The following is a 104,079-nucleotide window of genomic DNA, read 5'->3' on the forward strand; positions in this document are numbered from 1 at the left end:
AAGCAGTAGCTCTTCAGAATGGCGATTATCGCAAGGAGAGCAAGTTGTAGAGACTTCCGTAGTTACTGCTACTATTGAGCTACATGCGGCATCACCAAACAGAGCGATTTTCATACCGCGAGGAAGGACAACCGGCGTGGCGGAACAGTTCAGCGCCCACAATGTGGCGACTCCTTTCGTCATGCACACGACAGAGCAGGGCACAGGTACATCTTTTTTAGCACAGTTTATGCGAACAGGCCCCAAGGTCAACACAATCAGCGTCAACAGTAGTTGCAGAAACACGAACTGGCGTCAGGCACCCCGATGCTGCAATCACTTCACCAAGAACACTGAGTGTGTCTATGTCCCCGTCTTCACCACGCGAGCTTTGTTCGGAATGTGCTGATATAAATAACTTGTTCAATGATATTCCGCCACAACCACAGTGCATGGAAGCACCGCACTGTTCAAGAAAATCGATACCAAAAATAACATCGCGCAAACGACGAGAAAGAACAAGGAATTCCGACACAAACACTTTATGAGCCAACAAAACACTCACAACGCAAACACCAAGGGGACTGAGCCACTCGCCGCGTACTCTACGAAAGGTAATACCGTCGTTCCAAGAAAACATAACTTTGTGGCTTAAACGGTTTTTGAAAGCGAGGCTCCTCACAGATACAGTCGCCCCAGTATCAACTAAGGGCATGGTCGGTATTCCGTCAATCGAGACATTCATTTTTGGCAGCATAACAGGCAGAGGTGTTTCTTGCAAAGACCGTCCGGCGACCTCACCTCCATTGGCAGCGTATGCTAGTTTTCCGGCGGTGGTGAGGAAGAACGGCGCCGAGGGGACGGTTATTTGGTGGCGGGAACCTCCGCTCAGATGCTGGCGAATCGCTTCGTCTGATCTCGTGTGAGAAGTGGTCCATTGGGAGCAAATCGGTCGTCCGCAAGCCATATGAAGTACTGGTTCTGGCTGGCGAGAACATCGGTGGCGTCCTTCGTGATTGACGGCCTTGGCGACAATACCGAGCTATATGGCCTGTGGAACCGCAGTTGTAGCGCACGGGTGGGTCGCGGATCACAGCATCTGTATCGTGACGATGAACGGCGCGAACTCAGGAAACAATGAAAGCACGTTTATTGCGGTCCATACATTTATAGGGCTGTGGGGAGAGAAGGCAGGAGCTAACAGGGGAGAGGGTAAGGGAGCAAGTTGCACTGAACCGGCTGCTGATAGCAGGCAAGTATTGATATGATACATCCCCCCCCCCTTTTAATGTTCTTCATTGGCCATCGGAAATTTGTTGAAAGTCCATGTTGTGGCTAACCGCATGGGTGGCCTTGTGGGTCGCGTGGACCGCCTTGGCAGTGGACGCAGCGTCGGCAGTGGAGGTTGTGCCATCGCACCCGTGACTGCAGGGTCCTGTGGCGATGATGGGGCATGCTGGCTTTCAGTTGGTTAGTTCTCAGGTGGTTGGTTCTCAGCGGAGTTGCTGTCATCCGATGAGCATGAAGCTAATCGCTCCCTGGTCACGAGCAAGTGCTGTCGGTTGCGCCGCAGAACGCTGTCATCGGCTTGAACTAGGTAGGACCGCAGACCGGCCGGTGCGATCACCTGACCTTTTCGTGCCCATGAGGACCCTCTTATGCGCACGACATCACCTTCTTCAAGGGGTGGAAGTTCCGGCAGTAGTGTCGTGACCACTTGTGCTTGCTGACCTGGGTGATCGGCTGCGGGCGGAAGTCCGGCAAGGGGGTGCGAAGGCTCCTTCGTTGATGCAGCTCTCCAGGCGACCGGCCGTCTTCCAAAGGACTTGTTCTGTAATTTAATACGCCAAGCCAAAAATCCTAATTTCCTTCGCTTGTCTTTTTAGGAATCCTTTTGTCCGCTTGTATGCCCTTTTCCGCAAGGCCATTGGAGCGCGGAAATTGTGGGCTAGATGTCACGTGCTTAAAGTCATACAGTTTTGAAAAGCGTGCAAACTTGCGGGAAGAAAATTGCGGTCCGTTTTCGGTGCAAACTTCTGATGGTATGCCATATCTTGAAAACATTGCGCTAAGTCTTTCGATGACAGTACACGCACTGAGATCGGGCAACTTCGTGACGTCTGGAAAGTTTGACATCGCGTCATAAGCGCACAAATAATACTTTCCTCCGTATTGAAATATATCGACACCAAGTCGCTGCCAGGCTTGGGTCAGTGTTGAACGGAGCATTAATGATTTTGCGGGCTGACTGTAAGCGTACTTTCTGCAGATTTCACATTTCTGGTTCCATGCTTCTATGCCAGAATTTATCCCGGGCCAGTAAACGAGTTGTCTAGCTCTTGCTTTTCTCTTAGCGATACCAAGATGTCCTGCATGAATCCGCTTTAATTTTTCAGCACGCATGCTCGTGGGAGTTATCACTTTAGTGCCTTTCATGACTATGCCGTTTACCAATGACAGCTCCGATGCAACAGACTTTAGGCAACCTTCTATGGGCTTGCCTGTCGAAATGCGTTCTACAACAACCTGTAGATAAGGATCCGCCAAAGTCTCGCGCATAAGGTGCGTCATTGTTCTTTCACTTACGGTTGTCGACAGAATCTTGATGGCGTGCACTTCAACGTCATCCGTGTCCACCTTGACGTCACTCTCAGGGATCGATGACCTTGACAGCATATCGGCGAGGTCCATCTGTTTGCCTGGAACGTATGATAGTGTGTAGTTGTATTTTAGTAGTCGCAAAAAGAAACGCTGAACTCTGGGCGGCATGTCCGCGATTGCTTTTTTCGCGATATCCATTAGCGGCCGGTAGTCACTTCCCAAGAGAACCGGACGGCCATACACAAAGTGATGAAATTTCTCGCATCCATACACAAGAGAAAGTGCTTCTTTCTCGATTTGCGAATATCGCTGTTCGGTTTCCGTCAAGACTCGTGACGCATATGCCACCGGCCTGAAGGCGGCACCCTCACGCTGCAGCAGGGCTGAGCCTACGCCAGCTTGTGAGGCGTCTGATGTGACTTTTGTATCTTTGGTTGGATCAAATATTGCCAGGAACGGTGCTTCGTTCAATGCTTTACAAATTTCCTGCCAGTCCCTCTCGTGATTAGGTGTCCACTCAAAGAGCACGTCCTGCTTGATAAGGGACGGCAACGCAGTTGTTCGCTGAGCTAGCGCTGGCAGGTATTTGCTGAAGTAGTTCATAACGCCAATCATTCTTTGCACTGGCTGTTTATCTTTCGGTTTTGGCATTTCAACAAGGCTCTTCACTAGAGCGGGGTTTGGTCTTATACCTCTGCTGCTAATAATGTCGCCCAAGAATGCGATTTCTCCAACGCCGAACTGGCATTTTGCCGTGTTTTCCCATACGCTGGGCAATGACGTGGGGCGTGTATTCAGCCGCAGCGAGTACATCTGTTGTCCAGTTGAGGATGCTTCGGTACTTTCGGCGTTTGCCTGCCCGAACTAATCGCATCCACTGCAGTCTCGTCCTTTCGCGTGTTCCAAACTTCGCTCTCACGGGCTGCAGTCTCTGCCGTCTTGCATATCGTGACAGCTTTTTCCAGCGTCAGCTTTTTGTCCCTTAGCATCTTCTCCCGAAGCTTGGGGGAGTTCGTGCCAAAAACGATTTGGTCACGCACCATGTCGTCGACCATGTTGCCGAAGTTGCAGTACCTGGCTTGTTTCTTCAGGTCCCGCAGAAACTGCTCGAAGGATTCCCCTTCAGCTTGAAGGTGCGTGCGAGAGATGTATCTATCATGCACGTCGTTTTGCTGGTCGACGCAGTATGACTCAAACTTGGCGACCACCATGTCATAGTCCTCTTTGCTTTCTCCCACGGAAAAAGTAAAATTATTGAAGACTTCCAAAGCGTCTTCACCCGCCAAGCAGAGAAACTGTGCTGTTTTCACTGCGCTGGATCTTGGCTTTTCGGTGCACGACGTTGCTTGCCAAAAAATTTCAAATTTTTGTTTGAAGATGCTCCAGCTCTTACCGCCGTCTCCGTTGATGCGCAGTCGCTCTGGTGGTCTGATGATGTCCATTCTTGCGTTGTAGTTGCGATCGCCCTGCTGCTCACGGACGAGGGTGCCTATCCGAGTTCTGACACCGTGTATCGTGGCGATGAACGGCGCGAACTCAGGAAACAATGAAAGCACGTTTATTGCGGTTCATACATTTATAGGGCCGTTGGGAGAGAAGGTAGGAGTTAACAGGGGAGAGGGTAAGGGAGCACGTTGCACTGAACCGGCTGCTGATAGCAGGCAAGTATTGATACCCGATATGATACAGCATCTTCCTCGAAACGAATACTAGGCTGCTGCGGGCGGCGAGAAAGCTCGTTGTCATGTGGATAACGTGCCTCTGCTGCTCGCTGAAATCCGTTGTATTGTTCATAAGTCACGTCGTGGCAGTAGGGTCGGTGCTGTTCTTGTCGCGGCCTGACATAAGTCACAGGGCCTCGGGGGTAAAACGCAGCTGCTCTCGTTGTGACCGAACGTCATAAGAAGGGCCTCTATCGCAGAGACATGGCAGCTGTCTGTGCGCGAGTCCATTATTTTCAGTGTCCCTCGCCGCAGGATACGGGGAGAAGGATGCCATGCTTGGCTCGAAATCTGGTGATAGGCGGAAGGTATAAGTGCCAGGATGTGTCACTTGCGCGTGCAGGCTGAGCTCTTCCCGAACTATTTGTCGCATGGTTCATGCAAGATCTAGGGGCTGCTTGCTGTCCACGCTTGCAACTGTCGTCACATAGGCTAGCCTGCCAAACTTCGGCGTGATGTGCCTCGTCTTCATTTGCTCGAGCGTGCGACAGTGCCGAATAGTGTGAGCGACGGAAGCCAGGTTGTCTTTTGCGACGAGGAAACTGTAAACATCTTCGGCAATTCCTCTTAGGATGTGCCCGACTTTGTCTTCCTCAGACATTCCAGAGTCGACAATCCAACACAGTTTTATTACAGCCTGAGTGTAGGTGGTGCAGGTTTCGCCTGGCACTTGCGCACGTTGCAGTAGTGTCTGTTCTGCCCTTTTCTTTTTGGTCGCGGAATCGCCGAATCGTTCTTCGATTTCCGAAATAAATATTCGCCATGTTGTGAACATTTCCTCGTGATTGTCGAACGACAACAACGCAGTATTCGTTAGAAAGAACACGACGTTCTAAAGCTGAGAAGCGCTGTTCCACTTGTTGGGGGCACTCACCCGGTGATAATGGGTGAGCCATTCCTCGACGTCTTCGTCCGATCTTCCGGCGAAGGGACGCGCAACTCTCACTTGTGTCAATACTTTCAACGAATACTTTTGTCAATACTTTCAACACGCAGTGAATAGTATTGGAAGAACTATTCAAGCTATTAAACTGGCAAGGTTTAGGTAAGGATTGATGGCGAACACCTCAGTAACCTTCGGTTTGCGAATGACATTGTTCTATTCAGCAACACTGCGGACGAGTTACAAGAAATGATTGAGGACCTTAACAGGGAGAGTGTAAGAGTGGGGCTGAAGATTAATATGCAGAAGACAAAGATAATTATAAATAACCTGTCAAGGGGACAAGAGTTCAAGATCGCTAGTCAGCCTCTAGAGTCTGTGGAAGAGTACGTTCACCTCGGTCAACAAATCACTGGGAACCCTGACCATGAGAAGGAAATTCACAGAAGACTAAAAATAGGTTGGATCGCATACGGGAGTCATCGTGAGCTTCTGACTATGAACTTACCGTTATCATTTAAAAGGAAAGTATACAATCAGTGCATTTTACCGGTGCTGACATAAAGCACAGACACTTTGAGACTGACAAAGAAGTTTGAGAACAATTAAAGAACCACACAGAGAGTGATGGAACGAAGAATGCTAGGCATAACGTTCAAGAGACAGAAAGCGAGCGGTTTGAATGAGAGAGGAGACGGGTGTAGACGATATTCTAATAGACATTAGGAGAAATAATGGCGCTGGGCAGGTCATGTAATGCGCAGATTAGATAACCGTTGGACCATTAGGGGGCAGAATAGGTACCAAGAGAAAAGGAAGTGCAGTAGAAGACGGCAGAAGACTAGATGGTGCGACTAAATTAGAAAATTTGCGGGTGCTAGTTGAAATCAGTTGGCGCAGGTCAGGGGTAATTGTAGATCGCATGGAGAGGCCTTCGTCCTGCAGTGCACATAAATAGGCAGTTGATGATGATGATACGTAATTTAGTGCAAAAGCCGTAAATATTCGGCCTCTTTTAACTTTCCCTACATGTCTCCTATACACGTAACATAAACGTGATGCCTCGTTTGGCTCAAAAAGACGATGGAAGAAACTCGAACATATGTCGCCTTGAAAAAAAGATCTAGTTGTATAATAATTTATAACGGTCCTAATTAACCGAACCGGGGGAACATATTGCAACACACTCACTATTGCCCTCTTATGTACTAAATAAAACATTTGTGTAACGCTGATTTCAGCCGGGACATTGAGAAACGTACCTGATAAAGGCCGTGTGGCATTATCTAGCATTTAATGAACTTTCCACACGAACTCTATTTGATCTACAGGCATTAAAATTCGGACTCAAATATACCGCATTGGATAGCCCGACTTTACTGAGCTTCACCTTGGTGCAGGGGCGTAGCCAGGGAGGCGGGGCCTTTTGGGCTTCAGCCCGACTCGGAAGTTGTGCATGGATTCAATTTCGAAACATTATGGGTGTGCACTCACCGTAAAATTCTGATGCGAAAAATTAATTGCCATTTCGAAAGTCGTGCTTTACATTTCGAATTCCCCAATTTGATTGCTTTAATGTTCTTATAAACATATGACTCCAAAGGTTCCTTAACTTTTCTAATGTCGCAAATTGGGCCATACCACGAGACAAGCCAAGTCAACATACTACCAGACAACTTGACAAAGCAAGCAGCGAGGTCCGTTGAGACGAAGCGCTGTGGTGGTACATTTGTGCCGTCGTGTCACAGAAAAGAATATGAACTTTTTTTTCACCTGCGCCAAAACATCCATGCGAAGACACTAAAGCCAGCAAAGGTAACTACGTTCCTATTTATTTTTCTACTTATTTATTATATATTATTATTTATTATTATTTATTCATTATTTATTATTATTTCTTATTTATTTTTCTATTCGCGAGTATGCATCGAGCCTCCTCGATTCTGTAGTTCTCGCTACCCGCGGGCTGCCAGAGCCAGCCAGAGGGCATGCGTTTTTCTCCTGTTCGCCGGACAACCGCGCGGCGCCCTTCGATGCCCGTTCGTTTTAAACTGGCCGAGTGGATTTTCGCCTGCCAGAGTTTTGGTCGCTTCCTGGCTAGCGGACAAGTAAAAGAAGCAATGGTTGCACGCCACCATCATTGTGGGAACTCGACGGATTTCAACGCGTGTGCTTGAGCGCAACCCCTCTGGAAAGTCTTGTCTCACCGGTGTAGGATACCGAGCAGTATGCTTATGGTTCCTGTGTACCAAGCGTCTCACATTTTCTTTGATATTCTATCGCTAGGTGCCCAAAGTAGGCATTCGACATGGTCAGCATGTTTTCATTCACGTTTTTAGGTTTCGGTGCCACCGCCCAATAAAAGAAGTGAAGACATTGTAGCGGCTCAGCGAACTGTCGCATGGTGAAAGTCCGATTTTCTTACTGCTTCTTCTTTTGCGATACGTAATGGGCCACGCGATGCTTCTGTTTCCGGATACTCGTATTATACTGTTGTGATGATATTTATGGTGGGCACTTCAGGCGCATTCCTGCCGTCATCGTCTCCCTCATGTCCCCTATAAAGTCCAAGGGCAATAACATCTTGAACGCACGCGGCATGCTACATGTGCGGTTGAAAGCGTAGTGGGGGGGTGCGATTTGTGAGCCGACAATGGTGGCTCAGTCTCCTGTGCGCAAGAGAGAAAAGCGTGGAGGAAGCGCGCCGCCTTCCGTCGCGCCTGATTATAACGGGGAGTGGAAGGAGGCAGGGGGTCGGCCGTAGGATTCTGTGATTTGTGAATTAGCGATTTCGCAACATGTTTACTTGCCTTGTTTGACGCAGTATATTCAGTGACTTTTTCTGAGATACCTAACTCTGTCGGAGATTTATACGTATATTCAATTTTATTCTTGCAAGGTTTTGTGTATACGGGCAGTGAACTTTAGTTCCAGCGACACTTTTTTGCGCTTCATCAAGCTCAATCCTCGCATTCGTATTGTAACTTCGCATTTGTAATGCACGAAGTCGAGTCAAATGAAAGTGAGCCAACCCACCCCGCGCAATAATGGTTCCGTTGAGCATCTACGAGGCATGCGCATGGCACACAGGCATTCCTAACTTACAAAAGCGACACGCAGGTGTGAGGATAAATGTTCTGTAATGCTCTCATACACATTATGGGCGCTCAAAACGTTGAACGGAGGGATGTCGTGAGATTTTCGACAGCTGAAAGTGTTTCCTAAAAATAAATTAGTAGCCATATGACTGCTTTTTAAGTTAAACATTGCAATTATTTGGTCACTGGGAAGCCTTGCATCAAACGACTCAAAAAAGGATGCGAAAGTTGCAACGACGAACCAAGGCCGGGCCAAAGTGACCATGCAATCACCCCCAACACGATTGCAAAGCGTGGTGAGCTGATTAGACAAGAACGGAAGATAAGCATCGAAAAACTGGCAGAGCGTGTGAACATCAGTAATCGTTCGGTTCACACCTTCATTCATCAACATCTCGGTTATCGGCTCTTCTGTGCGCAATGAATGCCCAATGTTTTCAGCCACCACCAGAAGACGGAGAAGTTCGGCGCTGCCTTGACTCATCTCATCCGGTATCACAATGAGGGTGACGACTTGTTGTGTGCAATTTTTAGCGGGGATGAATAATGCTGCCACTACTACGAGCCTGAAACAGCTTACAGTGGAAACGTTTCAACTCACCACCCCCAAAGAAAGCGAAGGCTGTCATTTCCGCCGGAAAGGTGTTTTTGAATTCTTTTTCGATCGTCAGGGGCGGTTACAGATCGAATTTGCTAAACCTTGACCGACTATCAATCATTTCCTGTATTTTGTAACGCCGGATCGGCTGCGTGACACAATCAAGAACAAACGACATGAAAAATTGACGAATGGGTTCATCTTGCTCCACGACAATGCCCGTCCCCACCTCGGTTATATGGTTCACACAATACTGGCAAAGTTCAAGTGCGAAACGTTGCAACATCCACTGTACAGCCGAGACTTGTCGCCTTGGGACTTTTACATTTTGCAGCAATTGAATAAACAGCTCAAGGGAACGTGAATTCGTGTCGGAAGATGACGTGAAAGGGTCAGTTACAGTGTTTTTAAGCAGCCACCGAAGGAGTTTTATAAGACGGGAATCACGCGTCTCGTTAGTCAGTGGGACAAATGTCTAAATGCTCACGGAGGCTACCTTTAAATACAGTACCCCGCTAGTCGTATATACGCATTGGCTCACTTTCAATTGCCTCGCCCTCGTACACGTTGCAGAACTTCTGCTTTTTTATATATTCTCTCTGTTGAGACTCACTTTGGTGCAATTACTCACAATACGCAACCGGTGACAGCTTTGCCTTCGCGATACACTGGAACAATGGAAAGCGTTATTGAGTGTTTTCCCTGGCCATATTGTCACGTAGTAGTGGTGGTGAAGAAGACAGCTAAACTGGGATTAACTAAGCTAGCGTTGTATTGGGCAAGCTTGTGCCCTCAAAAGCAGGCTACACTCAAAGAACAACCGTAGAGAAAGGGATAGAACAAGAGCTGACACTCGGCGAAAATTGGAAACAGGAAACACGTCACGCTATAGTATTAACACCGACGAATTGGGGACGCGAGCATCGAAAAAAAGAAGAATGTGAAGTGAGATAAACAGAAATTGTTTTTTTCTTATTCTTTCCCCGAAAAATTAAAAATATCTGCGTATAAATTAAATTAAGCTTTGCGGCTCACTTCCGTTGCCTAGCGACAGGCGAACCGGCGAATGACGAGCCAGATCTTTGCGTCATTCGTCAGACAAACCGCCGAAGCGAGCGAGACCGTCCGCGCATCTGAGCGTTGGACTGTTCGAGCACCCGTCTGCCTGTTTTCCTATTTTGGGATTTAGCCCGGTTTGGTGACCTCCCGGCGAATTATTGCGTTCTTTCGGAACTTCGACATGGCAGCACTGCACTATTGGACTACGGCAAGGTGAGAAACTTTGTTCGACAGTCTGCGACGCACTTCAAGTAATTAGGCTTACTGCCCGGCACCTAGGCTAGACTTGTGATGCAGTTAACGAAAAACAGCGTGGCCGTCGTGGAGCAGTTAATTTGAAATAATGAATCGTACTGGAAGATGTTTGCGACGCTTCCTATAAGCCCCAATATTATTTTAACTAATTTCGGTAGTTTTAGGGCACGCTAGTCGCACAGGGTGCTGTGACGCAGTTTCGCGTGTACTGAATTTTACTGCGACAAGTTTTGGCGCTTTCTCTGACTGCCAACATTATTGAAACTAATTTCATTACTTTTTGGGCTACCTTTCGAGCGCAGTTGGCGCGCCTGGCGCTGTGACCCGGTTAGCGAAAATCAGCTCAGCCGTGGTGCGCGGTTTCGCGCTTTAATGCACTGACAAGGTCATGGCGCTTTTCTTTCTCTGACGCCCAACATTGTTGAAAATTATTTTCGGTACTTTTATGTTATGAGGCCCGCTCGCCGCGCTTGTTGTGACGCAGCGAAAAGCAGCTCGGCCGGGGTGACAAAGTTAGTTTGGCGCGTACTGAATCTTATTGCGACAAGTTTGTGGCAATTTTTATGTCCCCGCGACAATTTCTTTTCTTTCGGTACCCACGCTTTTCGAAAACGCGGCGAGCAATAGTAAAGAGTGATAACACGGAAGTGCGTTGCTTGCGCCTGCAGAACGCACAAGAGATAAGCCAAGGAGCTCAAACGCCAGGAGCTAGTAACTCGAAAATTCTGTCTTCTCAACGGCACCCGCGCATTTTGTCTTGAGTGCGAGTAGAAGGAATTCTGCGAGCGTCCAGCATGCTCTGGTTGAGAGCCTGTTTTGTAACCACCACTGTGTATTCGTAGGGTACTATCGCGTCGGTTGTAGCCAAGTTCGCGAAACGCGACGTTGCCCGCGCATTCGCGCTATTAAAGTGCAGGAAATAAGTATTGGGAAGAGGGGAATGATTGGAATGTGTTTGTGGTATGTAAGGTATTGCTTGGGATGAGTCGGGTATTTTCTACGCCGTGTGTGCAAATACAAACTTCTTTTGTTTGCAATGCCGCCCGCTCACCATTTTCGCACATTTCGCCTCTACAGTCATTATTCTTGCATGTTAATACCAAAATAACGCTTGTAATTTTTTTCAGCTCACATCGTCTGGTGGAGCTTCCTGCGGAAACTACTGCTGCTTACCTGGTGCCACAACGTTGGATGAATGCACAAAAAGCCCGCGATGAGCATTCATAAAGAACAAAATTAACATTAATTTTTCCTCATTTCACAAGGTGTCTTGCGACATTATGAAATTGCACGTGGCACATATTCAATGGAGGCTTGTGAAGATCGTTCGCAATCAATATTACTTAACAAAATGATTTGCAAATAAATATTTCATAAAGAAAAAAATATATTGTTGCGGGAAGAAAGCAGGCCCACGAGTGTAAAATAACTTATATTTACAAATGATGGATATGGCGTTCAGGCAACCGCCAGACTTCGTCTTTCTCTAGTCCAACTCAACGTCTTCCTTCACTTCACCGTAACATCACCCTCCCGGTGGGGGAGCTCCGTCCCGGTGCAAGTTAAACAGCCTCACTTATTGGGGGGACATAGGGCTTGAGCCTGGTGACGTGAACAACATCACTGGTTAAGTTGGGAGGCAAGGAAGGCTGACCGAGTGGGGCGATCTCGTAGGTCACGTCGGACAGTTGGCGTAAGATCTGGTACGGACCAGAAAAACGGGACAGTAATTTTTCCGACAAGCCGACACGACGTGAAGGCGTCCAGAGAAGGACAAGGGAACCAGGTGAAAAATGGTGGTCTCGGTGCCGAAGGTCGTAGCGTCGCTTTTGAGAAGCTTGCGAGACTGTGAGGCGATGACGGGCGACATCTCGGGCCTGGGCGGCTAAGTCAATAGCCTCGCGAGCGTAAGCAGTGCTGGGTGACTGTACTGCGGAAGGTAGCAACGTGTCAAAAGGCAAGGTGGGGTCGCGGCCGTACAAAAGGAAAAATGGTGAAAATCCGGCAGTGTCGTGACGGGACGAGTTGTATGCGAAAGTGACGTATGGTAAAGCGACGTCCCAGTCGCGGTGATCGTTGGAGACGTACATGGCGAGCATTTCAGTGAGTGTGCGGTTGAGTCGCTCGGTGAGGCCGTTGGTTTGAGGGTGGTACGCGGTAGCAATCCGATGTTCTGTAGAACAGGAGCGGAGCAGATCATCAACGACCTTCGATAGAAAGTAGCGGCCGCGATCCGTCAGCAACTGGCGAGGGGCGCCGTGGTGCAGGATGACGTCTTTTAGTAAGAAGTCGGCGACATCTGTAGCGCAGCTGGTTGGCAGGGCTCGTGCGATGGCATATCCAGTGGCATAATCGGTTGCTACAGCAATCCATTTGTTTCCTTTGATGGAAATTGGAAACGGACCAAGGAGGTCGAGGCCCACACGGAAGAAGGGCTCTGTAGGTATATCAATGGGTTGAAGCAAACCAGCGGGAGGCATAGCAGGCGTCTTCCGGCGCTGACACAGGTCGCAAGAAGCGACATAACGGCGCACAGAGCGATAAATGCCAGGCCAGAAGAAGCGGCGCCGCAGGTGGTCGTAAGTACGAGTGACGCCCAGATGTCCAGCAGTAGGAGCGTCATGAAGTTGCTGGAGCACGGTGAGTCGAAGGTGCTTGGGGACGACTAGGAGGAGCTCCGGGCCGTCAGGACGAACGCTACGACGGTATAAAGTTCCATCGCGCAAGGTGAACATCCGAAGGGACGGGTCATTGGGCGAGAAGCTTAGGCGGTCCATAAGTGTTCGAAGAACAGGATCCTTGCGCTGCTCGTCGCCAATGTGGAGGAAGCCGGAGAGGGACAGAATACTGATGTCCGAGTCGGCATCGGTATCGTCCGGTGGATCCACGGGATTGCGGGACAGGCAGTCAGCGTCTTTATGCAGGCGTCCTGACTTATATATAATAGAAAATGTATATTCTTGTAGGCGCAATGCCCAACGTGCAAGTCGTCCAGTTGGGTCCTTCAAAGAGGAGAGCCAGCAGAGGGCGTGATGGTCGGTGACAACGCAGAAGCTCCGACCGAAAAGGTACGGGCGAAATTTCGCGACCGCCCATACGAGCGCGAGACATTCTCTCTCAGTAATGGAGTAATTTCGCTCGGGCGTGGAAAGGCGGCGGCTAGCGTAAGCGATGACACGGTCTTGGCCCTGTTGACGCTGAGCGAGGACAGCGCCGATGCCATGACCACTCGCGTCAGTTCGTACTTCAGTGGGTGCAGAAGGGTCAAAGTGGGAGAGAATCGGGGAAGTGGTAAGCCGCTCAATCAGGGTAGAGAAGGCTTTCTCCTGTAGCGGTCCCCAAGAGAAAGAGGCGTCTTTCTTAAGAAGGTCAGTGAGAGGGTGAGCGATGTCCGCAAAATTTTTCACAAATCGCCGAAAATAAGAGCATAAGCCCAGAAAACTACGGACATCGTTCGTTGAACAAGGTACAGGAAAATTTCGCACGGCGTGAACTTTCTGTGGATCAGGTTGGATTCCGGCGGCGTTGACGAGATGACCAAGCATGTTAATTTCACGGCGACCGAAATGGCACTTGGAGGAGTTTAGCTGAAGGCCAGCCCTGCGAAACACGGAGAGTATGGTAGTGAGGCGCCGCAGGTGGCTCTCAAAGTTCGGCGAAAACACAATCACATCGTCGAGGTAACACAGGCATGTAGACCACTTCAAGCCGCGCAAGAGAGAGTCCATCATGCGCTCGAATGTAGCTGGCGCATTGCATAATCCAAAGGGCATGACTTTAAATTGGTACAGACCGTCCGGTGTGACAAAGGCGGTTTTCTCGCGGTCCATCTCATCGACGCTAATCTGCCAATAGCCGGAGCGGAGGTCAATTGATGAAAAGTATTGGGATCCGTGAAGGCAGTCAAGAGCGTCATCAATGCGAGGCAAGGGATAAACATCCTTCTTTGTTATCCGGTTGAGGTGACGGTAGTCAACGCAGAAGCGCCACGAGTTATCTTTTTTCTTTACTAAGACAACCGGTGATGCCCACGGGCTACTGGAGGGTTCAATGATGTCCTTGTCCATCATCCTGTCTACTTCTTTCTGTATGATGGCCCTTTCTGTTGCCGAGACACGATATGGCCGCCTATGAATGGGGCTGGCGTCACCGGTGTTGATGCGATGCGTGACAACAGATGTCTGGCCAAGTGGACGGTCGTCCAAATCAAAGATGTCCCGATAAGATGACAGGAGATGACGAAGAGCTGTCGTTTGCTCGGAAGGAAGGTCGGGGGCGATCATCTTAGAAACATCGTCCGCAGGCGTCGAGTACGAAGGAGTGGATGACAAAGGTCCGTGCGTACTGAGGAAGGATTCAGAGGTCAAAAAAGAAATCTGAAATTCTTCCAAAGGAGTGATATGCGCTATGGCGATACCGTGTGGCAAAACATGTGACGAGAACCCAAAATTGAGGATGGGCACGCGAGCGCAGTTTTCGCGGATCCGAATTAAGGTGCTCGGTAGGGCAATATTACGCGACAAAACCACGTCAGTAAGCGGCGACAGGACGTACTCGCCATCAGGTACGGGAGGACAGGGCGTCAGCAGGACATTTGTAGCAGCCTGTGGAGACAGCCTTGCAAATTCAGCAGCACATAAGCGGTGTGGAGCACAAGTGGTTGCGTCGGCAGGAAGCGGCAGGTCCAACTGTACAACACCTGCGGAGCAGTCAATTTGGGCAGAGTGTTTCGAAAGGAAGTCGAGGCCGAGAATTAGGTCGTGTGGGCAGTGTTCAAGGACGATAAATAGAACAACGGTATAATGGCCCCCAATGGTCACACGTGCTGTGCACATTCCAAGGACAGGTGACGTACTCCCATCGGCGACTCGCACGGTGCACGGTACGGCGGGGGTCAGAACCTTTTTGAGCCGGCGGCGGAGAGCAGCGCTCATAACTGAAAGCTGCGCTCCTGTATCAACGAGAGATCTAACAGGAACGCCATCGACTTCAATGTCCAGCAAGTTTCCACATGTAGGCAGGGTCAATAGAGGATTTGTGGGCCGGGTCGGAGTTGCAGCTTCACCTCCGGGAGCTGCACCGCCTAGTTTCCCGAAGCGAAGCGACCGGTTGCAGAAGGGGACGAAGAGCGGTGAACGAGAGGCGAACGGGACCTGCGACCTTGCGGAGACGGGGATCGGCTGGATCTTGGTGGAGCACTGTCGGCGTTGATGTTCCTAGTCGGCGTATAGGGCGAGAAAGTGCGATTGTCGGGTACTTGGCTGTAGTGACTCGGAGACGACCACCGAGGAGGCGACGACCAGTGGTTGCGGCAATGACGGGCGATGTGTCCAATACCGGAACAATTAAAACAGATGGGTTTATCATCCGCTGTGCGCCATTCAGCTGGGTTGCGACGGAGTGGTGGAAAGCTTTGCGTCCGGGAGCGAGCGGTCGGAGAAATTTGGTAGGGGTTGGTATGGCGGACTGAGCAGAGAGATGGAATGCCCAAACTTGCTATTTCCTCCCGAACGACCGCTTGTATAAGGGAGATAGCGGGTACGCTTTCCCGACAGTCTGAACGAACGGGAGCCGGGGCCATGGCCTCAAGCTCACGGCGAACGATGCGCGTTATTTCTTCCGGTCCTGCGGGCTGAACGAACCGCGGCGGGTCTTCGCAAGAAGATGTCGCGGCGGTATTGGGCAACCGGTCGAAAGTTTGAGTGACGCGGCGGCCCTTCGCTTGTTCGAAGCGCCGGCACTCCTTAATAATTGCATCCACAGTGGCACAATCCTTACACATCAAGAGATTGAAGGCATCGTCTGCAATACCTTTCAATATATGGCCAACCTTGTCTGCCTCGGTCATGTTGTCATCAGCCTTGCGACAGAGGGCCAGCACATCCTGTATGTACACGACATAGGATTCTGTGGACGTCTGAGCGCGGCACGCAAGTTCTTTTTTAGCTGCCAGCTGACGACCGACAGGTCTGCCGAACAGGTCTCGCATTTTTTCTTTGCAAACATCCCAGCTCGTTAGGTCAGCTTCATGTGTGTCATACCATTGCTTCGCAGTTCCCTTCAGATAAAATATGACGTTTGCAAGCATCATTGTAGGATCCCACCTGTTGTTGTCGCACACTCGCTCGTACATCGTAAGCCAGTCCTCGACGTCGACGTTGTCCGTGCCACAAAATGGTCCCGGGTCCCGTGGGTGAGTGAGGATGACCGTGGGCACGGGCTGCCGAGGCATTGTCGCTTGTGTCGGTTGATTTGCCATTGTGGCAGCAGGTAGATGACGTCCGCTGCGAAGTTCCGTGGTGGTACCCCGCACCTTCCACCAAAATGTTGCGGGAAGAAAGCAGGCCCACGAGTGTAAAATAACTTATATTTACAAATGATGGATATGGCGTTCAGGCAACCGCCAGACTTCGTCTTTCTCTAGTCCAACTCAACGTCTTCCTTCACTTCACCGTAACAATATATAAATATTTGCTGCAAATGCAAAAAAAAGGAGCCGGCGTGACGCGCACCAGCTAGTATTCAAAACGCGCGCGCACAAAACCGAAACCGGAAGTGTGCTTCAGGTTTTGACACCCACGGCTTGGTGCGCTGCAGTCAATTCGGCTGCTGGGCTCTATGGGAGTGTCTGCTCTTGTTGTATTCCTTTCTCTATGGAACAACGATAGCGGCGTACACACTCGGCGATCGGCGAAAATTTGATCAGCGGGTCAAGCGCGTCGACTTTTATAAATCAGCCACCAGAGGTTCCAGAGTAATCGCTGGGACCCGCGTGTCTTTCAGAAGGTTCTACATCATTCGCGTCGCGCGATGAAATCAGATTGCACAAGGTTCAGTGACAACAGACAGCGGATAGGACCATCGATAACTTTCGAGAAACTTCCTATACATGCAAGCGCGTCCTGCGCTGAGCGATAACATTTGTTAGGCGGTGAAACACGGTCACTCGATAAAGATAAGGAAGTGCACGTGTCAACACCCCCCTCTTAAAAAAAGCCGTCCCGATGCTACAATTATCAGAGAGCGAAACACAAAAGGACACTTATTAAAAGCAACAAAACGAAGAGAAATGAAGCCCAAAGCAAAACCGTCCCAAAAGAAAGGAAAGTCCAAAGCTCAGCTACGCAAAGTCTCAAAGTTCATTAGCGTTGGTAAAACGGCTTAAGTCGCACAACGTGGATTATTTCAGGTTGTGAGCGGCGCCGCTGTGATAGCCAAATGCCATCTGGTACGACCTCATAGGCTAGTGCGCCAATGCGTCGGATCATCGTGTAGGGCCGAAATAGCGGCGTAAAAGCTTCTCACTAAGTCCTCATCAGCGTATCGGGGTCCAAACCCAAGCGCCGTCGCCTGGTATGCACTTCACGTAGGGTCATGGAAGGTTAAAGTGCCGGCTGTCGGTCCTCTGCTATTTCTTGATCAGCAGGCAGGCGAGCTGTCAGGCGTCTTCGGCGTGCTGGAGACAGGTGGTGACTTCAAGATTCTGTTCATCGGTGACGTGTGGAGGTATGGCGTCGAGAGTCGTCGTCGGGTTCCTCGTCGGGTTCAAATTAGCTTGAACAGCGTGATCTGTGTTGTTTCTTGCACCGTCGTGTTGTAAGCAAAGGTTACGTACGGCAGGACGGCATGCCAGCTCTTGTGTTCGACATCGACGTACACTGGTAGCATGTCGGCGAGGGTCTTATTCAGGCGAGGTCGCGGGATCGAATCCCGGCCATGGCGCCGCATATCGATGGGGGAAAAATGCGCAAACACCCGTGTACTTAGATTTGGGTGCACGTTAAAGAACCCCGGGTGGTCGAAATTTCCGGAGTCTTCCACTACGGCGTGCCTCATAATCAGAAAGTGGTTTTGGCGCGTAAAATCCCATAATTTAATTTTTTTTATTCAGGTGCTCCGTAAGACCGTTCGTCTGCGGGTGGTAGGCAGTTGTCCTCCTGTGGCTTGTGTGGCTGTATTGCAGAATCGCTTGGGTGAGCTCCGCCTTAAAGGCCGCTGCTCTGTCAGTGATAAGAACTTCAGGAGCGCCATATCGCAGGATGATGTTCTCGGCAAAGAATTTTGCCACTTCGGCTGCGCTGCCTTTTGGCAAAGCTTTCGTTTCAGCGTAGCGAGTGAGGTAGTTCGTCGCCACGACGATCCACTTATTTCCGGTTGTTGACGTCGGAAAGGGCCCCCAACAAGTTCATCCCGATCTGTTGAGATAGTCGGCAAGGGGGCTCGATCGGCTGTAGTAATCCCGGTGGCCTTGTCGGTGGTGTCTTACGTCGCTGACAGTCTCGGCATGTCTTGACGTAACGGGCGACGTCGGCGGTCAGGTGCGGCCAATGATACTTTTCCTGTATCCTCGATAGCGTCCGGGAGAATGCAAGGTACCCAGTGGTCGGATCGTCATGTAGTGCGTGCAGTATTTTTGGACGCAGCGCTGAGGGAACCACAAGAAGGTAGTTGGCGCGGAATGTTGAGACGTTCTTGACGAGTAGGTTGTTTTCAAGCGCGAACGAAGACAATCCTCGCGTAAATGCCCTAGGACAACGTCGGTGTGCCCTTACAAATACTCGACGAGGCTTTTTAAATCCGGGTCTACTCGTTGCTGTTCAGCAATGTTTTCCGCGTTTATTGTTCCAAGGAAGGCGTCGTCATCCTCGTCATCTCGCGATGGCGGGTCAATGGGAGGCGCGTGATAGGCAATCGGCATCTGAGTGTTTTCGTCCGAACTTGTAGGGCACAGGGATGTCCTATTCTGTGAATCTGAGGCTCCACCGCGCCAGCCATCCCGAAGGGTCTTTTAAGTTCGCAAGTCAACACAACCCGTGATGGTCGCTGAGGACATTGAATGACCTGCGGTATAGGTAAGGGCAGAATTTTCCTGTAGCCCAAATGATGGCGAGGCATTCTTTTTCGTTTGTGGATTGATTGCCTTTCGCTTTTGACGGTGACCGGCTAGGGTAAGCTATCCCCCGTTCAAGTCCGTCTTTCCTCTGAACTAGGACAGCACCGAGGCCTAGGCTACTGGCGTCAGTGTGGATTTCCGTATCGGCGTCCTCATCGAAGTGCGCAAGTACAGGCGGCGACTGCATGCATCGTTTCATTTCTTGAAATGCGTCGCTCTTGGGTGTTTCCCCACTTGAACTTGACATCAGATTTAGTTAGATGTGTCAGCTGCTCAGCGATGCGTGAAAAGTCCTTGACAAAGCGCCTGTAGTAGGCATAGAACGACAGAAAGCTGAGCTAGTTGGTAAGGATTCATTATGCAAACTAGAAGTGAGGCGTGCAGACAGGACACAAGAGTAGAGAAGTGGACAACACGAACGCCGACTATCAACTGAAGGGAGCACTGAGGCGAAAAATGAAAGAAGACACAAAACTCATCTGCGCATGCTCAGGAATGGTAACACCACGTGTCAATCGGGTACACGCGCTGGTCTACGTGAGAGATAACTGTTAAGGCACTTAATCACTTCCTTATGTAAAGTAATCGAAGGCTGACTCACGCACGCACTTCCACCATTATAGATATGCCATGCCTCTACCATAAGACGCGTATCTTCATTCTTATGCCTGTACAGTATCGCGCATTCATCCAACTTTGGCTTGCAGTTACAATCTCGGCAATGTAGCGAAAGATTAGAAGGCGATCCACCGGTTAACGACCTTTTATGCTCCATTAGCCTCTGATTGATACACCGTCCCGTTTGCCCTACGTAGAACTGGCCACAGCTAAGGGGAATTTGATATACCACACCCATACGGCATTCTGTAAAACTGTTGTTCTTATTGTGCTTCACTGGACAAATATCTGTTCGTTTTTTTGCCTTTAACCCGCTCCTTTTTATTCTGTACGGCAGCGCATATCTTACCTAGCTTATTGGGAGCAGTGAAAGCAACATTAACATCATATCTACTAGCAACTTTTTTAAGCCTGTGCGACACTGAATGAATATACGGAATAGCCACTACTCTTTTTTTGCGATTGCTTCTTTCTGTGATTACGTCCGTCCCCCTGGAAACCGACTTCTTTAGGCGCTCAGCTACAGTGGCCACCGCTACATTAGGATCACCTGCCTCTAATAGGCGCCGGACCTGCGCATTAAAACTGGCGCTCATTTTGTGCATGCAGGATCTTGTGAGGGAAGACTTAAGGCACGACATGGCGATTCCGTTTTTTACTAATTTAGAATGCTTGGATTGAAAGTTTAGCAACGGCTTCGAAGATCTTGGGGAGTACTGCCAACAAACATGATTTTGTTCGAAGATCAAGGAAATGTCAAGAAACTGAATTACGCGTCGCTGAGGTAATTCCTTGGTAAACTTTAATCCTCCCCCATAAAGTTTAAATTTCTCACTTACTGAGGTAGCAGCCGAGTCTAATTCTTCCCTATTGCAGAAAATCAGGTAATCATCAACGTAACGAAATATCTTGATAACGCTATCACCTAAGGCTTTCTCTAAGCAGTTGTCAACCTTACTCAGGTAAATGTTGCTAAGAATAGGGGCAACCTTTGAGCCAATGCAAATGCCTGATTTCTGCAGAAAAACGCTATCTCTCCACCCAATCAGCGTCGACTTCAAGTACATTGAAAGAATTTCTAGAAAAGCTCCCGTGGAACCACCGCATCTGTCAATAAAAGCCGACTCTTGCACTTGTTCTTTAATGCACTCATTTAAGGAATTTAGCAACCCGTCATGCGGCAAGGAATAATACAGGTCTTCGATATCCATACTAAAAGCAGTACAATCACCCGGATTCTCCTCTCTTAAATAGTGAACTAGCGCCTGAGAATTACGTAGGCAAAAGGGATCTGAAAAAATTAGTGAAGCTAGGCAGTTCTGTAGGTAACTAGCGACACAGACCTGCCACGTCTCTTTCTCTGACACTATAGCACGAAAAGGAATTTCTTGTTTATGGGTCTTGGCCGAGAAAAACAGTTCTAATGTGAGGGACTTAGCGTTCTTGACATTACAAACAAGCCTATCAAGATTATGTCTTGACAAGAGGTCAACCGCACGTTGCTTGCAACCAGTCAAACTCAAGCCTTCGGTAGTTAAGCAACGTGCGGTTGACCTCTTGTCAAGACATAATGTTGATAGGGTTGTTTGTAATGTCAAGAAAGCTAAATCCCTCACATTAGAACTGTTTTTCTGCTCTAAGAGCTTACCGAGACAAGTGAGGGAAACAGGCTGGAGATTTTGGATGTCTATTGGTTTGCCAGGTTTGGGGATGAAAGTTACCTTAGCGTGGGTCCACTCGGAAGGCAGAGTGCTTTCATGCCAATGTTTGTTAAAGAGGTCAGTGATGATCTCGAGGGTTGGGGTGTCCAGATTACGGAGGGCCTTGTTAGAGATTTGGTCGGCCCCCGGTGTGGAGGTGGTGCGGAGCTTATGCAGCGTGGCACGAACCTCGTCCAGGGTGATATCTGCGTCAAGCGCAGAATTAGGGTTGCCGGTGTATGAAGGGAGAGAGGAAGGGGGGTTGGTGTAGAGTTAGTGATCACGGAGCAAGAAGAAAGTCGGAATCAGAGAGTGGAGATGAGTGAAGGAGGCGCGTGACGTACCTGCGGTGCATGGCCTTGGAATGCGACGGGTCAAGGAGGACACGTAGGAGAACCCACGTATCCCTCAGCCCGAGGTTACCGGCCATGCGCTCGCAGGCCTAGCCCCACTGCTGTCTGGTGAGAGGGGAGCAGTGCTCCTCCATGTCAATGGCCAGGCGAGCAAGGCGGAGGCGCAGTGAGCGGTTGTGTTTCTGGGAAAGCCACCGGTGGTGCAGGGAATGATACGCCTCCCAGACGTGCAGGAGGCGACTATCAGCTGTGTAGGAGTGAGGAGGGGTGGGGGCGGTGGCGGTGGCAGAGGAAACATCCTGAAGCAAGTTAGTGGTGAACTGAAAAAGGTCTGAGATGGAGGTGGAGGCTTGTTGCCGCGACTGGCGTAAGCGATCCCAGTCCACCACCAGCACCAGACGCTTGCGGGAAGAAGATAGGGTGGGAAAGCAGAAAGAGACGGACAGGATATAGTGGTAGCTACCGAGAGAGACCCAGGTGTTCGTCCACACCGCGTCCGGGATATTTTTGCAGATGGATGGGTCCGGATTAATGTTCCATTGTACGCTGGAGCCAATGCAGGTGGGTTCCGAGAAATCGTTAAGGACGGTCAACTGTTCGTTCTGCAAGAAGGTCCATATTGCCAGGCCCTTCCTGCAGTTCTTGGGGTAGCCCCAACTTACGTAATGAGCGTTGAAATCCCCACGAATTAGGAGCGCGTTCCGGCTCGCGCGCGATATGGCCTTGCGGAGAAGGAGGAGGAGGGGAGCTGCGCATGTACGGGCGGGGGGGGGGGTGCTGTATGCATTAAGGACAAAGAGGCTGGCATCTTGCCGCCGCCGGGGAAGGAATTCCAAGAAGAGGTGAGTGCACTCCGGAACGTCGAGCGGATGTTCGATTGCCATGTAGGCACGATGAACTAGCGTGACAACGTTCGGAGGTGAAGGGGAAGCAGGGTAGAAAGCTGTGTATTCACGTAGTTTCACTGGGGGAAAGGTTTCTTGAAGGGCGATGATAGCGGGGACGTCGGAAGGAGGGTTGTTCTGGAGGTGGAGCTGCAGCATGTTCCGCTTTGCGCGGAAGCCGCGGCAGTTCCACTGCCAGAAATTAAGGTGCGGGGGGTGTCTGGCCATCTTGAGGCCGAGGTGCCCCTGATGGTGCAGGGTGCTTGGGAGATGAGGATGAGGGGACGAGGGGTGGGACATTAATCGTCACCTGGGCAAGATCAGCCTCGAGGGAACTCTGGCGGGCCTCAATTTCGGCCATGCGGTTGTTAATTTTAGCCATCCAGCTCTGCGTGTCCGTACGCAGAGCTGTAATGGCGGCCATGATGCGTCGTTCATGTGCCTCGAGGAACGAGGCCATGTGGAGGATGACAGCCTCCATCTTCGTAGTGGGGGCAGGTTCGGTAGAAGAGCGCTTCTTATGTGGAGGGCTGCGGGAGGGGGAGACGGCACGAGAAGAGGCGGCCGAAGAGGAGACGGACATAGGGGCAGGGGGTGGTGGCAGTGGGGTCTGGAGAGCGATGGGTTGTGAGGTTTGGTGAGGGGCAGAGGTGGGGAGATGTGGGCGCGCGAGCAGCGCCTGCAGCTGTTTATTTTAGTAGGACAATCTCGTTGCTCTGGGCTGCGATTTGAGCTTTGAGATTTTCTTTCTCGGGGTCGGGTGTTTGAGGCTGCGATCGCCAGCTCACCTGGGAAGCAGTTGATGGGGTGTCTTGCCGCGGTAGCGGTGGAAATGAGACGGAGCGGCGGCGTGGACTGCGGTCCCGGCTTGATCAGGATCTGGTTCGTTGACGGAGGTGCGATGCGCGGGTGTCCTTGGCGGATGGTGTTGACTGCGCTGAGTCGGATGGCGTTGACTTGGGACTGGATGCGAGTGGGGAGAGACCCCCCCGTTCGATGCGGAGCTTACACGGGCGGGACCCCATGACATGTGTGCCGCTGCACAAGATGCATTTAGGAGTGCAGTCAGGGGGGTCTCGAGCCGCGTGCACAGCTCTGCAACGTGGGCAGCGTCCGGACCTGGGCTTGGTACATACGTCGGAGCGGTGACCATGGCTCCAACAATTGAAACAAGCATCAGCCTTGGGGCGGAAGGGGTGACAGATGAACAGGCCGCAGTTGAACACCACGGTGCGAGGGAGATCTTTCGTGAGCACGAAGGTGATCAGCATGGACCGGGTGCGACCCATCTGCCTTGCGTCGGCAATGGCGTCAGTGCTGCTGGGATTCATAGCCTGCAGGTCCTCGATTATCTCCTCTTGCTTTTGATTGTCCACGGCCTTGTAGATTATGCTGCGGAGGGCATTATCGGGTGCAGCCACATAAGCGCGCAGTGGGTACAGCTGGGTGGCGAGACGCGACTCAGAGGTTCACACGTACTGCCGGGTGCGTTGCTCCGAGGGCGTACTGAAGGTGAAAGAGTTGTTGTATGGGTTTATGCGTAAGCGGTCCTCGGCATGGGCGGCAGCGTAGTCGACGCTGGCACTAGAACAGAGTGAGGCAAGGAGGGCCCCATTGGTGGTTGTGCGGAGGTAGAGGCCACCTCCAGAGCGGAAGAGGGTCTTGTAGTCTTCCGCTGGGAATCGAGGCAGCGGGACGTGACGGCGTAGGCGGTGAGTTTTCAACGATGGCGGGGGTGCCATGGCGGACTTGAGGTGGGCGTTCGTGGCTGAAACGGCTTCCTTTGGATGCGCCGCACGCTGGGCTTGGGTAATTCGGGACCAGCGAGGGTCGTCATCAAATACTTGTTGGGAGATGAGTGTACCGTCGACTATACTTTTAATATCGGCGGCTTCGAGACAACGGGAGCGAGTGCCGGCGCAGCGGACGCCGGTGCGACGCTAGGTGCAGCTGCGCGCTGCGGCCGAGGTGGCGTTTCGCCGAGCGTTGGGCTTAGCTCGGTGGCCACGTGGCTGGGCAAAGATGAGGCCCTGGTGAAACGTTGGTCGGCAGGTCCTGGCAAATGAGGTGTCAGGAAGGTCCTTACACCTGCGGGAGCTCCGTAGCAGAAACTGGAGGATGTCCCGGGCGAGATGCCAAAACCAGGAGAAGAAATCGCGGAGCGCATGCGAGGCACGTCCGAAGAACGCCAGGCGTCTTGGCATATGAGGCATGAGCGGACATACCGGCGAACGAAACGGTACATAACGCGCCAGTAGTACCAAAGCTGGAGGCGAGAGTATGTTTTTAATACACCGGCGTGGCAGCATTGTGGATCGTCGTGGAACGTGGCGCAGATGTCGGAGCGGAGGTGTCGGGGTATAACAAGCAACCACTTGCGCGCGCTCGAATTGTAGTTTCGGCGGTACAGCAAGTTATCCCGAGTGATGAAGTGCGCAGCATGCCGACGGAGCACCCACGAGATCGGCGCAGGCGACTGGCTAGACAGCAAGTCAATAAGCGAAGAGATCCATATGTCTCTGCGCTGCTCTGACGGCATGTCGGAAATATTGAGGGCGAAGGCTCCGTAGGTGGAAATAGACGAGTGGACTGGACCAGAGGGCAGGGGTGACCAGAATAGAGCGTCTGCGTCTAAATGCTTTCGGCCTCACCGATAAATAACGCGGATGTCGTACTCTTGCAGGTGCAATGCCCAACGGGCGAGCCGATCAGTTCGATCTTTTAGTGAAGATGACCAGCATAGGACATGATGGTCGGTCACGATGTCAAATGGACGCCCGTACACATGAGGATGACATTTTCCGATAGCCCAAATGATGGCCAGACATTCCTTCTCAGCAACCGAGGATATCGCCTCAGCTTTCGTAAGGGTGCGGCTGGCATACACAACGACGTACTCTTCGAAGCCATCCTTGCGTTGTGCGAGAAGAGCGCCGAGCCCGACACCGCTAGCGTCCGTATGGATCTCAGTTGGAGCAGAGAGATCTAAGTGTCGCAGTACTGGAGGAGATGTGAGAGCGCGTCACAGTTCTCGGAATGCGTCATGGCACGCCGGGGTCCAGGCTGAGAGGTCAGAACTTCCGGCGAGAAGCTGCGTCAAGGGGGCGATGATAGAGGCGAAGTTACGGACGAAGCGTTGGAAATATGAGCAAAGGCCGATGAAGCTGCGAAGCTCATTCATGATGGTTGGTTTAGGAAACTTGGATACGGCGGTAAGTTTTGTGGGGTCCGGGAGAATACCGTCTTTTGAAACTACATGGCCAAGAATAGTAAGCGTGCGAGCGCCGAAGTGGCATTTCTTCAGATGTAGTTGCATGCCTGCAGTGGAGAGGCACGCAAGAACTTGCTCAAGGCGGCTGACGTGCGACGCAAAGTCGGTGGAAAAAACTACAATGTTATCTAAATAACAGAGGCACGTTTTCCACTTCAGCCCTCGAAGAACGGTGTCCATCATTCGCTCGAAAGTAGCAGGTGCGTTGCAGAGGCCGAACGGCATGACGGCAAATTCATATAGCCCATCAGGTGTTGTAAAGGCTGTCTTTTGGCGATTGGCCTCTGCCATCGGCACTTGCCAGTACCCGTAGCGAAGATCCAGCGAGGAAAAGAATTCCGCTCCCTCCTCACTGTCCAAGGCATCGTCGATGCGCGGCAGAGGATAGACATCTTTCCGCGTTATTCTGTTAAGCCGGCGATAGTCGACGCAGAACCGAATGGACCCATCTTTTTTTGAACGAGGACAACCGGAGACGCCCAGGGACTGTTAGAGGGCTGGGTGATGCCACGCTCCAGCATGTCGTCAACAAGCTCGTCGATGATACGGTGTTCAGCAGCCGACACACGATACGGACGCTGGCGCAATGGTGTTTGTTGACCGGTGTCGATACAGTGAACGACTGCGGACGCTCGCTCCAAGGATGGTTGGTCAATGTCAAATGAGGCACGAAAACGTTGGTGGACTTTGATGATTTCTGTGTGCTGCGAAGGTTTGAGTTCTGCGTCGACGGCACGAGTGAAGACGTCTACAGGGGCATCGGTCGCGGCGGGAGGAGTGACGGCATAAATCGGAAGTGATGCCGTATCACCAAACATGGTGGCTGGGAGAACGCAATCGAAAGGTTCAGAGTTACCCAGGCACTCGCCACGGAGTAGGGATGATGGGCGGGCGGACGGATTGCAGACGTAAAGGGCAGCAGAGTCTTCGCAAAAAGCGACGACAGCAAACGGAAGCAGAAAGTTCCGGCGGCGCGCACAAGTGGCCGACGGCGGCCACTTGTGCGCGTGGCGTAGTTCGCAGTAGAGTTACATGACACAGGAACCAGAGTGGCGGAGAAGGTGCGATATCGATGTCAGAGGCGGCAACAACTTTAGGTGAATAATGGCCGTCAGGGTCAAAGCACGGTACGGATAACGTACGTTCGGCACGAGCGCAGTCGATAAGAGCTTGATTGACAGATAGGAAATCCCATCCAAGGATGACGTCGTGCGAGGAACGAGATAGGACAACTAATTCGATAACATACATAGCGCTTTGAATGATGACCTGGGCTGTGCACGATGCTGAAGGCTGAATGCGATGCGAAGTTGCCGTACGCAGAGAAAGAGAGGTAAGGGGAATGGTCACTTTGCTCAAATTGTGGCAAAGCTTCTTACTAATAATAGCAACGGCGGCTCCGGTATCGATAAGTGCGTGTACGGTGACGCCGTCTACGGACAGTTCAATTTCGTACGCCGTGGCAGAATGAGGCCTTGAAATAATCGACGTGAACGCAGTTTTTGCCACGGGAACTGCGACTGTTAGTTTTCCTCTCGGGCTGGGCTGGGTCCGCGAACCATCGGGGAAATGGATCGGCGACGTGGGGAAGGCGACCGGCGTGAATTGAAGGGGGGGCGACTGTAGGACGAGTCCATACCAAGCCGTTGCATACGGCTTAGTATGGCTTTTGCCACAGCCCTGCCTTCCTTTAGGATCACGGGAGGTGCGAGGGCAGAGCCGCGCCAGCTTAAAAGGGGCTGACAAGACAAGGGGTACTCCAAACCTGCTTGCCAACTTCCATAGGTTGTGGGTGACCCTGCTAATACACGGTACCACTTCAGGTCTTACGGCCATAGTAGTCATTCTCGCCCTTGCTTTGCGCTTAGAACTTTTTACTTTTGCAGGACGGTTCTCACTACTAGCGTCACCGGACGGTAGGGTTCCCAGACTCGATGTAACGCTGGACAATGTGAAACGTTATTAGATAAATTATTTACGCGGAAGTTATAGAAGACAGGGCACTCACTGTACAGAACATTTGTTAATTTCCCGTTTCTTGTTAACCCGTGGGCATTCGGTTCCATCCACTTATGTGCAGGAGGCCGTTTCAGAAGAAAAACATTTCATAGGAGATAGAAGCAACAGGGGCCCTATAACATAAAACTATTCCAAAATGTTTTATTCCAATATCCTGACGTCACATTTGCGTAACCGCCAAGGCAGGCATCTGGCAGTCACACGCAGGGTTGTCTGAATAGACTAATCAAACGCTTTACACGTTCAGAAGAGGTCGTTTTTGTTTGCATGAAAAACGAATAACATTGCATACACTGAGCGACTTGCCTTATCTAATTGGCTGAGAAGAGTCGAGAAGCACACTCAAATGGAGAGGGATTTGAAGGGGCCGAGCCACTGCACTGAAAATCGATAACCTGATGAAGAGGGCGGTGCCGCCGTCTGCGATTGGTCCACTTTGGCTAAGTAAGCTGACGGTGGATGGTCGTAAATCGCGGCGGCATGCAACGGAAGCGCAAGAACGACGCTAAAAAGTATCCTCAGCAAAGAAGAGTCGGCAGAACGATGTCTTAAGCGTGCCTAAAATGCTCTAAACGTTACACGGGAACGCAAAAATATTATAATACGCAAATAAACCCATGTTTTACGGCAAGTGCGAGTAGCCAGGGCCTGAGAAGTTGGCGGCAGTCATCTTTCTTTCCTTTTGGAATGGGGCAGCCTGCGTCTATTCAGAAAAAAATTCACCTTTGTTCGGCATATTAATGCATCTTTAACGCTTACAAGTCAATTTGACGCGGTGTGTTTTTGCCGTTTTGTGACGTCGCGTGCCAGGCGGATGAAGTGGGTGCAGCCCGAAAACTTTTCGCCAATAGCCGACGGTTGATGGTGCAAAGCAACGAATGAGAAATAGCTGTATTTCTTTTGTTCGGTCAAATCATGCATGATGAGTTAATACGCGTAATATCAGATGGGGAGCTATCGCGGTTTTCTTGATGCCGCGTGACAGTAAGGTGAAGTGGGGGTGGTCCAAAAAGTTTTTGATCAATCGCGGAAAACTTATTTCAGAATTGGAATAGAAACGTTTGAAATAGCCTTACGTTATAGGGGCGCCCCAGGATCATAAACCGCGCTTTCTGGCACAGGATGCAAGAAGTGATTCCAACCGCATTTTTTAAGTGACTCGACAAACATCCGCTTGTCCGTGAACTCAACGTGCATTATGAATAATTTAAGGTTCAATGCCAGTAATAAAAAAAGACAGCTCCAAAAAATGCTCAGGCAAATGTCCGATGACGAAGGGAAGTACATGAATTGGCTCCCTGTGCACATTGACATTACCTGGGCACGATGATATATAGTAGCACAGAAAAGTTCCACACGTGTAGGAGAGCATACAGGTGCGAATATTCTCACATCCACAAGAACGTTCATGTAGGCTACAACATTAGTATTCTGTTTTTTCAAAAGTATATGTTCGTATCAACAGTATTGCAAGCAGCTTTTGAAAAAAATGAAGTATGATTAAGTTGATCAATAAACTCGGATGCGCTCTGATTTAAAGGTATGGGGAGAAAAATCAGAGCAACAGCAAAAGAAGAACCCGATATATATAAAGACAGCGATTAAGCACAGAAATATTGGACGGTAATAAGTTTACTAGCCCAAACATATTCAACTAATGTAGCAATACCACCACCCCGGCAGTTACGCAGAGAGAAAAGGTGTTTTGCATAGCCCCCATGTAAAACTGGATGCATTAGCTCTTTGGATAATATATATATTTCAGTGAGCTCGAGAGAGTGACGTTTTCCACGCTTATTCAGCTAAGTAAAAAACAATCCAATACTTGCGTATTCTTGTATTTTGACATGAATGAAATGAAAAATTGTAATTTTTCAGGACGAGACACTACTATGGAGTTGAGCGAAGTTGAATAATTGATACACATGTAATTGAAATATTCAATATGTAGAACCACAAGTACCCAATCAATCGTAAACAAATCACTTAGATGTGCAATGCGAATAGCTGGGTAAACCATTTCCTTGCAAAAAAATTGGAGGACGCTTAAGCTTCGCCTTCAAGAGTGGAACGCGACAGCGTTCCCATCGACCCGCCAAGGGGTGTAAGACAATGCGCTACGGCGCAGGGATCACTTACGAGGCGCCCCGCATCGGACTTTGCGCCCACCTATCACACGGAGAGCGTCGAGCAACGCAGCGTTCGGCGCGGCAACGAAACGTGCGCCTGAGCAAACGGAACGAACCGAAGAACTCGGTGTCTCGGAGGGGGAAACGATCTACGCCAGCCAAACGTCGCGATCGGCACGGGCAGAGAGATAGATAGATAGTAATCTAAAGAAAGGAACGGCGCTTGATTCTGCAACCCGCGTGGGACACGGCGAAGCGTCGTCAGGGGAGAGAAAGTCGGGGCCGCGCACAGCCCCAATGCGCGCATGGCGCGCCACCTGGCGGGGCAATGCCGTACATTGAGAGGAGGGGGTCTTCTGTGTTTGCCACAAGATGGCTCTGCGTGTGCGGTAAGCGCAGAACAAATGTAGCGGAAGCGTACTTCGCTACTCGTGTAAATGCGACTTCTGTAAGTTACATGCTCATAATTACCGATATACACCGCAGTATAACTTTCTACGGCTCGTTTTTAAGGGAACACCGCGTTCACTAGAAGCGCGTTTGTACCGCTTTCAAGCATCGAACTCGTGGCTGAGTGGTAGCGTCTCCGTCTCACACTCCGGAGACCCTGGTTCGATTCCCACCCAGCCCATCTTAGAGGTTGCTTTTTATTTACGAAGTGCCTGCCGTGATTTATCGCTCATGGCCAACGCCGCGGACGCCGACGCCGACGACACCGGCCTTTCTGCGACACAAGCTCCTTAACGCTATCGCGTTAATAACCATATGACCGCGTCCAACCCACAAGAACTGAAGAGGAAGCTTTAGCTCGAGTGCTCCTATCTAAATACATGTAAAAGGAGAATTCGTTTTTTTGGGCAGCCACTGCACCAAATTTGACAAAGTTTGTTGCATTTAAAAAAGAAACTTAAAATCTAGTGACTGTTGGTTTCGAATTTTTGAGTTAGGTCGTCAATTTTTTATAAAAAATTGGCAAAAATCACAAATTTTCAAAAAAACGAAACTATCAAGTTTACAACTTCGTAACTCAACCACTAAAAATGATAATAGGATTCTGTGAATTGCATCTAATAGTACATCTAAAGCGGACAAAATTGATATGTTACACATGAATATAAAAAAATGTTATCATAGGGAAATACAACTTTTGCAAAACCGCTGTAACCAACGTAACGAATTCACGTAAGATGTAAAATGACATTTTTAATTTGTCCGCTTTGAATGATCTAATGGATGCCGTTTACAGAACCGCGATATCAGTTCTTGATGCAGAGCTATGACTTTGTAAACTTCGTGCTTCTATTTTTTTCAAACGGTCAAATATTTGAAAATCGTTTTAAGAAAATTCAAGCCCTAAATCGAAATTCCGCTTCCAACAGTCACTAGAATTTAACTTTCTCTTTCAAATGCAATAAATTTCATCAAAATCGGTCGAGGAGTTATCTCATAAAAACGTTTTTGCGTTTTACATGTACTGGAAGAGGCCGTGTCGGAGTTGGGCCCGAGCTAAAGCTTCCTCTGAAGGCTTTTTTTTTCTTCTTGGGCAATGATCGCACGGCTGGCCACAGTTCCTTGTTGTGTTGACTGATATTCCCAGCGAACATAGCAGAAACCCCACCATTTTGAATCAGAACTCAGTGCCTACCTCTATCGGGCAGCCAGGAATCGCGACTGGAAGACGAGACAAATTTGAAGAATTGTGGATGATTTCCCTCCGCGTACAGGCGAACGGTGCACTGCCAAGACCTGAATGTGCTCATGGGAAGTAATTTCATATTTGCTGGCCAAATAATACTTAACAGCGACAAGGTTTTCATCGGGATTTGTAGGTAAGCCGCACGTCTTTGTGATCGGCTGTACTGTTTAGTTACGTTTAAATAGCATGGCAGCCGTACATGGCAGAGGCTTGAGACGACACCTATTTCTCAAGGGACACAACGCTGGAAGACAACGCTGCAGCAGAAGATTGATGTGTCACCGAATTGGCCATTAGGAAGTCATACTTTTTGGGAAACGAAAAACTCAGCCGTGAACCGGTGCTCCTCAACCTTGGCGTTCATCGGTTCTATTTCATTCTAGAAGCAAGGACCTCTGCACCCGTAGCATCGACGGGAGAAATATGTTCCACTCGCTCCTTGATGGATTCCAGCATCGCCAACCTTTCAGCGATTGCAGCAAAATGTAGAAAAGGTCTGCTTTGGTTTGCTTCAGAAGCAGGAGATGAGCGGCAATGTGAACTATGCCTATTCTCGCGCTTAGCAGAACCAATGGAAGCAAACGTGGTTTCTTCTGCACCAGATCAGTCTTAGCAGTCTGGCCCCAAGCGATCAGATCCTCCGTTACGGTTGCACTAGCGCAATTTTTCATCATGGGCAACGTTTTCGGATCACAACTACAATTTTGCAAACATCTCTTAGTAAAATACAGCAGTAGCAGTGGGTGACATGCTGCCAAAACAAGGGTACGTATTGACGGATGTTTGGAAGCGCAAACACACTCAACGAAAAAGATCTTTCATTAAATCGACTGTTACATGTCCAGCGAAGGCCCTTCTAACTTCAGCGCTAGTTATAGCGGGAACCTCTGTACCCTGTTCATCACTACTCCCAGTCATAGTTGCGTGGCTGCGCTAAACACTGTACAGGTGAGTAAAGAATTTTGCTGCTGCTTTTACCATACCATTGAAATTGCTGGTTACACTATCGTACTTGTATCTCACTGCGTACACACAAGTCTATCTCTCTCTATCTTATCAATCTCATCAAATCTATCTTATCTCTCACTGCGTAACAAAAATGCATAGAAGAGGGAAAGAGAAGACGCGCCATTAACTACAAACGCGAGTCGCTCCATTTAAGCACACGTACGTACAAAGAAAAAAAAAAACAATTGTTTCACTGAAACGAAATCTGTTCCGCTGCGTTGCCAGCCATAGGAACACGACGGCTACTACATTGCGACAAGCGCTGTGGTATACGCGAAATTTTAATATTTATTTACGGCACTTATAATCGCACCGCCTGTGTTGTATGAATTTCAGGAGTCTGTACTGAATATTGCGTTCGATTTCCGCAAGTTTTCGAGTTCATACGTCGATCAATGCGCCGTTCACCTCTCACAACACACTACACGCGAACACCATGAAGAAACGTGCCGCACAGCTGTCCTCTTAGAAATGGAACTTTCGAAGCAGCATGCGCACGTGGAGCCGAAATTGTCGCATGCATACATTGCCCTCAGTCGCCGCACCGGGGAAAAGGGTAGGGGAGGAGCAGGATGCTCTATATGAGAGGGACTCCTCGCAAACGCAGGAGTCGACGTTGCGAGGTCCAGTCGTACGCGTCGCTTCGTCCGCGCATCTAGCGCCACTCCAAGAGCTGACGTGCACTTGAGCACACAATGCCGGACCTAAAAGGAAAAGTGGCCATCGTAACTGGTAGGTTTTGATGACTTTTACCAAACGTGTATTTGATTACCATAACCGCAGTAGCATGCAACGTAAGTTTTCGAAAAAAGTCATATGACAGCACATATACGTGGCACCACGACGCATGCCTCATAACTTTTCAATCAGTAGTCAGTTGCATAATTATTTATGCGCGTGTGATAATTTCTACCCCATCGAGGTTACATTGAGCGGGGCATGTAAAAGAGGTTTAACGTGACGGATAATCGTAATAACATAAATTCACCACGAACATGTATTCAACTGTGGCATGCTGGTAGTTAACTTTTTAAGGTAATTTCAAGTAAGCAGTTACATCATTTAGCAGCCACGTTTAACAAGTATAGAAAGCAGAACCTGGTCTCGGTGGAAAAAGTGGATCTATTGAAATAGTTTTATTGTAGCGGCAAAACAAGCCTGAGTGGGCAATATATACCTGCTGGTAGAGTGAAGCCGCATGCTTGAACATTGCGAGATGTAGCTGTTCCAGCCCATAATATTTCGCAATCTTAGCTAAAGGTTTATAATGCTGAATAATGACGTCGACAACCTCGCATCTGGAAACAATACCAGCAGCAACAACAACAGGAAGCACATAAACTTATGGAAATCCAACACCCATACTATAATTTTTCTAAGGGGAAGCCTCCGTGAAAGGGTTAATTAAATATTTTCGGGCGATTCACCTACTGCACCCCGATTTGCAGCATAGGAATTACGCGCAGTCCACGGCAACACCTCTAGACCACGCGAGCCACATGACCCACACGGCCACGGATTAAGGTGTGTCAGGGAAAGGCAATTTCTCACAACACTTTCTGAGGATTCGGTCCAGTTTGCGATTAAACTGTCTCCATCAGTGGCCAATTTTACTGGACGAGAACTTGACCAAGCAAGTGCACCAGTCCTCCGGGGAGTAAGGAATGGAAAGTTTCACTTTATTAATATTATTACGCAATTTAAAGGATGCATTTGTTGCAGCGAGGATATTCAGGTACCACTTCTGGTTCCGTTGCGTTATTTAGTAAACATAGCCCATCACTGGCGCATCTATGCGGGTAGCGCCCACGGCTACATGTTGAAAGCAATTCTTTGCATGAGTGATGTCCTGTGCGTGAGTTATGTACCAAGACACCAGCAACACCCAGCGCGTACCCTTCCCAAAATGTTATCAAAGGCAGCTTCGCTTTAACACGAACATTTTCACCGTAGCAGAGTGACGAACTGTCAAGAAAAAGAGCACAGTGCATGTGATAGCTTAGCTTGAAATTTTTTGCTGCAATAAGCAAAATATGCTTTCTTGGTATTGTGTTCCGCTGGATGTACCGAGCTCTTGAAATCAGGTAACTGCTGAATAATTGTTCCGTAGTGTTGGTCGTGCATTGGAGGCACCGTCTATCGCTTTACCGCGCCCATCCAGCTTCGATAGACAGCTGTTGAATGGCGACACGGCCGAAGGGTTACCGTTGCATGCAGCACACATTACTTAGGCAATTTGAGCCACCTTAATTTCAGCTGAAAAATCAGTCTTGTTCTATGCAGGATTTCGCAGCAAACAGCAGCCAGAGTTTTAAAAGTATGCGGAAGCGCTCCAGGAGGAAGTGGTCAAGTGCCAGTTGCTAGTATTGTACGCTGCAAGACTCACGAATTCTTCCATTCTGGATAATGGCGCAAATCGTGAAATTTTTTTGGCAACATCTGAAGTAATACCGTTAGGGCATTATATATCTGTAATGGTAAAGCTATAGAGTGCTCTAAAAACATTAAGTTGAACAGCTTCTAACTTCCTAATTGTTACACACTCGCTTTATCGTACTGTTGAAGATAACGAGCGAAATATAAAGCAGCACAGACATACACCTACGCGCGACGCAACTGCAGTGCTCTCCAACGCGCCACATGTGAACCAACAGCAATATTATCTTGATCTCTATTTATCTTGTCTGCTTATCACTATAATGAACAACCGCGATGGAACGACATCGCTGGCGTTAATTGGGCAGCGAGTGTCGGCGCCGCTGCCCGGTGAATTCTGAAGCGGCCGCAGGCAAGGAGAAACGAACTGTTGGCTCATACAATATACGTTTTAGTGCATTGCAAAATGCAATCGCAGCAAGCACACGGGCACGTTACGTGTATTTTTAAAAATGTGTCGCAGTCTTTCTTTGTTACTCAAGAAAAAAAATGGTTGCATCGCAAGGGGTACGATAGAAACTCGTTCAAAACCGTGGAAATTGTGTGTGCTTGCGTGTATAAAGGCAGAGCAGCATTTGCTTTTCTTCCGCCACTGAAACACTAAAGAAATGCTCAGTAAGCTGACTTATGTCTGGCAACATGCAAGCTTAGACGTTGTCAGTATTGTATGCTAAGAGTTTCTTTTATTTATTTTTTGCTAATTAAAACAGCTGTAATTGCGTCTTGAGTGCGTTTTAGTTTTGAAATACAGACAGCTTTGCACAACATATTCAAATGTCGTGCGCTAGGCACACCGGTCGCTCCCCGCGGCTTTTCCGTGGCGTCATCTCAAAAACGACCACGGCTCCCGCTTTATTTTGCTATGCAGGCGATACACCGTCCCATCCGAGTCAGTCAGAATCATGCCTTAGGCCAAGTCACAATCGAGAAAAAGTTTCGGGTACTCAAACCTTGGCATTCCGAAGGCGTCACAATGCCCTTCGGGAAACCCGCATAGACGGTGGCACCTGATTTTAATCTAGCTTGTAGCGTAAGAAAATCGGTGTATTTGTTCACACTATACCTTTAGTGGTGAATATGCTGAAATGTAGTAAACATACAACATTTAGGCAACAACTATTGGGTCGCCAACGTTCAATTTCCACCTTTGTCTCAAAACGGGCCCTCCATGTGCGCTTTGTGAAAGTATCGAGAAAGCAATAACTTGAAGAAGGGTACGAAGCACATGAAGAGTAGTGATTATCCTAGGTGACATATTAATATGAACGCTTATAACTACAACAGATGGTTATTCATTCAGAAGAAACAAACAAGTTTCCAACACCCGTACTATTTACAATCAAAGATTGGCATAGGAAGTCTTTTGAATCGATGCCGGTATATTCCTCTCACAATGCTTTGCCCACAAAATGATTTAGAAGCACAATTACGCATTACTTCACAAGCATAATAAGGACATTCTCAGAGCAGTCCGTTCATTTACTACCATCATGAAGATAGCCTTTTGCAGGTTTGTGTAATTTGTTATGGAGTCGCTTTCGTCACAGTAATGCATGAACACTCGATATGTTTCGAATACTTAGGACGTCATTCAATATTAATCTTTAGTTACATGCATAGCGCCTACGTAATATTCATCATTTCCTGTATTCAGAAATGTTGTGGTTTGAGAGCTTTGTCAAATGTGAACAGGTAAGTTAGGCCCCGCCAGTGGCAAAGGCCTTTTATGTAGGTTCCCTATTCGAACGGAAAATAAATTTGGGATTTGAAATATCTGCAGAGGGAAAAATAATGACCCCGTAACGTGTCCTGTGGTAAAGCCGCCTTGACAAATTAACAGTTCTCATTCGCTGCGATCTCGAAGAAAACGGAGCTTTGGCAATGATCTTCAGGGTCCATCCAGCATTCAAGTTAAACATGTCCCGTCAAACAAGCTGATATGCCGAATGGACTGCTGGTGAAATTGCGTTACCCGATATTTGTTTACTTGATACCATGCTCAAGAAAGATAACGAGAAGCATATAGGGAAAGTCTGGGAGAGAGAAGCATTCATTTTGGCAGAGAAGCTGGGGATTTCGCCTTAAACAATGTTCTGACTCGCTACTCAGCATTGAGGAAATGGGACGGGAGTCAAAACGCAGGGATAGGGAGAGCGATGTTGAAGATGAGGGCGAATATGTTGGTGAGTCGACATGAGCAGCAAAGTCGCTTCGGGGCCTCAAATATCTAGAGCTTTAGTGCAGAAAATTTACTAGAGCTTTTACAACATCCCGCTGACAGACATTCGGTCAATCTTCCAATAGAACCTTTTCAGACAAAGCTTGATCGGTAAACTTGACCAAATGTTTTACCAGTGACTTTCTTTGTACAGAACGTCACGGACAAGCACACAAAACGTGTTCTGCTGTTTAGAGTACCTCCTAATGCTGGCAGCCGGACTGTCTGCATAGCCAACAAGGTGTAGGTGTGGCCGAGGGAACACCACACCCAGTCCCAACGTGCGAACAAAGCTTGCATACCTTCTTTGCAAACCATGTTGAAATATCCGCTTCACTATACCGCACTGGGAAGGGCAACAAGGCGAAGATAGACGATAACGCAAGAGAGCGCAAGTCTATAATGGCCAGCGCAACGCTAGCATATTTCAGAAATGCAGCAGACTTGTGACACTTTGCAGAAGTACAGCGCAATTTACAGCGCAGCTGAATCTTTGGAACAGATGGAAGAACTTCAGTTCACTGTAAATAAATCGCATCCGTTAAAGTGTTGCCGGTATATGACTGGTTCGTTTGAAACCTTGGGTGCTGTAAACGTAAAGCTATCGCAAGCAGCTTCTATTCATTTCTGCCATTAGACTTCCACAAGTGGCCAAACATTTCAGACAACGCCCACTTCGCCTGTTTGACACATGATGTCACTAAGGGCACTATAACGTAAAGCTATTCCAAGCTTTTCTATTCGAACTCAGCAATCAGCCATCCAAGATTGGTCAAAACTTTTTTGGACCCCCCCCCCCCCTTCGCCTGTCTGTCATGCGAGGTCGCGAAACCCGCGATAGCTCCCAATCTGACATGACGTCTACACACTGATTAAGGATGATTTTACCGGGGAAAGAAAAATAATCATTTTTGATTTGGCGCGTTTTCGCCATTAATCCTGTGCCATTGGTAAAAAAGTTTTAGACTGCACCCGCTTCACCTGCCTGTCACTCAGCGTCACAAAACCGCGAAAACTCATTGCGCCAAAGTGACGTGTACGGGTTACAGATGCATTAATGTGCCAAACAAAACTTAATTTCCTGCTGAATAGCCACAGGCTGACCCGATCCAAAGATATGGCTGCCGCCAATCGCTCAGGTACTGGCTACATCCACCTGCCGGAGAGCATGGGTTTATTTGCGTATAGCAAAACGTTTCGCGCGGCCGTATAACGTTATCGAGCCCTTTCCTCAAGTATACGACATCGCTCTGCCACCTCTTCTTTGCTGAGGATCTGTTTTAGCGCCATTGTTTGGCTTCCGTGGCATGCCGCCGTGATTTTCGACTAGCCACCGCAAGCTAAGTTAGAGAAAGTGGACCAATCGCAGACGCCGGCACTACCCTCTTGATTCCGTTATCAGTTTTCAAACCACTAGCTTGGCCCCATCGAATCATTCCCCACTTGAGCGTGCTCCCCGCCTATTGTCAGCCAATTATATAAGACAAGCCGCTGATTGTAGGCAATGTTATTCGTTTTTAACGAAAGAAAGGTGACCTCCTGTGAATGAGTAGAGCGTCTGATTGGGCTGTTGAGGCAACGCTGCGGGTCACGCCGGATGCTGGCGTCGGCGGTTACGCAAATTTGACATCAGAATATTGGAATAAAAACATATGGATATAGTTTTTTATAGGGCCCTAGTTTTCTAATTTGACGTGCACACACCGATTATGGAAGATCAGACGGAACAAAAGAACAAAGATATTAAGGATATTACACCTTTTTGAGCATAAGCGTAACGCCTTCTGTCAATTTCTTTTCGGGCTGCGCTCACTTAGCGTGTCAGTCACGTGACGTCAGAAAACCATAACAACTCACCACGTCAGACTGACGTACATGCCCTAAGCATGCATTAATATACCAAGCGATACTTCATTTTTTTAGGAATAGCCGAAGACAGCACCTTTACAAAGGGAATGTAAATACGGTTTCCGCCGATCACTCTTGCATTGGTTATTCGGAGTTTCCAGTGAGAACGCATATTTCTTTCGTATATCGGTAATTTTCTGTGCCAATATATAGTGTTCTAGGAAGAAAGCAGGCCCACGAGTGTAAAATAATGTATATTTACAACCGGTGTATATGGGGATGATGATGATGAAGCCTCAATCAATGGCACAAACCCACTGTGGGGGATAGGCCACGATTCGGGTGGTAATATGATCGAATAAATAAAGGAATTTTGTTAATAAATAACTAACACAAAAAAGTAAAATAAGTATATAATCCAAGATGAAAAATAAACTGTGAATACATGAGTAAAACTAGCGATCAGTACTATAGTAAACCTTGCGTTGATAGGAATACTGAAAAAGTAAGAGAATAATAAAAATAAAAAACATATACATGAACTTGAGTAAGCTAAATTTTTTATTAATAATACTAGAAGGATTTAAACTGTGCATTTGTGCTTTTACTTTTTGAATTTCCTAGACTGAAGTAGAAGTAAATCAATTGTGGAAACTAAGAGCTATTAACAAGGCATTCTTTTTGTACCACATAGAAAATTATAAATGGCTAGGCAAACGTTCCTGTGGCTGCATCCCAATAATGTTGCTCCAAGGGAGAGAATAGCAGTGCTGTTTAAAGGGAATCCAAAATTTTGAAGTGGGATTTCTAGACATAGTTTTCTATGAGCAGAAAATCACCGACAGGATAATAAAATATTATCTATAGGTCCCGGTTCATTGCAGAGGTAGCATAGAGGGGATACCGCCAGACCACACCTGTGCAAGTAAAATTAAGTGTTGGAATACGGCAACGCAGCTTGGTAAATGAAACTTCGAATTTCCGGTTAGGACACCATTTCCGGTTCCAAGAATAATTTAGGTGCAAAAAATCTGTACATTTTGCTAATGACAGGGCTTTTTTGTCTTCGCTCAAAGAAAATTGTCTATATCTGGCTGCAGCGACGTCCAAGGCATCGGGCCAAGCTCGGGCCAAGGCATCGGCTATTTCAATAATAAGAATGTCTTGGTGGGGTTCAGGCAACTGCCAGAGTTCGTCTTCCTCTAGTCCAATTCAACTTCTTCCTTCCCTTCACCGTAACAACACCCTCCTGGCGGAGTAGCTCCGTCCCGGTGCACGTTATAGAGCCTCACCTAATCGGGGGACATAGGGCTTGAGCCTGGCGACGTAAAAAGCATCGCTTGTGACGTTAGGAAGCACTGAAGACTGACCGACTGGGGCGATCTCGTATGTCACGTCGGACAGTAGGCGTAAGATTTGGTACGGACCATAATGACAGGAAAGTAGTTTTTTTGACAAACTGACGGGACGAGAAAGCGTCGACGGGGGTCGTCGCTTCCGTCGTGATTTCCGGCGACGGGGGCCGTCGCCGGAAATCATTCCGGATTTTCATTCCGGATTCCGGAAATCATTCCGCTCGAAAGGATATTTCAGCGCCATCATTGCGAACTCTGTCTATATTTCGTGGTAGCACCCACGCTTCGGGAGTCAAATAACGCAAGGAACCTCATTCAAGCAGAAAGTTTCAAGGCGTTTCGATGGCGAGTGGGCTCGTCGCGCCATCTCGCGGATACCGTGGAATCTGAGGAGCGAATTGATTTCAATTTCGAAACTTTAGGGGTACACACTTCCCACAGCCTTCTGACTCGAAAGGTGACTTGACATTTCGAAAGTCGTGCTTTACATTTTGAATTTGAATTACGGAACTTTGTGGCTTTATTGCTCTCTTAAACATATGATTCCAAATGTGCCTTAACTTTTCTAAAGTCGTACATTGGGCCATATAACGAGACAAGCCAACTCAACATACTATCAGAAAAGTTGACGAAGCACGCAGCGAGGTACGATGAGAGGAAGCGTTGTGGTGGTTCATTTGTGCTGTCATTTAAAAAAAAAGAATATCAACATTTCTTTTCACCTGCGCCAAAGCACACATGTGAGGAACCTAAAGCCAGCAAAGGTAACTACGGCCTTATTTATTTTTCTAATTTGACTTTTATTCGCGAGGACACATTGCGCCTCTTCGATTCTCTGGTTCTGGCTACCCGCGGGCTGCCAAAGCCAGCCAGAGGGCATGCGTTTTTCTGGTGTAGCCCGGGCCAACGCGCGGCGTACCTCGGTGCGCGTTAATTTTAATCTGGCCCAGTGGATTGTCGCCTGGCAGAGCTTTGGACGCTTTCTGGGTAGCAGTCGAGAAAAATAAACAATGGTCGCTCCCCGACATCACTCTGGGGACTCGACGGATCGCAACGCGTTCGCTTGAGCTCAACCTCTCTGGAAAGTCTTGTCTCGCCGGTGTAGGATACAGATCAGTATGCGTGTAGTTCTCTGTGGGCCAAGCGTCTCACGTTTTCTTTAATACTCCATCGCTAAGTGCCCAAAGTAGTCATTCGACTGTCGTCAACATGCTTTCCTTCACGTTGTTTTTTCATTCCGTTGCCACAAAAAACAAAAGTAAAGACATTGTTGCGGCGCAGAGAATTGTCGCAACGTGAAAGTTCGATTTTCTTACTTCTTCCTCTTTTGCGGTATGTAATGGGCCGTGCGACGCTTCAGTTGCTGGGTGCTCGTATTATATTATTGCGTTAGCAAATATGTGGACACTCATGGCGCATTCCTGGCGTCGTGGTGTCTCTCATGTTCCGAATAAAGTTTAAGGGCGACAACATCGTGAACGCATGCGGTACGCTACAAGTGCGAGTAAAAGTGTAGGGGAGGGGGCAGGTGACATGGGTGAGCCGACGTTGGTTGCTCAGTATTCTGTGCACAAGGGAGAAAACGGGGAGGAAGCGCGCCGCTTTCCCTTGCGTGCGATTATCAGGGGGATGGGAGGGAGGAAGGGGGGGGGGGGGCTTAGGATTCTGTGAGCTGTGAATCTGTGATTTGCCAACATGTTTACTTGCGCTGTGTGATGCAGTATATAGCGACTTTTAGATATCTTGGTCTATTGGAGATTTATACGTATATTCAATTTTCTTGTTGCGAGATTTTTTGTATACGTGCAGTGAACTTTGTTTCCAACGACACTCTTTTGCCCTTTATCAAGCTGTACCTTCGCATTTGTATATTCTGTTGTAACTTTGCATTTATAATGTAAGAAGGCAACTGCAATGAAAGTGAGCCAACCCTCCCTGCGCAATAATGGTTCAGTTGGTTATCTACGAGGCATGTCGTAGCACACAGGCATCTCTCACTTAGAAAAGTGACTCGCAGGTGTGAGGATAAGTGTTCTTTAATGCTCTCATAGTCTGGCTTGAACATGGTTACGTGACATAATGTAAGCTCGAGAAGTTGAACCGAGTGGTGTCGTGAGGTTTTTGACAGTTGGAGGTGTTTCCCGAAAAGAAATTAGTAGCCGTATGGCTACCTCTTACATTGAACATTGCATTTCATTGGCCACTGTGAAGCCTTGCATCAAACGGCTCGAAAACAGACGTGAAAGTTGCAAAGACGATCCAAGACCGGGCCAAGCCACCGTGCAATCACCCCCAACACAATTGCAAAAATTGAAGAGCTGATTAGACACGAACGGAGAAGAAGCATGGAAAAACTGGCAGAGGGTGTGAACATCAGTCATGGTTCGGTTAATACCGTAATTCATGAACATCTCGGTTATAGGTTCTTGTATGCGCAATTGATGCCCAACATTTTCAACCACTACCAGAAGACGGAGAGGTTCGGCGCTGCCTTGGCTGATCTCATCCGGTATAACAATGAGTGTGACGTCTTCTTCTCTGCAATTGTGACCAGGGACGAATCATGGTGCCACTACTACGAGCCTCAAACGGCTTACAGAGGAAACATTCGAATTCACCACCTGCAAATAAAGCAATGGCCGTCATTTCCGCCGGAGAACTGTTGTTGATTTTTTTTTTCGAACGTCAGGGGTCATTACTGATCGAATTTGCTAAACCTGGAGAGACTATGAATCGTTTCCGGTATTCTGAAGTGCCGGATCGGCTGCGTGTCACAATCAAGAACAAACGACATGGAAAATTGACGAATGGGGTCATGTTGCTCCAAGGCAATGGCCGTCTCTAGGTCGCTGATGTGGTTAAAACGAAGCTGGAAAAGTTCAAATGGTAAACGCTGCAACATCCGCCATACAGCCCGAACTTGTGGCCTTGGGACTTTTACATTTTGGGGCAATTGGAAAAACAGCTCAAGGTAACCTTAATTCGTGTCGGACGATGACGTGAAAGAGTGAGTTATAGATTTTTGAAGCAGCAACCCAAGGAATTTAATAAGACAGGAATCACGTGACGCGTTAGTCGGTGGGACAAATGCCTAAATGCTCATGGAGGCTAGATTTAAATAAGATATCCCGCTAGTCATATATTCGCATTGGCTCACTTTAATTTGCCTCGCCCTCGTATATGTTGCAGAACTTCTGCTTTTTATATATTCTCTCTGTCGAGATTAAAATTTTGGTGCAATTACTTACAATACACGACCAGTGGCATCTTCTCCTGCGATATACATTGGAACAAAGGAAAGCCTCATTGAGAGTTTTCCCTGGCCGTTTCACAAGTACAAAATGCACACAAGGATTTTGAATGACAAAGTTTCATCAAAATATTTGTCCTGAACGTGTTCATTTCATTGGCTTTACATTTTTTCATATCAGCAACATACACTGCTTTGCGGGTTTCGAACTGATATATTTCATAAATTTGTGTGATATTTACTTCACTTATTAAATAGCCAGAAAAGATGTAAGCATTAATATCAGTTACGTCGGGCGCAATTTTCGGGACATACAAGTATATTCCCTTATAAAAAAAAATACATATTTTCCTGGTCTTGAAAGTGCGTAGCGTTCAAGAATTCATTTTGCAGCATCTTTTGCAATTGCGATGCAGTTATTAATGTATTTCTTCCCTCGACAAATTCAATAAGGTGGAGGCCGAGCTTCAACGTGCCCCCCCCCCCCCCCCCCCCCGCCCCACCCGAAAGAAATTTTTGGTACCATGGTGGCTTTTGTAGTTATACTAGGACAGGGTGGTAAATATTGATCCTCTCACAAAACACACTCATAACACCACGGAACAGTTGCTTACGTCACTTATTGCAGAGGCTACCAATACCCACCCATTTCTACCTTTGCCTACACATTACTCATAGTGTGCCCTTTTTGTTCACCCAAAATAAACAAGGTGCCTTGTTCCGTCACACCGGGGAACTCAACTACGAGTTCCCTGTGACGAGTGAATATGTAAGAAAAATAAGGATAATTAATTATTTCCATCACTTCTAATTAGGCCAGGTACGTGAAAATTTGGCCACGCATTAAACTTAACGTGCCCCTTATTCTTGGGATATCAAAGATATAGACACTCCAACGCAATCTGCGCCGTCGTTTTCGTAGCCGTGGTGGTTTCTTATCAAGTTCAAGCGCGATACGATCGCAGCTGTGCACGGTATCGTGTGCGGACGGGGGAAACAAGAAAACAAACAAGGACGGTGGCTTGACGCAGCGGAGTCTTCTCGCGAGAGCGAGGGGTGGGCGGAGCGGAGAGACGTGTGCGCGCGAGGGGGAGATTGGGGAAGAAGGAAACTACGTTAGTGCGCATGTCCCCTTCTGCTGTGGCTGTGGCTGCACACGGCACGGCTGAGCGCGACCGCGTGTGCATTATCTTGGAGGTAACCAAGCTCGATGGCTGGGTGTCGCTTTGTGTACGCTGGCTTCTCGCGCGCCTAGTTTGCCTGTGTGCGCACGACACAGCGATAGGCATTGTTAATGTAGTCAGCAAGCCAATGTTCATACCAGGTTATAAAGCTTATAAAACTACTAACCTCGTTTCGTATAGCTATTAGCTTGCTATCGCAATCAATGCTCTGCCTTTCGAGCGAACTACGACTTCTGTTTTACCTCATCTGATGCCTGTGTGTTAGACACATTTTTTTAGGACTTTAGGCACCATTGCAGCAGGATGACACCTTGAAACACTTGAATTACAAGTTTTTTTTTTTTTTGAAAGGCACTACTGGATTCACAGCCACCGCAGCTTGTCTTAGAGGCGTTGATAGCGACAGCATCGATGTTTGCCAATTTCAGCTGCTTCATTGTTCCCAAAATCTATTATGACCGCTTTTACTGCAATCACGAGGCCCTCTTTAATTCGAGCGTGATTATTCGACAATCAGTTAGCGCTGCTCGAGCTGCACAGCAACTGTCTTCTCGGGTCAGTCCATATGACTGGACACGCACACCACTAATTGTCCAGAAGTACACACTAAGTACACCACTAACTACACAGAAGTGTCCAGTATTCAGGCACTGATTGCATTGAATTAGTTTTCGAATAAATCGGCCTGTTGCTTGTCGATTGTGGTCGAGGTCGATATGAGCGGGACTTGAGCCCCCTTAAATGTGATTTTCGCAACGCGCATGTTCCCGAGGTGGCAAGCGTCAATTATTACTCACGAGCGTATGGTGAACAGTCCCGCTCTTACAAACACCCACTGAAACAGCATCATAACGACCTGGCCAAGGTTGGCACAGCGCCACTTCGAGTGAGCGTTATACAAGTACAAATCACAGCATGGCCTGGAAATCTGCAACTATCTACGCAGAAGTAATATCACCATCAATGAGCTCTGTGCTCGAACCACTGCGCGTTCACACGAAAGCCCATACGTTGAACCGGATGCGCGGCGACATGGTAGAAGTACGTGGGTGAGCATCAATTGTGGACTTCATCGTTTTCACAATTGCATAATCATTATTGTACCATTCAATCTTCATCTTCTTCTTTGGTTGTTAACGCGTTTCGAAATAATGCGTTCGGTCGGCCTCAGGATTTCACGCACTACTCTTAGCACATTCTTTATCTAAGCACCAGCAATGAAAAGCCTGAAGGCTTGCCTTTCACCCGTTGTTTTTATTGGAAACAAGAAACAGATACAAATGCCAAAAGGTCAACTTCTTTCCTTTTTGAGAGCGGTTGTTGTTTGTGCTTTATGAAGGTTCACGGTGGTTTCAGACCACAGCCTTCCGCAGGTGCGATGACAAATACCAACCTTATTCATTTTATACACGCTTCATCGCGGTGAAACCGTGTTTGTCCTCAAGATTAGCTTCACTGCATCCGTCACGTATGCACGCACGCACAAAACATGGCAAGGGAGGAAAATGGGAGATTTCGAAATCAGTACAGGCTTTTAGGGCTTCTGTCGCAGCTCGCGCTCTTCAATATGTGCGCCTACTAATTTTGCCTAGGTACCGAAGTGATCAAACGTGCTCTAAAGGTTATCTATCTTCACGGTCATATAAGACAAGTTACGTTGCATAGTTTAAATAGCACAACCAGCTATGGAAGACGCTCATACACAAGATGTTGCGTATCATTTCGTTTCTGCTACAGCTTGCTTATGCACCCTTATTTTGTTGAACTTTTCTTGGAGTAACTTTCCTCGCATTATGCTCCTTCTTTGCGAGCGACAGGCGCCTCGGTGGGCATTGGCGAATGCACGGCGAAGCATTTCGCTTCGCTTGGCTGCTGGCTCTCCCTGACTGGACGGAACACCGCGAATCTGGAGAGAGTGGCCAAGGCTTGCTGCGCACTGGGGCTTCCTCGGGACAAGGCATGTGGCCGGTGGTGCCGTGCTGAACCTTTATTCACGCAGCTCGCGAAACCGGCACTGGAATAACTGTCCAGATCCCAGCCACATCAACCTCATTATTGGCTTGTTTTAACGGAATTGTGATTGTGGGCTTATGATCAACAAAACAGAACCTCTGTAAATTTAAAGAGTAACGATGAGGGTTTCTTGTTAAAACATATCAAAATTCTTCCGTCGATCCACTATACCTTCAAGAATGCTAAAACAAGGAAACGGAAGAAATACCAGTTAACAAAGACGTCAAGAAATTTCCTTCATTATCTTTTGCTTCGTGATTGAAAAGGATACTGAAGGTGCTAGTTTAGGAAAGATGAGGAGTAATATTTAGCCTGACGTCACAAAACATGCAGTTTGACGGTGATAGTGTTCTTTTGAGCAATACAGGATGTACCTTGCAAAATACGACTGAGGGCCTATAGCTGGCGAAATCAGTGCAAATTTAGTAATCGTCAAGAACCACGCAACCTCCAACCGCACAACAAAAATACATTTTTGTAATGAAAAGTTGATCTCTTGAAGAATCATAAGAGTATAATACTTATCCTAGACAAATCGCACCAATGGCATCGGAGCGGGAGAAAAAATGTCTCCGTGCGGCTAAATATAAGCGTTATCGTGAGCCAGGGAAATTTACAAGCATGGAATTCTGTAAGCATGGAATTTTGTTGGTTAACGCGAGACCGGGATATCTGTAGGTCGCTGGGCAAGACTGTCACTGTGCAATGTACAGTTGGCGTCCCTCTTCTGTATAGCACGGGAATGACGGCCGCCGGGCCGCTCCGCAGCCAGCCAGCGACGTCTAACGGTAGCTGCTGAGCTCGAGATAAGAAGTGTCTGGGCACGCGCCACCGACGCGTACTACCTTTAGGCACTACCTTTAGACGTCGCTGGCTGGCTGCGTCGAGATCCGGTGGCCGCCATTCCGGCGCTCTACACAAGGGTGACGCGCACTGTACATAGGATGGGCTGATGACAAAGTATCATAAAACTTACTTACGCGTTTTGTATTCATGAAAGTATAATCGCGTACTGTGAAGTCAGCCACCGTGCTCTCAAATCTTTGACTTGCGATTAGCTCTTCACACGGTCATTTTTTAAAAGTTTTGCTTGAAGGGAACCAAAGCTTAGGAAGTGTATCTTGCTTTTCGTCAGGATGACGAAACTGGGCATGAAGTAGCGCAATTTTATGGAGAACTATTTACTTATTCTTAGCAGTACATTCCGCAGAAACGAAAAAGAGTGTGAAAGGCAGTTTGAGAAATATGATGTTAGTATGACGAATAAGGTAATCATCTATTCATACCAAGAAGCGCACGACCTGCAGCTCTACTTGTGATCATGACTCGGCTTTCTGGCTGAATGGCCAGGGCTTCCTGCATGAGGTCGCAGGTTCTCTATCGGCCCACTGAACCACGTTTTGATGGGAGCAACTAAAGAACCCTTATGTGCTCGGCGTTAGATTCCCATTATTGAATCCCACTCGGTCAAAACTTGTTCGGCGCCCTTCTCCATGGTGTTTATCAAAGAGTTCCTTGTTTTCGGGGGTTTTTTTTAAGGAATTCGGCGAATGTTTTTCGGCGTTGATTATTTCGCTCAAGAATTAGGTGCTAATGTCCGTTTTTTTATTTATTTTATTTATTTATTTTTTTATTTTATTTCCAAGTAACCTAAATTGGGAGTTTAAATGTTTGTGTTTTGAATGGTCACACGTTATAAACAGATACACCAACCACAGGGAGACGTATCTAGAATGCCAGCAGTAACTTTAATCAGATGAAATATTTACAGTGATCGTAGATCAATACAAGTACGATAGTACCACGCGCATTACAACTTGTTGCACTATATGAAGGTACACTCAACAAGGTTAGTGTTAGTGATGGTAGCACGCTCTTTTCGAATAATAACTCTTAGCATAAATGTGCCTTCCACATTGGCGCTAGAAACTGATAAAGCGAGCAGTGTGAGTGCGCACCGGCAATTGATAGATTTAACAGTGTGCACCATGTAGATGTCATTGTTTATGAAATCATCCATGAGTTACAGCATCCTGTCCCTCAGAAGGCACCGGCCTTAACATGTACTCATGGTGCGCTAAGCAACTTGGCTGCTCAGTCCAAAGCATACGATTAATGTACGGAGTATGTAACCAGTATTTCTCAGAGTATCTGAACACTGAACCAAAGCAATTCGCTCGCACACATCGATCATTAGATCGACAAGATTGTTTTAACCGTCTGCGACTCTATTTAGTAATAGTGGCATAGTACGTGTGCTGGCATGCCACCGTCCCGGTGCAGTAATGATCGTCTGGCAAGTCTAGATGTCTCGAAACATCAGCAGTGAATCTCATCACTGACTGATCGTGCCACTGGCTGAGTAAAGCACAAAAAGAAACTCTTACTTGATACACCACTGTACTGAATTATTGAGAGCACAATAGGTCATTCGGTCCTAAAGGGTCTGAGCACTGTCTAGAATGTGTCATGACATGTTGGTAGAAAAGGAAAGACCAGATTTTATAATAATATGATTGAGCATGCAGTTCACGATTTAAGCATGAATTTTGATCGTATATGAGTGCAGAAAATGGCGAGAATTAGCGATGAAACCTTGGTTCTAGAGGTGTAGTATATGAGAATACTGCCCCTAAGTCAGCTGTTGTAGACTTGCGCGCACTGATTGTTAAACATCGTCGTCTTAATATCACATTTGCGTTTTCACTTTGTGCAAAGCGTGTCACGAAGTAAAAGAAGTTCACGCTATCGAGTGGCGTTGCCTCACGTGGCAATGACTGGTACGGCAGGGCTGTAATATTCCTCAATTCATGGCAGCGCATATGCGTGGTTTTGTACAAGCGCGAGTGTGCGAGTAAGTACCCCGAGGTCTGCACTCTCCAAGAAATGCCATAGATTAATTATGTCACAGAGGTGCAGCGCACGTTAAATAGGTGTGGAACGTGCAAAGTCATTTCCATGAATTGAACAGATCTTATTAATAACACTACTTGCCTGTCTTAGCCCTTATCATTACTTGGCTAAAATAAAGCCTTCAACTTTATATGAACACAGCCATTACATAAGAAGCTACAAAAACTCGCAGCTATTATTGTAGAAATCAATGAAGAATTCGGAAAAGATGCGGCGCTAGAACATTGCCTTGACAAGCGAAAAATTTGATAGAACCAATCACATGATAGCTGTCGATGTCTATGCGTTTCGCAATGAATCAATATATAGCCATGCGATGAATCGCCACCGTCTAAACAAGTTATGTATGATGCGTGTACTGCAGCAGCCTGTTTAGGAACCCCAGGTGCCATCCAGAGCTGCTGCCCCGCAGCCTTCACCTGGCGTCTGAAATGCACGGTGCGCCGATGCGCGCGTAGAGAAACGCGTCATGCGAAAAGCAGGCTCCTCTTTCATGCTTTTTTTCTGAACACTCTGCACCATCTAGTGCTTCTGTTGAGAAATACACGCTCAGCCCCCCATTCGAGAAAGGCTGCCCACGGGTGCCCGCAAAATGTTATAATTGTTCCCTCATTTGCTGCCCACCTTCTCATATGGGCTCAGTGACCCAAGTTAGCGAGAGGTTCATTGACCAGTGCCACATACGCAGTGCATTCGCGGATAAGCTCGATAAAGCGTTGTCGTGAAACACGGTCATTGAAACGCGACCCATACCCAGTGCGTTTGTGGCGCATCTTCCTAACGGATTGGGCTGTTGTCCTTGGGGAACTCTTGAGACGTGGGTTTGATTCCGTTCGGTATCGCAGAAATTTGAGGGATCTTTTTCGTTATTGCAGAGACGCACATTCCCCCTGGCACATACTTAGTTACCCAAGTTGACGTCATATACGTTCATTGAAGATGGGTACACGTCTACTGGCACATACCCAGTAACTGCCAGAAAATTACATCAAGGAGGTCATTGAAAACCAGGAGAAACTGACTTCCATATACCCAGTGCTTCGAGTCAGCGTCAAAGAGTTTCTGCCGACAGCGGGAGGAAGAACTGTAAGAGGGGTATGTCGAAGGCAGAATCGAAGCAGAGCACTGGTACATCGGCTAAAGCCTTTCCAATTTATTGTAGAGCTTCTCGTAGCAGCATGCCCATAGATACGACATTGTACAGATGAACTGCTTGCAATTCTATCATCATTGCCATTCAGCCTGCAAGATGATAGTCGTAGAACTCTGCCAGTTTTCCGACTGCCTGACCACCGCGGAGCTGAAACGTTTCACCAACATTGATGATGACTCTTTGATCTTCGACAACTGCTTTGATCGCGTCAATGCCCTTCTCGTAGATCTTGTGCAAGTATTTCTGGTACAGATGATCCCTGTTCGGCATTGTGCGTGCAGCCGGACAGTTGATTCGAAATAGACTACCAGTAGGTCCACCGGCTTGGTGCAGGTGATTGCCAACACGGCTGAGTGCACGGCAAAACTTGTGTAGCATATCCTCTGCTTCTTGTCCGAAGAGATCGTACGTGAAATGGACGCCAGACGTTGTTTCCAATTACCTCAAGAAATTTGCGTGAACCTTGCAAGGCCACAACCTAAAACCTTTGAATCGCATATATCGCTGCACTCATCCGCCAATAATAATTATATGAAGATTAAAATATCGCCAACCTGTATCCAGGTGAGGGTTTCTTCATTTTTACGTTCTATTGACATTGCATATGGACTTCCATTCGTATAACGCCTTTGCCATTCTAAATTCCAGAACACTCGACAAAACTTTCAAATGAGGATTCCAGCATTCGACGATTCCTAATGATCTGGAATCTTCTTGATGTAATCCTTAGGAAAGCTTCGTTTCCTTCCCATTTTTAAAGTTTTTTTTGGGGCTTGCGAATTTGTCCTACAAGTGCTGTAATTTTGCGTCCCATTGGTATAATATAAGGCTCCCTAAAAAACTTCGTATTTCAACTTTTTTTGGGCCGGCACTGCTTTCCATCCGATAAAGTGCAGTTGCATCTTCTTTCTTTTTTTTCCGTTGGTCGTGCTGGACAAACAGGTGTTTTTTTCAGATCAAACCCAATCATCGAAAAAAAATTACTTGCGCATGTTTTTCTGTTTTAGCTTCGCTTTCAAGAGAAAAATGCAACCCTAGTCATGATCCCTGTGTTCCATTAGAACGTGAAAACCCATAAATCAAAAAGAAAAAGCAGACTCTTTCCCTGTAATAAATTCAGCTGAAATTCTTTGTCATAAGTAATGTTATTATAGACATACCAGCTCGTCTGTCGCCAGTGCATGGAAAGTGTTCGTTTGGTGAAAAATAGGAAATGTTTTATTGACCAGATTACGTGCACACGTCTGTTGCCTATGGCAACAGACGTGTGCACGTAATCATACAGTGTTCTTCTCGTGGTAAAGTGTAAAACATACAGCGTTCTTCTCGTGGTACACTTGGCTATACCCGTTTTAAACCCTGCGCTAACATTTGTAAAAGTAGCTTTTCATGACAAATTTGCGACATCAGAACCCTTAGTTTACTTGAGTGACCTCTTCGTACTAACATTTCACTCTTCTAACATTTCGCACCAAATAAGAGACTACAACGTTAAAATTCTGCCATGGTGAAAGTTTATATAATTAATTGACTTCCGAAATTCACAGACAAAAGGATAAAAAGGTGGGCACCTTTTTAACCTTTTTAATTAACTGATATTTCCACGACAAGTCAGTTGGAGAAAAAGTCTTAGTCCTCTGAATTACCAACAGTGGTAGAACAAAGGCTGTCTCCAGAGCGAACGCTTCGACAAGGGAAATGCTTTCACGAGACCAACCACTGCTTTCCTTTTGACGGAAGTAATTTCAAATCAAGTAACTGTTGCCCACACAAAGACATGGTCTCTTGTCTAAATAAGAACTCTAGCTACACTCTTTGATCTACCGGGGCTGATCACTCCAAGTACTTTATCTTCCTGTGAGCCACTGTTTCGTTTGAACTTCTCCTGGTCATTAATATTGCATGGTCAAAAACGGCAGAATTGAACCGTGAAGAATATAAAAAATTCAGGCCATATTTCACGTTTGGCTCTAAGCACATCGCCACATGTCGACTAAAAATCGCCATGCTCTATAAAATTTCCTGGTGTTGCATCGTCAAAGGTCTCATTATTCTTAGCAAGCAACCTTGTGTAGGTCGGAGGAGGAGTTCCGTGAGTCACTCTAGAGAAATAAATGCGAAACCGCCTGGTTTTTTTTTCCTTTTTTTTGCAGTCTTACTAAAGCCTATATAACCATATTACACAGAAACTCACAGGAAAGATGGACAGGGTAGAAGCGATAAACAGTAGTTAGAAAATGCATGTCTAACGTCTCGAGGCAACGTTTTGACAGGGCGGGTTATGATACGGGTCGCCTCGCGAAAACGTTGGATCCAGTCTGAGACACGTCGCTGACATGTACATAGACATGCACATATTGGTAAACATTTTGTGTGTAAGTTTCCGGGATTGTTCTTTCTGTAATCGGCGTCGGCATTTATATTCTGGTATTTCTGGGAGTCACACTGCTATGCGAGCGCTCAGCTATTTAGCTCACTTCTTGTTACACCACATGTACTTCATTAGTTCATTGCTGTCTAATGCTTTCCAGGTTCTTGTTGTGCCTGGTGACGTAGCGGTGCAAAAGGATGTCGCAGATGTGGTGCAGAAGACGGCGAAGCACTTCGGGAAAATTGATATTCTCGTAAGTTCAAGGCTCCGTAAACGGCTCATAAAGGCTTTAACGCATGCTGTGTATAAGAAGCTGGCATCACCTCGGAAGAACAAGAAATACAAGAAAAAGGTTCAACAGCGGCGCTAAAGGCAAATTTTATTCTCGTTAAGGGTATTCGAATGAAGGATTGATAAACTTTGGGAACAGAAGCAAGAGCCTACGCGACATAATCTACTCCATCTGGCGTTAAAATACAGTGTTCAATTACGATTTGACAATAAGGCTGAATGGCAAATAGGGGACTGAAATGAATCACTCATCAATAATACTAAAAATCAACTGCCGCTATTTTATTTAGCTTTAGTGCGAATTGTCTCGCATAATGTCAACCGGGACCCCCTAGACAGCATTAAATATTGTTACGAGAGCGAAGTTGACAAATTATTCGTTACTACTACTGATTCCTTGATGATACGAATGTGCATATGTGATATAGAAGTTCATGCGTACGTCGCTGCATAATGTGACGCCTATCCTTTAACGGGCTATGCATATGTCAGTTCAGCCCTCGGCTATGCCTGCAACATCACTGAAAAAAAAATTAATGTGGCTTTATCAGGGATGTGTTCGCATTGTCTTACGTAAAGCGTCCTGTGCATACTGCAGAATGTGTAAGAGCCTACTAGAGCACAAAAACAACGTAAGCAAGTACGTAAAAATGTGCATTAATTCGCGCATTAGTAAAACGTGCATGACTAACTTATGTTACAGCTACTCAGTAGCGTTACGGTGCCATTTAGCAGCCGCGCTCGCTTCCCATTAGTAGTGAACCCGTTTCTTTTGCAGAGGGTGAATGACCTCTAGAGCAAATAAAGGACCTTCGTACTAGCGGTGCCCCTGACTACCCTGCGCCGTTGCAGCCCGCCGCAAGCGTAGATGGTTGGGGCTTCTGTGCTTCCCTGAATCTTGAGCGCTTGCGCATAAGCCTTAGGAAAAGACCCGCTCCACTGTAATTAAAGGGGTTGCGTATCCCTCTCTCTTGCTTCTGGGAGAGTACGGCTCCGCTTATATAAGCGATAATAGCGTGCTTTTCTTACAAGCGGTTGTAGCAAGCGACCCCTTCTTAGGGACTTGCAATACATTTCACGACAAGAAGTAATTACGTTCGTTAACTATATCCATTGTAACACGAAACCCCACAGTTCTATTGGGCGCTTTATCATTTCTTCACAGCGGAAAGTCGTATTGTGTGCGAGAAAACAAAATAAAATACGATCTTCCACTGTGACCTTACACTCCGAGATCAGAGAATGGTTTTAATACGTCGCACTAACGCCAGCCTCAGCAAACTCTAAAATTCATTCTTTTGTTATAGAAATAAGCTTGAACCAAACTTTGTCCGGCTGCCCTTGGGTACTTACTGCACTTAATGGTAATTTTAGTGCACTAAGCGGTGATTACATAGAAATGGGAGTATCTCGGTAACACCGCGTACCATCAAACTCGAACGCATGGCTAACGTAAATATAGTAAGAACAAAATCATCTCATTACTGGGGTGCAAGCCTAGGATTTCTGCTATCGTGATTAAAGTAATGCCTTGAAGGTACTGTTACAATAACATAATGTGCTAAGCTTTTCTTATGCGAGCTGCATTAATCGGAGCGTCCTGAACAGTTTTAGCATATTTCAAAGCCAGCTACTCAGCGCGAAACAGTGCTGTTCAAGCGAAGATTATCCTTGAGCTTCTATTCGGCAAACAGTAATTTGGTCGTCTGTGGCTGGCAGTCATTCGAAGGGTGCTTGGCATAGGAGCTGATTCGTGGAGTCATTGACTTTCAGCTGTGGTGTCCTTGTGAGGTTTTATAAAGTCCAAATACTAGTCAAACACTGTAAGAAACTATATTGTACCAAACTAATTACCGTACCCTATACGAGGAATATATAGATCTGACGGAGTTTCTGTAACTTGCCTTGGAGTGATAGAATAATTCTAATGCTTCAGATGGATGACACGAAAGTGCGAACATCGTTTGCACGAAAATTGGCGATGCATATTCGTCTAATGAACAAAACAATAAATTTTTATGCTTAACAAAAACAGCAGCCATTGCTGTTTTCGAACTAACTTTGTCCGGTGAGTATGCAAGCAAAATCACTTGGGACGACTAATGTATGCGCCGTCAAAATTACTGTGCGTAACCCCTTCTGCTGAAATCGCACTTAAACAACGCGCTTTCTTATGCATTGAAGCACGAAAATAAAAGAAACGTCGATTTATATTTGTTGCACTATTTAAACGGTGTTCTAGAAACTAGTTTATGTTGAGAATTCCTTCCATGTAAGTACGCCTTGCGAAAAGAACGGCTACAATGAATAAACTACATTCTGTGGCGCAAAGTAACTAGCTAAAAACTTAATGAATCGCATTTTGTAAATTCCTAATTGTGCATTTTAATTTCTCGCTCAAGTAATGCATATCTCATTCAGCCATTGAGCAGAAGGACCAAAAGTGCGGCGTCTACCACGGGTAATGCTTTAAAAAGGCGTATAGGCTAAAAACCACCCTACTAGTCGATTGAGTAGATAGTGAAAGCAGGTGAAGCAAAAAAAAGGAACTTCCAGGTAATAGGTTTGCCATATGATCGTTCACAATTGGCAAGGACATATATGCAGTCAAGGATAAGCAGTCAAACATCATTAGTTACTTTTATTAGGTATCTGATAACCTGATAACCTGATTCGCTGATGATATTGCCTTGCTTAGTAACTCAGGGGACCAATTGCAATGCATGCTCACTGACCTGGAGAGGCAAAGCAGAAGAGTGGGTCTAAAAATTAATCTGCAGAAAACTAAAGTAATGCTTAACAGTCTCGGTAGAGAACAGCAATTTACAATAGGCAGCGAGGCACTGGAAGTCGTAAGGGAATACATCTACTTAGGGCAGGTAGTGACGGCGGATCCGGATCATGAGACGGAAATAATCAGAAGAATAAGAATGGGCTGGGGTGCGTTTGGCAGGCATTCCCAAATCATAAACAGCAGGTTGCCATTATCCCTCAAGAGAAAAGTATATAATAGCTGTGTCTTACCAGTACTCACCTACGGGGCAAAAACCTGGAGGCTTACGAAAAGGGTTCTACTCAAATTGAGGACGACACAACGAGCTATGGAAAGAAGAATGATAGGTGTAACGCTAAGGGATAAGAAAAGAGCAGATTGGGTGAGGGAACAAACGCGAGTTAATGACATCTTAGTTGAAATCAAGAAAAAGAAATGGGCATGGGCAGGACATGTAATGAGGAGGGAAGATAACCGATGGTCATTAAGGGTTACGGACTGGATCCCAAGGGAAGGTAAGCGTAGCAGGGGGCGGCAGAAAGTTAGGTGGGCGGATGAGATTAAGAAATTTGCAGGCACGGCATGGCCACAATTAGTACATGACCGGGGTTGTTGGAGAAGCATGGGAGAGGCCTTTGCCCTGCAGTGGGCGAAACCAGGCTCATGATGATGATGATGATGATGATGATAACCACTGTCACTCGTGTGTACAACTGAACGGCCAACGTGAGAGAAGAAATTAGCCTGTTTGCTAGCTGCAGCCGGACGTTACCTTACAAGAACTTCCGGCAATTCCTCAGCCAAAGTGTTACACACATGAGCATCTACGTCAAGTTTACAGCGTGCACAGCCCTGAGCATGTTTCCCACAGCAGACGTCCTAACCGTGTATTTATTTACTAACGAGAAAACTCTCAGTGCTATTACGGTGTCACAGAGTGTACTCAGATTAAATCATGCTCAAAGGGGCGGTCCTTAGTGAAGTGAAACTTGGGTTCCTGGCGATGGAGGAGGGGAGTTCTTTCAATTGAGATGACATCTTTGGCACGATCGAATGGAAATACACGTTGGTCGGGTAGAATGACACGCGAACTTATAAGCGATGGTCGACACGAGATGAAACCTAGGAAGGTTCAGTGAATAGTTGACGTATCACTCCACGCTCCAACTTATTTACTTTTTTCCTTTCAGTGTTGAGAGCAGTGAAGGGCTCATAGCTCATTCCCCGGACTACCTTACTAACTTCATATGCCGTTTTCTTTATCTGACATGGTTGTTTGGCCCATGACGAATATGCGATGTGCATCACTCGAAGAAATCGTTACCAGCCCGTGGTCCAAGACAGGCTGGTTTTCGCGGGAAGGTGCAGGCTTCAAATGATCGACGGGGGTACAAGAAATTATGCCCTGGAGGGGAAGTTTCGACAAGTGCCTTTTTCCTGACAAAACCAAGCCTGCTTGTCAAACCATTACCTGAAGAATCATTTCTTGTTCAACTACAGTTTATCACACGCGCCACACGTGCCCGAAACTGCAGTTAAAACTATACTTTTTTTCGCAACTATCTGGTACGCACTGTTGGCTGGAAGGAAATGTACCCTGTCACTGAACTTCCTCTACATTGCTGATTTCTGAAGTGACATTAAAGCAGTGTTCATGTCTATTCCTTGGAAGTGGCCGTTCACCTACATGGTAAGGGCGTCAGATACCAAAAGCATGCGTTTTGGATGATCACTTGATTGTTGTCTCCCAGTATAATCTGAGGGCCGACTACGCTGTGTAATGTCCGAGTTTTGTGAAGTTGTGACACTAACGTCAGTCACTAAAGGTAAATGACCGCCTCGATTATGCCTCTCGCCGCAAATGTTCTGACACGTTCCCCGCCACCATACGTGGATGGTGTCCCCAGCCTATACGTATGGGTAAAGAAAAGATGAACGTGTTAGTTTTGAAAGGAAAGGCAGGAAAGCCTACGTTACTACCTTGTTAACCTGAATGTCTAGCAACAAAGAAACATTCTCTGACAGTCGTGCTGAATTGGAAATCTGCACAGCAACGTTACAGAATATAGCTATTTGTTTCGATATTTAGGTTTGAGCACCGTGTCACCGAGATTGCCGCTATGAACATTTTACTTTAGTGATTGTGTGGATGGTATTTGCCGATGTACGTGTTACAATATTTGGTCGTTACGCCAATATTTTTTTAAGAATCAGGTGGCAGGATGGTCACTTCGAGGCGAGACCTTTTACTTTCATAGGTGTAATTCTAAAGGGACAATAAGACATAGTGACTCTGACGTCGTAGTGTTTCCATTTTGCTGCGTTCTTTCTCTTACAGGTTAACAATGCTGGAGTTTCCGTAGCAGGATCTGTTCAAAGTGCCTCAGTGGACGACTTCAACAGAGCGTGGCAGACGAACTTCCTTGGTCCCCTCTGCATGATCAAAAACGCTGTGCCCTATTTGCGTCAAACAAAAGGTGCAACTCGAATTGTATTCCACAAGGCGCTAACGCTATGCGACTTTGTTCGCTGTGCGCAAGGCCATGTCATAGGCACGAGAGTTTGCATTATAGTGTTAGCTGGTTATTTAATCGAACCATTATTTTTTTTTATTCATTTCCTCAAAGGTCTCTGTTGAGACATTACATGAGGGAGTGGGGAGTTAGTGACAAAGAGATACTACAAATTACAAAGGGATATTTCCGATGAGTCGCTTGAATGCAAGTGGGTCGATGATAGTGGGAACTTCGGCGGGCACGCCATTCCAGTCTCGTGTTGCGCGCAGAAAAAATGATTGCTGAAAAGTAACGGTATGAGCTTGTGGGGGATATACTGTATTTGAGTGACTGGTGCGGGCAATGCGATGTGCTCTTTTTATGTACGGGTTGTCAAAAGGCAAGGAATGAAAGAATTTATGAAAAAGATTAAGACGGGCTATTCTACGGCGTGAGGCTAGCGAGGGTAGGTTTATTTGGGCTTTTAGTGCCGAGATGCTTGTATTGTATGAATAAGTTGAAAGGATAAATCGTGTCGTGCGGTTCTGAACCGACTCGAGGGCTTTTATAAGGTTATTGTGGTGGGGGTCAAAAATAGCGTCGGCATACTCAAGCTTAGGCCGCACAAAGGTTAGAAAAGCAAGTTGTTTAATAGAGGGAGGAGCGAGGAAGAGGTTACGGCGTAGACAACCTAGAGTATGATTAGCAGAGTTTATTATGTGGTTAACATGACAGGTCCAAGTTAAGTCACGCGAGATGTGCACACCAAGATATTTGAATGAATCCGTTGTTGCAATCTGCGTGTTATTGATGCTATAATTGGGGATAACGTAGTTACGACGACGATGAATGGACATTAACACGGTTTTAGCTACATTTAATGACATGAGCCAAGTGGTACACCAGTTTTGTATGCGCGATAGGTCATTTTGTAATGCCACATGGTCGCTGGGGTATATATACTCTTGATAGCTAATACTGCAATACATGCTCTACAACATCGAATACAATGCTTTCATTCGCGCCAACAAAGCTGGTGCGAATGCGGCGCGGTAATCTATCATTTGGCCGCAATCGTGTTTCTTGTTGCGGGCGAACCAGGATGAACACTAAAAGCAATTATTTACCGCATCAAAGACTCGCATTATCTTCTAGGTTGTCAGTTGCTTATCTATTTCTTTATATATTTCAGGTAGCATCGTCAACATTTCTAGCATCGCATCGTTGATAACGGTGAGTGAAATATCAAATATCATCACACCACTGTCTTCGTCGACCTTTATACGCCTTGCCCCTTTGTACACGGCTACTACAGCTTATCACGACAGAAAGCTGAGCTAGTTGGTAATGGTGACAGCTTTAAGCAACATTGTCACCCACGGCGGAGACCTCATCCACAGTGGCGTAGCAACGTTGGGGGGGGGGGGGAAGCGGGGGGCATATACGCTTGAAGACACAGGCTTAACTCCGCCGGCTTAACTGGGCGCAAATGGCAAAGAATGCTCCGGTATCAAGTAGCCCGACCTCATGTACCCGATGGGTTGCGCCGCAAAATTGTCGGCTGCAGCTCTATCAACACCCCACGAAATAATCGCACGAATGTGTGGGCTAAAAAAATGGCTGTGGCTTAGGTAAGGTTAAGCCCAGGATGCGAAGCATACTAGCCTTTATTTTAGTTGTTGAACCACTGTTTAGCCTGGTGAACTGCTGTTGCTTGGCTATATTTGGTTCGGCTAGACGAAGAAACAACTCATGCATTACTTCTTCGCCTTCAAGAGTGGAACGCGACAGCGTTCCCGTCGACCCGCCAAGGGGTGTAAGACAATGGGCTACAGGGCAGCGACTACGCGCCCCGCATTGGACGCGGTGAGCGTCGAGCAAAGCAGCGTTCGGCGCGGCAACGAAATGTGCGCCTGAGCAAGAGACGCACGCCTTAGAAACAGCGCGTTTCTAAGGCAACACCGCATTCACTAGAGGCGCTTTTGTACCGCTTTGAAGCGTTGTACTCGTGGCTCAGTGGTAGCGTCTCCGTCAAACACTCCGGAGACCCTGGTTCGATTCCCACCCAGCCCGTCTTGCAAGAGTTGAGCCAAAGCCACTTCTCCTCTGTCGTGACGTCACGGTGTCACGTGATTTCATGGTCACCGCCGCGCCTGAGGAGCTGGGTTGAGCCCTCGTAATATGCTTCGCATAAAAATTTAATTCGCAAAATGGTCGCTAAACTACTTAGCAGAACGTACCATGTGGGGTGCGCTCGTGCCGTGCGTTCATGCTGGGAGCAGGCGTCGCTAAACATAGTGAAGCGTTGTAAGGCGTTGAGGCTCTTGGGTCGCTCTTCTATTCAGAACGCGCAGCGAAGACGAACAAAGACAGCAGCAAGGGGGCGTTTAACGAGCGCGCCTGACGCTCGCGTTTACGGCGAAGCGTTCGTTGAGAGCGACGTTGCATAAGTGCGGCCATCAAAAGTCGCGAATTGGATTCTCTGGATCGTGTTCAGACTCGGTGCGGCCTGCTCGATGCAAAAGGCTCGATGTCCCACCATGGTTTGTGCATGGGCAATATGTATACGATGTTCTATTTATCAATTTTGAATCGTTGTATTAGTTTTTATCAGTTTCGAAGTGTTTAATAAAAGATATTTCTCCTAGTCCTAGCTGACCGTTTCTTTACCATTTTGTTGTTCTGTGACTCCATGTCAAAAGTACAGTGTTTGTGTCAGCTGCATGGAATTTTATAAAAACGAAATGAATTTTGTAAATATTTCCTGATATTCTATGAAGTTATGTGTCTTTGTGATTACTAGGAACTCGGTAGCGTGAAAAATATGGCAGATAAGTAATAACCATATCCCGAATAGTCCTTTATAAGCACTTATAGAGGAAGCACATCAACTCGAGAATTGAGGACTCAAAGTCATAATATTAACTCAACAAAAACTTCTTAAACATTATCGTTTTGGGTGCTACAGCCTACACTACTTTGGCACTGCGGGCGGCGCCCAGTATGGCAGCAGCGAAGGAAATCTGAAATAATGGACCAGTCACGTTGATCCCTCAATCCTTTCCATTGCGAGTGCAGACCAACAGTAGTGCAAGCTTTCGCTGGCACGGTCTTCATCGCGGCGTCTTTTTTTTTTTTAATGGTGACGCCAAGAATCGAGGCGAAGCGTGTTCTATTCTGTTGCCAATTTCGTGGCGGTACCGCAGCTCGGATAATCACGTTTGTCCGTATAGCAGCAAATGAAAACAAGGCTTAATTGAACAGAATGAAGAGAACTCGTAATTTCCATAGCATTGACGCCCGCGCAGCAGGGAGGCAGGTGGCGTTTTACGTTTTTCTAATAGGTTGAGGAGATCAGCGTCACTAACACAATCTAATTTTCGTTTTCATGCAGGGCTGCCCACAGCCAAAATACTGCGTGCCATAGCACCTACGATGATTATATGAAGTTATTGTTAGGTAAGATATAAATGTCGAGCTTCAATTTTGGAAATGCAACATTGCCGCTAAAATTGGTAATTAAAACTTTATAAAGATATCTGTTGTTACGTGTGATGTGAGCCATATTTTTCACGATGCTCCATTTGTATTCGCTGGCAAGCCTTGCAGTCTGACAGAAGATGTGCACATGCGCTTATCACACGTTATCTGTGCAGCGCCCTATGTTATTTGGCGCAGGAAAAACAGCTTGTATATTTGCTACATTCGCGATCTCTGGGAAAGAAAGCGAAGGAGAGGGGGACCCGGGGCACGCGCGATGTAACCAAGGCGGCTGTACTGGTGCTGAAACCCGGAAATTGTCGATATCCTCGCCTTTCTCAACTACACCCGGGGGGGGGGGGGGGGTATGAAATAAGGCCTATGGGCCGCGGGTGCCAGATGACCTAGCTACGCCACTGCTCATCCACCGTCTTTGAAGCGGGCCATTGTCCTGGGCCATAGTGGAAGGTGTTCAGTTTCAGGATTCTCAATCGAGCAATTTTAACGTCAAGTAGTAACAGGGCTACCACCCACATTACGCATTACCCATTGACGACAAAAGAGACAGCTTAAGATGCTTATTTGGTAAAACACTCGGAGCACAACCTCTCATTTCTCATGTAATGTATTTTGGAGGTTCCCAAGCGGTGACACTAAGCAATACAATAACTAAATAAATACACGCAATCATCTAATTCATTCTTAGCAGTTGCTGGGTGCTGTACCCCTGTGAAGTAAATACATAAATCAGCAAGGTGAATCAATCAATTATTTAATCGATGAAACCATTTTTAACAGCACAAAAGAGGACGTACAAGATATTTTGATAGATAGCCTAGTGTGACTGATTTCCTGTCTGATACGGTACGCAACCAAGACGCGCCGGTCAACTGCGAAAACGATATTGCCATGTGGTCTCATGAGGCAGCCCATAACATACGAAAAAGAAACGGTGCTACGTTTTCTTTTTCGAGGGCCCACGCGCCATCACCAGATGAGAACACTCTGGAAGAATGCATCATTTTTTCCGTCTAACTGCGGGACAAGATTGGCGGAGCTAGTGACTAAGAACGCAGTCTGTGCATCAATACCGCCGAGCGGCCGCAACACCAAAGCTGTGCCTCTGGATAGTGCAGTTCAACGGGCAAGTCGACGACTACGAGGCTTACCCCTCGTGTCAATCCTTAAAGCTGCGAAGGCTCGTTGCAACACTGTGAAATTATCCGGTTCTAGCCATAGGTTGTTGGCCTCAGTAAAAGTGTATGCTAGTACAAGTAAGGTAACAGTAAATTACAAGTAAACAAAAAGAAACTATAGCCAGACCTTCAGCAGACGTGACGTGAAGCGTACGTGCATTATGCGCCCTCGATTCTAAATATTGCTACTGCGTGTTCAAGTGCATTTCCTGATCTTTTGTGGCTTTATCTTCAGAGCACCTGTTAGCAACATCTGACAGAGGTGGTGAATTATGCAGACCGCGGCAGCGCCTTTATGAAAACCCAAGGCTGTCATGTTCAGTCGTTGCTTTTTAGCAGACTGCAAAACATTATTTCTCACTGTTCGCCAAAACCAAGTAACCTTACAATCATATTATGAATGACGATATTATGTGTCGAAATATTCTTTGAAAGGATATGGCGCGCGCGATGTCAACATATGATCCTTTCACGTAGAATTTTTTAACAGTGGCTCTCTTTTTCATTGGGGAAATCAGGTTCTCACCTGTCCAGAAGCCTAACTGAAGGGTTAGTTGTTGTAGTGCCATTTATCGTAGGCGGAAGAGGAATTGCCTTCATTTTTTAATTAATATTTGCATTATATTATATTGGAGCAGTAAGCTCCTGTTTATTTCCTCACTTTTTTTTAGTAACAAGACTGTTTTCGCTTTAAAGTCACTAATTTCCGCACTCACCACGGCAGGTTCTTTTTTTGTTTCACTAACTTCCCAAGTAAATTTCTTGAAGTGTCGATGCGTGAAGGTAACCTACTGCCTGAAAGTAGGCACTTTACTTTCAATAACTCTGGTAGTGTCTCTCTTTCATTCATCTTTTTCAGCAGCAGTGCCACCCGTAAAATACGACAAAGTCTTTGCCAGTTCTTTTACATTAGTGGGCGGTATATCACCCATATATCAAGTCATTCACACATCGGTCCAGGAGCCGGCTTTTAGGTTTCCAGTATATCGCACGCACACCGGCATGAAGCAAAGTCAACCAAGAGGCATTGCTCATCCTCTTAGTTCCTTGGAGTGCCAGCGAACGAACCGAATTACGTTGCAAGAAAATTTTAGTTTTGGGGTAGTTGATTGATTATGTAAGCATAGACACAGCAATCTGCAAAAACATAAACAAAACTACGTAAGTCCTACGCACCTGTTCGAATCTATGTGAAGCAAAACTTCTCTGAAGCAGCTAATGAAACGCTACAAATTTGCTCTGTTTATTCGTGCTTCTCTGGCACAAAAAAAAAACTGTCGAGTTCATGTACTATCACACAACTATGCGATGCAATAATAGAAACTTTCCATTCTCGTGCATTAATTCATTTATTCTTGTTTTTTATTCACGTATATCACCCCCTTCTTGGCCGATACCCCGTTATGGGTATGTGCCATTGTTGAAAATTTTTATTATAATCAACACACAGACGCGCTTCTTGGCCAATGGCCCATTGTGCTATTTACCATAGTATAGAATTCACAATATTCGTCACGCGGCGATAATCTGAAGCTGCTAGTTTGGCGTTGTTACGATATGCGCCACCTGCTTCTTGAAAATATCCCCGTCCTGAGTATGTGCCATAGCATAAAAATCATCACAATCAACTTGATAGTCATGTCGAACCGAAAAAACGAACACCTTTCTCGCATGGCTTCAACGTGATTTTTCGCACGGTTCGTTGTGGTTCAGGCGACGAAATTGCAAAGCTTTTCGTTCGTAAGTGATCTGGGTCGATAATATTATGCTCAGCATTAGGATTCGTTTGACTGTTTTCTTACAATAAATTTTAGGGCAAGATACTTTGTAAATGAAGGCCCAGTTCAGGCTCGGATAAATAAATGTTTTTAATGCTTCCTCAAGCTGTTCGTAACCCAGAAACAGTTCCCGAACCGATTCAGCACAGTAAACTTTATCCTGTGGTATATGGCAACATGCTGTACAGTGTTATCGGCTTGTACACATGGCGCGTGCACACGTTCTGTCACAGTCGGAAGAAACACACTCCCTGGCAAATGGGAGAGAGAAGCCAATTCATTTTACATGAATATGAATCAAGTTTAAGTTTGCACAGCTGGAACAGCTGCACACATAAAGGCGGTCATCTTAAGCAGTGTTAACGCAAGACTGTGCTGCCTGTTTCGGCGATTCGTGCACCCATTCCTGCACTTGCTCGTTCCCACGTATCGTTTTGGCGATCCATCCTCAGTAAGGACCGAACTCTAGAAAGAAATAAACGTCTCCGAAACCAAGGTTTCCGAATTGAATTGCATACGAGTACTCAATAAAAACAACCGTTCAATAAGGAATGTTTAAAATATCCCCAAAAAAAGAAACACGAAAAGTACCGTGGAGTTGGGCAACAAAATGCTTCTTTACATTATTTGATACACGTACGCAGTGAGGCATGATCCCGTCTGGTACACATTGACTATGAAAGTAATGCGAAAAAGAAAGGGAACGGGACATCCTGAATGCGTGTAGCAGAGTGGGGTGCTTGTTAAAAGTGCTGTGGTGCCTGGCGATGCCCGACCTACGTCACAAGGGTGAAGCCTGAAACTTACACGATACGCACTGCAGGAGTGTCCTGAATCAGGCTGGCTGGTTCATGACGAAGGCGGTAAAAGCAGCGCGAGAGACAGGAAAAAAGCAGAGGCGCCGTATGCAGCACTTTGTACGGCACCTCTGCTTTCTTCCTGTCGTTCGCGCTGCCTTGAAGCCCCACGGCATGCACTATTCGTATAGCAATAATTCTTCGCGCTCTCTAGCGAGGCTGCCGTCTCTCCCCTTCCCCCCTTTTCCCCCCCAATTCCCAGTATTGTGCCGCAGAGGCGCGAAAAGTGGACGAGGCTTGCAAAGCAAGCAGGTTGGAGACAGAGGGAGGGGTGAATGCGTGGCTAGTAATAGGTGTTCTCGAGCGTAGCACTGTACGTATATGCTGAGCGGTGCCTACTTGCGTTGCTCACGCTGCCATGTGTGTTCGGGTCTTCGCATTGGCGCTACAGGGTTGTATGTAAATCTGGAATGTGTGTACGTGGGATATAGGCGTTAGAGACGGGGGATTGCATTGGCCTTGATAATGCTGCATACAATCGGAACTTGGGATGCCCGGTGTGAGACCATGCTAGTTGGTATGCCATGCTGGTATTCCATGGTACCCTATGGAAGTTGCGCTTGTGCTTGTCGCCCATTTGTGCGCCGTGTCCACTCCTGCGCTAGTCACTTCAGCAGTTGAGAGGCTGACAATCTGAGCAGCGGCTATGCGGTTCTGTGCTGGGTCGTTCATTTAGCACACTCGTTCAAAGCGCGATGCACGTCGTATAGATAAAGATTTACTGCGGGTGCCATCACCGCAATTTTAGCGATGACGTTTAAAAGAACGATCTATCATAACGCAGGCGACAAATCTTCATGAGTATAAGTAAAGAAGTTTTTCTCTATAACGTGCAGTCTACGATTACATTCCGTAGATGCGAAGAAACATATGTACCTGCCACTGACTTCAAGTAGTATAGAAGTCTTGAATTTCATAAGTCAGCGCTGACCTCGATTTGGTGAATACCTTTGAAAAAAAGGCTGTCAGCGACAGAAAAAAGTGAGTCGATGTAGTTGTGACTTTTTTTCTTCACCGTCTTTTTTTAAGAGTTTAGGTATCAGCACAGCTATTGCTTCTACTATTCAGACAAGTGAGACAATTATTACTACCGTGGCTGCAGCTAATAATCATCATCATGTCTTTGAGCAAAGGACATCTCTTTCATTTCTGCTGGCAGGTTCCTGGCACCGTGCCTTACGCTGTCACCAAAGTAGCCCTGGACCACCTGACGCGATGTGCTGCACTAGGTGAGTGCGCTGTAGGCGCTGTGGCAAACACACCAGATCAACTGTAGTAAGCGAGAGGGCAAAATTCAGCAAACTAGTGGTGAACAAGTTGAGTATCCGGAAGGGAGTATTTCTATACTCCGTCTCACGTTCTGCATACTGCGCAGCGAAACCTTCGGGTCACGTCAACCTGTCAGAGGAGAAAAACATTCAGATAGTGCGAGTCCTCGCCTTGACGTGCGTCATCAATGTGCGTAGCTGTATGCTATGCTGTAAAATGTTGCGGAATTCAAAATAAATGCCCACAATACAGCGCTTTTGTACTGGCCATATCTTACTGTACTTCATTTGGTTACTGTACATTTATTGAAAGATTATTTAGGGGGGCCTGGTAGCGCGTGTCCCGGTTTGTGCCCCGGCCGCGGAGCGCATGACGCGGCTGTGCGAGGCCACCTACGTCCAACCTTGTAGGTAATCTGCTGTGGATTCGATTGGCTAGCGTGCCCGAGAACCTGATGTCTAAGTGGGCGCTGTAATATTGCGTGCCTAGTTCTTGTTGAAGCGAGAGGCAGCACAAAGGCGAAATCGCTCGGAGCACTGCTGCTCTTCATCGTGCAAGCATTCTGACAGCGAGTGTCTGCGGTCAGGGGCGTAGCCAGGTGGCGAGGGGGGTTTATGGGGCTCCAGGTCACCCCCCCCCCCCCGAAATTTTTTCGTGCTGTCATGCACCGTCGGCCAAGGCAGCCCCCGTCGCCGGAAATCATTCCGGATTTTGTCTAGGATGTCTTGTTTTACGCTCGAAAGGATATTTCAGCGCAATCATTGCGAACTCTCGCGGGATTTCGCGGCAACAACCATGAACCGGGAGTCACATAACGCAAGGAGCCCCATCCAAGCACAAAGTTTCAAGGGCGTTTCGATGGTGAGTGGGCTCGTCGCGGCATCTCGCGGATGCCGCGGAATCTGCGAATATGTTTACTTGCGTTGTTTCACGCAGTATATATAGTGACTTTTTCTTAGATACCTAGATCTATACTGGTAACCTATGCGCATAATTTTTTTTTGTGGCGAGGTTTTTGACATACGTGCAATGAACTTTATTTCCAGTGACACTCTTTTGCCCTTTCTCAGTCTGTATCTTCTCACCTGTACATTTTACTGTAACTTGGCATTTCTAATGTACGAAGGCGAGTCAAGTGAAAGTGAGCCAACCCATCCCGCGCAACCGCGCGTTTGGTTGATTATTTACGAGGCATGCACGTAGCACACAGGCATCACTCGCTTACAAAAGTGACACGCATATGTGAGACTAAACTTTCTTTAGTGGTCTCATACACTGCGTTGAACATGGTTACAACACATTATGGACGCATGAAAACTTGAACGGAGTGGTGTCGTGAGGTTTTCGACAGCTGAAGCTGTTTCCCAGAACGAAATTAGTAGCCGTATGGCTGCCTTTTACGTTGAACATTGCATTTCATTGGCCGCTGTGAAGCCTTGCATCAAACGGCTAAAGAAAGTACGTGACACTTGCAAAGAAAATCCTAGACCGGGCCAAAGCCATTGCGCAATCACCCCCAACTCAATTGCAAAGGTTGATGAGCTGATTAGACAAGAATGGTGCATAAGCATCGAAAAATTGGCAGAACGTATGAACATCAGTCATAGTTCGGTTCACACAATAATTCATGAAGATCTCGGTTATCGGCTCTTGCGTGCGCAATGAATCCCCAACGTTTTGAACCACGACCAGAAGGCGGAGAGGTTCGGCGCTGCCTTGACTCATCTTATCCGGTATCACAATGAGTGTGAGGACTTCTTGTCTGCAGTTGTGACCGGGGGCGAATCGTGGTGCCACTAGTACGAGCCTGAAACAGGTTATAGCGGGAGCATTCAAATTCACCAGCCACAAAGAAAGCAAAGGCCATCATTTCCGCCGGAAAAGTGTTGTTGAGGAGGAGGAGGAATAAACTTTATTTGTGCACAGCAGATTTGAGACCTAGGCCTCTACCTAAATGACGGCCTCGAGCCCTTGGGCCCTGGCGGCATCTTCGGCCTGCTGGATTGCCTTGCGTTGGTCTTCCGGTGCACAGCTGAGCAACGCGGTCTCCCACTGCTCTCTGGTTTTAATTATTTTATTCTGTATGGGTGTACGAGGACAAGCCCATACCATGTGTTGTAGGTCCGCCCTTTCTTCACAGAATCTACATCTATCCGTGTAAAGGTCTGGGTAGTAGCGGTGGTAGGCCACCGGGTTCGGATATGTATCTGTTTGTAAGAGGCGCCATGCCGTCGCTTGCCGTCTATTTAACGAGGAGTGTGCCGGGGGGAAATGGGCCCTTCCCAATTTATAGTGTTTGGTGATCTCGTTAAAGCTGGTCATCCGGTCTCTCTCCGTTCCCAGTATTTGTTGCGTGTCACCTGCTCGGCCTGTCAGTTCTCGAGCCAGGTTGTGCGCTATTTCGTTCCCGGGAAGGGAGGAGTGTGCGGGTGCCCATATAATGTGAATGTCGCGATCTTCACGAAAGTTGTTTAAAATTCTGAGTGCTTCCGGCGAGATTCTTCCTTTTGCATAGTTCTTGACTGCTGTCTTGCAGTCGCTTACTACGATGTTGGCTTCCGTGGAGGCTATTGCCAGTGCTAAAGCAGCTTCCTCCGCCACCTCTGCCTTCCAAGTTTTCACCGTCCCACTAACTCTGCAGTCACCCTCTAGACTCGTAGCAACTATCGACATACTCTGTCCATTTGCGTACTCCGCCGCGTCCACATAGACCACGTCCCTGGCATCACGGAATCTTTTGTGGAGAGCTCTGGCTCGTGCGTTTCTTCGATCTTGGTGAAACTCCGGGTGCATGTTTCTGGGGAGTGGGGGTATTGATAGATGTTCCCTTATTTTCCTTGGGATGTCTCTCCGCACTCCGTGCTGTGCTTCGTAGTTTATTCCGATGTCATCTAAGATGTGTCTCCCCGTCAAACTCTGCGTAAGCCTTTCATACTGCGCTACTCTCTGTGCCTCAATAAGTTCGTCTAATGTATTGTGCACACCGAGCGCCAAGAATTTCTCGTTTGACGTATTTGCCGGAAGTCCCAAGGCTTGCTTATAGGCCCTTCTAATAATGCAGTCTATCTTGGCTTTCTCCGCAGCGTAGAGCTTGAGGTAAGGAACCACATATACAATACGACTGATTACGAATGTTTCTATTAATCGGATGAGATTGTGCTCCTTCATGCCATAGTGCCTGTTGGATATCCGCTTTATTAGTCTGATTGTTTGTTGAACACTATTGTCAAGTAGTCTAATGGTTTCTCCGTTATGGCCGTTTTCGGATATGCGGAGTCCCAGTATTCTCAGGCTCTCCACTATCGGTATTGTGGTGCCTTCTACTGTGACCACAATGCCCGGCCTTTCCCTAATGCTTTTTCGACCGCGGCATGTGGGCCTATAGAGCAGAAGTTCTGATTTTTGCGAGGAGCATCTCAGTCCCTTGTCTTTGATGTAGTCTTCTACCGTGTTTACTGCGGTTTGAAGGATCTCTTCCACATGCCCATCGCTTCCACCCGCCACCCAAAGGCTGATGTCGTCCGCGTAGGGGCTGTGTCCGAGTCCTTCTATCTTTTCGAGTCTCGCAGGAAGACCAATCATTGCCACGTTGAATAGAAAGGGAGATAGGACTGAACCCTGCGGGGTACCCCTATTACCTAGCTTGAGTGCGTCCGATTTGGATTCTCCAATTGAAATCTTTGCGGTACGATCTGTCAAGAAGTCTTTGATGTACGCGTATGTTTTACGTCCTACATCCAGTTTTTGGAGATTTTGTAGTATGGCCTTGTGCGTGACGGTGTCAAAGGCCTTAGTTAGATCGAGACCTAGTATGGCCTTAGTGTCTAGACTTTTCTCACCCGCATCTATGATCTGATGTTTTAGTTTGAGCATAATATCCTGCGTCGATAACTTTGGTCGAAATCCAACCATGGTATGTGGGTAAAGTCCTCCATCATCCATGTATCTCGTGAGACGTGTGAGAACCACATGTTCCATGAGTTTACCGACGCAGGATGTCAGGGATATGGGCCTTAAGTTCTTCAGTTGTGGTTTCTTTCCAGTCTTTGGTATAAAAATAATTTGGGCTGATTTCCATTGACTTGGAATGCTGCCTTGCTCCCAGCAGTTATTCATGTAGTCCGTGAGAGCTCGGATGGATACATCGTCGAGGTTTCTAAGTGTTTTGTTACTTATCCCATCAGGTCCTGGTGCAGATTTCGAGTTGAGCCTGGTCAGTTCATATCTGACTTCTGCCTCCGTAATAGGGGTATCAAGATCTGGATATCAAGATCTGATCGAAATTGCTAAACCTGGAGAGACCGTCAATCGTTTCCGGTATTGTGAAACGCCGGATGGACTGCGTGTCACAATGAAGAACAAACGACGTGGAAAATTGACGAATGGGGTCACTTTGCTCCACGTGAATGCTCGTCCCACGTCGCTGATGTGGTTGACACAAAACTGGCAAAGTTCAAATGAGAAACACTGCAACAGCCGCAATACAGGCCTAATTTGTCGCCTTGGGACTTCTATATTTTGCAGCAATTGAAGATATAGTTCAAGGGAAGCTGAATTCGTGTCGGATGATGGCGTGAAAGAGCCAGTTACATACTCTTTGAAGCGGCAAGCCAAGAAGTTTTTTAAGAGGGGAATCACGCGACTCGTTAGTCAGTGGGACAAATGTCTAAGTACTTGTAAATAAAGTGCCCCGCTAGTTATGTATTCGCATTGGCTCACTTTCATTTGCCTCGCCCTCGTATATGTCGCCGAACTTCTGCTTTCTATACATACGCTCTGTTGAGATGGTAATTTCCGTGCAATTACTCACAATACACGTCCGGTGACAGCTTCTTCTGCGCAGTACATTGCATCAAAGGCAAGCGTCATTGAGATTTCTCCTTGGCCACTGCATATGTACAAGAATCTATGCAAAGTTCTTGAATCACAAAGTTTCATCAAAATATTTATCCTCGACTGGTTCATTTCATTTTTCATATCACCAACATGCACTGCTTTGCTTGTTTCGAACTGATATATTTGATGAAGTTGGTGTGATATTTTCCTTAAACAATAAATAGGTAAAAAACATGGAAGCATTGATACCAGATATTTTTGGCGCTATTTTCGGGGCATACGAGTATATTCTGTTATAAAGAGATACATATATTACTTGTCTTTACAGTCGTAGCCTTCAAGAATTCGTTTGCAGCATCTTCCGCAATGGCAATGCAGTCATTCATGTATTTCATCCCTCGACAAATTCAATAAGCAGGAGGCCGAGCTGCAACGTGAGCCGCCCCCCCCCCTCCCCAGAACGGAATTTCTGCCTACGCCACTGTCTGCGGTCACCGAGTGAGATGTTTGCAGCTGTTTGCACGGCCGATAAATCTAATAACCTTACTTCGCACAGCGGTTTAATAATTCGTTATCTCAATGAATACTTCGCTTTTCCGGCGAGACGATGCGTTTTCAAAAATTCAACAACGAGTGAGTCTCATACTGCCTTATTCAAAAAGCGATTTTCATATTTTACGGAAGCGCTATTGATCGTGGAGTCGGCGGCGAGTCGTAGCTCCCATATGGTGCCTCTTCTTGTCCAGTTACCTTTAGGTAACTTTATCTCAGTTACATCCGGACGCACACCTAATTTAATTTACTGCACTGGTCACTCACTATATAATATTAGGCATTGGCAATAGTTGTCAGTGCTTAGAGATCGTAGAGAGCGGTAGTGGCGCGAATTCTCTCGTAGACTACGTGCGAACAGTAAGGCAAGGATTTTATCAATGATCCGAGCCCGAAGGACTTTTCATGTCACCAGGCCTGCATCTTTCGTCTGCGAACAGCAATGTTTGTCTACGTAAATTAATTGCGGGCTCGTCAGTGTTCTTCCCAGGCATAATTGAACCAAATTGCACGAATGCGATCGAGGAAAGTGCTCTAGCTCCTCAATCGGTCGGTCACGCCCAGAAAAAGTTATACTCGCTTGCTGCTGCTAAATACTCGAATGTGACGTCGACCAACTGTAACAGTATCGTTCAATGGCTCAGGACATCAACCCGATTGGCGGGACTCGTTTTCCTGCATGCTGCAAGGCATGCAGAACTGTACTTATTCGTGTTGCACATTGAGGTACCTGTATAGCTTTAAGCAATAAATTATCAGGACCCCGCGTACCATCATTGTTCGAATGTCAACGCGGCTGAACAAGTTTTCATGATTAGTGATTGAGACCTCGTAGTCGGCATAAACTGGTCGTTCCGCTGTTCCGATTTGACGTCATGTGCCTTTTGTCTCCGAGGATGGTGAAAACAAAAGTGAAATGCGATGATCGCAATACATTAGAACAGCTCAAGCAACAAATCGGACACCTTATCAAGAACGTGCAGTGGCCATTCCCGCGTGTATTTGTGGATGCGGGTAAACTAAATTAACATCACTCATATCGGTAAACCTCTTTACTTACACATCAGACATTAGCAATGAGAAATGACTTTAGAAACACATCGGCGCTGTATAACGCATGATAGGTGTGTTCGATTCGTCTGCAGTTACTGAGCCTCAGGAAGCACTCGAACTTGTTTACTTTTTAAATCAATGCATTTAACAGACATTTGCCCTTCCTCCTTTATAATAGACGGTGGACGTCTGGTTCATCACAGCTTCATGGCCGCATCTGCACTTGCGCGACGCGTACGGTGCAGGTCTTGTCCAGAAACTGCAGAGCTGCTTTTTGCACGATAACGGGATAGCATGAATTAGACGGAGCTTTAGTCTGCAAAGCTACCGAGCGAATGGGATGGAGTCTAGGCTGGTTGGTTGAAAATCCCCAGCCTTGGTTAAGAGTCCCATTCTGACCGCTTTGTCGAGGGCTCCGTGATATTGCGATGAGAGTGCTGTGTATCGTCCGGTTCCAAGCTGGTATGTGGGATCGCGCTGGAGGGCGCACAGTGATCGTGCTGGTGACGACGACTGGAAAGTCTTCGCGTTTTCTGGAGAGCTGTGAACAAGTTCTTGCGATTGGTAATTCTTTAAATTCTCGTTACTGAGCTTAAAACTTGAATATAGCTGGAATATTGAATAGCGATGGGTCTAGAAGTTCTGCCGCAAGTCAGCCCATGGTAGAAATAGTAGGTGAGTCTAGGCTGAACATTGTCGATAATTAACATACGTAAAATGCTGTATTAGTCTTTGTCCTGCCTTCAGCTCTATCGGGTTATACTCGGCTGACAACAATCGGAGGTGTCTCCGTATATCATACGGTATGCCACACCAGCATAATCCAGGTAAATAATCAAGGTTATGCCGGTAACGTAATCCAGGTAACTAGCGAAGCTCCGAGAAAATGGTTTTTGCTAGCTTTCGTGCTTTGAACATTTTCGTGGTACAATTTTATAAGCAGTGTCTAACTGTAACACGGACATCAAAGCTCTAAAAAATAAAGAGCTTTAAAGTAGCTTGACCGAAATGACGATTAGCTTGGAGTACTTGATGAAATGACCTAGTGACAGTGACCGCTCATATGGCACAATCAACCAGATACACGCGACGCGTTGAAAGAATATGCACAATCTTAGTTTTCGAGTGGTTCCTGCGCAAGGGCACCTCACCGAGTGGAGAGAGCTTGAAAATGAAGTGTTCTCCGCAACAGCAACTTTATTTTCGGAAGAAATCCAGCGCTCGATGCTCGGCGTCGGCCTGACAGCTTGCCGGCAAGATTCGGAAGCAAGGGAGAGCCCATGTGTACTGGAGGCGGCCGCGATACATGGCGTGCTTGCAGAACAAAAATGAGCAAACTTTCATGTTGTTTGTCGGCACGTGGTGTCGTCCTAATACGCCCTCGGTCTACTTCCACCAGAAGGTTGGTTGCTAATCATAATAATGTTAAAATACGTTTCGCCAGAATAAGTTTAATGTGCGCGAATGAAGAAATAGATGATTTCGTCCATTCGCACGATTTGGCCGACTCGAATGGCCACCTTTCGTCCATATCCCAAGTTCATCATAGGTGCCGAATTCCTTGCCGTGCACAAGCTGGAAACCAAATCCTCTGTATATAAGCGGAACGAAGCTGATGGAGTTCAGTGCTTTCTATTCATGCTGGAAATATAGAGCCGACGCTTGTCTGCAACCGCAGCGCCGGAGTCCACAGAGTCTCCAGGACTAGAGTGGCACATTACATTCGCCTATAAAGTTAATTTTCCTACCAAACGCAGCCAGTGTAGCCTGTCGACCTTGAGTCGTCTGACATCGCAGCCGTCACAGACGGAAGACATTCGAATCACATTGATTCGAAATCACCATCTTACAATTTCAAGCTACCGCTTGGAGAAACGGCGATCAGCATGTACCACTGTGACGAGGACAGCGGCTCGGCGGGCTCGTTCGAGGCTCCGTTGCTCCCTGCCGTTAAAAAGGTTTATAGGAGAGGCTCAACCTAGGCTGCCTAAACTTGTCAACCGCAAAACATTGTTGCCAGTGTTCTAGTTTGTTCACACAACTCATCACAGTGTTTTTTTTTTTGGTTAGAATTGCTTGTCTATAGCAGACGTACCCAGCCTATCTATCTATCTATCTATCTATCTATCTATCTATCTATCTATCTATCTATCTATCTATCTATCTATCTATCTATCTATCTATCTATCTATCTATCTATCTATCTATCTATCTATCTATCTATCTATCTATCTATCTATCTATCTATCTATCTATCTATCTATCTATCTATCTATCTATCTATCTATATATATATTGTCACGGCTCACTGGAGACAAGAAAGGAGAGCGGTATTTATTCGAGAGAGTTAGGGCAAGCGCTCAGTCCAGGCTTCTTCTCTAGCGCCTCGCTTGCACAGACGAGGTCGTCGTCTTTTTCGTCAACGTGGTTGGGCGCTGATGGCGTCGCAGCATTTGCCTTCCTCCAGAAAGAGCATCGTCCCGATGCTCGGCGGGTAGCATCTGGTGTCCAGCAAACCAGAGCGTGTCCATGTCATTCAGAAAAATACGGTTTCATGCGCACCACGTGCACAGTCTCAGGCAGGTCCTGAGGGCGCCTCGAGCAGGATGGGCTGTCAGGAACGACTTCATAGTTGACGTCGCTAAGGCGTCGTAAAACCTTGTACGGTCCGAAGTATCGTCGCAGAAGTTTCTCCGCGAGGCCTCGGCGGCGTACTGGAGCCCAAACCCACACTCTTTGCCCGGGCTGGTAGACGACGCATCGATGGCGTTCATTGTAAAGTCTGGCATCACGGTCTTGCTGGCTAGCTATGCGAACGCGCGCGAGCTGTCTTGCTTCTTCAGCGCGCTCTGTAAAATCTGCGGCGTCAGTCTCGGAATCGCTGAAGTTATGAGGAAGCATAGCATCCAGCATTGTAGTCACTTCTCGACCGTGGAGGAGACTGAATGGCGTCATTCTTGTTGTTTCTTGCCGAGCCGTATTATAAGCAAACGTTACGTAGGGAAATATATGGTCCCAGTTCTTGTGTTCCACATCGACATACATGCACAGCATGTTTACGAGAGTCTTGTTGAGGCGCTCCGTATGTCCATTGCTTTGCGGGTGATAGGCTGTCGTCCTTCTGTGTGCCGTGCCACTGAGGGTGAGTACAGTTCGCAAAAGTTCAGCCGTGAACGCGGTTCCCCTGTCGGTTACGATGACCGCTGGAGCACCGCGCCTCAGGACGACGTTTTCGAGGAAGAACTGTGCGGCCTCGGCTGCTGTGCTGCTAGGAAGTGCCTTGGTTTCAGCATATCGCGTAAGGTAATCTGTCGCGACTATGATCCACTTATTTCCAGCAGCAGATATTGGGAATGGGCCCAAAAGGTCCATCCCAATTTGTGCAAACGGTGTTGCAGGCACTGGAACGGGATGTAATAGTCCGGCAGGTTTCGTAGGTGGCACTTTTCGCCGCTGACAGTCAAGGCACGTTCGAACGTAGTGCTTCACCTGTGCTGCGAGCCGTGGCCAGTAATACTTTTTTTTTGATCCATGCTAATGTTCTTATGTAGCCTAAGTGACCTGAGGTAGCTTCGTCGTGACAGGCCTGCAAAATTTCTTTGCGGAGTGTTTTAGGGACGACTAGTAGATATTTCTTCCCTGTTGAAGAGAATTTCCTCCTAAAAAGAACACTGTTGCGCAGGCAGAATGATGACAGGTGCCTCGAGAACAATCTGGGCTTGTTTGTGGTGCGGCCTTCTAAACCTACGTTGCTGGCATCGGTGTGGATCATTGTCGGCGCATCCACGTCAAAGTGGGCAAGAACAGGCGGAGTTTGTAGACGGTGCCGCAACTCGTTAAATGCCGCCTCCTGCTCCTCGCCCCACACAAACGTGACATCATCTCTGGTTAAGCAGGTAAGCGGTGAGGCGATGCGTGCAAAACCCGCAATAAATCGCCGGTAATATGCGCATAGGCTCAGGAAGCGTCTGACTGCCTTTTTGTCTGTAGGCCTGGAAAACTTTGCGACGGCTGCGATTTTCTCAGGATCAGGTCTGACACTTGTGTGACTTACTACGTGGCCCAAAAACTGTAGTTATTCATATCCAAAGTGGCACTTTTCAGGTTTTAAGGTAAGCCCAGCGGACCGTATGGCTTGAAGAACCGACCGTAGCCGTCTGAGATGTTCATCAAATGTGGCAGAATAAACAATGACATCATCTAGGTAGACTAAGCAAGTCTTCCACTTAAGGTCTGAGAGTGCAGTATCCATTAGTCTTTGGAACGTGGCTGGGGCGGAACACAAACCAAAAGGGAGAACTTTGAATTCATAGAGCCCATCAGGCGTTACAAATGCAGTGTTTTTGCGATCCCGCTCATCGACCTCTATTTGCCAGTATCCACTTTTTAAGTCGATCTATGAGAAGTACCGTGCATGCTGTAGCCTGTCGAGGGAATCGTCGATGCGTGGTAAGGGATACACATCTTTTTTTTGTAATCCGATTGAGCTTGCGATAATCGATACAAAACCGCAGGCTACCATCCTTCTTCTGAACGAGTACCACGGGCGATGCCCAAGGGCTTTTTGACGGCTGGATGACATCATCTTCTAGCATTTTCTTGACTTACTGCTGTATTGCTTCACGCTCTTTCTCAGCCACGCTACACGGATGCTGTCGGATGGGTAGTGCTGTTTCCTCCGTAATGATGCGGTGTTTCGTCAGTGGTGTTTGACGCACTGGGGACGTTGTAGAGAAGCAGTCCTTAAAATCGTCAAGCAGTTCCCTGAGACTTTGTTTCTCTTGCGGCGCTAAACCTGGGTCAACGTCGACGACGGGTGCATGTGGCATCGTATCGGTGGTCGATTCTTCTTTTACAGCAAAGCAGTGTTGAACGTGGTCAATTTCACCAAAGTATGCCACAGCGGTGCCTTTACTGATGTGCCGGCGTTCATTGGTAAAATTTGTCAGAAGTATCTCTGTGCGACCACCGATTAGGCTGACAATACCGCAAGCGATGGCAACACCTTGATGAAACAGAAGTTCAATTAGTTGTTCGGCTACGCCGTCCTTGTCATACTGCTCTCCGCAACTGACGGAGACAAGACTGCATGATAGTGGTGGTATGCAGACGTCGTCGTCGGCGACACGTAACGATGTACGTTGGCGCTCTTCGTCGTGGCTCGTCTCTGTACTAGTTGACAAGGTTATCTCGCCATCCCGTATGTTAACGACGGCACCGTACTCCCTCAAGAAGTCCATTGCAAGGATGAGTGATCTGTAGCGCTTTTTTAAGATCATAAAAGTGGCGACAAAAGCTGTATTTCCTCTCTAGAGTCGTGCGGTACATTTTCCTGTAGGTGTCATTATCTGGCCCCCGGAATTTCGAATATAAGGGCCCGTCCATTGCATTTTGACTTCCTTAAGCCGGTCTGCCAACTGCTCACTCATTATCAAAAAGTCGGCGCCAGTATCAACTAAAGCTGTCACGTCGTGCCCATCAATCGTTAAAAGTAGGTCGGAACTCACAAATTCGTCGGCGTTCCGATTCTCCGGGCTGCTCTGCTCATTTCTCTGTAATGCTGGGGGACTTTCGGCGGTTCGACGACTTGCAACCTTCCCCCCGGAGGTCGCCGATTTCAGTTTCCCCGCCGTGGGCTTGGAGAGCGGCCTCTTACCACGTCGGCGAAACTGCGACGGTTCGGCGAAGAATAACGCAACGGAGACGGCGAGCGCGACCGGAGATTAGCTGAGCTGCCTTGTTCCCGAGTGACACTGTCGTCGAAGCGTCGATGTCTCTTAGGAAACTGTCGTGGAGTGGCAGGTGGCATTTCCTGGATGCCACCCTGGCGATGAGGGCAAAAACGATAAATGGGCCCTGGTTCGCCACGTTGAAAACACAATGGTCGGCGATCAGCAGTGCGCCATACATCGGTCCTGCGAAACTGGGGTCGCCTGAAATGCTCCCTCTGTATCCAGGCAGCAATAGGTGGCCGCTGGTGGCACTGCTGTACTGGCCCGGTAGAAAGAGGGCGTCGAACAGCGTCCGCGTAGCTGTATGCGCGCGGCTCTAAGCGTGGCTCAGGACACGGTTGAGGGAGTGGCTCAGGTGATGCAAATGCTTGCCGGATTTCTTGGCGCTTGGCGGACAACTTCAGCGACCGAAGCAACAGTGAACTCCTTCGGTGTCGCAGTTTGCTTCGCAATCTCCTCGAGCACAATGTCTCTTATTAGTTCACGTAGCGAGGTCTCGTCTGTCGCTGTCAATACTGCGGCTCCTGCAGGCGCATCATTAGTCAGGCGTTCGTATTGCCGGCAACGCTGCTGCAGCGCCCGCTCGATTGCTGTGGCTTCCTTAATGAACTCTTCTACAGTTGTAGGCGGGTTACGCACGAGACTAGCGAATAGCTGTTCTTTGACGCCGCGCATGAGATGGCTCAGCTTCTTGGAATCAGGCATGTTGGGATCCGCGTGGCGAAAGGAACGAGACATGTCCTCGGCAAACATCGAAACACTTTCGTTTGGCTTCTGAATGCGCAACTCGAGAAGGCATTGTGCATTATCTCGGCGATCAGTGCTTCCGAAGGTGTCAAGTAGCCGACGGCAAAATTCGTCCCACGTTGTCAAATGTGCCTCGTGGTTTTGGAACCACGTCCTTGCGCTACCTTCAAGAGCGAAGTACACATTGGAAAGCTTCTGGTCCGGACGCCACTGATTGACCTTAGCTACGCGTTCGTACTGGTCCAGCCAGTCTTTGGCGTCTTCATACGTGTCACCGTGGAAGCTAGTGGGGACTAGATTGTTTTGAACAGTCACCTGTGTTGGACTTGCAAGCGCCATTTCCTGAGTCGGTGAGGTCGCTGACAACGTTCCTTGGAAGAGGCGGAATTCCGGGCACAGACCTTGCAGGCGGCGGCTTGCGCGGTGCACAGGTGTCTCGACGCGTGGATGATGTCTTAAAGGGCTGGATGCAGTCGTCCCTATCATTAGGTGTTGATGCGATACCCAGCACGTCCACCAGTGTCACGGCCCACTGGAGACAAGAAAGGAGAGCGGTATTTATTCGAGAGAGTTAGGGCAAGCGCTCAGTCCAGGCTTCTTCTTCTCTAGCGCCTCGCTTGCACAGACGAGGTCGTCGTCTTTTTCGTCAACGTGGTTGGGCGCTGATGGCGTCGCGGCATTATATATATTGCAGTTGACAGTGCTCATAGAGCCCCCTCGGTGGAGGACGAAGAAGTGGCTGTACTAGCGCCAACAGGCATACAGGCCCGACAATGGTAGCCGCGACATCAACTCAGTCATCTGATAAATACATGGCAATTCTTCATAGGCATTTTGTTCCTACAAGTTGTGTCACGTGGCACAGCAGCTCAGTCAGTTTTCTGTCACCAAGTTCCTCCGATAAGAGGAGCTGTAGAATCCGTCGCGACTCAGAGTCGGTGGTGCGGCGTACTAACTCCCGCTTAAGAGTGTCTTACTGATCATGGACGTAGGACATAGCAAAATATCGCGGGCCAAAGCTGCAATGGTCGGCTTAAGCGCACTCAGGATATTTTCGTACTTGGCCGCCTGAGATGTGACTCGGTGACGGCGAAACTGCACTTCTATGTGGCCAAACCAGAGTTCACAATTTAAGGGCCAGAAATTGTGAGGTTTGAGTGTGGCCACGGAAGACGTTCCGTTTTCTTCGGGACGTCGTTGTTGGGCAGCCGGTTCCATGGCGTAGAGAAGAAACTTGGTAGACGCATACAATTGTGATGTGGTATCACGTCTGGGTCACCAACTTGTAGGAGCAGAATTCTCACAAAAACATTGCCGCTTATTTATTAGGTGTCTGCGTTGATGCCGCGGCAACCATCGTCGAGCCTATATGTTGTTGTTGTTATTGTTGCCTAAAGACATCTCTCGTAACCACGAGGGGGATCGACCACACTGTATAGAATGAAACGAACACCTAGCAACATAATAAAAGGGTTAAGGACGAAGATTTAGAACGAATCATTTGGCAATTAGCTGATAACACAGATATTGTGAGTACCTATAGATAGGAGAAATTTAAGAATAATAAACTGATAAGCTAAGGAAAAATAATCACAGTAAAATGAAATGTCCACTGGACAGTACCCTAGCAACGTAACCTTCCGGATGTTTCAATAAACTTGAACTAATCATCGAATCATCGCTTGTGCCTAATTGACAGGCACCAACAGACGAAATGTTGGATGTTGTAACTGCTAAACCTAATTTTCTAGCTTGAAAATTAAGGAACATTTTGCCGAAGCAGGAGAAGCGGAGGCAAGAAAGGAGGAAGTTGTCAATAGTTTCTGGTTCCTTACAGAAAGAACAGAGGTTAATTATGGATAGAGCAGATCTATGAAGGTAAAAATTTAGGCAGCGAACTCGACAGCGGAATCTTGGCAACGTCACCTGGCATTGGGATGAAAGGCATTTGCTCATGTTCCACTGAAATTTTCGATGTTGAAAACCATGTGCAGAAAGAATGGATGATTCATTACAAGCCACCAATAAAAGGCGTTTGAATCTGGCTCCTGTTATAAAAGAGAAATCAAGAAGAACATGTAAGTCCGGACCATTTATTGATGACGATGCGATCGAGTCAGCTGATTCCCTTAAAACGATTCCACTATGTCCGGGGACCCAGACAAAGCGGACTTCAGACAAATTCTCTGGAACAACAGTCGAAAATATACTCCAAAGGGGGCACCGATTAGTGGAAGTTAAATGTGCAAAGACCTAAAGCGTGCTTGTAACCACTGTTACCTTGGATACCTGTGTACCCAATCTTCGGATGGCCAGAATTGTCGCCAGGAATTCAGCAAGGAATATTGGAGTGTAATCGGCGGGACGGAGACCAAAATACCAGTTAAGCTGAATTGAAAAGATGCCAACCCCGGCCTTTTCTAAATATTGTGCGGCATCCTTGAAATTATTAAGTGAGACGCAAATTGATGAAGTGATCTTGAAGGAGACCTTAAAGTAGGCGCGCCGGAAGAAGTTTTGCATGTTTTGGAAAATAGCATACATGCCTGATGGCACTCGTCGAGTCCATCCTTCTTCTCCCGAGGAGGCTCTATGAGTACTCTCCGCTAGATAAATATCCTCTCAAGCCGGCGCAGTGGCGATAGTTGTCTACCAGCTTGGAACAATAGGTTTGTGCTCATGGTCGGTATGCCTTCGTCGTGGTTCCATCGTCGTCATTGCAGTTTTTCCATCCGACTCTCGTCGTGCCGTCCTTGTCACACCATTGTCGTGGGGCACTTGTTTTCACAGCGCCGTAGCGATGCCGTCCTGGCCTTCAGTCGTTGTCATTCCATCTTCGTGGTCTGGCCCATCTTATGCCGTCGTCTTCATGCTTTCCACTTCGATCCAGCGGTGCAAGTTGTGCAATAGCTTGGGTCCGTCGGTACATCCTCGTGGTCGTAATTCCGTCGCGGGCGTTGTATCATCGTCATTCCAGCTTTATGAGACGATTCTCTCCATGCCATCATCGTGACGCCATCGTCGTGATACAGTAGTTGTACATTCTTTCTCACGCCACCGTCGCAGTGCCATCATGGTCATGCCAATGTCGTAATTTTAACATTGTTATCTGACACTTATCCGGCAGCCGTCGTCACGCTATGGTCGTCACATATTAGTGGCCGCAGCATACCGCTGTCATGACGTCATCTTAATACAGTCGTCACGATGCAGTCATCATAGATTGTCGGATGCCATCGCGGTCATGCCTTCCTCGTTATTTGAACTTCGGCACCTTATTTTCATCACGCAGTCATCAGCCATAGTCGTCACACAGTCGTTGTCACATCATTGTCGTCATGCCGTCACAGTCATAACGCCTTCGTCGATCCATTGACATCTGTTTTGTTCGTCATGGTTTCGTAATCATGATGTCGTCATTCGATCCTGATCGTGCCGTCATTTTCATGCGATCGTGAACACACAGTCGCTATCACCATTCCACTGCCTTACCGTCGCCGTCATGGTCGTGCTATCGTCGTTTTTCCAGCTTCATCATGCAGTTGCTCTCATACTATTATCGTCACGCCATCTTCAGCGTGCACTAGTCGTCATGTCATAGACCTCAAGTCATCGTCCCTCTCTCATCGTTATACTATCGCCATCATTTAGGAATTGACATACCATTTATGTCATGCCGTCGCTGTTACACTCCATTTCTTGGTCCATCCCCCCCCCCCCCGCTCCCATCGGCCTCATTACTTATTTTTCATTCCATCGTCGCCACTGCGCTGGCGTAGTACAGTCGTCGTCATGCCGCCATGATCATGGGCGACCTTGGCAAGCATGTCAACAGCAAAGCTGGACGATATCGGAGAATGACCGATATCGCCGAATCAACGAAGGTCTCATAATGACCACTACACATGACATATAAACGTGACTTCAGGAATACGCTGCGTCACTGCATTGCTCGAATTCTACGCGCATTGTCGTCAACTGTAATCTAGGTCATCCATGAAAACGTGCTTGCCTTCATTGCTTTAATTAGTGCAATTATCAACGTCTTCAAGTAACTGTTATAGTTGGTGTGTTTGCCTACGTAGTCTTTAACCACTCGTACAGTTTTGTGACTTCAGTTCATACCTGTGGTCATTCAAAATTCCCTTTATCGAATTCTGATAAGAGGCACTCCCACAGCTTTAACTTTCGGAGCTTCTCCTGAAAATGCATCACTTTTGACGCAGGTGCTGTGAGTGCGATTGTGTTAATAGAGTTGAAACTCGATTTAACGAAGTGATGAACGCGTTCGAATTATTCCATTAAAGCGGGAAGTTCGGAAAAATCGAGTACGAGATTTTTCGTTCATTCGAAATCTAAAATTGTAACGTAGCGACATCAAAAAGTTACGCAGCATTGTATGTTGCGCCAACCCACACCTGCGCGTGTAAGAAGACCGAGATGGCGGCCCGACTACTGCTGTACCTAGCGCTATCTGGTATGTAAGAGTGCTAGCGATTGCTGAGTCCGTTTTTTTGTGCATGGAGGCGGCATTCAGCCTTGTCAAAATAAAGGTAGGGCGATAGCGTTAGAACGCATGCGCGAAGAAACGCCCGTCTGCGTTAAAATTAGAAAGAAATAAGTTTTTATTACTCAATTATTTCTGAAAAAGTTTCACTAAATCGGGTTTAATGCAAGCTAATTTCCTTAATTTCGGTTGATGACAACGTTAAACCTCATGGCTACTTGCCAGGGAATGGAAATTTCTTCGTTAGATCAGGAACTTCCTAAAATCAGGTTTCGTTAAATCGAGTTTCTATTGTGTAAAAAGAATTAATTGTGATTTAAGTTCGGTCACCATTTTTCCTTATTTCATTTCAGAGAATGCTCCGTATGGTGTACGTGTCAACTCAATCAAGTAAGAGCGCTATGCAGTTTGTCGCTGGATTTGCTTATTCAACTGTTTCTGTTTTAAGGTTTCCATGCGGACAATGACTAACACAGCTACTATAAAAGCTTTGCTGATCCTACGCACCGTGGGAATTGATTTTATACGAAGCAATTGACAGGTAGCTTTGGATCCTGGATTGTGATCCTGGTGTGATGCGAGCCTCTGAGTGATGAAAACAGCAACGCGACGACGTCGGTGAAGGGTATAGAATAGCGACGATGGTACGAATGACTTTTGTACGCCACCGAAAGGACATTATGGTGCTGCAATGAACAGAACTTTCATCTCCTGCGATGTTTATATTTCTACCGTACATCGCTCACAAGCGACGCCTAAATTCAAACACCAGATTAGGCGCAGGCACCGTATGATTCACTGACGCAGCGACGTTAATGGCTCTCTGCGATGCTCACAGTGGTAAAATGATGATGAAAGGCATATGTTACATATATGCTATAACCCATTATCTAATAATAAAAAAAATGATTGGCCAACGATAGGAGTATGTCCAGTGGCCACAAGATAGGGTAGGTTAAATATTAGAAGGTAAGAAAATGAAGGAAATATATCAAAATATCTTATCCTCATTACCATCAGCACATTTTTATATCTGCTGTCAGGACGAAGGTCTCTTGCAGCGATATCCAAATACGCCTGTGTTGCGCTAGCCGATTCGATGATGCGCATGCACATTTTCTAGTTTCCGGACACCACAAAACTTTCTGCAGTCCTCGACTGCGCGTCCGTTCTCTTGGAACCCATTGTGTAACTCAATTTTCCGCCGCTTGTTCGTACCTCGATTTACATGACCTGCCCCGCTTGAACTTTTTTCTCCTAATATCAGCGTATCGGCTTTCTTAGTTTAGTCTCTGTTCCAAACCTCTCTCTAATTATCTCTTAGCATTACGTCTCACAGTTTTAGTGACAAGCTTCCTTGTTAACGGCTTAGTTTCTCCCCTTGTGTTAATGAGATAGGTCCTGCTACCGAAACTATGGCCAGCCTTTCTGGGGAACTTAGTGACCACGGCCTTCTGTGAGCGCTTCACCTGAATAAATTCTAGGGACTGAGTGGCAATTATTAATTATTTTTTACTCGCCAGGCTATTGGAGATTACCTTTGTCTTCTCCTTATTAATCTTCAACCTTACTCTTGCATATTCTTCGTTAGGGTCATCAACAATTTCTAAAATTTCGTCTCCAACCAAATGAAAGATGTTCAACGTTGATCTGTTAGATAGTCGCCGTTTATCAGCAAATTTAGTAGCCTGTTTATTTATTCTAACCATGCAATGCAAAGCATAGGGCAAATTGAGTCTTCCTGGCTGACCTCTTTTCGATATGTATTTTCCTATTTGCCTTGTGGAGAATTAGGGCCGCTGTGAAATCTGCAGCTTACTAGGGAGCTATCCACGTATGCTCCTGTACTCCTTGATTACGGAATGCGTCCTTCACTAGTGCTATCTCTACTGGATCAAACACCTTTTTTCATATCCTATAAAAATCATCTTAGAAGTTCCTTTACTGCTCAGATTGCCAATTTCCCTGATGTATGATGAACGTGATTCATCGTAGAGCACCTCTTTTTGAAGCCAGCATGCTCTCTTTGATTGGTCAAGTATTGCTTTGATAATCCTGGGAATTACCTTCTTGAATATTTTCTACAATACTGAAAGCAAGCTAATGGCCTATATCTCTTGAATTCATTAAAGTCTCCCTTCTTATGGATCAGTATAATGTTGACATTCTTCAAGCTCTCTGGTACACCTGAAGTCACGAGGCATTGGGCATGAAGGGCCGCACGCTTTTGAAGCGTAATATTTTGTCCATGTTTGATCAAATCGACTGTTATTCCGTGCTCTCCTGGCCCTTTTCGTCGCGACATGTCTCGAAAAGTCCTTCTAAATTCATCGCTAGTTACACAAAGAGCCTCTATGTCCAGTTCGTCCCCACTTTCAATGAAGGATAGGTCGTTGCTTCATTTACTGTGCACCTTAGTATAGAAAACTTCCGCTTACGCAACACATTAAGAAAACTGCTCTATTTCATCATTTCATGAAGTTCATATATCCATACATTTAGTTCATATATATATATACATTTAGTTCATACATTTAGTTCAATATATTTAGTTCATATATGCTATTTAGCTTTATTACGACGGTGGCCGCGCTCTCGATAACGCTGTAGAGTTACTCAATGTTGCCCGATATGTCCATATGATTTAGGAACACTACCACCTAGTTCCTCTCACCCGGAAAACCTCTGCCGCATAGGACGGACGTGGCCGTTATTCAGCACTGTCTAAACTTCACCAGTCCTAACCTTCCGAGGGAATCTAGGGCCCCCTAAGCATGAAATGTGATGTGCCATTTTGTTAAGCGGTCTTTGTGTTTTTGAGATACTTGGTTGAAAATTCTCTGCTATATAAATTAGACAGTCAAGTATCACAAGCCAGAACTGTGCGATCCAATGTGCTAAATAGGAGGCGTCGTACATCGTGCTCTTTCTGATTAAACTGTTTGTGTGCCTTGGAAACATGGATATTGTTACGAATTGGGCGTGCATTATACGTACAGTCAAGAGTTCGACGAAAGTTCGTATGGTCAGGTAACATGATGAAGAAGAAATTGCGGCCACTGACCAAGTCAAGGTGAAAAAACAACACACAGAGACGTTTCGGGATCAAGGAACCCGTACGGCTCCCGAAACGTCTCTGTGTGTTGTTTTTCCACCTTGACTTGGTCAGTGGCCGCAATTTCTTCTTCATTATACGTACAGCTTTTATTCGTGATCTATTGTTACATAGCACAGAACAGATTCGAGCTCATTCGCACTAACTTGTAGGTCACATCACCCCACGCTAACTGGCTTAGCGTACGGTGGGGCTCCAGCAATTAACCAGGTAGCGCTTTTGTTTAAAACATTGGGTGCCTAATACGTGCTCTTTTGTCATATTTTGCAAGTTTGTCGGGGCTGAATAAGGCTTGTAGTACATTTGTGCGCACATGTACTAGCGTGACGTGCGGCTAGCCACATGGATGGCTAGGAATTGCGCACATGTAGGTTTCAGTTACATTGTCCTTTTGAGTGAACAGCACAGTGCAGTCAACAGAACGTTCTCAGGGCTATGTTTTCCTTTCGTAATTGCCTCATGCCACGAGGTTAAGTGCTGGTCGAGCTGGTGCGTAGAAGAAATAGAAGAAGAAAAAACAGCGCAAGAAAATCACACACACGCAAAAACAAGCAGCGCACTGGACGAATGCAGGCGCTCATTTAGTTCAGCATTTCGTTCTGTCCAGTTTTTGCTCTTGTTCACGCGTTTACTTCCATGGTTTTCTCGTTACGCACATAAATGGGCACCAGAACAACAGAGTCTCTGTTGTCGTTCAGCTGCACTTTAAGTATTCGACAGTGGCGGTACTTATTACCTACCATGAGATACTTTGTCACCCTTATCCGCTTGATCGTAAAAATTACCAGAAAAGAAACTCATACGGGTTCCTTGAAAGAAAACGTAGTTGAAGAAAAATTGGTCCTGGTCGAGGACATAACCCTGGAACCACCGCCTTTCCAACGCAGCCACTCTACCGTCTGAGCTGACCAGGCGGCTAGCAGATGGCAAGACGTAGCCGAATTTGTCAACAATTCGAAACAAAGGCAAGCGTGTGACGTAATAGTTCTGCAGAAACCCACAAGTTCAAGAGAAGCAATTATTAAAGGAAAAATCAGGCATCTACCCGATCGCAGCAATTGCTACAAAGGACTTCGCCCTGCCATCTGCTAGCCGCCTGGTTAGCTCAGACGGTAGAGTGGCTGCGTTAGAAAGGCGGTGGTTCCGGGGTTAAGTCCCGGACCAGAACGCGTTTTTCTTCAACTGCGAGGTTTTTCTTTCAAGGAACCCGTATGGGTTTCCTTTGTAGCAATTGGCACGATTGGGTGGATATCTGATTTTCGCTTTATTTGTTACGTCTCTCCACCTTGCAGGTTTCCGCAGAACTATTACGTTAAACCTGAAGAAGTTCAAATTCTTGTTCATATGGAAACTTTGTTACGGCTTCCGTGGTATTAAAGTTCACCACTCTCAGTATTACGGTAAAGCGTCTAGTGAGAATGTTGCAGTCCTGCAGAGCGTGTTCGAGAAAACATATATGACTGGGCGGCGTCTACCTTCTAAGCTTTAGTGAAATAATTTATATGCCAAATAATAAAGAATGTGACAATGAGAAATATGAATGAAACACACCAGACTATTCACAGACACGGTCCAATTGCAGTGCTATGTATGGATGAATTGCAACGTTATCATAGCGTGCTGACCCTGAAACGAGACCACCGCGACAGCGCAGGTGTCGTTAGCAAAGCTCACGCCACTCCTCCCCCCCCCCCCCCCCCAGTGATGGCTAGACAAAATCTTTTCAGCATCCATAGCAAGCCACTGCGTTGTTTAGGTATGCTAAACACCAGAATTTTAAAAAAGTATTTACGCAGTTCAACAAGATGACAGAAGACTGCCTTGGCTTGATTGCATATTTACTGCATATCTTTGTTACCTAAGTACCACGGCTGCCGTTATTCTTCTAATTGTATATTGAGGATAACCACTCCCATAGCCTTGGTGTGTTGAGGCAGCATGTGAGAGCAACAGTGGTCAGCTGCCTGCCTTTAGGACCACGCAATACATCACATCTAGAGTTTAATGACCGCTTGTGGTGACGTGGGTGGAGTGCATTAAAAGTGCGTCATGGTGCGCGTAGTAATCATTGTGTATGCAAGGAGTGTTTACATGTTGACACTCACTAGCGCCGGCATGAGCGCTCGCCAGATAGTGTTCACTGTAGCAGAGGCGGCTCCTCTCTGAGTAGGACCCCAGCGTGCAGCTTCATCTCCTCATTGCTCCTCCGTCATTTCGAACAGTATCAGTGAATAGAAAATACACTGATATGATTGGGTGTCAGCAGCATGTGCTGTGCTTCGATAACTTGCCGAATTAAAGATCCGCACGCACACATTTGTGCGTGAAACTTGACAGGCAACAAGCTCGGCCAAAAAACTGAATTGTTTCCCAATTCAAATGCACCAGCCGACACCGGTGAATGTATGGGAAAATTTGTAAAGCCAAGTATGGACGGCTGTCCTCAATTACAAGTTAGATCCCTAGGCACAGAAGAAAATGGGGAATATCATGGAATCGCTGGTATGTACAAGCCATGGCACCAAAAAATCCTGTAGCACTTCCAGTAGGGCTGCACCAGGTTGGTCGGATCCCTTGTATCGTCATCTGACTGGAGAAGGAGCGAACAATAACTGGGCACATCTTCTGGTGGAGTGTCCGCACTTACAATATTTTCCATCCGTAGTCATTGCGCAGCACAGTACTACTGTGACCACATAGCAAGGCCGTCGTCATCGCATCGAGGCCGTGATATGGGTGGCCTAGCCTAAAACTGGATGCCTCGATATCAGAGAGGCGCAAAGCTATCCAGGCTTCAAGGCTTCGTAAACCCGGAGTGCGGTACTGATGACGTCGAGCAAGTCAACGTAGTTCCGATAACGCAATAAAAAAAGAAACCAGCGGATGCAAAGAATGAACTATTTCCGAGAAAGGTGTTACGTGGGTTCGGTAAACAGCGAATGAATTATGGGGCTGACAGAGTTGATAAAGGGGAAATGGAGATAAATGAGGTGGAATCTCATCCTGAAGCTTACCTTATTAGCCGATGGGGATGATGCCCTTTGTGCCCGGCATCGCCTCTTGCGCAAGTGTGAAAGCGACATGCGAAGTAGGCGAAAATGACAGGCAAAGTATCATAAAAATTATGTACTTTTTCTTTGCAGCCCGGGTCGTATCAAGACGTTGATTGGGAAAAGGCCTGAGCTCAGCGTAGAAGAACACATGGAGGTACGTGCCATAACTAGTAGTATAATGATTGTAATAATAATAAAAATTCGGCAGAATTGTTTGCATCGTATCAGATTGTCTGGTGTGCTCTAAATATATTTGCTCTAACTGTTTTCTTTCGTGTAGAGTAGCATTTAATGTTGCAAGCAGCACTGTGTCTATGGTTAAAACTATGGGATTTTACGTGCCAAAATATGTGTCTGTGGTTAAAGGCCCTCCAAGACTGCACAGCAGCACTGACATTTGGGAATTGATTTCAGAAACATCAGTTCACTTGAAATAGTGTTTAGTGGTGCAATTTGTGTATATTCAGTTTCATCATGAAGCCCCTATGACCACAGGAACCCTGTTAAATCTGATATTGTATGTCACACTGTATACGCAAGGTTAAATTTCCTAGCTGCAACTGATTTGTTTCTTTCTGGTGTAATTTTCCTAATTTCTTTTATTTATTCGTCACACTCTCAGGGCCTTACGCATTATAGAGGGGAGTGGTACTAAGTATGATACATAGTAAAGAACGAATGCTGGGACAAAAATTTAGATAAAAACGTTTGCTGTTGTACGATATTGGCTACGGTCATAAAAGTAAACAAACAATGCAAAAGTTCTTGGTAATATAATTTCAGGTAAAGTGTTAAGAAAAAATAACCGACAATTACGATACTCCGTAATCAAAGATTTCAGCGAAGCTCTATACGTGTTTTCATTTCGCGATATATTGGCTGGTGTGGACAATGGGTCTCGTGCGGCACGCTGCATACGGATAGAAGTGCGGCGCCAGTGCCTCGCTAATCTGCAGATCGCGAAGCCGTGGGGCCAGTGCGTTGGTGACGCGTGGGCGCGATTCGCAGAAGCCGCTGCCGAAAAAAAAAAAAACCTTCCCAGACAACGCGCGCTACTCTAGCGCCATCTCGTAGCCACCGTTCTCGCTCTAAACTTTTCTTTTCACGCTTTCGCCGTGCCATCCTCTGCTTTCCTACTCGCGCCACTTCTCTCTCGCCGCGTTTTTCATCCACCGCTGCTCTCTCATCGTTCGCTGTGCTCTTTCGCTCGGTTACGCCGACGATCACCGCAGGAATCGCCAAGAGCTGCGCTCTAAAATTGTGATATTTATAGGTGCGATATCATCCATAAGGTTGTTCCATTCTATACGTGTACGAAGTGAGAAAGACTGAGAAAAATGTTTTGTGCGAAACATTTGAGCTCCCACCTATTAGGACAGTGGCTCACACGGAGAGATGGATGATGCGGTCTTGTAAAAAAAACTGTACATGCAATATAGGATCAATGAAGCCTGTGAAAGAGTGCTAAACGAACAATCTGATGGCAAAAAGACGGCAAACCAAAGTTTAGATTGCAGTGATGTAGTGCCCGTAGTTCTGGTATAAATACACCAGAAATAGCAGAAGTGTGCCAATCGAAGTCAACGCGGGCGAGGCGAAGGTCGACGTACATGGTATATGCATTTATGTGTATTAGGATTGGGGAATCAAAAATGCTGGTATGTTGCGGAATTATTGTCGCATTGTTTTCTTCGTACCATTGTCCGACCCTAAATTATTTTCCAGACCGCCTGTTTCGTTTAGTACAGTGCAACTTTTTGTTCGTTTTCTTACGCCCATCTATATCGACGTTTTCTTTCGCGTGGAATTTTGTTGACATCATATTTTTACACGTCACAGAAGGAGTTACAGATTATAATAGTCAAAATACAGTTGATTCCAGTTAGCAATTACTTTCCCGCGAAATATCCCTGAGAGATCAGTACAAACCTAGATTACTGTACCAATAATTTCCTCCGTACTTTTATTAAAATTGCATGCGTAGAGTAAGTACATCGAACTGACCTGGCTATTTCAGTGCGTCCTCTGTAGTCCTTCACACGTTGTTTATCTTCACTAACAGCTGGTTTTCACATTTTTCTTTTGTTATTTTTCCTCGTTTTCTTTTGGACACATCTGGCAGCGACACTGAAAACTCTATGTGCGCGCTGCATAGAAAGTCTGTGTTGTAACGGGCCAACATGTTTCACGGAAGGTTTAGGTTACTGAGTGCCGCTATGTTCTGGTTCGAATCCTCTAGTAAGCACGGCGCCTAATTGTTGGCGGGGGTAGGGGAAGGGTCCTGCGGTAGGGCCAGTGAAAAACCTAGAAATCGTCCATAGGTAATTCTGTGGCATCAACTTTCGAAGTGGCCGTCGTTACGAAGCCCTAGAATAATCGTTGATATTTGTTGGCCCGTGGCTGGTGGATCACCTCCCGGCGCTCTTTGGCTAATTGCAATGAATGCCAGCAAGCGTTCAAGTTCCTAGAAAATGTGGCCTAATGTGTAATGCAATTTAATATAAAGCTGCATAATATCCAGCCCTACAATATAGGACTCGTGTATTACGACCGTAGATTGGAGTGTATAGAACTCACGCATATATTAGATAGAAACTTACGCATATAATAGCCAAAAACTTCTCTCGATATCACATAGGCCACACATCGGACTAAGCGAAGAAAGAGGAGCTGACCTTACTGAATATGACAGGAGCCTAAAAACGCTTCAAGTAAAGAGAGAGAAAACTTTATTGAAAGTTAAAAGCTGAGACGCAGCAAGAGAGGAGCGCAAATCTGCAAGCCTGCCATGTTTTCTTAACCAAAGGGTCGCTGCAGGACGCGGATCGTGAGAAGCTGGTAACTAAGCTGTATGTTTTCCTCCTTTTTGGACACTGTTGGTTCCGCAAAATATAGGTGCTCTAGGCTGCATGCCCTGTTATAGCTTGCTTCATTAAAAACGTTTCTGGTATCATGTTGTCGGTTACTGAAGTGAGTCATTGAACTACAGGGGGCATTACCAATTAAAGAAAAGAATCGCTAAATCATAAAATTATTATAGATCTTAATTTTATACAAAAAATCTTACATTTATTTGTTTACTTACAGGTCTGTTTAGCATGGCTTTTTATCGCAGGGCCATGTGGGCCGACCCCGGAGTGACCGCAGTGTAGGGTAAAATTTAGTAAACGTTCGACAATGTTGACTTTATTAACGCCCGTATAGGGTTCATTTTACCTACTATGAAACTATCTATCGCTTCTTCGCTAAGTGAGAACTACATTTTCACACCTCTTTACAATCATTAACAGGCTTGGCGACGCGAAAGGGTTGTTCTTCGCTCAATAGATCACATGTATACCAAGATCCCACGTGCGCCAAACCAGTCTTAAGTCACCAAATGATCGAACAGAGCGAGTTTGTGCAATTTCTAATCACGTAATTAGACAGTCTTGTTCGAGATGCCAAGAAGGTGTTACAAATTCACATTTTTGACCTAATACACTTTTATAAAGTAGGTATTTAGGATCAGAGGGCGCGCCCTTGAAGTTACGGTGCAGGTAGCCTAACATGTGTTCAAGGTTGGTAATAACGTAATGGGCGTGAATTAACCGTGACATATCTGTAGCTGTCAAATATTTGTATGTGGTTTCTTTCTAGAGCAACGTTGTTCAGGTGATAAATAATTCTCGAGGTTCTGATGTAAATAACTGTGAAATGTCGACAGCATATGTTAGTCTATCATACAGGTGTCGCGTGAATGTGACACACTTACCGATGCCCACCGCTGCATAGCTCAAAACAGAACCGTCATTATTTCTTTCATGTGTTTACTTAGGATTGCAAATCAGTTTCAGTGGAATCCCGCAAAGTAGAGGACGCATCATGAAATGAATAACCGTCACCGATCAGGAAGTAGCATGAAGCTACGAAGGAAAACCACATGGGTTTCTCACAAAAAAAAACTCACATTTCGGAAAAAACTTTGTCCTCGTTAGGCATTCAAACCCATGACCAACGCCTTTCCAGGACAGTCACTCTACCATCTGAGCTAACATGAAAGAGGCTAGCTGAACGCAGCGAGAGTGTGAATTAATCGACAACTGGAAGAAAAGGGAGACTGAATGTGACAAATCACTTCCACCAAATCCTGCAAGGTGGAGGATGCGCCATAAAGGAAAGTTTGTTATCCATTCGCACGCAGTACAAGCTACAAAGGAAACGAGTTCTGGTCCCTCATAATAATTTTCAATATTTAGGTATCATCATCATCATCATCAGCCTGGTTACGCCCACTGCAGGGCAAAGGCCTCTCCAATATTTCTCCAACAAACCCGGTCATGTACTAATTGTGGCCACGCCGTCCCAGCAAACTTCTTAATCTCATCCGCCCACCTAACTTTCTGCCGCCCCCTACTACGCTTCCCTTCCCTTGGGATCCAGTCCGTAACCCTTAATGACCATCGGTTATCTTGCCTCCTCATTACATGTCCTGCCCATGCCCATTTCTTTTCTTGATTTCAACTAAGATGTCATTAACTCGCGTTTGTTCCCTGACCCAATCTGCTCTTTTCTTATCCCTTAACGTTACACCTATCATTCTTCTTTCCATAGCTCGTTGCGTCGTCCTCAATTTGAGTAGAACTCTTTTCGTAAGCCTTCAGGTTTCTGCCCCGTAGGTGAGTACTGGTAAGACACAGCTATTATAGACTTTTCTCTTGAGGGATAATGGTAACCTGCTGCTCATGATCTGAGAATCCCTGCCAAACGCACCCCATCCCACTCTTATTCTCCTGATTATTTCCGTCTCATGATCCGGATCTGCCGTTACTACCTGGCCCAAGTAGGTGTATTCCCTTACGATTTCCAGTGCCTCGTTGCCTATTGTAAATTGCTGTTCTCTTCCCAGACTGTTAAACATTACTGTAGTTTTCTGCAGATTAATTTTTAGACCCACTCTTCTGCTTTGCCTCTCCAGGTCAGTGAGCATGCACTGCAATTGGCCCCCTGAGTTACTAAGCAAGACAATATCATCGGCGAATCGCAAGTTACTAAGGTACTCTCCATTAACTTTTATCCCCAATTCTTCCCGATCCAGGTCTCTGAATACCTCCTGTAAACATGCTGTGAATAGCGTTGGAGAGATCGTATCTCCCTGCCTGGCGCCTTTCTTTATTGGGATTTTGTTGCTTGCTTTATGGACGACTACGGTGGCTGTGGAGCCGCTATAGATATCTTTCAGTATTTTTTACATATGGCTCGTCTACAACCTGATTCCGTAATGCCTCCATGACTGCTGAGGTTTCGACAGAATCAAACGCTTTCTCGTAATTAATGAAATGTATATATATAAGGGTTGGTTATATTCCGCACATTTCTCTATCACCTGATTGATAGTGTGAATATGATCTATTGTTGAGTAGCCTTTACGGAATCCTGCCTGGTCCTTTGCTTGACAGAAGTCTAAGGTGTTCCTGATTCTATTTGCGATTACCCTAGTAAATAGTTTGTAGGCAAGGGACAGTAAGCTGATCGGTCTATAATTTTTCAAGTCTTTGGCGTCTCCTTTCTTATGAATTAGGATTATGTTAGCGTTCTTCCAAGATTCCGGTACGCTCGAGGTCATGAGGCATTGCGTATACAGGGTGGTCAGTTTCTCTAGAACAATCTGTCCACCATTCTTCAACAAATCTGCTGTTACCTGATGCTCCCCAGCTGCCTTCCCCCTTTGCATATCTCCCAAGGCTTTCTTTACTTCTTCCGGTGTTACCTTTGGGATTTCGAATTCCTCTAGACTATTTTCCCTTCCATTATCGTCGTGGGTGCCACTGGTACTGTATAAATCTCTATAGAACTAGTCAGCCACTTGAACTATCTCATCCATATTAGTAATGATATTGTCGGCTTTGTCTCTTAACGCATACATCTGATTCTTGCCGATTCCTAGTTTCTTCTTCGCTGTTTTTAGGCTTCCTCCGTTCCTGAGAGCATGTTCAATTCTATCCATATTATACTTCCTTATGTCAGCTGTCTTACGCTTGTTGATTAACTTCGAAAGTTCTGCCAGTTCTATTCTAGCTGTAGGATTAGAGGCTTTCATACATTGGCGTTTCTCGATCAGATCTTTCGTCTCCTGCGATAGTTTGCCGGTATCCTGCCTAATGGAGTTACCAGCGACTTCCATTGCACACTGCTTAATGATGCCCACAAGATTGTCGTTCATTGTTTCAACACTAAGGTCCTCTTCCTGAGTTAAAGCTGAATACCTGTTCTGTAGCTTGATCTGGAATTCTTCTATTTTCCCTCTTACCGCTAACTCATTAATCGGCTTCTTATGTACTAGTTTCTTCCGTTCCCTCCTCAGGTCTAGGCTAATTCGAGTTCTTACCATCCTGTGGTCACTGCAGCGCACTTTGTCGAGCACGTCCACATCTTGAATGATGCCAGGGTTAGCGCAGAGTATGAAGTCTATTTCATTTCTAGTCTCGCCGTTCGGGCTCCTCCACGTCCACTTTCGGCTATCCCGCTTGCGGAAGAAGGTATTCATTATCCTCGTATCATTCTGTTCCGCAAACTCTACTAATAACTCTCCCCTGCTATTCCTAGCGCCTATGCCATATTCCGCCACTGCATTGTCTCCAGCCTGCTTCTTGCCTACCTTGGCATTAAAGTCGCCCATTAGTATAGTGTATTTGGTTTTCACTCTACCCATCGCCGATTCAACGTCTTCATAGAAGCTTTCGACTTCCTGGTCATCATGACTGGATGTAGGGGCGTAGACTTGTACAATCTTCATTTTGTACCTCTTATTAAGTTTCACAACAAGACCTGCCACCCTCTCGTTAATGCTATAGAATTCCTGTATGTTACCAGCTATATTCTTATTAATCAGGAATCCGACTCCTAGTTCTCTTCTCTCCGCTAAGCCCCTGTAGCACAGGACGTGCCCGCTTTTTAGCACTGTATATGCTTCTTTTGGCCTCCTAACTTCACTGAGCCCTATTATATCCCATTTAGTTCCCTCTAATTCCTCCAATAGCACTGCTAGACTCGCCTCACTAGATAACGTTCTAGCGTTAAACGTTGCCAGGTTCATATTCCATCGGCGGCCTGTCCGGAGTCAGTGATTCTTAGCACCCTCTCCTGCGTTGCAGGTCTGACCGCCGCCGTGGTCAGTTGCTTCGCAGCTGCTGGCGACTGAGGGCCGGGGTTTGATTGTTATGTTCATATAGGAGGTTGTGGCCAAGTACTGCACCAGGGTGGCCAATCCTGCTCTGGTGAGGAAGTGCGTTACCAGTTCTGGTCACCGGGATCAGGCCACACTCCAGGCCTGTTTGTGCAATTTTATCAACACGCGGATATTTTGTTTTTTAAATCCGGTGGAAAATTGCCTGCACCGGGATTCGAACCACGGACCTCTTGCACGCGAGGCGGGTGTTCTACCTCTACGCCACCGCTGCACTTAGGTATATAAATTCCTAACCCAGGACTTCATACATAAGCAGCAATCAAGGTCCTTCAAATAATCTTGCGCACTGACGTCAGTCACACTCCATTCTTTGACATTACCCAAGCATTGGCGGCGTATCTGTGTAATCTGTACTCGCGCTATAAATTTTGAGAGAGAAAAAAGAGAGAAAACGGTTATTAGGAGTAAGCCTAGACCGGGTCTTCCGTAGTAACGCAGGTTAGCGCTTCCTGTCGCTTTATGGTGAGGTTATGGGCCCTGAACATGGCGGCGAATGTGTGCCAAGAGGAGGGGTCATAGCATCGGCATAGATCTTAGGGAGGAACGGCCCAAGCTCTCCCACGCTGAAGGGAGGAGTAATGGGTGTTGGCGGGCGAACAGATAAGGGTTTCAAAACGCCTGAGGCAGCCCTATTAAATGTATGGAGCGCGAAGATACTGCCAGCAGGCGTTACATGTAGGTGACCACCTCTGGATTCGATGCTATGAAGGAAAGCATGATATGACAATCTTTGTATCAGCGCCTGTCGAATAAGTGCGCCACATGCGCACGAGAACTATGGAGCTGGAGAATGAAGAAGTCAGTAATTTACGGAAGTCTCTGAGCTTAGCGCGCCCTTGTTTGCGGTGTTCTCCTCTAATTGCTCTTGGGGAACAGTACGCTGGCCATCTGCTCAGCTGGCTTGGTGAAGAGGTTTCGCGGATAAAGACATTATTTATATCGTGAGGGCCAGGGACCCATTCCTGTAGTACTCAGGAGTTGCGCATGGGCCAGCATGTAGGTCTTCGTGGTGGTATGTGTATGGACAAGGAGTACGTTAAGCGCGAAGTCACAAAACTCACTCTCACCACTGGATTTCACGATAATTTTGCGAGTGAAGGGTTCAAGTTAGGAAATGGCTTCTGCGAGACCCTATGTTCCGACGTCTGTGGCCGACCAGACCGCATTGTAATGCCTCAGAAATGTTGACTGGGGTCCGACTACTCCTGTGGTAGTCTCCTCTGGTATGGGAACTCCATCCACGATAGTATACGCCGTGTCCTTGGTTTAAGAGGTGTGCCGCTCTTGGTCCTCTTCCCAGATCCCTCTCGAGGTCAATGGTCCCGGAAACGGGAATTACTACAAATCGCAGTACCGGCTACTATAACGAAAGTGGTGGTTCCAAGCGAGGCACGCGGTCAGGACTGTGTCTGGGCTGTTCGAGGATGTTTCATCTCTGGTTTTAAGTTGTGAGCTGAAGTTACTATATAAAGCGAGCTCTGTAAGCGAGGAGCGGCGCGTCAGTGGCCTTGTAGCGGTGAGGTACCCCTAAAGCGAATAACGCCCCAGAATACATTCGAACAAAAATTCACCTAGCACGCCCGCATATAAAGTTGCCAATCCCACCGTCCCTCGCCGCTACAAGGCAGCTGACATGCCATGCTGTCAACGCTCGCGAGATATTGTTAAAAATTGCAAGGGTGTACGTGGTAAAAGAGCAGGAGGGTGCTCCCACTTCGCTGACAATTACGTACCAGAGCTTGGAGCTTATTATGTTGGGTAGCGTGGAGCTACACGTACGGGCATGAGTACATTATCCAGACATATGTTATTGCCTCGCTGGTTTTGCGCAGTGCATGGCCGTTGGGGCTTGATCTGTGATGTGTTGTGTGGTTCCACATTACACACGTAGTCCTAATCGGAAACTACGGCTTTGGGGTCGTACTTTTCCTTGGGACAAGTTTGCAATGACACTGCTGCAGTTCTTGCACGATGCAGAGTTGGTAGTTTTTGTTTAAATTTCTTTTATTCTTGGTGCTTTGCAGCAAATCCCCTCGACAACAAAAAAAAGAAAACGATCGTCTTTACTTTGGCGGTAGTTCCTCGTAGCCATTTTGGTGTCCGCCATCCTGCTGCCTTATGAATCAAATGAATATGATGGAGTGACCGTGGGGGATACGTTCGCTAACCATGCGAAGGATCATTAGGTTGCGGGTCGCTTGTGCTTTTGCAGGCGAGCTAAATGTGTAATTGCGAAATTTTGTAGGCCACCATTGCAATCTGAACCTGGCAACGTTTAACACTAGAACGTTATCTAGTGAGATGAGTCTAGCAGTGCTATTAGAGGAGTTAGCAGGCAGTAAACGGTATGTAACAGGACTCAGTGAGGTTAGTGGGACAAAAGATGCATAAAAAGTGCTAAAAAGCGGGCACGTCCTGTGCTACCGGAGCTTAGCGGAGAGGCGCGAACTTGGAGTCGGATTCCCGATTAATAAGGATATAGCTGGTAACATAGAGGAATTCTATAGCATTAACGAAAGGGTGGCAGGTCTTGTGAAACTTAATAAGACGTACAAATTGAAGGTCGTACAGATCCACGCCCTTACATCCCGTCATGATGACCAGGAAGTCGAAAATGTCTATGAACACGTGGAATCGGCGATGGGTAAAGTTAATCCAAAATACACTATACTGATGGGCGACTTCAATGCCAAGGTAGGCAAGAAACAGGCTGGGAACAAGTCAGTGGGGGAATATGGCATAGGTTCCAGGAATACCATGGGAGAGATATTAGTAGAGTTTGCAGAATGGACTAGTATGCGCTCTGTTTCTTCTCTTTTATGTGTAATGCATGCAAAGCCTGTAAGGCTCGCCTAATTTGCTGGATAATATTTCCAGTAAATGGCCACATTCCCTTGCTCTTTGCTGTCTGACCTTTTTGTTCGTGCAGCTGATGGATAAAATGGCCGGGCCCCTGCATGCGCTGGGACGAGTAGGCACACCGGACGAAGTTGCTGACTGCATCGCCTTCCTGGCATCTGATGAAGCAGCGTTTGTCACGGGGACCATTATGCCCATCGATGGGGGCTTCTTCCTTCTGTCCAGCGTCTCGGGTCCCGCCCGATCGTCGGATACGCGCAAGACTGCGCGAGAAGCCAAAGACATAACCTTTCTATGCTGACAAGGTACGCTGCAAGATCTAAGTACACGCTACATTTTGTACAAATAACTCCACTGTCTTATAAATCAAGGAATGTTTGGCGACTCGAGCTCTTCAGAGAAACAATTTCCCTTCTGAGCTTTATGAGGTTAAACAGGAACGCATACACGGCTCTGCAATACAGTAAATATTGGATGAAGAGTTACGCATGCTAGTTCGAATTGCTTACAAAGTTTAGGTTTGATTATGGAGGACGCACGTCGAACGTGCTGCCTTCCTTCAGCACTTAACACCTAAGGGCAAAATAAAGTTATCTGCGGTCTGCCATGCGTCCCCTTGATTACTGCGGCTAGACATATTGGATGAAGTCCTTGCTTTCCTTTCTTTGCGTTTCTTTTGCAAAAATATATTGTGTCCCTACAACTTAACTCCCATCGTGGTCGTATGTTATTGTGATGAAGGCACTCTGGTAAATTCTTAAACAAGCGGCAATGTGAAAGAAGCTAGCAAAGCAAGCTGCGCACTCCTTGAGACGACAAAATGAACTTTTATTCAGTACACAGTTTCTTTTTTCACATTCTTTGTAGGCACTACATGTTGTGCAGGATGTCATCTCCAAAACGTCCGCTGAAAAAATTGATTAAAACTCACTGAAAAATTGATCGCAGTGAAGATGTACGGTTTCTTGGGCATGGAAACGGCAATGTCATGGCAAAAATAAAACTGCATAGGGCAAATAGGCACCCTGCGGAAAATAAGTGAATCGAAACATACGGGGCGCAGCCACCAAACGTCCAATGTGTTAGTCGCATATCTTTAAATAATATTAGGCTTTCTCAAACTCAAAAGGAGAAAATAAGCAGTTATAGCTTCATACCACTTCAAGATGGTTCACTTATCATCCTAATGCCCTTAAGAGACTTCCTTTAAATTCAGCATTCGCTACTTTTAAGCAGCCTGCAACACTCATCTATCACATCAAAGAATGGCTCAACCATTAAAGAACGTCTTCTCGCCAATGCCATGCCGCAAAAAAATTTTCAAATCCTTCAACTAGAAGTCAAGTTATCTCTTCTTCCCCTCTCATTTCGTCCCCGCAAGCGCGCTAGGAGCTTCACAGTGGATGAACTGAGAGGACAATGCCCCAGCTGAAAGTTGACTGTTGCGAAGACGTCAGAGCTCGTGTCTGCGCTACGCCACTTAGTGTGCCGCTACCATCGTGGATACCACGCGCTTCAGACGCAGTTACGCGCAGTGCGAACGCAAAACTAACTTCCTGTCTTTTACAGATAGTACACATATATGCGTTTGACTCCTTTAATTCAAAATTAGCCATTATGTAATATGCTCTCGTGGTGATGCTCGTTCCAGTGAATCCAGACACGCCCGATGCCAGCGCGCCACTGCAGCCTTCGCCATCCGTCGTGAGCATCAACAGCTGCCAGCGCAACCCGCGAGTTTTTGCGGGCCTACAAGGGCATGACGCCAAGAACTGGCTCCAAAACTAAGACCTTGTAAGGAACATTAAAAGCAGTGCAGTTCAGAGAACTGGCGGAATGTCCCGTTCTACCTGTCTGATTTCACGAAAACCAGCATTTGGAACCATGAGACAGATCTTCTTCACTGAGCGACATTAACGTGATAGCGTCGGCAGGTTTTCGGCGCTCCCGCTGTTCGCGCTCAGGTCGCGAAGAAGCTCGATGAGCGCGTCCAGTTTTTCGGGGAATTATACACCTCATATAGTGAGAAAGTGCCTACATTATCCAAGTGTATGAACACCAACATGTTCCACGGTGACCGAATATGCCACATTATTAAAGGCGTAAACGCAATCGTCTTCAACGCCATTGCTACGCAAAATCCTGCTACTACACTATAAACAGAAAAACATCCAGATTCGCGTTTTTGGCTTGTCCTCTAGCCCATTCCCTTTGTACGTGCTTTTGCTCCCATTGAAAGGGCGTACAATAAAACTCCAATTGAGGTAGGCATTATTTGAGCATACAACGGGAATACCATAAAATATCCGCTTCACCCCCACTTGACTGGGAGGTGCAATGGGAGTTTTGTGAAGGAATTACAGGCGTTTTAGTATAGGTGTGGCAAGCACGTAGCGAAATGCCTGGTGGCGCGGGTCACGCGCTTACACAGCACCATATGGAACACCGCAGGCCGAAATATCGGACGCCGGCGATCATGGCTCAAGGGAACTCGGCCATCCGTGAACTGTCACTCGAGCAGGCGTTGCGCCTGCTCGGAGCAAGCGCCAGCGTCCAACACTTTGGCCTTCGGTATTCCGTCTGCAACTGCATAGACACGGCGTCCTGCCACGAAGCATCTCACCGCGTGCTCGCCACACGTGGCGCAATCGACGGCACAGGGCCACCGCTGAATTGACCAAGTCACGCGCACACAAGGTCCAATGGGGAATGAATCCGTCGCAGCTTTTCATCGGAAGTGCCTCCGAGGCCA

The 104,079-nt window shown here is 46.9% G+C and overlaps 1 protein-coding gene across 1 annotated transcript; it reads left to right on the forward strand.

Moving 5' to 3' along the window:
- Positions 1-18,478: 18,478 nt before the first annotated feature.
- Positions 18,479-103,147, forward strand: LOC135900969 (cyclohexanol dehydrogenase-like). Its single transcript, XM_070533721.1, has 9 exons — positions 18,479-18,512; positions 53,667-53,759; positions 58,909-59,047; positions 60,258-60,298; positions 67,536-67,605; positions 85,426-85,462; positions 91,331-91,394; positions 101,398-101,632; positions 102,979-103,147. The coding sequence occupies exons 3-8, from the start codon at positions 59,008-59,010 to the stop codon at positions 101,626-101,628; spliced, it is 483 nt and encodes a 160-aa protein (XP_070389822.1). The 5' UTR covers positions 18,479-18,512; positions 53,667-53,759; positions 58,909-59,007; the 3' UTR covers positions 101,629-101,632; positions 102,979-103,147.
- The last annotated feature ends 932 nt before the right edge of the window (positions 103,148-104,079 follow it).

This window comes from Dermacentor albipictus, chromosome 2 (assembly GCF_038994185.2).
Source record: "Dermacentor albipictus isolate Rhodes 1998 colony chromosome 2, USDA_Dalb.pri_finalv2, whole genome shotgun sequence".
NCBI classification, from domain to species: Eukaryota; Metazoa; Arthropoda; class Arachnida; order Ixodida; family Ixodidae; genus Dermacentor; species Dermacentor albipictus.

Bases quoted from the DNA above. Each gene is read 5' to 3' on its own strand.
- LOC135900969 (XM_070533721.1), top strand. From the start codon at position 59,008: ATGATCAAAAACGCTGTGCCCTATTTGCGTCAAACAAAAG. The intron at 60,299-67,535 runs GTGAGTGAAATA...TTCTGCTGGCAG, and splicing joins GCATCGCATCGTTGATAACG to GTTCCTGGCACCGTGCCTTA. The intron at 67,606-85,425 runs GTGAGTGCGCTG...ATTTCATTTCAG, and splicing joins GACGCGATGTGCTGCACTAG to AGAATGCTCCGTATGGTGTA.